The following is a 121,896-nucleotide window of genomic DNA, read 5'->3' as shown; positions in this document are numbered from 1 at the left end:
TCTGTGGAACAGCTTAGATACAGAAATTAAAATGTGGAGCACGTTATTACAATTCAAAAGCACCTATAAATACTAAATGATTAATACATATAAAACAAAGGTATAATACACAAAGGCATGTATATATGGACATGTGTATGTATATGTATGTATATATATGTATATACAGTATGCGTGTGTGTATGTATGTTTGTGTATGTAATATTGCAAAGATTAGGAAAATCGCAGAGTGATGCAGAAAAACTAGTTCATGCGTTTGCATCTTCTAGACTAGATTACTGTAATGTGTTGTTGGCAGGATGTCCAAGTAATTTGCTGAATATCCTCCAGCTGATCCAAAATGCAGCAGCGTGAGTGCTAACAGGAATCAGCAGGAGAGATCACGTCTCTCCAGTGTTAGCGTCGCTCCATTGGTCCCCGTAAAATTCAGAATCCAATTTAACATTTTATTACTTGCTTCTAAAGCCCAAAACGGCTTAGCTCTGCATTATTTGCAAGACCTGATAGTTCCTTATGTTCCTGGCAGAGCTCTCCGTTCTCAGAGTGCAGGTTTACTCGTAGTTCCTAGAGTATCTAAATGTAGATTTGGAGGGCGGGCGTTCTGCTATCAGGCACCATTACTATGGAACCAACTTCCAATCTGGGTTAAGGGGGCTGACACCACCTCCACCTTTAAAACTAAACTTAAAACATTTCTGTTTAGTAAAGCCTATAGTTAGTGTTTAGTAAACCTCTAGCTGGTGTTGGTAAATCTCTAGTTAGTGTAAACTCTAGTGTGTTAGAGTCAGTAGTCATAGTCGCAGCTATAGAACAAGACTATAATAGTTAGTCTCAAATATAGCTTGGTGGTAGATATGCTGCTATAGGCTTATGCTGCAGGGGGGACCGACATGATCCACTGGGCGGTGCCTCTCACCCTTCTTCTCCTCTCCTTTTCCCTGCCTCTCTTCTCCTTTTCCACTTTATTTATTATAAGTATCTCATAGCTATCATTTTTGTCCATTGTTCCTGTAGTTTTTTCTGCTGGGCCCCCTTTTTTCTCTTTTGTGCATGTTTGCAGGCCGGAGCTTCAGGAGCTGCGTGCTGGCCTGTTCATGTTCTGGGTCTCTGAAAAGCGTCTAGAGACAACATCTGTTGTATTAGACGCTATACAAATAAAATTGAATTGAATTGAAATTGAATATGTGTGGGTATGTGTATGTATGTGCTTATATATATACTGTATGGAATGATATTTAGTGATGACATGTGGAATATGCTGTATGTTTGTGTACAGTTATTTTGTTTATACTTGGGCAACTTTTCATATGGATTTATTTATGTATTTTGTTTCATTCACTAAATCCTAAATGCACTAGTTTATAAAAGCTAATATTTTTTTATGGAAAAGGGTAGGCGTCATAAGCTTAGGCTTCAGTCTACACCTTTTGGTCGTTGGTTTTTAGTTAAAATTGTATATATATATATATATATATATACATATATACATATATATATATATATATATATATATATATATATATATATATATATATATATATATATATATATATATATATATATATATATAAAATAAAATAAAATAAAAATATATAAATATATATAATTTTTGGTGTGTGTGTATATATATATACATATATATATATATATATATATATATATATATATATATATATATATATATATATATATATATATAAACCAAAAATTATATATATTTTTTTGTATTACACTGACGATTTACACCTGTACTTTGGGTTATTTGTGTTGTGGAATAAACTAAACTAAACTACATAAAGAGCTGGGAGGTGTCCTGACAGCAGTAAACACATCTGGGCTCGGACGGGAGTCGTCCTCCACACAGACACCAATGGGATCCCGGTCCGCTCCTGCAGGCGCCTCCCCGTTCCTCCTCCTCCTCCTCCTCCTCCTCCTGCCTGCTCTCTCCTTAACGGCTCTTTTCTCCGGTGGTCTCTCGGTGTTGAAACCAGCCTCTCTTTGTGCAGCACAAGACTCCATTCAGCTCATCCAGGAAACATGCTGCTGCAGAAACTGGTACGGTGAGAGTCATCTCAGGAAAACTGTGACCCGGGAACCCGGGAGCAGGACTTGTTATTGCTTGAGCCTGTGAGGAGGTTGCTCTCTCTTCTCTTTCTTGCTGTGAAACATTGCATTTGATTCCGTCTGTCAGTCTTAAGAGACTTTTAACTAACTAACGGCAACACTCATTTCCTTTCCAAAGCTTAGTATCTGGTAAGCTTTTGCTGCAGAGCTGCAGATGTCTGAGGGATCCTAACTTTTACTGCATCATTCATGGTTACATTCTCTTAAAAATGGGCAAAGCATGAGTGTTTGAATGTTTTTAGAGGAGCCCCCGCTGCAGTCTCTGTGTCAGTGCATGCTCTCATGTCAGCTTTGTTGTCGTCCTCCCAGTTTGTGTGGATCCTGTCGGTCCTGTGTGGCTCTGACTTGTGCTGGGGTTTCGTTTACGGGCGTCTGAGACGCTCAGAAGAAGACGGGCCCTCGGCCAGGACAGAATGTAAGTACGCTGCTCCGCTGAAACATGGACAACATCGCTGAACTGCTTGACCCCGAGACGTTTGTTCAGCAGCCGCTGCCTTGAAAAGATCCCCGTAACCCTTGACCCCAGCAAACGCCTGGCTCGATATCATAAAAAACATCATTTCCTTCCCTCTTGTTATTGAAATAGATTCATGCAGCGATGACTTCACCTTGTTGTGTCATTTTAAACTGAAGAAAGTGGAATATGTAAGCGATAATGCCCAACGAGGTGTACGTTATCAGAAATATATGGACGACGCGGGGGCGAGAACCGTCCGGCGCGACGGTCACTTACCAAAAAACATAAATATTAAATCAGTTATTCGCTTTAATGTGTTTTCAGTGTAAATCATTAGTTTTATAACAAACCACAGCTGAGCGGCTGAGCGACTATTTAATCTCTCGTCTGCAGCCGTTGGAACCTGGTACATTACAAAGTTTTTTAACAAGCCATAAGTCAGTTTCCTTGGTAACGGGAGATATTCTAGTCCACTCAGCTCCGCTCGGCTATTTTCTCTTCTATCCTCTTCTGCATCCCAGTCATCAAAATTGTTAAATACACCAAATAGATTAAAAGAAATGACGAAATCCCTCATGTCACTGTCCTGCGAAATCCCCATGTCACTTATAACCTACACCTACCAGTCAATCAGAATGGAGTATTCACACAGACCGTGGTATAAATATTCATAAATAGTTCATAATCAGCACAGAAATGCAAGCAGGTGATATGTTTCTATTCTATCATGCAAATGTTGAACAAAAATGTTTTGATATTTAGTGTTATGAACAGTTTATAGAAAAATGGCTCGTTAAGCTACATTTTAAAGAACTTTGTTTCACAAATAATCTTTTATTGAGATGTTGGAGTGGCTCAGGTCGGGTAGTGAGGGTCATTAATGTAACTATAATGTAACACCAGTAAAAATAACTTTTGAGATATTTATTGGAGGTTGCAGTTCATCCTCAATAGGTGGCTGCATTAGAGATCACATGACCAACATGTAGTCAGATGAGAAGTGATGCTGCTGAAGAATTTATCCTCTTTCAAGTGTGTTTTATTAGAGCACATTAAAATACAGTTGCAAATTTACAGTACACACACATCAGTGAGCATAGAGTACAGGTCATGGTGCACTTTTCTGTTTTCTTGGAACATAATAACTGAGGAAACTGATAGAAAATGTGGAATGCAAAATACAAAGAAAGAAAAATAGTTAAGAAGAACAATAGATACATTAAAGCTGCAAGCAGCGATGAACGGGCCCTCGCGCATGCAGTTTTCACCAATAAAGGTCAAGTACTCAATACTGAGTCCGATGACACCACCCACGAGTCTTTATGTCAAACCATTCAAAAGTTATGACAGAAATGGGCCGCTCGGTGGCGCAGTGGGTTAAGCAGCAGCTCATATACTGAGGCTACAGTCCTCCTGCAGCGGTCGCAGGTTCGAATCCCGGCCTGCGCACCTTTGCTGCATGTCATCCCCATTCTCTCTCTCTACCCCTTTCCAGTCTGCATCTTCAATAAAGGGCCACTAGAGTCCAAAAAAAACTTTAAAAAAAAAAAAAAAAGTTATGACAGAAAGTAGGAACTATCAAATATGGACCAATCAGATGAAGGGTGGGCGTGCTTTTTGGCGTCTATCGTCGCCACGGTAATGCGCTTGACTGAGAAAAGTAATGCACATCGTCACAGGATGGAGACGCACATTTTGATGTATAACACACCTGGGTGCACGTTACGGTTCGGGCCGCATTAACGGCCGAAGAACTGGCATAAATTGCGCCAAAATGACACGATTAATTGAAAATGGCCGACTTCCTGTTCGGTTTCGGCCATGGCACCAAGAGACTTTTCTTTAAGTTGCGACACATGATACAGGTGTGTAGCGATTTTTGTGCATGTACGTCAAACCGTATTGTGGGGCTTGAGGCACAAAGTTTTCTAGGGGGCGCTGTTGAGCCATTAGGCCACGCCCATTAATGCAAACCATTAAATATCAAATTTTTCGCCAGGCCTGGCTTGGTGCAAAATTTGGTGACTTTTGGGGCACGTTTAGGGGGAAAAAAGGCCCTCATTTCTTCAGAAAAATAAAAATAAAAACATCTACAGATACAATAGGGCCTTAAAAATACATAAACAGCCCCCCACCCTAGCCAGTCTTACTCTTACGTCTGAAAGACAGGGGACCAAATGTTTTCAAAGTAAGCGAGTTTATCCAGAAGAGTATATTTTATTCTTTCTAAGTGATGTTCCTAAAATAATAATGAATGGATCGGTCTCTAGCTGGATGTGAAGTATTTTGGATTATAAACTGAATATATTAAACAAATAGGTCTTAACCTTGGCCAGCACAGGCCAGCATGCAGCTCCTGAAGCTCCGGCCTGCAAACATGCACAAAAGAGAGGGGGCCAGCAAAAGAAACTATTGGAACGATGGACAAAAACGATAGCTATGAGATATTTATAATAAATAAAAATGGAAATGGAGAAGAGAGAAAGGGGAGGGGTGAAGAAGGGTGATGGGCACCGCCCAGTGGATCATGTCGGTGCCCCCCTGCAGCATAGGCCTATAGCAGCATATCTACCACCAAGCTATATTTGAGACTAACTATTATAGTCTTGTTCTATAGCTGCAACTATGACTACTGACTCTAACACACTAGAGTTTACACTAACTAGAGATTTACCAACACCAGCTAGAGGTTTACTAAACACTAACTATAGGCTTTACTAAACAGAAAGGTTTTAAGTTTAGTTTTAAAGGTGGAGGTGGTGTCAGCCTCCTTAACCCAGATTGGAAGTTGGTTCCATAGTAATGGTTCCTGAAAGCAGAACGCCCGCCCTCCAAATCTACATTTGGATACTCTAGGAACTACGAGTAAACCTGCACTCCGAGAACGGAGAGCTCTGCCAGGAACATAAGGCACTATCAGGTCTTTCAAATAATGCAGAGCTAAGCTGTTTTGGGCTTTATACCCAAGTAATACAATTTTAAATTGGATTCTGAATTTTACAGGTAACCAATGGAGCGACGCTAACACTGGAGAGACGTGATCTCTCCTGCTGATTCCTGTCAGCACTCACGCTGCTGCATTTTGGATCAGCACTTCGCAGAGGCAAACTGTCCTCCACTTTGCGTCGGACGGTTCACGCCCCCGCGTCGTTCATATATTTATGTCAATGTACACCTCGTCGGGCATTATCCCTTACATAACCTCTCCTTAGAATAATGAAGACGGTGTATGATTTTAAACTGGATTAGACAGTGCCTAGCGTTATGAGAGCACTTATGGATGTGTTGTGAAGAATTGATCCTCCTCAGCTTATTTCCTGTGAGGGTGTGACTCGGTGCTCCCGCTGTTTTCTGTCTCTTCTCCTTTTGACGAGAGAACGTCTTTATACCGCTCTACCTTGAGTCCACATGAAGTCAGCATTGAAGCTCATTCTGTGCTCCACCTTCTCACACCCTCTCCAGTCGGTGGGGTAAACTCCCGCAGCACCAGACAAAGGCTGGATCTGTTCGCTGTGTGCTACATTTGTACCAAGGAAGCTGAAATGCATTTGTGGTACACTATTCATGTTTTTTTGCAAGAAAATGTGCTTCATTTCATGTCGGCCCACCGTTCTTCTTCCCCCCTGAGCAGCTTTTGTGTCAGATGAGAGGAAGTTAGGGTTAGTGTTGGGTTCCAGTGAAACAAAGAGGAAAAAGTCCTGGACAATTTTGTATTACAGGTAATGGTGGAATTCTGAGTCAGCATTCAGCCTATTATGATCCTGTTTCTCTTTATTGGCGCAACGCTGAGTCAGCTAACCTTTTTCTATCAATTCAATACAATTCAATCCAATTTTATTTATATAGCGTCTATTACAACAGAAGTTGTCTCCAGGATCTTTCCAGAGATCCAGAACATAAACCCCCGAGCAATTATTACATAACATAACATAAACGTTGGCAGGTAAAAACTCCCCTAGTGGGAGAAAAACCTTAAGCCAAACAGTGGCAAGAAAAACCCCCCTTTAGGAGGGAAGAAACCTGGACCAGGACCTGGATCATAAGGGGGGGAAGAAACCTGGACCAGGACCTGGATCATAAGGGGGGAAGAAACCTGGACCAGGACCGGGATCATAAGGAGGGAAGAAACCTGGACCAGGACCTGGATCATAAGGGGGGAAGAAACCTGGACCAGGACCTGGATCTTAAGGGGGTAGAAACCTGGACCAGGACCTGGATCTTAAGGGGGTAGAAACCTGGACCAGGACCTGGATCATAAGGGGGGAAGAAACCTGCACCAGGACCTGGATCATAAGGGGGAACCTCCTGCTGAAAACCAACTGGACAGAGATAGGGTGAGGAGTTTGGTCACCCGGGAGGAGCTCGGAGTCGAGCCGCTGCTCCTTCACATTGAGAGGAGTCAGCTGAGGTGGCTTGGACATCTGTACCGGATCCTCCTGGACGCCTCCTTAGGGAGGTGTTCCAGGCATGTCCCTCCTCCCTAGGGAGGAGTTCCAGGCATGTCCCTCCTCCCTAGGGAGGTGTTCCAGGCATGTCCCTCCTCCCTAGGGAGGAGTTCCAGGCATGTCCCTCCTCCCTAGGGAGGTGTTCCAGGCATGTCCCTCCTCCCTAGGGAGGTGTTCCAGGCATGTCCCTCCTCCCTAGGGAGGTGTTCCAGGCATGTCCCTCCTCCCTAGGGAGGTGTTCCAGGCATGTCCCTCCTCCCTAGGGAGGTGTTCCAGGCATGTCCCACCTCCCTAGGGAGGTGTTCCAGGCATGTCCCTCCGGGAGGAGACCCCGAGAAAGACCCAGGACACGCTGGAGAGACTATGTCTCTCTGCTGGCCTGGGAACGTCTCGGACTCCCCTCGGAAGAGCTGGAGGAAGTGTCTGGAGGAAGAGATGGAGGAAGAGCTGGAGGAAGTGTCTGGAGGAAGTGTCTGGAGGAAGAGCTGGAGGAAGAGCTGGAGGAAGAACTGGAGGAAGAGCTGGAGGAAGACCTGGAGGAAGAACTGGAGGAAGAACTGGAGGAAGTGTCTGGGGTGAGGGAAATCTGGGCTTCTCTGTTGAGACTGCTGCCCCCGCGACCCGGGAACGGATAAGCGGCGGATGATGGATGGATGGATGGGCCAGAGGGTAGCTTCCCTATCCCTGTGGGCCAGGGATCCAGCTCTAACTGTTGTTCGGGCTCATGCACCAAACAGCAGTTTGGAATACCTGTCTTTCTCCACAGGATGTCTGTGGCGCTGGGTCCATTGCTTTGGGGTATTCCCTAAACAAATGGAGTGAAAGTTTGATCTCCTTTGCCGTAGGATTTGCTCCAGGCGGGAGATGAACTTTGTCCCCCTCAAGAGATTGATAGGTGGATCATTGTGGCATCTGCCATCCATGGTAATGCGGAGCCTGTACCAGTCTTTTGTGGTGAAGAGGGAGCTGAGCCAAAAGGCAAGGCTTCGATTTACTGGTCAATCTATGTTCCTACCCTACCCCTAAGGTGACAAGCTGTGTCTGGTGACTAAAAGAATGAGATTGTGGCTTCAAGTGATGGAAATTAGTTTCCTCTGCACGGTGACTGGATTCTCCCTTATGCCGCTTCTTATGCCCAATCTCTCTCACTCTCAAAAAAGGTGGGGAGGGAACAATGAAATAAATAAATAATAAAATAAAATAAATGAATAATGAAAAATTGGAAAGCGGGCAGACCCCCCCCCCCCCCCCCCCCCCCCCCCCTCAGGGTCTGGGAGTTGCCCAGAGTAGGAGAAGCACAGGAGGTCGAGGGGAGAGGAGGTGGGGGAAGGGGAATAGGGGGGGCGGGGGGTGGGGTGGAAGTAAAAAAGTAAAAAATTTATATATATATATTTTAAAAAAAAGGGGGGCTTTCCTTTCACTGCCATCCTACCTGCTTCTTGCTGGGGCTCCCGGTCGGGCAACTAGAGTCTGGTGGGGGCCTCCTGCTGGTGGGGGCCTCCTGCTGGTGGGGGCTCCTGCTGGTGGGGGCCTCCTGCTGGTGGGGGCCCCTGCTGGTGGGGGCCCCTGCTGGTGGGGGCCTCCTGCTGGTGGGGGCCTCCTGCTGGTGGGGGCCCCTGCTGGTGGGGGCCTCCTGCTGGTGGGGGCCCCTGCTGGTGGGGGCCTCCTGCTCGCTTCCCTGACGCCCCGGTCTGACCTCACCCCTCATTGCAATACATAAATGACCAATTCTAACTAATAATTATTACTGGCATTATCATGATATATTGTTTCATATTATTATATTATGTTATGAAATCTCATGGGATGTTAAACTATAGTATTATTATATTGTTATATATTATAATATGGTGATACCATTTTCTTATATGTTATAATTTTTTATAAAAATTATGTTATATTAGGATAGTACTATATTATTATGCTATATTTATATGATGTCGTGCTACACCACTCTATATGATAATTATTTATTTGTTTACTCTCGAATTAATATTCTCAATTTATGTATCTACTTTCATCATCTTATTTACACGCACACACACACACACACACACACACACACACACACACACACACACACACACACACACACACACACACACACACACACACACACACACACACACACTCATGTCGTCTTTTGTCGTTGTTTGCACTGTATGTTAATAAATAAAAAAATAAAAAATAAATAAAGTAAAAGAAATTAGAGAAGCTTCAAGCGGTGACGCTTTTTTTTTTTAGTTTGTCTCCGTCCTGCTGAAAAGTCATTTGGAGCCGTGAGCAGCTATGAAGAGACAGAGCTCCTGGTAGATCTGGTCGTTCCTTATCTCCGTCTAGATCTTTTTAATTCTCTCCTCAGCACCAGGTTTATGAACATCTGACCCTCAGAATTGGATCATGAAACAGACTTTTGCTGCCATTGCTGGTTGAATAAAATGAATAAAAATCCGTCAGAGTCTCTTTCTCTGATTTCCTCCTCCTAACTCAGACGTCTGACTCCAACCCCCCGATCAATCAGTGGCCTGTAGTGTGATGATGTCAGATACAGCCGACTCAGCAGCTTAGAACCTCGGCAGAATAGATACAGAGAAGTATCTACTCAGCACGTTAGACCCCTAGTGGAGAAGCGCAAAACCAAGGCGAGTCGATTGGGGCTGAGTAGGTACTAGTGGAAAAGCACCATTAGAGATGGGTTGAGAAGTTCAGTCATCTGTGAGAGACTCGGAGAAGAGTTGCTGCTCTTCCACATTGACATTATATCTCTTGCTACTCCTGGGAATACCTCGGTATTCCCTACAGTACTTTCTTATCTGAGCTGGAGATGTCCTGCTGTTGAGAGAAAGACGTGGCGATTTCTCCTTATATCCTCTTTTAAATTGTCTATGGCACAATGACATTTATTTGCTGATTCAGAGCAAAAAAAAAACAAAACAAAACAAAGTTCACCAGCTGTTTGTGGTTTTATGTAGACCGACGAACAAAACAAAACCTCGATTTCAAAAACACACACAGATTTCGAGTCTACTGAAACATTACAGTTAATGATCAGAATAAAAGTATCCTATTTTTCAATCTTCATCACCATACAACTTCACAAGCTCAATTTGTTTACCTTAAAAGCGAAAAGACATGGTTGAAAACTGTGTTTGATGTTTTGACTACAACATTCAATTTAATTCATTTTTTTTTAATTAAAGCATCTATTACAATACTAATTGTCTCAAGACACTTTTCAGAGACCCCAAACATGACCCCTGAGTAAATAATAAAGAAACAATGGCAAATTAAAAAAAAGTCCCCTAATGGGAGAAAAACATGAAAGCCAAACAGTGACAAGAAAAACTCTCCTTTGAGGTCACGTATACACATTTACAAAAACGGATATTTCCACCTCTACATTTTGAAAAATACCATAAATTACACGAAGCTGCATAAATAACTGTTAAGGTGCTATGAGCAGCCAAACCTACAGGGGGCAGTGTACCGAGAAGATAAAGACATGCTTCCAACGCCTTACAGACTCGTGGTCTCCTGTTTCTTTAACAGTCCATCTGTTATCTCGAAAGCTTGGCCCTCCATCAGTTCATTGCGACACACACACACACACACTCCACGCAGCATTAACAACTTCGAATGCAGTGCCTTAATTAATGCACGTGGAGCACAGATGCAGAGTCACACTAGTTGCAGAATGTAGCGTAGCATCCCGCTGGAACTAAACACACAGACTCACTGGAAACTCAGATATCCTCAGGTTCTCTCTGTCAGCATGTTTCTCCTGCACAAGGAGCGTGTTGTTAGAAATGTAGCACGAAGTCTAGTCCATGTCCCTCTCAGATCTCCAGCGTGTCCAGTCAGGTCAGGGGGGGGGCTCTCACACTGCAAGCCAGGAGCCAAAATGGGTCATGTTCTTACATATGGCTAGAGAGGGAAAAAAGCTGTCCTGTACTCAAAGGCCCAGTCCCAATCCCCCCTACCCCTACTTTTCAGCACTACCCCTACATTTTGCGCGTTCCCATGAGGGTAGTGGTGTCCCAATTCCTCTTTGCATCTAGGGGGAGTGGGGATATCGTTGTTTAGGGGGTATCAATCTAGCCCTTCACAGCGAGGGATTTCAGATACTGACCAGCTGACCGAAGGCTAGAAAAATTTCCCAGAATGCTTTACGTCATCATTTGCAGACTGAATAAAAAAACAAAAAAACATGGCGGACATTTCTTATTTTTTAGTGAATAAAATCAATATTTTGAGTTAGTTTCTGCATAAAAATGTGTTTTGATTACATTTCTAGTGAGAAATATATATTTTACTTTCATAATATTCACTCAGTGGATGTACATAATCACTAGTTTGCCTGTTGTCGCGAAGATCTCGCCAGAATAAAGGCTGATTTATGGTTCCGCGTTACACCAACGCAGAGCCTACGGCGTAGGCTACGCGGCGACGCGCGCCGTACTACGCCGTACCCTACGCCGTACCCTACGCCGTACCCTACGCCGTACCCTACGCCGTACCCTACGCCGTACCCTATGCCGTACCCTATGCCGTACCCTACGCTGTAGGCTCTGCGTTGATTTAACGCGGAATCATCAATCAGCTCCCGAGCCGGCGGCTCTCATCCCCGAAAACGCCGGAGCAAATTTCTTAACAGGCGTTATTTGGATAAACTGAGCCCAGGTTGGGGATCTTAACGGTTACTTTTACACCTGAAAAAATATTAAAACTTAATAAAGTGGCATATTAACAGCGCTACAGCTGAAATTAAAACAGCTTTTAGCTCTGGGCTTCCTGATATGGTGTGACGTATGTGCAAACGTAACTACGCAGTCGCTTACGTACCCGAACGTAAACCACGCAGTGACGGAGCAAGTGGTGTCCCAATCCCTAGGGAACATTACAAGGACCCTACGCCTGTGTAGTGAGTGGTAGTGAGTGAGGGCTAGCGGTAGAATGTAGGGGGTGTATAGGGATTGGCCCGAAGTGTCACCTACATAAGTGCAGCTCGGCTAGTTTACCAAAGTATGACCGTCACTCTCAAACCAGTCCAAAGACTTTAATGTATGATCTTTCATCTGTGGGATTAAATATTGTCACGCTCTGCGTTCTACTGTCTTCTGTCTGTCTGTCTGTTGGGGTTTGTCTCTATCAGTTTTGCACATCGAGAGACTGAACTTTTTGCCCATTCCTCCTTGCAAAACAGCTGGAGCTCAGTGAGGTTGGATGGAGAGCGTTTGTGAACAGCAGTTTTCAGTTCTTTCCACAAATTTTCGATTGGATTCAGGTCTGGACTTTGACTTGGCCATTCTAACACCTGGATATGTTTTTTTGTGAACCATTCCATTGTAGATTTTGCTTTATGTTTTGGATCATTGTCTTGTTGGAAGACAAATCTCCGTCCCAGTCTCAGGTCTTTTGCAGACTCCATCAGGTTTTCTTCCAGAATGGTCCTGTATTTGGCTCCATCCATCTTCCCATCAATGTTAACCATCTTCCCTGTCCCTGCTGAAAAAAAGCAGGCCCAAACCATGATGCTGCCACCACCATGTTTGGCAGTGGGGATGGTGTGTTGAGGGTGATGAGCTGTGTTGCTTTTACGCCAAACATAACGTCTTGCATTGTTGCCAAAAAGTTCGATTTTGGTCTCATCTGAGCAGAGCACCTTCTTCCACATGTTTGGTGTGTCTCCCAGGTGGCTTGTGGCAAGCTTGTGGCAAATCCAGCTTTAAACTTCTCCACAACAGTATCTGGGACCTGCCTGGTCTGTTCCTTGTTCTTCATGATGCTCTCTGCGCTTTAAACGGACCTCTGAGACGATCACAGTGCAGGTGCATTTAGACGGAGACATGTTTACACACTGGTGGATTCCATTTATCCTCATTAGTCATTTAGGTCAACACTGGATCATTCAGAGATCCTCACTGAACTTCTGGACAGAGTTTGCTGCACTGAAAGTAAAGGGGGTGAATAATTTTGCACGGCCACTTTTTCAGTTTTTTATTTGTTAAAAAAGTTTGAAATATCCAATACATTTAATTCCACTTCATGATTGTATCCCACTTGTTGTTGATTCTTCACAACAAATTGCAGTTTTATATCTTTATGTTTGAAGCCTAAAATGTGGCAAAAGGTCACAAAGTTCAAGGGGGCCAAATACTTTCGCAAGGCACTGTATATAAAGAGAGAAGGAGGAAAGCAACCAAATTCTGCAGTGTCTGTACAGCCGCCTGGATGAGCCGTCCAGTGTGATCATTATATGTGATATGTGATATCATAGCCCTGCCCACTCAGAATCCTGCATAGATAATGAGGTTAGAGAATGGAAGATAAAGACATGGTTTAGAGGCTGAATTTCTAATTTATTTAGCAAAAACAATCAAAAGCTTGTTTTTAAGACATTCAAGGCCTGTTTAGAATTGATATTAGATGCCATAATAGGTCCCCTTTAAGCTTTCTTGTAGCAGTAATTATGTGCACCAACACACACAACAGCAGACATGTCATTCTCTTCAGAGTTAATACAAGCTGTAAACTGTAAACCTTAGTTTTCCTGTGGAGAAAGGAATTACATCTTAAAATAAAAATTAATTATGAATTATTAAGCTTTTTGAAAGCTTTAGTGATAGCATCCGCCGCATGAGGAAACTCTTGTGAGTGAAGCAAAACTCTTAACACTATAACTACAAATGTCACTCGTGAAGCGACTGACATACACACACACACACACACACACACACACACACACACACACACACACACACACACACACACACACACACACACACACACACACACACACACACACACACACAGTAAGTGGACTGGTGACATGGCTTAGCACTAACGATCCAGGTGAGGAAAACCCTACCTATGGGTGGCCGTCCACACCGAGAGGCTCCACCGACCACGACCACAAGGAGCATCGCCACAGAGACCCCCCCAACCCGGAGAGACCAGGACAGACACCACACAGAAGGTGGAGTCCCACCCCCAGCTACCCAGGCCTGAGGGACCCCCATGACGACACCCCCATGGGCAGAGCAGGCACACCTCCCAGTGTGGACGACCCCCCTGAGGAAACACTGGAGCTGAAAACTAAAAGATTAAAAGAAAGTTAAAAAAAATGCATAAAAGTGTAAAATTTTAGAGAAATCTATACAAAACTTAAGATGAATAACAAATAACATAAAATAGAATAAAAGTCATTAAAAATGGATTAAAGGTTTAAAGATAATAAAAGAGCTAAATAAATAAACACAATAACTAGATGAAAAGATAAAGCCTGATTTAAGGTTCTGCGTTAAACCAACGCAGAGCCTACGCCGTTGCCGTGACGCCGTCGTGAATCCGGACTTCTCCGCGGTGCAATACCCCCCCAGAGCACTAGTTGATACTTTGTTTAGCTTCCAGCTTTTCCGGTCACAGTGAATCAAAGTGATAAGGACAACTATTGTGCAAAAAACCAAAACAACCCCCAAAAAATAAAAAATAAATCACCCACACACGAAGAAAAGAGCGGAGCTTCCGCCATTTTTTCGTAGCGGTGTATCGCGTCATTCAGGCAGCCAATCAGCACAGAGCCTCATTATCATAGCCCCGCCCACTCAGAATCCTGCATAGATAATGAGGTTAGAGAATGGGAAGATAAAGACATGGCCCAGAGGCTGAATTTCTAATTTATATAGAAAAAACAATCAAAAGCTTGTTTTTAAGACATTCAAGGCCTGTTTAAAATAGGGATTAGATGCCATAATAGGTCCCTTTTAATGCTCAGTGGCCAAATATGTTCAGTGACCGTCTGCAAGCTTTGATGTGGAGAAACAAAAATTACTTAAAGGTGATTAAAGAGGAAAAACCCTTTATCTCTTTTCCTCAGATCGCTCTGCGTCTCAGTACCTGCCAACGTCGGGCTCCTGCAGGAACAGGTGCTTTGAGCTGACCGAGATGGAGCCGTCAAACTGCCGCTGTGATAACTTGTGCAAGACCTACAATGGCTGCTGCTCGGACTTCGACCAGCTCTGCCTTCAGACAGGTACTACGTTGCCTACACTTCTTGACATTCCCCAATTGTTTTCCCAACCTCTCAACCCAAATTCCCACATAGTTTCAATTCCTCTCTTATTACTTTAATCTCTCAGCTGTGATTTAAAGACCTTAAATGTCTCCCAGATTGTTGGCATTCTTCTGTCTGTCAAGCACAAGGGAGTCAAGGCTCTCTGTGGCGTAAGGTGAGCGGAGAGAGCCAAATAAAACAGGCAGGATCAAATGCTTAAGATCTGGAGATCGCTTTTTCATCTGTTTCTATTTGAGTCTGAGAAGCAAGGAAAGGATCTGCTTTCTTTTCTTTTTAACAGTAATTTCTTTCACATCTGCAATGATCTCAAAGCAAAAACAAATCCAATAGCCTCAATTGTTGCTGCCCATCATTCTGGAAATGCTTTTAAAATGAGATCAAATCTCCAGCAAGAATGAATATTCACAAGTTTAAGACATTCCAACAGCTGCCCGTCATCCCAGGAGTGCACATATCCTGATCTGATTTCTTTGCTTGATTTGATCTTTCTTAAACTAACATCTTTTACATGCCCACAGGATGTTTCTCCTGGCCTGTGGTTGAAGGATTGAGAAACTTTCAACACTTTCCAAAGAGAGACTCTTAATTATTTGCTTGGTTATATTCAGAGGTAGACATTTTAATGGCTAGGTAGAGCATCTTAGACTTTGTGAAATGCATGTTAGTATTAATATAATTAGGGCCCGAGCACCAAGGGTGGGAGGAACCTATTGTATCTGTAATGTTTTTTTATTATTATTTGGGCCCGAGCACTTACAGTGCGAAGGCCCTATTGTATCTGTAGGAATTTTCCTTTTCCTTTCCTTTTTTCTTTCTTTCTTTATTTTTCCGACAAAAGGAGGGCCTTTTTTCCCCCTAAACGTGCCCCAAAAGTCACCAAATTTTCATGCAAGCCAGGCATGGCGAAAAATGTGATATTTAATGGTTTGCATTAATGGGCGTGGCCTAATGGCTCAACAGCGCCCCCTAGAAAACTTTGTGCCTCAATCCCCACAATACGGTTTGACATACATGCACGAAAATCGGTACACACCTGTATCATGTCGCAACTTAAAGAAAAGTCTCTTGGCGCCATGGCCGAAACCGAACAGGAAGTCGGCCATTCTGAATTAATGGTTTAATTTTGGCGAAATTTATGCCATTTCTTTGGCAGTTAATACGGCCCGAACCGTAACGTGCACCCAGGTGTGTTATACATCAAAATGTATAACACTCAGTCAAAAGCGTTACCGTGGCGAAGCTAGACGCCAAAAAGCGTGCCCCCCCTTCATTGGTCCATATGTGATAGTTCCTACTTTCTGCCATAACTTTTGAAAGGTTTGACATAAAGAGTCGTGGGTGGTGTCATCGGACACGGTTTTGAGTCCTTGACCATAATTGGTGCAAATTAGTCCCGCCCCTTCTTCTGATTGGTCGATATCTGATAGTTCCTACTTTCTGCCATAACTTTTGAACGGGTTGTGATAAAGACATGTGGGTGGTGTCGTCGGACTCGGTATTGAGTACTTGACCTTCATTGGTATGAATTAGCCCCGCCCCTTCTTCTGATTGGCTGTCCCTATTTTCTGCTATAACCTTTGAATGGTTTGACGTAGAGAGTCGTGGGTGGTGTCATCTGACTCGGTTTTGACTCCTTCACCTTAATTGATGCAAATTAGCCCCGCCCCTTATTCTGATTGGTCGATATGTGATAGCCCCGATTTTCTGCAATAATTTTTGAATGGTTTGACATAAAGACTCGTAGGTGGTGTCATCGGACATGGTTTTGAGTCCTTGAATATAATTGGTGCAACTTAGCCCCGCCCCTTAATCTGATTGGTGGATATCTGATAGTTCCTACTTTCTGCCATAACCTTTGAATGGTTTGATATAGAGAGTTGTGGGTGGTTTCATCCACTAAATGTCCAGGCCTGAAGAATCTACATGCCAGTCATACAAGCTTCCACTGCAGCCTGAACGTGCACAAGGGTGGAGGACTGTTCATCGCTGCTTGCAGCTTTAATTATTTTTATCATTGTTTTTTTTTTTTCCACAACAAAACTGGCTTTTTCAGAGCTTTGTCAAGCTCCAGAATACATAAATGTCTCCAGTGACATTTAAAAATGTTGGACACTAAACATCTAATGTTTTATGACATCTGTTTCAACTACATTTATTGTGGTGATTCTAGCACTGTGTTGAATGTTGATGATTTGTCATGAATATATGGTCAGCTAGAGCTCTAGATTAGAGCTCAGATTTCCTGTGTATGATCAGAGTCAGATCTATATACTCATAATAAATGCTCATAATCATAGCATCACCATGTGCTGAAAAGAATAAAGTAGATTTTTTTTGTTGTGCTTTGCCCCTTAGAAGGATTAGACGAATGTCAGATATTGTGAGGAAGTTCTTTACAAGTTAATGATGTCTCACAACAACATCAGAAAGTGTAAATAGAAGAGCATGGTATTGGTGGTTAATACGGAAGCGTATTGCATTCACTTGAGAAAAAAAATCTGCTCTGTTTTTCTGAATTAATGAGATAATTATCTCAGAATTCCGAGAAAAGTTTTAATAAAAAAAAAAAGTACTCTGTTTTTCTGAATTAACGAGAGACCTCACAACTTGCAAGAAGCTGTCATTCACTTGAGAGCTGGATTTCATGGAAGCAAACATGTTCCTGTCCAGTTTAATCCAGTTTTATTTTGCTTTTGGTTTGAAACATTGGGAGATACTCTTGTCTTTAAGTTATATAGATTGCACAGGCACCTCAGGACTTTGCGGTTGTTCAGACGGAAAGCCCATTCTGATCTGCTGGACATTGCAACTTTTCTCCAGGATCACTTTTCTCGGAATTCTGAGATAATTAACTCGTTAATTCAGAAAAACAGAGCAGATTTTTTTTTTTTCTGATGTGAATGCTTCCGTAGCATAAGACCTACTTAAGACAAAAAAAGATTGCAAGCCTGTGAAAGTCAAAAGCCTTGAGATGTTGAGTCCTGGTCATAGTTTTACTCTACAATATGTTACCTTGTTCTGTAAAGGAAGTGAGACAGGTTTAATCTGCAGACATGCCTTACACATGAATGAGTTGAATCACTGTTTTCATTTAAGCTACTTTTTTCTTTTTTGGATCAAGACTTACAAACATCCAGATATGAATGTTACCCCTGATTTTCCAGCTAAACAGGTAATTGTTATGAGCAGGAAAGGAGTCATAGACTTAATGGCACACACTTAAACATTTTCTCTTTTTTTGAGCAAGCTGTAGGTCTTTGATGTCTTTTCTTCTTCTCTTGTTTGCTGTGGCAACAACGCAACCCCACCACCCCCCGCTACTTCCATCGTTGGTGGTCTGAATTAAAGTTTTATCCTCCTGCCTGTTGGTCTTTGGCTCACCACAGCTGAGCAACACAACAACCACTGTAATCTTCCCAGAACATGACATTTTAATCTCATCCTGACAACGTCAGGTCTTACCTACACTAGGCCTGTGTTGAAAAAATCTATTTTCCGATTTTGAATCAATTCTCATATTAATTCCTAAAAATAGATTTGTATGTCTAAAGATTACGTTTTTTTTTCATCATTACATTACAACTTTTGGTATTTTTTGTTTATGCCCAAAAAAGGAATGTTTTGTTGGACACAAATATAACTACTGCCATGTTTTTGCCTTTAAATATGTTTAAATGGGGCTTCCGGTTTGGCTGATGGAGTGACCAGACGCACGACGAGATCGCTCTCCCAGACATATCACAACTAACCCATAAACTAACTCAAAATTCAGTATCATTCGATAATAAGAATAGATGGATGAGGGAAGAACACTTATAAGCCAAAAAACTGAAGGAAAGGAGTCTACGAAACAGGAAAACACGACGGCGACCAGAGTCAACAGCAACGAAGAACTAGAAACAAACATGGCGCCCGCGGACATAATTAAGGCAATTAACGACTTAAAAACTGACTTAAAAGGTGACAACAATACCTTGAGGCAAGAAATCACGCAGCTTGGACAAGAAATCAACGGTAAGCTTGATCGACTCGGAGCAGAAGTTCACAGTCTAACGGACCGGGTGGAAGAAGCTGAGTCCAGGATGGAGACAGTCGAGAGATGGGCGACTGATGCGACCGAGGCTCTCGATACCTGCCTTAAACAGCAAAGAACCCTGCAATATAGACTGAACGACCTCGAGTCAAGATCCAGACGTAATAACATCCGTATCTTCGGAGTGGCGGAAGGAGAGGAGGGAGAGGACTCGGTGCCGGAGTTTGTCGAGGCGCTCATACGCTCCAAGCTGCCGGTCCCGGAACACACGGAGCTAAAAATACAGCGCGCCCATCGAACCGGACCTCAGAGACCCGCTCCGGATAAACCCCCGAGAGCAATCATTATCAACTTTCAGGAATTTGCGATCAAAGAACGGGTTTTAAAAGAGGCATGGAAGAAAACCAAGGCGGGAAAAATCCAGCTGAATAACAAGACCCTCTATTTTGATCACGACTACACGGCAGAGGTTGTTAAGAAGTGCAAGGGGTATAATGCTATTAAAAAAGCTCTGAAAATGAAGGGAGTCCGCTTCCAAACCCCTTTTGTAAACATGCGGATCCACTGGGAGACAGGAGCTCGATTCTACAGCAGCGCTGCGGAGGCGAGAGCGGAGCTGATGAGACGGGGAATCACGGTGGAGGAGGAGGCGGCCCTGCCCGCAGGTGAGACTGACTGGGGAGCGCGCTTGGGAGAGCTGCTGGGATCCTGGCAGACGGTGACGGGACCTCGCGGGGCGGAGGCTGACGTCACCCAGAGAGCGAGGAATAAACTTCAGGGTTTTCAAAGTGGACGGGCCGGCCAGAAGTGATTCAAAGAGGTGATATGGATATTTAGAAAAAAAAAAAAAAAAAAAAAAGAGGAAAGAGGAAAAACAAGAAAAAACAAAAAAAAACAAAAAAAAAACACAACACTCTAAGCTGGTGTGATTATTGCTACTATGAAGCTGGAATACAAGGACTGAAGTGGAGTAAAATTTGGCTTTGTATATATTTTCAAGTTGTCTGGGAGAGACAACCTCATGTTAGTTGGACTTTAGGATGGTGGGGCTAGTCTCATGCGACGGCTCAGCCACCCTATTTTTAGGGCCCTTTCTTAGTGATTGGACTTTCCCTCGACCCACCAACGGGGTCTCGGTGAGGAGTTATCCCCTCCCAGTTTGGAGGTCAGTTATTTTTTATGTTCAGTTTGTGTTGTTTGGTTTTATTCTTTCTTTTTCCCTTGGGTGGGGGCAACACTATTGCAATGTCATTTTTTTGTTTCCATGTTTAAATAAATAATGTCACATAATTTGAAAATAGCTTCGCTAAATGTGAATGGCTTGAGCAACCCGGTTAAGAGGAGCAGGCTGCTCGCTAAAATTCGGAAGGATAAGACCCAAGTGGTTCTCTTGCAAGAGACACATATGTCAAAACAGGAACACGAGAAGTTAAAAAATTTTGGGTACTCAAATTCATATTTTAGTTCATGTAAAAATAGCAGGAAAAGAGGGGTGGTGACGATGATAGCTAATTCAGTAAACTTTGAACTAATTAAAGAAAAAAGAGATGATGCCGGTAGATATGTAATAATCAAAGGCAGGGTGGATAATGTTTTGGTCACCTTTGTGAATGTCTATGTTCCTCCGGAGAGTGACAGAACTTTTTTCAAAAAATTATTTGACTTGATTATTTCTGAAAGTGAGGGCATCCTTGTCTGTTCGGGGGATTGGAATACAATTTTGAACTACCATTTGGACACAACAAGCACAAACAGACACAGATCCCCAAAATCAAAAGACCTGAATATCCTGATAAAAGAGGCAGGCCTGTTCGATGTCTGGAGAAGTATCCATGCAAGGGATAAAGAATTCACACACTACTCGGCTACACATAAAGTACATTCTAGATTGGATTTTTTTTTGATGAATACCATAGATAGGCACAGGGCTCATGAATGCACAATTGGAACAGCAGATATATCGGACCATAATATTGTCTATCTGAAAATATGCTTAAATAAGAAGCCAAGGAGTACAATATGGAGATTGAATACTGGAATTTTAAATAAAAAATCCACAGTGGAGGAAATTAAATTTGAAATTAAAGAATGTATAAATGACAATAATGATGGTCAGGTCAATCCAACTACTGTGTGGGATACAGTCAAAGCAGTTATGAGAGGTAAGCTAATATCAAGAACAGCATATATGAGGAAGGCGAGGACACTGAAATATGACCAATTAGAGATGGAATTGGAAAAATTGGAAAAAACTCAACCTAAAAGTGACAACAAAGATTTAATAGGGACTCAGATCAAAGACGTGAGGAAACAAATAGAAAATCTAATGAATGAGGAACTAGAAAAGAAACTGAGATTCTCAAAGCAAACCTTTTATGAATCAGGCCCACGGGCAACACGAATATTAGCAAGGCATCTTCGCACGCAACAAATAAAAAACTCAATAAATAAGATCAAAGATCCTTTAACAAACACAAGAAATTTATAGGATTTTTAAAAACTACTATGAGACCCTATATACACAACCTGAGGGGGTTGATGTTGACGAAATAGAACATTTCCTGTCGTCACTGGATCTCCCATCACTAGGCACAGAGCAAAATACATATTTGACCGCCCCTATTACAAGAGATGAATTGGATAAAGCCATAGGTAAACTGAAGTCTAATAAGAGTCCCGGGAGCGACGGTTACCCAAATGAATGGTACAAAATATTTAAAGAAGAGATCGCCCCGGTACTATTGGAGTCTTTTAACTGGACGCTTGAAAAAGCTATAACTCCCCCATCCTGGAGGGATGCGTTGATATCGGTTATCCCTAAAGAAGGGAAAAATAAAGAGTACTGTGAGTCATATCGCCCAATATCAGTTTTGAACGTGGATTATAAAATATTTACATCTATCATTACAAAACGACTGGAACGCTACCTGCCTGACTTGATACATGAAGATCAGACAGGCTTTATAAAAGGAAGACAAACGCAGGACAATATCAGACGAACCCTCCATATTACAGAACATATAAATAAACACAATATAAGCACTGCTCTGATCAGCTTTGATGCAGAAAAAGCTTTTGATAGGGTCAGCTGGGCCTTCCTGTATAAAGTATTAGAGAGAATGGGATTCAATGATAAATTCATTAAATGCATAAAGGCATTGTGTACTGACCCATCAGCTAGAATTAAGATAAATGGACATCTGACGGACGCCTTTAAATTGTACAGAGGGACTCGCCAAGGTTGTTGTGCTAGCCCCGCCCTCTTTGCGATTTTCTTAGAGCCGCTCGCTCAAATAATAAGACAAGATGAAGAATTGACGGGAATCACGATGGCAAAAGAAGAACACAGGATAGGCTTGTTTGCCGATGACATAATTACCTTCCTTCTGGACCCAAATAAGACGTTTATCAAATTAGTAAAGACTATGGAAGAATACGGATTGATGTCAGGCTACAAATTTAATATATCAAAAACTCAGGTATTGACATTTAATTATAAACCAAGTAATGAAATCAAGAAGCAATATAACTTAAATTGGAACACTAAGTCAATAAAATATCTAGGAGTTCAAATAACCAAGGAATTTGACAAAATTTACGAGCTAAACTATAATCATATAAATGATAAAATACAAAGAGATGTAGCAAAGTGGTCAACATTAGTATTAGACTTCAGTTCACGAATTGATGTGATCAAGATGAATCTCTTGCCTAGGTTGCTAAATCTATTCCTATCACTCCCAGTTAAAATACCAGATTCACAATTTTCAGCATGGGACAGGCTGATATCAAGATTCATATGGGCAGGAGGCAGACCCAGGATAAGATTTAAAACCCTTCAACTGGACAAAGAAAGTGGAGGATTGGCGTTGCCAAGTCTTAGAGAATACTATTACGCTGCACAGCTACGATACATAGTATATTGGTGCTCCCCGAGTTATCAAGCCAGATGGAAGGACATCGAAAAGAATATGAGCCGGGTCCCCCCACAGGCTAGATTAGGTGGAAAAGAACATATGGATTTTAAGGACGAAAATACAATTATGAGAGAAACATTTGAAACATGGTATGTTGTGATCAAGAAATACAAGCTGACTGGAGAGAGTAAGCGGTTGATTTGGCCTTCATACACATCTAGATTCAGTCCAGGAATTTCAGATAGGACCTTTGAAAAGTGGAGAGATAAGGGGATAACAGCTATGTTTACACTTACAGAAAAACAACACTTTAAATCATTTAGACAACTTAAAGATGAATATGGATTAGAAGATCGTGATTTATACAGATATCTGCAATTAAGACACTTCTATGACACAGAAATTAAGACAGAAATTTCATTGGAAGGGAATGATGTGATTGAGGTGTTGACAGGAGCTTATAAGCAAACTCCTTCAAGAATTGTTTCCAAACTGTATAGAGGTTTAATGAAGCAACAGGGGAGAAATACAATGTATGTAAAGGCAAAATGGGAAAAGGAATTAAACATTGAGTTGTCAGAGGATGATTGGCACTCCATGAATAAGACCCAACACACGTCAACAAGCTCCAAAGGATGGAGGGAATTTGGTTGGAAAAATTTAATTCGATTTTTTATTACTCCAACAATTAAAAATAAACAATTGGGTGAACGACAATATTGTTGGAGACAGTGCGGGCAATTGAGTGCCAACCACTCTCACATTTTCTGGGCATGTATAAAAATGCAAGCATTTTGGGATGGGATCCTAACAGCCATGGAGAAAACTTTGGGATATAAGATCCCTAAGGATCCATGAGTTATGTACCTTGGACTGATACCAGGGGATGTAATTAGCAAAGAAGACATATACATCGTTAAGATTCTATTTCTTGCGGCTAAGAAAGCCATTACAAGAAATTGGCAGAAAATGGACCCACCTGGCCTGAGACAATGGCGTGATATTGTTGAGGAAATACGATTAATGGAACAGATTACCTACAGTTTACGACTCAAAACAGAGCTATATGTTGTAAGATGGGCAAAATGGTGTCAATATGTAAGACAGTAGTGACCCCCCCCCCCACCCGTTTTTGTTTTTGTTGTTTTTCTTGTATCTGTCTGTTGATTTTGTTACCAATTGAAAAATGGAAAAATAAAGTTTAAAAAAAAAAATATGTTTAAATGTATGAAAACAGTAAAGTTTTCAGTTATAAATTGCATAAATTGTCTATATTTCATTACTTTATGGGGTTACATTTGGTGTTGCATTCTTGGGGTTACATTGTCTTGGGGTTACATTTGCATAAAATGCTAAAAACCAAATTTAAAAAAATTAAAAACCGAAACAGACCGAAAATGGAAAAAATTTAAACGGAATGTGTTAAAAAATAAAACAGATTTCATCCGTCTCTGTTTCCTCCCTGGATCTGTTTGGTAATTCTGCCCCATGATGTTTCTGAAAGCAGTTCTATCAGCATTCTGGGAGCTGATTGGTCCTTACAGCATCATTAGCTGCAATACTTGCTGTTGAATCTTAATATAATACTAGTATTAATATGTTTCAGAACTACAGTCATATAATTCATGCAACAGCTCAAAAAACAGTTTTAATAACACTAACACAAATCAATATCGGAATCAAATTGAATCGGATCGAATCAAATCTTGATAATCGATTCTGAATCTTAAGAATCGGAATCGAATCGATTCTTGACATTTGAATGGATCCCCAGCCCTAACCTACACCAAAAACTACAAACTCATTGCCAGCTTCAATAATCTGCAGGATTAAACAAACCTATGTGGTTTTGGAGTCTGCAGCTTTTGTTTTCTCATGTTTTATACATTGTTTTATTCCTCTGCTCCTCCTACGCACAGATGGAGGATATGAATGCAGCAGAGAGCGGTGTGGAGAAGCCAGAAACGACCAGCATGCCTGCCACTGCTCCGAAGACTGTCTGATCAGAGGAGACTGCTGCACCAACTACAAAAAGATGTGTAAAGGTTTGGAACTTTGTACTGTATATCCTGTAATCCTCTAATCCTCAACAACTCCATGGGAGAATCAATTAATCTAAAGTTATTCAGATAGTTTTTATATTCCCATGTGTCAAGAAGGAGATGATGTCTGGAATGAATTGGTCTAAAATGATTGTTACGAAAACAAATGCGTCAGATTTTGATTCCTTTTTATGTTTTGTTATATTAATGTTGCAACAAAATATAACAGTATTTGAATCTGAAAGTTTCTCTGAATGCATCTTTAGTGTGCAGGAAGTGAATATAAACTGACAAATGTTATTACTAGTGCTGTAAGGCGATTAAAAACATGAATCTAATTAATTACAGGATTTATAATAAATTTATCTATTTAATCACATTTTAATCTCATATCTGCTAAAGGTCCCCAAATAAATAATTCAAATTCTAGGACATTGCAAAATTTCAGTGCATGACTGATCAATTGAATACACTAAGAAAAGAAGATTTGAAATCCACATTTTTATTGGTGAAATGTTTCATAAATTAAATTCAAAAGAAAAAGCTCAAGCACATCAGCGAACCAATTAGGCCAGGTGCATTATTCAAAAATGCAATACAAATACAGTTAAATAAATAAAATTCAGAAATAAAATAACGCTGAGTCTCAAATAGGCACTTAAGCAGACTCTCCATTCAAAATTAAAACTAAAGCTGACTCAATACAGCAATTCAAGTACTAGTAGCTGTAACGTTTGCAGTGGAACTTATCCGGACATTTAAAATACTCACGCATTTTGCCATTCATAATTAATTGTGTTAATTTTCATAACGCGTTAATTAGCAGTGTAATTAATTAATCAAATGAACGCGCTAAACTGACAGCCCTAGTTATTACATATATTATGTTATTATAAACTTTATTCCAAATATTTCAGCATCATTCTTGATAAATACTAAGTACTGTAGTCTCTTCATGTGCTGTTTTGGGGTTTCTGGTGTTTTTAGTGATTCTAGTCCACAGAACCACAAGCTTAAACTCATTTTTGTAAGTAATGCATTCAAAATGCACATTTATATTGAAACTTATATTCCAAAAAAGCTGGAGCACCCTAAAATATAAATACAAACGGAATACAATGCTTGGAAAAACTCAAAAAACCCATATTTTATTCACAATCGGATGTTTAAAGTGAGATATTTTACCATTTCATGAAAAATGTTAGTATTTGATGCCAGCAACATGTCTCACATACATTTTCTCATGGGCAGTAAAAGACTGGAAAAGTATGTGCTACTAAAAAGAAACATCTGGAAGAACTTCCTGCAACTACAGTAATTTTATTACCTGGCAGTAGCTCGGTGACGTCACTGGGAATGAAAAGAGTATCTCAAACCATTTCAGATTAATGATTCTCGGTGTAAAATTGCAAAGTCTTTAAAGATATGATCATATACAGAACATAATATCAAATGATTCTGGGAATCAGGTGAAATGAGAAAAGGCTGAATAATAAATACTAGATTCCCATCAGGCACATGGGATTATTATAATAGGAGCAGTGGGGGCTGCCGTCTGATGTCATCTGAATGACACAATTGTTTACTTTTCCATAATGTAGCCTTTTATTGCCTCTTGCTACTTTTAGCCCCATAAACTTTACAAGAATGCATTAAACCACTTTGATTGTATGGAGCTAGAACAGTCTCAAAAGTGACAAATGCACATGGTGATCCACAAATGCACATGGTGATCCACAAATGCACATGATGATCCACAAATGCACATGATGATCCACAACTGCACAGGACAAGATTCAGAAATACACGGGATGATTTGCAAATGCACAGAACAATTCACAACATGTGCGTAGGACAAGATACACAAATGTATTTCTGATGCACACACAAACATAACCTGATTTACAAAAGTTTTTTTGTCTGTGGACTTCGCTGCATTTGTGTGTGAATTTTTGAGACTCCCCTGACGTGACTCAATCCACATATGCGTTTTTTTTTAACACGGAAGGATCTGTAACCAATCAGATGTCTTCCTTTGTTTCAGCCAATCATAAGAGCGCACCCCACATGGGGGATGATTTACTCCAATCAGATTAAAGGGGCGGATACACCTGCTGTTTGAACTGCGTTCGCGTCCGTTCACTTAGAAAAGTGATTAAATATTTGGTAGTAGTTTAATAAACCAGCTGGTGGAGTAAAGATAAATAAACAAGACAGCAACACGGGATGGAGAGGAGATCACTGCTCTGCTTTTCTTGTGATCTCGGTAAAGAAAACGATGGGAGATGGTTTGTTGGGTCGTTCAACCAGAGCCGTCGGGAGACTGCAGAGCTCTTAGTCTCTTAGTCCTGCCGATGCAGCAACTGATGATGAGAAACAGCGGAGATATTTCTGTATTTCCTCCGTTCAGCTCAAAACCAGACAGACCGCAGCAGAGAGCTGGCTCTCTGTTTGTGAATCTTGTCCTGTGCATTTGTGGATCGGCCTGTGTTTTTGTCACTTTTGAGACTGTTCTAGCTTCATATAATTGATCCAAACTTGATTGATCCAAACTCTTAAAGCGATACACCACATTACAGAAGCAGGAAGTGCAAGTTATGAGCGCTGCAATTAGTACTCGTGTAACTTAAACCCTGCTGTACAGTGGCCGAGACCCGCCATTGCTGAAAATAAAAGAAACGCTGCAAACAGAAACAAACGCCGCTGCAAATAAAAGAAACGCTACAAATATAAAGAAACCCTGCAGCAAATAAAATAATAAATGCCGCTGCAAATTTTTAAAAAAATGACGCAAGTAAAAAAGCCACAACGGAAGTGAATAACCGGGGACTATTTTTCCTGATGCACCGGTGTTTTTTACATGAGGAATTAGTCTCTTGAGTCTTTTTCAGGGAATGCCTTGTATCTTCCAACAAAGCAAGGGTCCATTTTCCAAAAGCTTTGTTGCTAAGTATAAATCCTCTTCCTCTCAGGTTACAGGGCAAACCCCCAAGCCACCACCTTAGTTACGATACTTGATGTTTTCTGTGTTCTGATTAAAATATGGGTTTGCGAGATATGCTAATTAGGGCCCGGGCACTTACAGTGTGAAGGCCCTATTGTATCTGTAGGAGGATCTTTTTTCCCCCTAAATGTGCCCCAAAAGTCACCAAATTTTGCACCAAGCCAGGCCTGGCGAAAAGTTTGACATTTAATGGTTTGCATTAATAGGCGTGGCCTAATGGCTCAACAGCGCCCCCTAGAAAACTTTGTGCCTCAAGCCCCACAATACGGTTTGTCGTACATGCACGAAAATCGGTACACACCTGTATCATGTCGCAACTTAAAGAAAAGTCTCTTGGCGCCATGGCCGAAACCGAACAGGAAGTCGGCCATTTTGAATTAATTGTGTAATTTTGGCGCAATTTATGCCATTCCTTTGGCAGTTAATGCGGCCCGAACCGTAACGTGCACCCAGGTGTGTTATACATCAAAATGTGCGTCTCCATCCTGCGACAACGTGCATTACTTTTCTCAGTCAAAAGCGTTACCGTGGCGACGATAGACGCCAAAAAGCGCGCCCACCCTTCATCTGATTGGTCCATATTTGATAGTTCCTACTTTCTGCCATAACTTTTGAATGGTTTGATATAAAGAGTCATGGGTGGTGTTATCTGCTAAATGTCCAGGCCTGAAGAACCTACATGCAAGTCATACAAGCTTCCACTGCAGCCTGAACGTGCACAAGGGTGGAGGACCGTTCATCGCTGCTTGCAGCTTTAATTCTTGAAATTGTATTTCAACATTAATCTCGACATTTCGACTTTTTTCTCGAAGTGCACAATAAAAAAAATCTTCCCCTCTCAAATATTTTTTCTCCTGCCTGGCCCTAATACAACCACAGAATTGTACGTGCTCACTAACTTCTCACTTTTGGTGTTACCTCTCTCTTTCCCTCTGGTCCCGTTAGGAGACACTTCCTGGCTGCAGGATGAATGTGAGGAGATCAGAGCTGCTGAATGTCCTGCTGGGTACGTTTAAACTAGAACAAGACTCAACTAGGTTGATAAAGTTTGATTTTACGACATCTGTGTTTTTCTGTGTGCACAGGTTTGTGCGTCCGCCGCTCATCATATTGTCAGTGGATGGATTTAGGGCATCTTATGTGAAGAGAGGGAAAAACATCATGCCCAACATCGAGAAACTTAGTAAGATCTGATGTGGTAATGTGGAAGAAGGATCATTGTTTTGGCTGTACCTCCCCACAAAATGATACCCTGGTAAAAAGTTTTGAAGTGTTGATGTGGCACTGTTGGGAATGTTAAAGAATTATTCTACCAAAACATGGTGCATGTTCTTGGATTTTGTGATATTAACGATTTTAACAGGTGTAAGAATCTTTGAATCAAAAATTCTGTCCTTTTTAGGAACATGTGGAACCCATGCTCCCTACATGAGGCCTGTTTACCCTTCTAAAACGTTCCCAAACCTCTACTCACTGGCTACGGTAAGTGAGTAACGATGGAAGTGGATCCATGTGGATCATCGTATCTACTGGATGTATGCCGGCATTCAGGGGGAGTTTGTTCATGAGGGTGATCGGGCGATTCTCCTCCTCATTCATTCATTAAACGCTCTGTCGTTGTTGTGACTGACTTGACCTTTGACGTAGTTGTTGTCCAATTAGCATTAAGTTATACCGCCAGTGGTCCCGCCCCATCCGGGGGGATTTAGAAACATTTACACATCTCCCCCTTTACGGAAGAGTATTAGGGCCAGGCAGGAGAAAACATATTTGAGAGGGGAAGATTTTTTTTATTGTGCACTTCGAGAAAAAAGTCGAAATGTCGATAATAATGTTGAAATACAATTTCATGAATAAAGTGTAAATGTCTCCTCTGGTCCATCAAATCCAGTTAGGAGAGTGACTGACAGCTCTGCAGCAGCAGCCGTAACTAACTAACTAACTAACTAACTAACTAACTAACTAACTAACTAACTAACTAACTAACTAACTAACTAACTAACTAACTAACTAACTAACTAACTAACTAACTAACTAACTAACTAACTTACATCCTTGGAGTGGAACGTTAAGGGGACGTTTCTGAAGTTATGCAACTGCATATGTGTGATATGTGTTTCAAATCAATATCGTAAAGCCAATTTGCCTTTTTCCCGACATTTCGACTTTTTTCTCTGCATTTCGACATTTTTCTCGAAATTGTATTTCAACATTAATCTCGTCATTTCAACATTTTTCTCGACATTTCAACTTTTTTCTCGAAGTGCATAATGAAAAAAAAATCATCTTCCTCTAAAATATTCATTATATTTTTCTCCTGCCTGGCCCTAATAGTCTTCCATACCCCCTTAGACTCATATATTACTTGTTTTTTTCTTTTCACATCCCAGGTGCTTCAGTATAATCTCATGTCTCCGTCCTGCGGTAGCCGCCTCTTCTTCTCTGAATCTCCGTTGCCGTGGTTACCACCTGGCAGTTGATCCAGCGCAATGATATTAAAGTTATCGGGCAATTTGACCAAACTTGTTTTCTAGTTGTAGGTTATCACTTTTAACCTACCTGCCAGCCAATCAGAATCCAGTATTCACACAGAACTTGGTATAATGATCAGTTAATCCTCATTAAATTATCTGAGGCGAAAGTGGCTCTACCAGAGGAAGCAGCCGCTGCAAGAATTGGAAACTGACAGCTTATTCTGGTCAACACCAGTTAGCAGCCTGCAGTCAGGAGCAAAGACAGCTGGTTGTGACTGTTTACCTCCAAACCCCCCCAGAACAACTCAAAACCATTCACAGCAGTCTCTTAGTGCAGTTTACAAGCCATATTATCTTCACTCTACCAACTATGCTCCGTTAGGTCTTTATTCGGAGCTCAGGAGTCAAGTAAAGTCGGTGCTAAGCACTAAGTAGCTGTCATTTCTGTTATGAATGTGAAATCTAACTATGGAGTCCAAAGCCGAAGCCATTTTTTGAACTAGGCTTTAAATATGTTTGTTTTTGCTGTGAAGTTGGACATTTTTTTTTTAACATTTTTTTTTATTATGCATTTTTGAAATTATACATGTCCGGTGCAGTATATATACAAATAATTTGAAATATGTAGCAGATCCAGAATACATACACAGTGATTCCTAAGGTCCTCAGTGAATCCAACATTTCAGGCAGTTCCCAGGTTCCAACACTTAAAAAGGCTCCTCTGACCACTAATTCCAAATCTCAGTCTTTCCAGAGAAATATAGTCGGCTATCAACGACTTCCACAGATGTGTTGAGGTTGAGGTTGAGGTTCTTCTCCCACCCACTTAGTCAGAATAGCCTTTCGGCCCAATAAGCCGAAATAAGCAAAAACTGTAATGTGTTTTTATGTCGTCTTAGTGATTCAGAGATACATCCCATAGACATAGTAGTAGGTCAGGCTGTAATTGTTGTTCGATTATCACACTAACCTCACCACATACAGTTTTCCAGAAACGTTGAATCTTTTCACATTCCCAAAGACAGCGCAATCTTGTTCCTAAACTAGTCTTAGATTTTTGACAGTTTGGGAAGCCCCTGCTGTATATTTACTATATATATATGGAGATATGTATATTCTGTAGAACATTATATTGCATTTCTCTGAGTCTGTTGCATATGGATATTTTCGAAGGGTAAGAGTAAAATTTCCTCCCATGGATCACTGTCTATTGTTGTTTTCAACTGAGTCTCCCATGATTTCCGTAGGATTGACAGTCTGCCTGTAGTCAAGTGTTGCAGCTTGGAATAGAATTTTGAGACAAAGTGACCTTGGAAGTTGGACATTTTAACATGGGGGTCAGTGGAGATTTACTTGCTTAAGCTGATCGCCACCAGCTTGTCATCAAGTCTGCAAAAGTCTGTTAATAACCCACTCGTATGACAGAAACATGCAGGAGTTGGGCACCACTGGTGTACATTATACAAAGGATTGTATAGAATAGTATTTTTACCTTCCTACATGCTGTCTAAAACATGCACAACACTATTGACACAACTTGACAATTCTATCAGTGATATTTCTTGTATTGTGTGAATATTGACGAGGTGTTGTCACAACTTAATAATAAGTTGAACACTTGTAGAATTATTAAAAATCATGCTGAATAGCCTCCATGGATCCCTGAATTAAATTGGCACACCCCTACTCATTTTTAAAATATGTTTTAAAAGTACAGTTATGTCAAGACTATTATTACTGGTAAACTCACATTTCCTACTGTTGTTAAGGGACTCTACCCAGAATCTCATGGCATCGTTGGAAACTCCATGTACGACCCGGTGTTTGACGCAACCTTCAACCTGAGGAGCCGAGAGAAGCTGAACCACCGCTGGTGGGGAGGACAACCAGTTAAGTGCTGTTGAATATTCTTCTTTTCAGGCCAGCTGCTGTGGGAGGGATAGATTTAGTCATATTCTCTTTTTTAGCTACAGATGTTGATGTGTGATTAATAAAAGCTGCGTTTGAGCTTTTGGAGCTCTGAAATTATTCACTGCAACTAGATGATCTCATCAAGTACGGAAGAGTATTAGGGCCATGCAGGAGAAAAAATATTTGAGAGGGGAAGATTTTTTTTTAGGCTTAGGCTATTTACACCCTGCTACCAATATCAATGTATGCTATTTGCACCCATGTATTATTAGACAAAAAAAATGTAAAAACGTTTCTTCTATTTTGCACTTCGAAAAAAAGTCGAAATGTATTTCAACTTTATTCTCGAAATTTCGACTTTATTCTTGAAATTGTATTTAAACATTAATCTCGACATTTCGACTTTTTCTTGACATTTCAACTTTTTTCTCGAAGTGCACAAAAAAAAATATCTTCCCCTCTCAAATATTTTTTCTCCTTACAAAGTGTAACGTTACCTCTGAATTCCGTTTCTGAATGTTTTTTTTCATTCTTTCTTCGTCACAGGGCAGTGAAATGTGAACGAATGAAAATTGAAATTGAGCCTTCCAGTGCAGACACGTTGGTGCACATACGCATGGGCCACACATTTGTTTTAATATTGTTTTCATATGTCAAAAGGGTGTGAAAAGCTCAGCTGATGGGGCCTTAATATTTGTACCCTGGTGTAAATAGTCACTCAGTTTTTTTTATTGTGCACTTTGAGAAAAAAGTCGAAATGTTGAGATCAATGTTGAAATACAATTTCGAGAAAATTTAGTGAATAAATTCGAAAGTTGAAATACATATCGACTTTTTTCTCGAAAGTGTACTTCAACACTTTTCTTGACGTTTTGACTTTTTTCTCAACATTTCAACTTTTTTCTAGAAATTGTACTTCAACATTAATCTCGACATTTCGCCTTTTTCTCGACATTTCGACTTTTTTCTCGAAGTGCATAATGAAAAAAAAATCTTCCTCCTCTAAAATATTATTTTAATTTTTCTCCTGCCTGGCCCTGATACTCTTCCATACATCAAGAGATCATGGGAAATGACCCATCGACAGCCCACTGGTCTTGACTCAATACTGTAGATAACGTTTGAAACATGTCAAATATTCCCCTGTCAAGAGGTAGCTACTAAGACAAAAACACCCGTAAAATTACTGTTTTTTTGTTATTTATTTTTGTTGCTTACTTTGTATTTTTTTAAACATGCTGATTTCTTTTTTCTGGATCCCTTCCAGTGTGGTAGGCTTTGCTTTACAGTGCATCCCAGTGTTACTATTTGCATCTAGCATGTAACATCCAAGCTGTATTCTAGTGACGCATGTAAGCTGGTAAAAAAACCTGCAACTCTGCTATGTGTCTAGATCTGGATAACGGCGTTCAAACAAGGAGTGAAGGCTGCCAGTTTTTTCTGGCCCATGTAAGTCTGCATACACACATGCACGCACTTACAACCTTGAATTTGTGACATTCTGATATTGACTCATATATAAACTAATCTACTGTACACTGGCTGCTCATTTAAAACATCTTTCTCATTATTTGCTTTCTGTGTGTTAACATTTTAAAAATCTTTTTATCATGAAAATCGAGGACATCCAAGAAATTAACCTACACGACCTGAAAGTTAAGTTCTAACCAGCATGTCCAACGTGCACTAAGGCATCCCTGCCTTACACACAGGAGCGTCTGATTAACCATTCAAAGATCCCCAATCCCTGAGGATTGAAAGTACATTCTGGAGTGGGAACAACTGCAGGTCTTTTATCAGAGAGTAAGCAGAGTAAACCAAACAATCTGAATCAAAGGATAATGACAATTAATCATTGTCATTATCATCACCAAAATCACAGCTAGTAATGCAGCTGCATCAAAGTCCATTGCTATTTTAAGTCTCTAATATGACTCAAGATAGTGTCATCACAGAGAAAATGAGGTCATTTTAACTTTGTACTGTATGTGTAAAAAAGTATAGAAAAGTACTTGAGTGCGACGCGGCAGGGATGAGAATCAGCACCTCCAAAACCGAGGCCATGGTTCTCCACCGGGAAAGGGTGGTGTTCCTTCTCTGGGTGGGTGGAGAAGTCCTGCCTCAGGTGGAGGAGTTCAAGTATCTCGGGATCTTGTTCACGAGTGAGGGAACGATGAAGCGTGAGATTGACAGACAGATCGGTGCAGCGTCCGCAGTTATGCGGTCGATGTACCGGACTGTCGTGGTGAAGAAGGAGCTGAGTCGAAAGTAGAAGCTCTCGATTTACCGGTCAATCTACGCTCCCACCCTCCTCCCTAGGGAGGTGTTCCAGGCATGTCCCTCCTCCCTAGGGAGGTGTTCCAGGCATGTCCCTCCTCCCTAGGGAGGTGTTCCAGGCATGTCCCACCGGGAGGAGAACCCGGGAAAGACCCAGGACACGCTGGAGAGACTATGTCTCTTGGCTGGCCTGGGAACGCTTCAGACTCCCCTCGGAAGAGCTGGAGGAAGAGATGGAGGAAGAGCTGGAGGAAGTGTCTACGGTGAAGGAAGTCTGGGTATCTCTGCTGAAGTTGCTGCCCCTGCAACCTGGTTCCGGATAAGCGGAAGAAAATGGATGGATGGATGTTCTAGATAGGAGCAACAAAAAAACCAGGCTGGATGGAGCGGCGACTTGGCTTAGGGAGGGTCGGCCTCGGGGCTGAGGGGGCCGGCCAGGAGCAGGACCAGCAGTGGCTGGAGCGATGGCAGGAACAGGAATGAGGGCCAAAGTTGGAGCTGACAAGGCATGAGCTGGGACAGGAACCGCCGAAGGCGTGGTACCACCGAGACCGTGGCTGGGGCAGGAACAGGATCATGATCAGGATCAGGGGCTGACTCACGGTCAGGAACAGAATTTGGCTGAATAAGGAACAGGAACTGAATTCCTGGGTGCCGGCAAGGCCTTGGCACCGGCTAGGGTGCGTCTGAAACCACTTCAGGAAATAATGGCGCTTTCCCACTAGCACCTACTCAGCCCGACTCGACTCGCCTTGGTTTGGTTCTTTTCCACCAGGGGTCTAACATGCCGAGTAGATACTTCTTCTGTAACTACTCTGCTGAGGTTCTAAGCGGCTGAGTCGGCTGTATCTGACATCATCACACTACAGGCCACCGATTGGTCGGGGGGTTGGAGTCAGACGTCTGAGTCAGGAGGTGGAAAAGAGCGACTCTGACGGATTCTTGTTCATTTTATTAAACCAGCAATGGCAGCAAAAAGTCTGTTTGGTGATCCAGCTCTGAGGTGCAGATGTTCATAAACCCGGTGCTGAGGAGAGAATTAAAAAGGGATCTAGACGGAGATAAGGAACGACCAGATCTACCTGGAGCTCTGTCTCTTCATAGCTGCTCACGGCTCCAGCTGACTTTTCAGCCGAGGCAAACAAACAAAAAAAAAAAAAAAGCGTCACCGCTTGAAGCTTCTCTCTCTCTCTCTCTCTCTCTCTCTCTCTCTCTCTCTCTCTCTCTCTCTCTCTCTCTCTCTCTCTCTCTCTCTCTCTCATTTTTTAACTTGATATTGAACACAAGCCACAGACCCAGCAGCACATCTATCATCTCCTCCAGGTTCTACATCTTTAGTGTTGTTGACTTCTTCATTTAGATACACAATCAAATACATCACAGCAGCTTCACTCCAACCTCCTACTTCTGATCTGGGTGTTGAAAAGAAACGAGGGCAGGGCGAGTCGGGCTGAGTAGGTACTAGTGGAAAAGCGCCATAAGACAGGCTAGGGTGCGTCCGGGACCTCCCTGGGAACAGAAACAGGATGGGGCTCGTCCGGGACCTCCCTGGGAACAGAGACAGGATGGGGCTCGTCCGGGACCTCCCTGGGAACAGAGACAGGATGGGGGGCATCTGGGACCACTTCAGAGACTCCTGACTGACTCGGCTTGTAAACTCTGGAGAAGTCTTTTGTTGGAGAGCACTCTTCCCCATGAGCCCATAAACAAAAAGATCTACTACCCAAGTTAGTAGGACCACATGTGGCTGAATTAAGCCCCTGTACTGTGGTGAACTATTCTTTAACATCATTGTGAATTAGTGTTATTTCTGCTGGCTCCATGACTGGAGTGGAGCAGGACCCAAGTGCAGGAGGCTGAGGCAGCAGGAGTTTCAAACAAAAGTAGTCCACTAAACAAAAGTGCTGCTTAGGCAGGAATCCAATGCAAATACAAAAAAAAAAAATTCCTTCACTCAAAAAAATAAAGAGAACTTTACAAACCAGCAGGGAGGAGATACAGGTCCAAACAATCAGGGCAGAACGGCACAAGAGACGTCAACCAAAAAAACGGACAAAAACAGACCTTCAAATCAAAACAGGAAGTGAAGTTACCAGAAACAAAAGAGGACAGAGGGAAGAAAACAAGACCAGAACCGGAAACAACAACAGAACACCAAAACTAAAGAACTAAGCATAACACAAATATACCAACCACAATAACCCTACACCGTAACACAGATAAAGAATGATTTAAAACACATTCTGAATTTGCAGATTATGCTATGTAAACTGTTTTACAAGAAGAATGTTGTGTGAACACGTTTGTTCTTTTCTTCTTCTTTTTTAAAGCTTAAATAATCAAATGTGAAAACTGACACACACTTCCAGCAATCCTGGTTATTACAAGTGTTTTGTCCACAGAGTGAATAGGATTGGTGTTACTTTGTCACGGATTATTTTAGCACCTTTGCATGTTTTTGCTGTACACTGCATTGGCCTTATAGCCAGTGAGAAAAATAAGGAGTCCTACACTTGCAGCTTTCATGGTGCTGGAGGCAAGTTTCAGTGGTGGAATATTACCGGGCTGATTTTACAGCAATTTATGCCAATGTGCTGTGCTTGCAGTTGGCAATGAGACAGATGTGACAATGAGACAGGATTGTCCACATAACAGAGTGGAAGTGTGTGCTGCTAAGGGTGTAACGATACACTAATCTCACGATACGGTACGATACACCATATTGAGGTCACGATAACGATACGATATTATAGCAGTATTTTTTTAACAACCTTGAATGAGGAACATATGACTGGAAAAAATGGTCTTTTATTTGAAAGACACAAAATACAAAACAATGCTGTGCATTTGTCCTATTGTTACAGTTTGTAATGCTTTATAACTGTTTAAGTTTTAAAGAGCAAGCCAGGCCAACCATTTTCCACAAACTGAACTAAAAGTAAATGTCAGGTTTGCATTATGCATCTTCAGTTTCAGACAAGTACAAATATTTTGTCAGGGTTTCAGGGTTTGACATTTCCCCCAGTTTGAGTTTCAGTTCTGTCCCTCCTGGTTCCATCGGCCCTGATTGTCTGCACCTGTGTCTCGTTACCCCCTGTGTATATCTAGTCTTGTCTTTCCCCTGCTCTCTCCTGGTCCGTACTGTTTCCTCCCTCCATGTTCTCCTCGTCTAGTTTTTGGATTCCTGTTTGTGTTCTGCCTTTTTGATCCTGCTCAGCAGCGTTTTTGGTTTGTCTTTTCTAATAAACCTGAGTTTTCTGGAACTCCTGCTCTCCTGCGTCTGGGTGCTCAACAAAACAAACCGCAATCGTGACAATTTTGCCACAAACTGAATAGTTTCTCTCATGTATGACTTGACTTTTTTCTTTTCCAAAAATGTAAAAACTAAAATTAAATAAATAAATAAATAAAAGTAAATCAATAAACTATGAAAAGTCCCAAACTCCAAATGCAACATGACTGTTATTGATCTTCTGCCAGAGCTCAGAGCTTCACATGCTCCAGCCTGAGGCCGTAAGGTGAACCCCGGTATCGTTTCATCCTCTCACCTTTGAGGACGACACAATCTTTACATCATAAAAAAGATTGATTCATTCTCACCTTATGAGTAAAAGTTCGGAGCAAAACCCCCCAAGAGTCCTGTGATCGGGACCGCAAAACGGTACTAGTTTCTTCTGAGCGGAGTCAGATTTTGGTCCGCGGGTCGAGGTCGTCACGCGATCCCGCTGCTGTTACTAGTAAACACAATATATTAATATTAATAACCCAATATTGCGCTACAGTTTGTCACCTCCACGACACGTATCGTGACGTTTTTGTATCGCCAAATTTCGTGGCACGATATATTGTTACACCCCTAGTGCTGACACATGGTGAGGAACAGCTTTTAATGCTACATTAACATGACGTAGTTTGATAATATAGCAGCACCTTGGGCACCAGCGCAGATTGTTAGATGACTGTCTGACTGGCTGAAGGTCTGTTTCTGATTTAGCTTTGTGGGAGGTCATCATCCCAACCAAAAGCAGAAAAATGAAGAAGAGGAAAGTGGGGGAGTCTATAACACACAAAGTGGATAAAGGCCAAATTTAGCTTAAAGTGGGGAAAAATTGAAAAAAGTATAAAAAAGAATGAACTTTGAGAACAAAAACTCTGTTCTATCATTCTGGATTGTGGGCCTGATAGCTGACAGCTGGGAGGTGTATAACAACCAGAAGCTTGGTTGGTGGCCTCATTACACACACTGCATAGGAGCAGACTTTCAACGGAGAGAAGGCCTTGAAATGCCTTCTGCTTTACAAACCTCAGCTTTATGAAGCCCTCGGGAGGTTAAAGAGTGCCAGAATCAATTACCTCTCCTTGGTCATAAATGTGGACAAACATTTATAATGTTTTCTACAGTTTAAAACGTCATGCATCAAAGAAAAATTTGAATAACAGTAGGTTGGTTTTTTTTGTTTTTTTTTTAATGTAGGCTATTTGTTATTTTTTTCAACATTTTTGAACAGGTTTGGAAATACGTTGGTGAATTGCATTGAAATTTCATTCATTCATTCATTATCTTACCCGCTTTATCCCTTGCGGGGTCACGGGGGTCTGCTGGAGCCTATCCCAGCTCATTTTAGGTGAGAGGCAGGGGTTACACCCTGGACAGGTCACCAGTCCATCACAGGGCCACATAGAAACACACAAACCATGCTCACAATCACACTCACGCTCACACCTACGGGCAATTTTAGAATCATCAATTAACCTAGCATGCATGTTTTTGGACTGTGGGAGGAAGCCGGAGTACCCGGAGAAAACCCACGCAAGCACGGGGAGAACATGCAAACTCCACACAGAAAGGCCCCTGCCGGGCCTGGGAGTCGAACCGGGGACCTTCTTGCTGTGAGGCAACAGTGCTAACCACTAAGCCACCGTGCTGCCTGAATTGCATTGGGTCAGTTTCGTCAGGACCCACCTACATGTATTAGGAAAAACATTTCAATGAATTGCATTGAAATGTTTTTCCTAATACATGTAGGTGGGTCCTGACGAAACTGAGTTAATGGGGTTTCTTTGCTTTTCTGATGGGTTTAAATGTGTAGTTTTTAAAAAATAGAGGACTAAAAACCTTTCTTTTTAGCAAAGCATTTTACCACTAAACAATGCTGTTGTTTTTTTTTTTACCTAGTTCAGTGGCGTAGCCAGAAAAGAGACTTTGGGTGTGCACCAGCAAAGACTGGGTGTGCCAAATTTTTTTTCAACAAAACTAGACGTTACACCTCCACAAACATTCAAAAGCATGTATATCCAACATTATTGACAGTGCAAAACATATCCACATGTTGTGTGTGCTCTCAATATATAATAAATATAATATAATAAGTAATATAAGTAAGTAAGTCAGACTTGTTCCCGGTACATGTTGGACTCCGGCAGGGCTGCCCTTTGTCACCGGTCCTGTTCATAATTTTTATGGACAGGATTTCTAGGCGCAGCCAGGGGCCGGAGGGGATCCGGTTTGGGAACCTCAGGATTTCATCTCTGCTTTTTGCAGATGATGTTGTCCTGTTGGCTTCATCAGACCGGGACCTCCAGCATGTGCTGGGGCGGTTTGCGGCCGAGTGCGACGCGGCAGGGATGAGAATCAGCACCTCCAAGACCGAGGCCATGGTTCTCGACCGGAAAAGGGTGGCATGCCTTCTCCGGGTGGGTGGAGAAGTCCTGCCTCAGGTGGAGGAGTTCAAGTATCTCGGGATCTTGTTCACGAGTGAGGGAACAATGGAGCGTGAGATTGACAGGCGGATCGGTGCAGCGTCCGCAGTAATGCGGTCGATGTACTGGACCGTCGTGGTGAAGAGGGAGCTGAGTCGAAAGGCGAAGCTCTCGATTTACCGGTCAATCTACGCCCCTACCCTCACCTATGGTCATGAACTTTGGGTAGTGACCGAAAGGACAAGATCGCGGATACAAGCGGCCGAGATGAGTTTCCTCCGCAGGGTGGCTGGACGCTCCCTTAGAGATAGGGTGAGGAGTTCGGTCACCCGGGAGGAGCTCGGAGTCGAGCCGCTACTCCTCCACATTGAGAGGAGTCAGCTGAGGTGGCTTGGGCATCTGTACCGGATGCCTCCTGGACGCCTCCCTAGGGAGGTGTTCCAGGCATGTCCCACCGGGAGGAGACCCCGGGGAAGACCCAGGACACGCTGGAGAGACTATGTCTCTCGGCTGGCCTGGGAACGCCTCGGACTCCCCCCGGAAGAGCTGGAGGAGGTGTCTGGGGTGAGGGAAGTCTGGGCATCCCTGCTGAGGCTGCTGCCCCCGCGACCCGGTAACGGAAAAGCGGGAGAAGATGAGTGAGTGAGTGAGTAATATAATAACCACACTTTATGCATGTCCTAAAAAAAACATCACAAAAACATAACCACACACACACATAGCTGCCCAATGAAGCAAACATAGTGAAATATAACACTCATGCACTCAGAGCCATAACGTATCCACATTACGCATGATCAACAAAGCTATTTAACCAGAGGCAGAACACGATTATTTGGCTTAAAGGAGCTGTCTGTAAGAAATGGCCAAAACTGGTACTGCAGTCACTTTCAAAATATTGTTGAGCGGCGTGTACCCTCCCCCTCCTCCCCCCGACCAGAGGTTGCCAGGTTTTTCATCCAACACGTTCGTAGCGGCTGCTGCGATAATTAGAGCCGAGCTGGCAACCCGGATGCCGAAACAATACTGACTTGGTGATTGGGAGATAGGTGGAGGGTGGAGCTTCAGAAACAATACTGACTTGGTGATTGGGAGATAGGTGGAGGGTGGAGCTTCAGAAACAATACTGACTTGGTGATTGGGAGATAGGTGGAGGGTGGAGCTTCAGAAACAATACTGACTTGGTGATTGGGAGATAGGTGGAGGGTGGAGCTTCAGAAACAATACTGACTTGGTGATTGGGAGATAGGTGGAGGGTGGAGCTTCAGAAACAATACTGACTTGGTGATTGGGAGATAGGTGGAGGGTGGAGCTTCAGAAACAATACTGACTTGGTGATTGGGAGATAGGTGGAGGGTGGAGCTTCAGAAACAATACTGACTTTGTGATTGGGAGATAGGTGGAGGGTGGAGCTTCAGAAACAATACTGACTTGGTGATTGGGAGATAGGTGGAGGGTGGAGCTTCAGAAACAATACTGACTTGGTGATTGGGAGATGGGTGGAGGGTGGAGCTTCAGAAACAATACTGACTTGGTGATTGGGAGATAGGTGGAGCTTCAGAAACAATACTGACTTGGTGATTGGGAGATAGGTGGAGGGTGGAGCTTCAGAAACAATACTGACTTGGTGATTGGGAGATAGGTGGAGGGTGGAGCTTCAGAAACAATACTGACTTGGTGATTGGGAGATAGGTGGAGGGTGGAGCTTCAGAAACAATACTGACTTGGTGATTGGGAGATAGGTGGAGGGTGGAGCTTCAGAAACAATACTGACTTGGTGATTGGGAGATAGGTGGAGGGTGGAGCTTCAGGCCAAAACAAAAAATGACAACATAAACATCAGTTGAGGGCTGCAACTCCTCTTTTTGGAAACTGGAATATCCTGGCTTGAGTGCTGTTGTCAGTGACATAAGTATTTGAAATGAACATGATTTTTAAATGTCTGTTGACATATCGGGGTCATTTTATGATTCGTTTTATTATTGCTCTTACATACAGCTCCTTTAAGGTTGGCCCGATGGTTTTATTATAAAATAATAAAATAAAATAATATAATTTTCCCAAAAGGACAGGTTGGTCAGCAGAAATTCAAACCATACTGGGCATCTAGGTTTTTGTGCAACAAGCATTTTTAATAGCTTTGAATAAATTGCAAATCTTGCTTATGCAATCTTTACATATAAATCATATTTAGATATTAATCACTTAGTAGCCTACCAAGTGGCTCTTCCTACACTTCCACCTAATATTAGACCAACCTGTTGGCTTCCCCTGCCTGTCCTGATTCTTTCTCTCTCTTCCTCTATTCTTTTTTTCTACCTCTCCATAAAGTTACCGTCAATCCAAAACACTCGAGTCGCGCTCCAGCGCGTGCTCGCGGGGGCGCGCATTGGAGCTGCAGCTCATAGTGTGTGTGTCGGGGAGGAGAGAGGGGGGGCGGGTGAAGGAACAGAGGGGCCTAATCAATGACGTGCTGCTGTTATTAATCATATACATTACACACAAACGCTGTTAAATACAGAAAATGCACACTTCAAATCTTTTTCAAACATGAGCAACGAGAGGCTCCTCAGTCTCTCTGTGAGCGTCGTCGCTCTGACGGCTCTGGTCCTGTTGACGACTAAAAAAAGGCTCCACAGAGCAACTTGTAACAGGCAATGCTATCAGAATACGATGCAAACAGTTAATCTTGGATAAAACATCTTTGTCGCATAATGGACGGGAACTCATGTCCGCCATCCACTTTCCGTTTGATGAGTTGTCTGAAGGCTGATTTATGGTTCCGCGTTACACCGACGCAGAGCCTACGGCGTAGGGTACGCGGCGACGCACACCGTACGTTGTGCGTCGCCGCGTACTATACGCCGTAGGCTACGCCGTCGATTTAACGCGGAACCATAATTTAGGTTTAACAGTCCAGCTGCCGCGACACATCGCCTGATGGGGGTTTTACATGCAAAAATAAGATTTTTTATTTTGAATTATTTTGAACATCATGATTACATACTAATAGCCTAGATTAGCCTAGATTTAGAATACTTAGAAGACTATACAAAAAAAAAAAAAAAAAAAAAATGCATCAAATTTCTGGGTGTGCCAGCTGTCTCTTTGGATGGCACTGGCACACCCTGGCACACCCGTGGCTACGCCACTGACCTAGTTGCTGTTTTTAATTGTTTTATTCTCTTTTTACTCATGTCTTGACTTTTTATCCCTTTTATCTCTTATCTTGATTTTACTATCTCTGTTTCCTTTTTAATTATCAAACTGTAGCACTTTGAGATTCTCAGGAATGTAAAGTGCATTATAAATAAAATGTATTATTATTATTAGGCTATTAGTTTTGCTTTGCTGCGATGGAGTGAAGAAATTAACAATACTTTAGCTACTGTAGTAGTTTCATATTAATTAACAGCACAGTGAGAAAAATAATCAGAAGCTAAATGTGGTTCATGTTGGAGGTCCAGCGGAAAAGACAAACCACGAGGTTCAGAGTGACCGGCCTCAGAAAACACAACAGAACCTGTGAGGAAAGTGTTCATGATCCACTTCCTGCAACCAAGGAGATTTCTGAAGGAGACGAAAAAGCAGGCTTTTGTTTTGTAACAAAAGATCTCAAGAGAATTCAACACACTTGACCAGCTTCACTATCACATTACAGAGAGACATCTTGTGACATCTCGTATTTTCATGCGTTTTGGCCGTTCGTTTACACGAAAGCGAAGCTCAAAGTCTCCAAAAACCATAATTTCTGAAAACTCCGGCCAAAGTGGAGATTTTCAAAACCTCGTCTTCACGTTTGCTTGTAAACAGAGAGAAACGGACATTTAGTCTTCAGAACGTCACATTATGAGACAGAAACATCACCAGCGTCATGTGTGACCTGTGTTTACAATTAGTTTGGCCACCGTCAATATTTTCTTGTATTTTACCTGTTTTATATTCTAAAGTCACACTTAAAAGTAACTCCACTTCTCTGTCACTCCAAACCAAAGACTCTCGTTCATCTTGGAAGTAACTGGAAGTTACTCGTGTCATTTGTTGATGTTTTTTTCCAGGATTGTGATTGGCTAGCATGACTTTATCTTCTCGTTACACTGCCCCCTGTAGGTTTGGCTGCTCATAGCACCTTAACAGCTATTTATGCAGGTTTGTGTAAATGATGGTATTTTTCAAAAAGTAGAGGGGGAAATATCAGTTTTTGATATTTTGTAAATACTACGTGTAAACGTGGCCTCAGGAACTGACCTCTCAATTATGAAACAGAAAATGTGACTCTCATGCTGTTGTTTACAGTTCTTTGGCAGCTACATAAAGCCATTTATGTTATTTATTCCTTATTATGTTTTGCTGTGTTGAAAAGATTTAAAATTGATTGAGCCATCACCAAACTTTTGACCGATACTGCTGTGACAAAGTCATTAATCATTTTAGGAGTCCTCTTTTTATGTATTTAAGTATTATCCAACGTAACCTTTCATTTGGTGTGTCCACCGCAGGGCCATCCCGGTAGAGAGGAGGATACTGACCATGCTGCAGTGGCTTCACCTTCCCGAAGCAGAGAGGTGAATTCACTTATCTTACACAACACAATATGCCTTTGAGCTTCATCTCTTTTAGCCTCATGGACTGATGGTTGGGTTTCTGGTAGACGTGCCGTGTCTTTCAAGAGGACTGGCATCTAGCTGGCATAGAGTACTGCCTTATGTTAGAGATTTGGCCAGTTTTTTGCTTATGATTTTGCAACAACAAAACTAGTGATTGTAATATATGTCAAATAAACACATTGAATTCCATGGGAGTGAATGGGGCTACAGTCCTTTAATTTTGCTATGTGACTTTGTTTCAGAGACATTGACAGTTTTTTTTTTTTTTTTTTCTCCCCAAAGATCATGCTCTCATTGTGGCTTTGTTCTGAAGTTGAGTTCATCTTAAGCCTGAACGATGGCCATAATGCTCACCCAATTAGATTATTGACACTACAGTGATAGTGACCTGTCCAATAAACAGAAAATTGCATTCCTTGGGGCTGAAAATATGGGTCTAGAGCCCTATACTATATTTTTATGTGACTTATTCTAGAGATATGGAGTTTTTTGTGCAAAAAAGGACCTTGAAAATTAAATATGACCTTCAACATGACCTTGAAATAGGACATTTATCTCTGAATTGAATTCCTAGAACAAAAAAGTAGAAAAAGTGACAATATACAACAATCTAGGACTAAGAGAAGCTGAGATACGACCTTTGGTCTTTTCGGCGGGAGCCATTTTGAACTTTCTGCAAACCGGCCACTAGGGGGCGTCACAATTTGTTTGCGGTGGTTTTTCAATACGTTATGTTACCATGCCAAATATCAAAAACTTGTCACCAAGTGCACAATCTTTATGATTTTTGACATATTCCCTCCCAGCTATTTGACATTTTTACTTCCTTTTTTTGTCGACATTTGCTATCCATTTCAGCAATAAATGTGTCAGTGTCACCAGCTCTTCACCAGTTCAATGAATTAAATGTTTAACAAAAGGATATATATAATTGTCTTGTCACTTTCCCATCCCAACTACTGCCATGTCACCTTCTGTTACGGTTACCATCTTCAGAACCGCCACGGCACCATCAGAAAAGTATTACTGAATCTGTACACGCATGGAAAAATAAAACTGCAGCGACTTCAGTCAAGTTCGTTTCTACCGAACATATTTGTTGCTAAATGTAACTTGGTTTGCTGTTCCAAATAAATTAAAATAGAATCAAAATCTGTAGTATTAAAGCCTTACTAGCTAAATAACCTCTTACTTGATTTGTGGATTTTTTTCCTCTTACCACTGCAACTTACAGTAACTTTGAACCTGAAGCCTACGGAAGAGTATTAAGGCCAGGCAGGAGCAAAAATAATTGAGAGGGGAAGATTTTTTTGTATTGTGCACTTCTAGAAAAAAGTAAAAATGTCGAGAAAAAAGTCGAAATGTCGAGATAAATGTTGAAATACAATTTTGAGAAAAAAGTCGAAATGTCGAGAATGAAGTTGAAATACAATTTTGAGAAAATAGTCGAAATGTTGAGAATGATGTTGAAATACAATTTCAAGAATAAAGTAGAAATTTCGTGAATTAAGTCGAAATTTTGAGAATAAAGTTGAAATACAATTTGGTGAATAAAGTGTAAATGTCTCCTCTGGCCCATCAAATCCAGTAAGTGTGCTTATTCAAAAATAGAGCGGGAGCAAAACTTAGTTTGATTATATTTTATTTCAGTTTTTACATTAATCAAACCCTTCAAAGTCCTCATCCTCTGTTTCTGCATTAAAGAGCTCTGCTAATTCAGCTGTGCCAGTCCCAATTTCCTCGCTGTCAGAGTCACTTTCCGTGCCGCGCGGCGCCTCGGAAATGCCGGCTTTTTGCAAAAGCCCGAACAACAGTCCCAGCAGACACGTTAGCCCACGCATCTACAATCCATCTGCAAACCGTGGCATAACTTGCCCGGCGCTTCCTTCCACTCTTGGTGAAACTGTGTTGCCCCACCAGTTTCTGTTCCGTTTCTTCCTCCACTTGCGAACCATTGATTAATTAATTTTATATTCTCTTGCGGCTGCTCGATTCCCATGTTCCGCCGCGTAGCTGATCGCCTTCAGTTTGAACTGTGCTTCATAAGCGTGTCGCTTTGTCATCTTCAGGGTTGTTAAGACAACAGTGTTCTGCATGAAGCACATACCTGTCCTTTTATACACGCCCCCTTCCCCCTTTAACTTCTAATGATGGTCTCTAACACGTCCGCAACTCACGGGTGATTCACACGCCCCCCTTCTCCCTTTACCGTTCTCATGGTAGCTTCAATTACGTCCGCTTTACATTACCGTAATACAAGTAATACAATGGGCGCACTGTTTCATTGGGCGCGCGGCACATTTGAAAAAAAAAAAAAACGTTTATATGCGCCTTATGGTCGCGGAAATACGGTACTCTCTTATCAACATCTGGGGACTTTGGGTTTCGGGGGTTAAACCAGTGCCTCCAGTTTGACTCCTCTCTTGTTTCAGGCCTTATGTGTACGCCATGCACTGTGGACAACCAGACACGTATGGACACAAGATGGGGCCCATGAATACAGAAGTGAGTACTGAGGATCTGTGTGTGCATGTGCTTGTATGGGCGTGTACGCCAACAGATGCAAAGAAACACAGTTTATTTGTGTTTATTTGGAGGTTTCTGACTCTCTCTGTGTGTTCCAGCTCAACAGTTCTCTGAAGGTGGTAGACAGGATTGTTGGTCAGTTGATGGATGGACTTAAGCAGATGAAACTGCATCGATGCGTCAACATCATCCTGGTGGGGGATCATGGTACAAACACCAGCACAAACACCACAGAGGAGACTAATGGCGCTTTTCCACTAGTACCTACTCAGCCCGACTCACCTCGGTTTGGTTCTTTTCCACCAGGGGTCTAACGTGCCGAGTAGATACTTTTTCTGTAACTATTCTGCGGCTGAGTCGGCTGTATCTGACATCATCACACTACAGGCCACGGATTGGTCGGGGGGTTGGAGTCAGACGTCTGAGTCAGGAGGAGGAAATCAGAGAAAGAGCAACTCCGACTTCTTGTCCATTTTATTCAACCAGCAATGGCAGCAAAAGTCTGTTTCTGATACAAGTCGGAGGTGCAGATGTTCATAAACCTGGTGCTGAGGAGAGAATTAAAAAGGGATCTACACGGGTGATAAGGAACGACCAGATCTACCGGGAGCTCTGTCTCTTCATAGCTGCTCGCGGCTCCAGCTGACTGTTCAGCAGCGCTGAGACAAACTAAAAAAAATCAAAAAGCGACGCCGCTTGAAGCTTCTCTCACTCTCATTTTTTAACTTGATATCAAACACAAGCCACAGACCCAGCAGCACATCTATCATCTCCTCCAGGTTCTACATCTTTAGTGTTGTTGTCTTCTTCGTTTAGATACACAATCAAATACGTCACAGCAGCTTCACTCCAACCTCCTACTTCTGATCTGGGTATTGAAAAGAAACAAAGGCAAGGCGAGTCGAATCGGGCTGAGTAGGTACTAGTGTAAAAGCGCCATAATGTTGACTCTCTGTAGCAGTGGCGTAGCCAGAAAAGAGACTTTGGGTGTGCACCAGCAAAGACTGGGTGTGCCAAATTTTTTTTCAACAAAACTACACGTTACACCTCCACAAACATTCAAAAGCATGTATATCCAACATTATTGACAGTGCAAAACGTATCCACATGTTGTGTGTGCTCTCAATATATAATAAGTATAATAATATATATAATATAATAATAAGTAATATAATAACCACACTTTATGCATGTCCTAAAAAAAAACATCACAAAAACATAACCACACACACACATAGCTACCCAATGAAGCAAACATAGTGAAATATAACACTCATGTACTCAGAGCCATAACGTATCCACATTACGCATGATCAACAAAGCTATTTAACCAGAGGCAGAACACAACTATTTGGCTTAAGGTTGGCCTGATGGTTTTATTATAAAATAATAAAATAAAATAATATAATTTTCCCAAAAGGACAGGTTGGTCAGCAGAAATTCAAACCATACTGGGCATCTAAGTTTTTGTGCAACAAGCATTTTTAATAGCTTTGAATAAGTTGCAAATCTTGCTTATGCAATCTTTCCATATAAATCATATTTAGATATTAATCACTTAGTAGCCTACCAAGTGGCTCTTCCTACACTTCCACCTAATATTAGACCAATCTGTTGGCTTCCCCTGCCTGTCCTGATTCTTTCTCTCTCTTCCTTTTTTCTACCTCTCCATAAAGTTAACCGTCAATCCAAAACACTCGCGCTGCAGCGCGTGCTCGCGGGGGCGCGCATTGGAGCTGCAGCTCATACTGGTGTGTGTGTCGGGGAGGAGAGAGGGGGGGCGGGTGAAGGAACAGAGGGGCGCCTATAATGACGTGCTGCCTTTTATGTTTAATCATCATTACACACAAACGCTGTTAAATACAGAAAATGCACACTTCAAATCTTTTTCAAACATGAGCAACGAGAGGCTCCTCAGTCTCTCTGAGCGTCGTCGCTCTGACGGCTCTGGTCCTGTTGACGACTAAAAAAAGGCTCCACGGAGCAACTTGTAACAGGCAATGCTATCAGAATACGATGCACACAGTTAATCTTGGATAAAACATCTTTGTCGCAGGAGTTTAAGACTTCAATAATGGACGGGAACTCATGTCCGCCATCCACTTTCCGTTTGATGAGTTGTCTGAAGGCTGATTTATGGTTCCGCGTTACACCGACGCAGAGCCTACGGCGTAGGGTACGCGGCGACGCACACCGTACGTGTGCGTCGCCGCGTACCCTACGCCGTAGGCTACGCCGTCGATTTAACGCGGAACCATAATTTAGGTTTAACAGTCCAGCTGCCGCGACACATCGCCTGACGGGGGTTTTACATGCAAAAATAAGATTTTTTATTTTGAATTATTTTGAACATCATGATTACATACTAATAGCCTAGATTAGCAGAGATTTAGAATACTTAGAAGACTATACCAAAAAAAAAAAAAATGCATCAAATTTTTGGATGTGCCAGCTGTCTCTTTGGGTGGCACTGGCACACCCTGGCACACCCGTGGCTACGCCACTGCTCTGTAGGTAATACCTGCACTTTTAACTGTTGACTGATATTGTCTTTTGTGACACAATAAGACAAGAACAGGTACAAACTAACTTATATTGCAGTGGAAGTCTCACCCAGTTGCCCACTAACCCCAACCCTTCATCTGTGTCCAGGTATGGAAGAAGCCCACTGTGATCGGACAGAGTATCTCAGTAACTACATGAGCAGTGTTGATGACATTATCCTCGTCCCTGGATCCCTCGGCAGAATACGCTCCAGATACCCCAACAGCCCAAAATGTGAGGCTAACATGAAATACTGTGTTATCACATCTTTGTTTAGATGCTATTAGCGTTTTATGCATCCTAGGTGGAGAACCTTTAAAAATACAACATATAAATCCATGGCAGAGCTCCCCTCTTCAGTTTCTTTCACATTGCTTGCCGTTTAATGCTTGACTTCTAAAATTACACACAAATCTTTTTTTCTTTCTAAATTTGAAGCAATTAATATTGAAATCAAAAACACTTCCAATTTTGTCTTTTACAATTTCTAAATAATAATTTTGTTTATCATTATGAATACATTTTTTTAATTTTATGTACTTTTTATGCATTTGTTTTCTTTTTTACTTTTTTTTTCTTTTGCTTTGGATGAAACCTTTTGTTTTCTTTTTTGCTTTATTGGGGTCGTCAAGAGGTCTCACACATTCATGATGATACATCAAAATATTTGAGAGGGGAAGATTTTTTTTATTGTGCACTTCGAGAAAAAAGTTGAAATGTCGAGAATAATGTTGAAATACAATTTCAAGAATAAAGTCGAAATTTCGTGAATAAAGTCGAAATTTCGCCTTCTCAACATTTCAACTTTTTTCTCGAAATTGTACTTCAACATTAATCTCGACATTTCAAATTTTTTCTCGACATTTCAAATTTTTTCTCGAAGTGCATAATGAAAAAAAAATCTTCCTCCTCTAAAATATTATTTTTATTTTTATCCTACCTGGCCCTGATACTCTTCCGTAATTCTGTGTGTGCACCAGCCTTTTTGTTTTTGAATATATAAAACTTTGCGGTCAAGGTTTGTTCTTTTGTTTTCATAAGGATGTGACTTGAGATTGAAAACAAGGAGTGAGACACGTGACACACTGAGGTGATGACGAGCAGCACGGTTCCACTTAGAGCAATCAGAAGTTTATTAGGCGGGATAAACTGTAGATACTGTTGATACGGTTGACCGACTTCATGCCTTCAGAAAACCCTCAGTTCAGTTCTTCATGATGTCCTGGATCTCTTTTCATGCAGTGGGGAGTTAAATTGTCCAATTCATTGGAAGCATTCTTGTTGTGCAAATGCTTTGCAGCATATATGACCATCGCTTCTTTGTCGTTTTTTTTCTTTTCTCAGATGACCCTAAGACTGTTGTTGCAAATCTGACAGTAAGTATGAGATTTCCAGGCAAAATACTGGAAACAGAAAAAAGAGGGATTTTATTGAAAAGTAAAAGATTTCATACGACATATTGTATTGTTTTTCTTCTTCTTTTTTGTAATAGTGTAAGAAACCAGAGCAGCACTTTAAGCCGTACTTGAAACAACACCTGCCCAAGAGACTGCACTACGCCAACAATCGGCGTATTGAAGCCATTCACCTGCTGGTGGAGAGGAAGTGGCACGTAGCCAGGTACAACACCAGCAAGCAGACACGCTGGACGCTTTCTGTCTGTGCAGAATAACACAAGGACTAGGGTTGCCAGCTCCCTAAAAATAAATAAGAGACTCCTCATCTGCAGGGCCGGCAAACCCGATTGCCTTCACCTTTCCTGGCATAGTGAATTTTTTTAGCCCCTTTTTTTGCGACGCAAACGATTTTTTTAACTATTTGACTCAAACCTGAATTGAATTAGATACATATTTTTGAATGCCATGAACACATGGAAAACAAATTATTATCCAGCAATTCACTTTAATACAAAATAACAAAATGAACTGAATGTGTATGTATCTTTCTTAAACCTGCCCTGCTTAACTTAAAATTGTATAAATGAATATAAAACAATAGAAAGAAAGCAGAACATCCATCCTGTAATAGTGCACATTTTTAGTGCAATAACAAAAGTGCAAACAGAAAGTGTGTAGAAAACTTGTAAACATATTTGTGCCTCAAAGGCCATGACTGTAGCTACAGTTGTAGTAAAACAGAAAAACATAACTTATGAACTCAACAGCTCAATGCCATTTTCCATTGGCATTTTATGACTATTTTCTGACTCTCACAGTAATACGGGACAAAGTGCATCCCTTTTCAGCTCAATACGGGACGTACTTTAGTTTAACTAACTAGCACCGATTCTTACGGTAGACCTGTCTGGCTATACTGTATTTCATCTTGTGCTGATGTTCCAGAACCCAACAAAATACTTCTTTATTTCCGTACAAAATTACAAAATAACAACAACATTGCGAAAAAAATGAATATCAATATAAATGTAAAGAAATGAAGACACATTTTTATTTAAACCTCGTCCGCAGGACAATCCTTTATTTAGATTAGTGATAGTTCTTACTTGCTGTTGTCTCGCTCTGTTTTCTGCTATTTGTATAATTAATTAAAGCGGCACACCAGCATAAAAGAATGGGACCCTCCCCCCTATGAGGTGTACAGCGTGGAAAGGAATCGTGAGAGTACAGTTCCCTGTGATGCTCCTGGACTGCTGTCCTGGTCATAAACAAAAAATCCTGCCTTGAAGTCGGACCAAGCGTCAAGACTTTTGACTGCCTTCAAGTTTTGCTTCGTGTATTTCCCCGGAGTAGAAATTGAGTACATATAAATATCAGGAAACTGGATTCGTGGCCAAATATTAATGTCCATGGACCACTGGTTCTTGGTAACTGTACCAAATATTAATGTCCATGGACCACTGGTTCTTGGTAACTGTACCAAATATTAATGTCCATGGACCACTGGTTCTTGGTAACTGTACCAAATATGAATGTCCATGGACCACTGGTTCTTGGTAACTGTACCAAATATTAATGTCCATAGACCACTGGTTCTTGGTAACTGTACCAAATATTAATGTCCATGGACCACTGGTTCTTGGTAACTGTACCAAATATGAATGTCCATGGACCACTGGTTCTTGGTAACTGTACCAAATATTAATGTCCATGGACCACTGGTTCTTGGGGTAACTGTACCAAATATTAATGTCCATGGACCACTGGTTCTTGGTAACTGTACCAAATATTAATGTCCATGGACCACTGGTTCTTGGGGTAACTGTACCAAATATTAACGTCCATGGACCACTGGTTCTTGGGGTAACTGTACCAAATATTAATGTCCATGGACCACTGGTTCTTGGTAACTGTACCAAATATTAATGTCCATGGACCACTGGTTCTTGGTAACTGTACCAAATATTAATGTCCATGGACCACTGGTTCTTGGGGTAACTGTACCAAATATTAATGTCCATGGACCACTGGTTCTTGGGGTAACTGTACCAAATATTAATGTCCATGGACCACTGGTTCTTGGTAACTGTACCAAATATTAATGTCCATGGACCACTGGTTCTTGGGGTAACTGTACCAAATATTAATGTCCATGAACCACTGGTTCTTGGGGTAACTGTACCAAATATTAATGTCCATGGACCACTGGTTCTTGGTAACTGTACCAAATATTAATGTCCATAGACCACTGGTTCTTGGTAACTGTACCAAATATTAATGTCCATGGACCACTGGTTCTTGGTAACTGTACCAAATATTAATGTCCATGGACCACTGGTTCTTGGGGTAACTGTACCAAATATTAATGTCCATGGACCACTGGTTCTTGGTAACTGTACCAAATATTAATGTCCATGGACCACTGGTTCTTGGGGTAACTGTACCAAATATTAACGTCCATGGACCACTGGTTCTTGGTAACTGTACCAAATATTAACGTCCTTGGACCACTGGTTCTTGGTAACTGTACCAAATATTAATGTCCATGGACCACTGGTTCTTGGGGTAACTGTACCAAATATGAATGTCCATGGACCACTGGTTCTTGGTAACTGTACCAAATATTAATGTCCATGGACCACTGGTTCTTGGTAACTGTACCAAATATTAATGTCCATGGACCACTGGTTCTTGGGGTAACTGTACGGGTCACTGTCAAGTCCAACTGTCTTTAATTTTAGCTGATAATCGGCTGTTATCCCGTCTTCTCCACTAGTTGCAGCTGTTTTTGCCACTCAGTTAGAGTAAGGGGGCGGGGAAGTGGGGAAGTGATACATTACAAAACTGAAAATAAAATAGTCCATAGTTTAATCAGTGGTACAACACCCAAGAAACCATTGAAATCATTGTTTGAATTTCATTGCAGGAAAGTCCCCGAAGGGAGGAGACATTGTGGCTTTTTGGGAGACCACGGCTATGACAACAAGATAAACAGTATGCAGGTATTCTACTTAGAATGCAACTGGCTTTTGTCTCCATGATGATAAGCCAGGTGATCATGTGTGCACATTTCCTAATCACCACAAGCATTTTGACAAAGACATCATCCTCTTTCTTTCACATTGCATCAATGTTTACTTTCATATAATACTTTTAAAACATACAACTTTAGTGAGGTTTCATTTAATTTAATTTATTTATTTATTTAGCACAATCTTTTTTTAAAACAGTGCATGGAGGGAACGAAGCCCGAGGGGCTTGTACCACTCCCATCAACAACTATGATGAATTAACAAAGATAATGTATAACAAATTAAAGAAAATTATAAATATAAACTTAAAAGAGAACATGGATACGAGGTCTGGATTACAAAAAAGATAAAGACATTGAAGGTTAAGACAGAATAAGAGGTTTTTTTAACAACTTTTCTGAAGGAGGTAAAAGATAATGTTGACTTCAGCGACACATTCAAGTCATTCCAGAGTTTTGGATCTAAATGTAATATTAAATTAATGATCAGATGTTTGACAGAAGGGTAAATGTCTAGTTGGATATGAATTAAAATCAGATGAGAAAGTAAAAAACTGCTGGAAAGTGACAGGAAGATCTTGTTTTCTATTGATAAACTTATGCACAAACAAGCATGAGTGAAAAACATTAAGTTTATGAAGGATAATAGTGAATATTTCATAAAAAGAGGTGCAGATGGTTCGTGTCGACCAGACTGAGAGATCGTTCTTAAGAATCTTTTTGGGATTATCAGTAATTTGTTGAGAAAAGTTGGATAAATTGCAGTCCAGACAATATTGCAGTAATTCATATATGGAAATAGGAAACTGTAAATCAGAGTGAAGTGAGCAGAGATTCCACCCGTACGCCTGGATCTACAGTATTCCAGCAAGTTCAGTCCTCAAGACCGGCAGATTGTGATCCGCTGCAGACGTTGCTGTACTTGGTATCTGCTGCCTGAAGCCAAAGTCTACATTTAATAATTCAACAGCTGCCTGCATGTGCAGGCCTGGAGCCTTTATTAAAACCGCGTGTGACAAATGTTATTTCCAGGCTGTTTTCACGTGTGTGCACAGGCCCTGTGCATGTCAGGGTGATCCGCATTTACACTGATGCAACGTGGACAAAGTCAGCAGTTGAATGGTGATGTTGATCCATTTCAGCTTACAGTACCAGTGCACAAGTGTGGACGTTGCTTTTAAGAGGCAACAGTTTTGACTTTTATAGATATCTGCAGATGCGTAGCCACTTTGAAGAAAATATTAAAAATAAAACTGACTAAAATGACCCCATAGTTAAGATATTGGTGCAAAAAAAGCTGACTCCACTGAATGTATTAGAGAGAAATGGGAAAAGGAGGGTCATTTTTCAATAACAAATGAGGATTGGCTTGAAATATTTACATTTCAATGGAAATGCACAAGTTCCTACATATGGCGTGGGTTTGGGTGGAAATGTCTGATACGATTCTTTATCACACCAAAACAAAAAGCATATATGGATGAGAGTAGTACTCGATGTTGGAGACAGTCGGGCCTCAGGGAGCGAACCATGGCATGTTTTCTGGGAATGTCCAGTGATACAACCCTTTTGGAAAGAACTTCACAGGACACTGAAACGTATATTTAATGCTGATCTGACTTACACTGCAAAAACTCAAAATCTTAACAAGAATAGTTGTCTTATTTCTAGTTAAAATGTCTCATTTTTAGTCAAAAAGAAATCTCACAAGATTTTTTTGCTTGTAATGAGAAGATAAATCTTGTCCCACTGGAAGATTTTTCTACTTATTTCAAGTGAAAATTTACTTGAAACAGGTGGAAATTGTAAAATTACAACTTATTTTTCTGGTAATGACTCTTGTTTTAAGTGTAATGAGATTTTTTGACTAAAAATGAGACATTTTAACTAGAAATAAGAAAAAAAATTCCTAGTAAGATTTTGAGTTTTTGCAGTGTACCAGTTCTCTGTACTTTATTATGGAAAGACTGATTTCCTGATAGGACGTATATGTGAAGCCTTTGCGCCCAGAATTTCTGGAGGTATTGAATAGATAAAACTTGTTTTGTGTTTTTCTCCTCCTTCCCCCTCACATTCTTGAGGGGTCTGAAGACACACACTAATACTCAGAGGCGTATAAAGTACTTGAAAAAAGTAACTATAAGTAAAAGTAAAAATACCATAAGTGAAAAAATACTTTGGTAAAAGTTAAAGTCACCCATAAGAAAATTACTTGAGTAAAAGTCTTAAAGTAGCTCACATTAAATGTACAACCAAAAATGATCCTTCCCTTGTTTTTTTATTTTACTTTCAGGTAAATGAAATGTGGTATAGAATACAACACCAAAAATAAACCGTCTTTTTTGCAAAATATAATTCTTTGATTATTTTAATTTGTAATGAGTAACGAGGTGGCAAATGTCGAAGTAACGAAGTAAAAGTATATTTTTGAACTTTTAAATGTAGTGAAGTAAAAGTCCTGATTAAAAAAAAAACGCAAGTAAAGTACAAATCCTCAAAAAAACTACTTAAGTAGTGTAATGAAGTACAATCATGTTATTTTTCTTCTGTATGGAGGTTTTATGTTTATAGTCTGTCTCTCCCAGATTGCATAGATTTCTTTGTAGTTTTTGTTTTTTCTTTCTTTTTTTCCTTTTCTTATCTCTTAATGTGTTTACTTAAAATGAAAAAAACTGGATGGCGGATAAGAATATTACTGCTTTTACTTTGTGATATGTGCTGCCATACCTAAGTAAAGAATAAAAAAGAAAGAGGCAAAAGTTGTATGTTAATGTATCTATTATTTAATATTTTGTCAGTACTGAGGAATAGGAATGTTTTCTTTGATCTATCTTTAAAATTGTGTGACACGTCTCCTCAATTGTCACTTTCAGACTATTTTCTTGGGCTATGGACCTACATTTAAATTCAAGACAAAAGTTCCAGCCTTTGAAAACATTGAGCTTTATAATGTCATGTGTGGTAAGACATATTTTCACGTCCGTATGAAGAGTGGGTGTGCATGTTCAGAGCCGGCCCAACGCATAAGCAGCCGTGACCACTAGGGGGCCCCCAAGAGTTAAAAAAATAAATATATATTTTTATGTATGAGTCATGATTTAAATATTATCAAAGGTATGTTATTGTACAAAAACACAATAATTAATATTATTACAAAATGTCTGTTTTTGTACATTTGTATTTATTATTATATGGAGAACATATTGACGAGGTTCTGTTTATCTAAGTTGAGTGATTTTAATTATAGTTCTAGTTTTTGTAGTACTTTGTTGTTGCACTTAATTGTTGTTGTTCCACTTCAAATTGTTGTTGCACATTGCTGTTGCAGTTTATTTAAAACCAAAATTAAAGTAGATAACATGTTTACAGTAAATGATTTATAAATGATCTATTTGATTATGTTGTTTCTTTTAGTAGGCCTACACTGTAGATGACACTCAGTATCACACTTAGTACTATATCACTTTAAATATTAAGTGAAAATCAACCCCAGGCTGCTCTTGTAGCTGAATTTGCTCCATTTCAGATTAAAAACCATAGATGGTAAAAACCTGCCAGGCTGACAGTAGGATGATGGAAACAACACTGCTGCAACTGTGCAGCTCTTTCACCTTTGACCTGTTGCTTCTCTGTGTGGCCAGTAGGGGCAGTTGCTGACTCTGATAAATATTCATTGAAAGATTTTGCTGCAAGTTTGTTAATCTGTTGTAGCTTCCATGGTCTAAATCACTGTGGATTACAATCTAACTACAACAAAAAGTTCTTCCATCTAGTTTTACAAGTGTATTTGTAATGACAGGGAAGAACATGAAATAAGTTTATAGTGGGTGTGTAAATGATCAATATTCAGTATTATTGGCAGTAATAGAGGGCACCAAAATCACATTTTGCTTAGGGCCCATGGAGGCTTGGGCCGGCCCTGCATGTGTTTGATGTCACATAAATGAATCTTGTTCTTCATATAAATCCCATGGTGTTTATGTGACATCTTCCATTCCCTCCTGGATCTGACTCCCAGCTGATTTGTCCTGCCCTCAGATCTTCTGGGTCTGAAACCGGCCCCGAACAACGGCACCCATGGCAGCCTGAACCACCTGCTGAACCCCGCTCCCTTCAGACCCGCCATGCCGGAGGAGGTTTCCAGGCCCACAGCCTCCAGTCTCGTTCCCATGGTAACGGATGACCTGGGCTGCAGCTGCGATGAAAAGGTCAGCCGTGATTCTTCAGACCTACTGTAGGTCCAGTTTCTGATTCTTCAGACCTACTGTAGGTCCAGTTTATGTGATTCTTCAGACCTACTGTAGGTCCAGTTTCTGATTCTTCAGACATACTGTAGGTCCAGTTTCTGATTCTTCAGACCTACCAGTAGGTCCAGTTTCTGACCTACCTGGTCCTGCTCAAGGTTTCTTCCCTCCTAAAGGGGAGTTTTTCCTTGCCACTGTTTGGCTTAAGGTTTTTCTTCCACTAGGGGAGTTTTTACCTGCCATTGTTTATGTAATAACTGCTCGGGGGTCATGTTCTGGGTATGGGTCTCTGTAAAGCGTCTAGAGACAACTCTGTTGTATTAGACGCTATATAAATAAAATTGAATTGAATTGAATTCTGATTCTTCAGACCTACTGTAGGTCCAGTTTCTGATTCTTCAGACCTACTGTAGGTCCAGTTTCTGATTCTTCAGACCTACTGTAGGTCCAGTTTCTGATTCTTCAGACCTACCAGTACGTCCAGTTTCTGATTCTTCAGACCTACCAGTAGGTCCAGTTTCTGATTCTTCAGACCTACCTGTAGGTCCAGTTTCTGATTCTTCAGACCTACCTGTAGGTCCAGTTTCTGATTCTTCAGACCTACCTGTAGGTCCAGTTTCTGATTCTTCAGACCTACCTGTAGGTCCAGTTTCTGATTCTTCAGACCTACTGTAGGTCCAGTTTCTGATTCTTCAGACCTACTGTAGGTCCAGTTTCTGATTCTTCAGACCTACTGTAGGTCCAGTTTCTGTGATTCTTCAGACCTACTGTAGGTCCAGTTTCTGATTCTTCAGACCTACTGTAGGTCCAGTTTCTGATTCTTCAGACCTACTGTAGGTCCAGTTTCTGATTCTTCAGACCTACTGTAGGTCCAGTTTCTGTGATTCTTCAGACCTACCAGTAGGTCCAGTTTCTGTGATTCTTCAGACCTACCAGTAGGTCCAGTTTCTGATTCTTCAGACCTACCAGTAGGTCCAGTTTCTGATTCTTCAGACCTACCAGTAGGTCCAGTTTCTGATTCTTCAGACCTACCTGTAGGTCTAGTTTCTGATTCTTCAGACCTACTGTAGGTCCAGTTTCTGTGATTCTTCAGACCTACTGTAGGTCCAGTTTCTGATTCTTCAGACCTACCTGTAGGTCCAGTTTCTGATTCTTCAGACCTACTGTAGGTCCAGTTTCTGTGGTTCTTTAGACCTACTGTAGGTCCAGTTTCTGTGGTTCTTTAGACCTACTGTAGGTCCAGTTTCTGTGATTCTTCAGACTTACTGTAGGTCCAGTTTCTGTGATTCTTTAGACCTACTGTAGGTCCAGTTTCTGTGATTCTTCAGACTTACTGTAGGTCCAGTTTCTGTGATTCTTCAGACCTACTGTAGGTCCAGTTTCTGTGATTCTTCAGACCTACTGTAGGTCCAGTTTCTGATTCTTCAGACCTACTGTAGGTCCAGTTTCTGATTCTTCAGACCTACCTGTAGGTCCAATTTCTGATTCTTCAGACCTACAGTAGGTCCAGTTTCTGATTCTTCAGACCTACTGTAGGTCCAGTTTCTGATTCTTCAGACCTACCAGTAGGTCCAGTTTCTGTGATTCTTCAGACCTACTGTAGGTCCAGTTTCTGTGATTCTTTAGACCTACTGTAGGTCCAGTTTCTGTGATTCTTCAGACTTACTGTAGGTCCAGTTTCTGTGATTCTTCAGACCTACTGTAGGTCCAGTTTCTGTGATTCTTCAGACCTACTGTAGGTCCAGTTTCTGATTCTTCAGACCTACTGTAGGTCCAGTTTCTGATTCTTCAGACCTACCTGTAGGTCCAATTTCTGATTCTTCAGACCTACAGTAGGTCCAGTTTCTGATTCTTCAGACCTACTGTAGGTCCAGTTTCTGATTCTTCAGACCTACCAATAGGTCCAGTTTCTGATTCTTCAGACCTACCAGTAGGTCCAGTTTCTGTGATTCTTCAGACCTACTGTAGGTCCAGTTTCTGATTCTTCAGACCTACCAGTAGGTCCAGTTTCTGTGATTCTTCAGACCTACTGTAGGTCCAGTTTCTGAGATTCTTCAGACCTACTGTAGGTCCAGTTTCTGTGATACTTCAGACCTACCTGTAGGTCCAGTTTCTGATTCTTCAGACCTACTGTAGGTCCAGTTTCTGATTCTTCAGACCTACCTGTAGGTCCAGTTTCTGTGATACTTCAGCCCTACTGTAGGTCCAGTTTCTGATTCTTCAGACCTACCTGTAGGTCCAGTTTCTGTGATACTTCAGACCTACTGTAGGTCCAGTTTCTGATTCTTCAGACCTACCTGTAGGTCCAGTTTCTGTGATTCTTCAGACCTACCTGTAGGTCCAGTTTCTGTGATTCTTCAGACCTACCAGTAGGTCCAGTTTCTGTGATTCTTCAGACCTACTGTAGGTCCAGTTTCTGTGATTCTTCAGACCTACCAGTAGGTCCAGTTTCTGATTCTTCAGACCTACCTGTAGGTCCAGTTTCTGTGATTCTTCAGACCTACCAGTAGGTCCAGTTTCTGTGATTCTTCAGACCTACTGTAGGTCCAGTTTCTGTGATTCTTCAGACCTACCAGTAGGTCCAGTTTCTGATTCTTCAGACCTACCTGTAGGTCCAGTTTGCTGCTGAAGTGAGTTCTAGTTTTGAACAGCTCTGCTCACAGATTAGTAACATCACTGAAACCAAAGCGCTCCTGGGGCCTCATTTATAAAGCTTGCATGCGCACAAAACAAAGCTTGAAAGATGCGCACGCCACCTTCTACGCAAAGGTTGGGATTTAAAAAAAAAAAACAAATGGGAAAATGTGCGTATCTTTACGCAAACTTTTATCCTAGCGCACAAACATTTTGAAGATATGGGGAACTGGCAACGCAGGCGGTGAGGTGGTGAAATGAAGCCAGATTCATGTCATACTTTTAATGTCATCACATATCAGACTTGTAATATAATAGCGCTGATCGTGTCCCTCTGTGTTTGAAGCTCAGCGTCAGTCAGGACTCTGGTGCTGCTGGTAATGGTACTGGTACTGGTACTGGTACTGGTGCTGCTGCTGCAGCCGCGGTGCAGGACACGCCGTGCTGGTGTCGTGCCAAAAAGTGATTGCCTGCCAGAATCTGATTTCTCCCCTGAAAATGGGTCTTTTCACGTGCCAAAAATTGATTGAAGGCCAAATACAGTAAATGCAGTAAATGAAAAGTTGTTTCTGCCTCCAACTGTCAGCTCCTTTAAATCAGGGTTAAAAACATTACTGTTTACTCAAGCGTACTCTTAAATTAAACTTACCTGCTGTATTCTACTGCCCTTATTTTTAACAGATTGTGCTTTTTATTATTTTACTTCTTTTCTTAACATCTTATTCAATCATATTTGTTATTTACTGTCTAATTATGTCGAATTATTTACTGTCTAATTATGTCTTGCTGCTTTTAATGTCAATGTAAAGCACTTTGAATTACCTTGTGTTGAATTGTGCTATACAAATAAATTTGCCTTGCCTTGCCTTGCCTTGCCTAAATATGACTTGATCTCATTCTTGAGCTTCATAATCTGAAAATCTGACGTTTCAGCGCTATCGCTCAACGGGCTGCTGTGCGCGCTCCCCGCGGCCAGAAATCAGATTCTGGCAGGCAATCACTTTTTGGCACGACACCTGTCGTATGACACCGGGCCACTCTTCTCTTGGCCTCCACCTTCAGAACACGCTTCTTTTTTATTTCTGCCACAGATCTGTCCGTGGCACTCACAGCGTTTAGTGCAGGAACGACGTGCTGCCACTCACTCGTTTATTTTTGTTAGTGATGCCACTACTGTGACCACCAAATAATGTGGTTTTCCTGCCTCCACCTCATCCACAACATCTCCATCTCAGTCTCCGTGAAATTTAGTGGCACGGTGGCTCGACACGTATCATTCATCCTGACGCGCAGCAGAAACAGACTGCAGGTGGCGCTGCGCATGCTCAGCAGGCTCATTTATATGTAAATACAGTCATGAACTACTTTGCATTGCCCATTTATGGTGTGAAGTGGGCGTGTAGAGGGCGGGATATGAAGCGAATTCACCTGCGCAACTTTCCAGCTGGACTGTGATTTATAAAGCGAACATTGCGTGCAAGTGTGCGTGCACACGGTTTTATAAATCAGTTTTGTGCCCGCCATTTTCGGCTTTTGAGCGCACGTACACTTTTAGTATGAATCCTACGCACTTTTATAAATGAGGCCCCTTTTATTATAATAAAATAAATATATATGATATATTAAAAGATGACTTGTTTTGTCAGTAAAAAGAGCTCTTTTGATACTCTTTTGATGTTATAAGGTAAAACTTGATGGAAACCAGTGACTGAAGGATTTACTTTTCATTTTGTTGTGTTTTGTACACTATTTGCTACTTCAGTGCACTTTTACAGAGATGTGTTGACATGGCCCCGTCATCTATGATTATATCTGTTTGTTTGTATCTCACTGTAAGGCTTCCTTCTGCTGAGCTGAAACCAGCTCTGCTTTTATTTACTTAATTATTCAATCAAAATCTCTTCAACTGTATAACAAAGCAACATTCTGTCATTTCATGTCCACGTTTCAAACAGAATCTGCATGTGTTAATGTTGCTTAAACTGGGGGGAAGCAGAGAAAGCGCCGGCCTGAACTGTTTGACCTGATCTCAACTGTTGTTTGTGATTCCCTTGTAAATCGATGGCAAGAGATTGTTTCAAATTCTGATCTTTTTGCAGTTGCGTGTAAAAAGTAGGGGCCAGAGAGGTTTGAAAGTGGCCCTTGTGCGAGGCTATAACCTGGAGTCACTCTGGCTCTGTCTCTTACAGAACAAAGTGGAGGAGCTAAATCAACGATTGAGGCAAGCTATCGATGGTCAGTGTTCCCAGAGTTACTGAAAATACCTGTTATAAGTGTTCCTTCTCAGACATAATTGATCAGACTCAAAAAAACTAAAGAAAAGCAGCGTTTCATCGAGAAAAGTAAAATGACACACATTGGCCGGGTTTCCCAGATCAGTTAAGAAGCCCTTAACAGCAGAAGGCTTCTTTCAACCCTTCTTAAGGAGCCTGTGAAAGAAAAACGCGTTTCCCAGAGTCGCTCTTAGCTGAAGAAGCCCTTTCATTAAGAAGGAAATGCAAGATGCCGCTGACCAACTCTTTACACCCTTCCTATTGAACAAAGACTCACAGATCCAGGCGCGTCAGGCAAATCAAAATCACTTTGTTTTTCCTTATAACACACATAACGCACAGGCAGCAGGGAATTAGTGCATTAGGTAGCAGTGCTGTGTGTGAAAATGCGCTGATAGTGATCGGTGATCAATTTGCCTGGCATCGATTGATTTAGTTTCAGAACCGCGGTGGTGGACAGCTCCTCCAAAGAGCTTCTTAAAGAGAGATCTTAAGAGCGGTCCTAAGAACAGTCCTAAGAACGGTGTTAAGAAGTCATCTGGGAAACACCCGTATCTTAGGGCCCCTACTTAGTTGAACCCTTCTTTGGAGCCTTCTTAAATCCTTAAGAAGGGTCGGATCTGGGAAACCCGGCCATTGCCTGTTATTTTATTTTATCTCAACTGAAACTACAGCATGGTTCATACTGTACTGACATGTCACAGTGGTGGTTTTTAATTTCCAATATTGCTGTTTATTCATGTTAGTATGACGTCCGTAAACAAGTCAGTGCTCAGTGCTTGGTCCATTTGTCTGCTTTGTGTGTCAGACAGCAGAAACCTGCCGTACGGTCGCCCTGCTGTTCTCTTCCGCACCAAATACTCCGTACTCCGTCATGGCGACTACATCAGCGGCTACAGTGAAACTCTCTCCATGCCGCTCTGGACGTCGTTCACCGTCAGCAGACAGGTACCCATCACTCTGGACCAGCGGGGCTGGATAACACATCTGGGCTCAGATGCATTATATATTGATCTGTTTTTTTTGTTTTTGACCATGTATTCTGACTGCCACAGATGCAAAATGAATTTCCGAAAGGACAATAAATTGAAACTAACTAACTAACTCACTAACTCACTAACTCACTAACTCTAAACCGAGTCTGAACCAGAAGACACAGAGAATCAGAGTATCCCATGATTCCTTGCATGATTCCACACTTGTAGTTGCCACTACAGTGTTGTCCTCACGTGTTTACATGGACATCTGTGTCAGAGAGCTCGCCTGATAACTGCACAAAGACATTTTAGTTTGTTTTGATGTTGAAACCAGATGACTTCATGAGAGGACACCAAACTGACACATACAAATGATGTGCAAATAAATACAGAAATAGAAGCCAACAGAGCGTCCCAGTGTAATAAAACGAATATCCTTAGCTTCATCTTTTGTAATGTGCGTGCATCACTGTGCATCACTGTACACCTCATGGTGAACGGTCTGCTCCTCATGCCAAAAAAAAGACAAATAGATACAGTCAAAATTTAGATGATTACCTGCAAGAAGAAACACTGCTAATTCCACATTCAACTAAAAAACATTTCAAGTCCCGCAGCTCCATCTCCATCGCTGAAATGCCGCTCCAATATTCACCACAGTTTTATTTCAAGCATGGTCAATTTATTTCTTTAGCCTATTGGTTGCTTCTCTGCAACAGTTTTCTTCTGCTTACTTTGGTTAATTTGATTACACATGTGTAAGAAATAACTCAAAAAAAAGAAACCAGCAACTTTTTCCTACGTTTTGCAATAAACCTCTAACAACTGGCTTAATATCTAGTTTTTTGGTGGTATGTAAATATTTACATGAAGCCTGGAAGGGGTAAGGGGTTGATGGAGCATGTGCAGGACTTTGGGATTAACCCTGGGGGAACGCGCCCCCTGGTGGTGATTACAGGAGCTGCAATGGGAGTGAGATCAAGGCAGGGTGAAAAAGGTATGAAATTAGGAAATAATTACAGCAACAATCGTGAAGATAACAGATTCACACAAGAAACAAAAACAAACAAAAGGCACAAGGACAGCAAGGTGCAATAAAATCAAAAGAGCAAGGACTGAGTTATGGATGAGTACAGTTTCTTGGCAACACTATTCATATCATCAATCTTTTTCATAGATTTAAAGTAGTTGTTAAAAAAATGTAAAAATATAGATAGATAGATAGATGGATAGATGGATGGATGGACGGACGGGCGGACGGACAAACAAACTTTATTAATCCCCGAAGGGAAATTTAACTGTCCAGCAGCTCATCAAAATAATCACCAGGGGCCTCATCTATAAAGCTTGCTTGCGCAGAAAAAGCGCCTGAAAGTTGCGTAAGCCGCCTTCTACGCAAATCCTCGGATCTAAAAAGAAAAAACTAACCGAAAAATCTGCTTATCTTTACGGCAACTAGGACCCTCCCGTAAGAATTTACTTAAGACACGGGGAGCTGGCGACGCAGGGTTTGAGGTGGTGAAATGAAGCCAGATTCATGTCATACTCTTAATAATGTCATCACATATCACAAAATATATCAGACTTAAAATAATAAAATAATAAAATAAAATAATATAGCGCTGATCGTGTTCCTCTGTGTGTGAAGCTGTCAGTCAGGACTCTGGTGCTGCTGGAGCTGCAGCCGCGGTGACACGCGGGGAACCTCCTTCACCGCTTTAGGACAGAACAAATGAGGGGCTGCGTTTAGGGAGCCCCACGGAGCCCCTCATTTCTTCCCTAAAGGGACTCAGATTTGTTTTCATATATATGAGTTTTACGGGCGCGTGAAACCTTTACGTGCGGGTGTATGGTGCCTAAATTATGGCCCCGCGTTAAAACGACGCAGAGCCTACGGCGTAGGGTACGCGGCGACGCGCACCTACGCCGTAGGCTCTGCGTTGGTGACGCAGAACCATAAACCCGCCCTGAGCCGCTCTGAGGGGAGACGGGAGAGGAGGAGGGGGGGGGGGGGTTGGGGCTGCGGGGCCGTTCTCGTATCGCTTTCATACAGTGTCTTGATAATTTGCAATTTAAGGCTGAGCCTACCGTTAGTTTTTAAACTGTAAAAAGTAAGGGGGAAATAAACATGATTTTGAAAAGACGGGGGGACGTGTGTCCCCCTGTTGCGCCGGGGAACTCACGGCTTTCCGCGCAGCAACGGCGTGCTGCCACTCACTCGCTTTATTTTATACTATTTATTTTTCTACTTTTACTGTGACCACAAAATAATGTGGTTTTCCTGTCCTCCTCCTCATCAACAACATCTAGATCTCAGATCTCAGTGAAATTCAGTGGCACGGTGGCTCGACACGTTCATTCATTCATTCTGAAGCCAAACAGGTTGCAGGAAGCCACTGCGCATGCTCAGCAGGCTCATTCATATGCAAAATGATTCCATTTTCGGTAGAAAGTGGGCGTGTTGAGGGCGGGATACCAGGCGGATTCACGTGCGCAGCCTTCCAGCTGGACTGTGATTTATAAAGAGAACCTTACGTGGAAGTCTGCGTGCACGCGGTTTTATAGATCCGGATTTTTTTTTGCGCCCGGCATTTTCGGCTTTTGAGCGTACGTGCACTTTTAGTATGACTCCTACGCACTCCATTTTAAATGAGGCCCCAGGTTGATACCAAAAGGACTTTGTAAAAGAGCAATTGAAAAAAAGATGTTCAATGGTCTCGGCCTCAGAAGAACAAAATGTGCAAGGATCAACTTCCAAATTAAACCTTCTGTGTAACAAATCATTAACAGGATATAGAGCTGATGCTATTTTAAAGTGGGTTTCCTTGACTTTAGGGGCAATTGGTGACGATACGTAAAAAGAGAAGGAACGTTTTCTTAAGGGGATTTCTATATTAAAATCTCCCCGGAGTGACTGAAACTTGTAAACTGGAGCTGCAGGTGGTGTCAAAGCAGCAGATTTGATGATCAAATAACCTGGTTTAGACAATATCATCAGAAAATAGTCATCATTTCAGCGAATGTGACAAAAATAAATGTACCAACTGTAACTGTAAGACAATCAGCTGTTAAATATAACAGTGTAAAGTGATTTCTGTGACCCTGCAGGTTGAGGTGTCTCCTCTGCCTGAAACTCTGTCCAGCTGTGTGAGACCAGACGCCAGAGTTGTTCCAGCCTCCAGCCAGTCGTGCACTAACTACAGAACAGACAGACACATCACGCACGCCTTCCTGTACCCACCACGTAAGTGGACCACGACAGTTTACCATGAAACCACAGTTCTGTTAGTTACTGCCATGCCCTTTACCTATCGGCTTCCACGTCTCAACAAACCTTCAGAGGCTATAGAGGGTTTGTATTGACGTTTCTTTCCCACTGGACCAGCCCCCTTACTGCACTGAGTGATAAAACATCAGCAAAAACAGCTGCAACTAGTGGAGAAGACGGGATAAAAGCTGATTATGGGCTTAAATTAGCGTCAGTTGGACTTGACAGTGACCCGTACAGTTACCCCAAGAACCAGTGGTCCATGGACATTAATATTTGGTACAGTTACCAAGAACCAGTGGTCCATGGACCTTAATATTTGGTACAGTTACCAAGAACCAGTGGTCCATGGACATTAATATTTGGTACAGTTACCAAGAACCAGTGGTCCATGGACATTAATATTTGGTACAGTTACCAAGAACCAGTGGTCCATGGACATTAATATTTGGTACAGTTACCCCAAGAACCAGTGGTCCATGGACATTAATATTTGGTACAGTTACCAAGAACCAGTGGTCCATGGACCTTAATATTTGGTACAGTTACCAAGAACCAGTGGTCCATGGACATTAATATTTGGTACAGTTACCAAGAACCAGTGGTCCATGAACATTAATATTTGGTACAGTTACCAAGAACCAGTGGTCCATGGACATTAATATTTGGTACAGTTACCAAGAACCAGTGGTCCATGGACATTAATATTTGGTACAGTTACTCCAAGAACCAGTGGTCCATGGACATTAATATTTGGTACAGTTACCAAGAACCAGTGGTCCATGGACATTAATATTTGGTACAGTTACCAAGAACCAGTGGTCCATGGACATTAATATTTGGTACAGTTACCAAGAACCAGTGGTCCATGGACATTAATATTTGGTACAGTTACCCCAAGAACCAGTGGTCCATGGACATTAATATTTGGTACAGTTACCCCAAGAACCAGTGGTCCATGGACATTAATATTTGGTACAGTTACCAAGAACCAGTGGTCCATGGACATTAATATTTGGTACAGTTACCAAGAACCAGTGGTCCATGGACATTAATATTTGGTACAGTTACCAAGAACCAGTGGTCCATGGACATTAATATTTGGTACAGTTACTCCAAGAACCAGTGGTCCATGGACATTAATATTTGGTACAGTTACCAAGAACCAGTGGTCCATGGACATTAATATTTGGTACAGTTACCAAGAACCAGTGGTCCATGGACATTAATATTTGGTACAGTTACCCCAAGAACCAGTGGTCCATGGACATTAATATTTGGTACAGTTACCCCAAGAACCAGTGGTCCATGGACATTAATATTTGGTACAGTTACCAAGAACCAGTGGTCCATGGACATTAATATTTGGTACAGTTACCAAGAACCAGTGGTCCATGGACATTAATATTTGGTACAGTTACCAAGAACCAGTGGTCCATGGACATTAATATTTGGTACAGTTACCAAGAACCGGTGGTCCATGGACATTAATATTTGGTACAGTTACCAAGAACCGGTGGTCCATGGACATTAATATTTGGTACAGTTACCAAGAACCAGTGGTCCATGGACACTAATATTTGGTACAGTTACCCCAAGAACCAGTGGACCATGGACATTAATATTTGGCCACGAATCCAGTTTCCTGATATTTATATGTACTTAATTTCTACGCCGGAGTCTTTCTGACACTGAGTGGGCGTAACCCGCTGTGAAGTTACATCTGTGACGTCATGTGCATTCCCTCTATTGGTGTTTTACATAAGCACAAGAGTGTTTCTGCTAATAAAAAACTTTTGTCTTAATTCTGTTTAAGAATGTTATGTCCTCCTTATTTTTTTAAAACCTGCAATTTTGTAAGGGTGGGTAGACCATTAACAAACTGCATTGTAAAAGAGGGTTAGTACCTCTTGAGTGTCCACTGTGACACAATATCTGTCGTTAGAGTTTGAGCTCTTAATACAGAAAAAGGCCAGATCTTGGTGCTTTCTGTCAATTTACCCATCAACTTTCTATGATGTGAAAATGACTGTACTCGTTATAGATTCTCCTTGCCATATTTCTTTTCTTTGTTAACAGAGTTGTCATCAAACTTGGACAAAAAGCATGATGCCTTCCTCATCACAAACACCGTGCCCATGTACCCCACATTCAAAAGTAAGATGGTACTGTAAGTTTGTTTTCCTTGTTTCTTCTTTTTTACTCCTTTTCACCCACGTCCTTTTCTCTGCCAACTCTCCTCTCTTCCCCCAGGGATATGGGGTTACTTTCAGAGAGCACTGGTGAAGAAATATGCCATCGAGAGAAACGGCGTGAACCTTCTCGTTGGACCCATCTTTGACTACGACTACGATGGAATCCGAGACTCGGCTGAGAAGATAAAAGAGTAGGAGCAGTCCTTGTGTTTTTCATTGCAGAGTCTAAAAACAGCTGCAAATATTTACAGTATATTCTTTGTGTACACAAGATCCCAATTACCTTTCACATATAGAAAGAAATATTGGACTAGTATAACTTGAATAAAAAAGGGAGAGACAAAATTCTTGACTGGACGGCTTTGTTTTTTTCAGTTGTTTTTTTTGTTGGAAGGAAATACTAGATAAAGAGGAAGTCAAATAACTGCCACTAAAGCTGAAGTTCTGAACTTCCTTTTGCCGTGTGTTGCAGATACACCAGCAGGACGGTCCACATACCCACCCACTACTTTGTGGTCCTCACCAGCTGCTTAGACTTCACACAGACGGCAGATTCCTGTAACGGTCCGCTGAGCAGCGCCGCTTTCATCCTGCCACATAGACCCAACAACGAGGAGACCTGCAATGTAAGCAGACGAGGGGGGGGCTGAATACAGAGACACCATATCACAAGTAACACCTGGAAGGGAGATAAGTGGTATTAATGGCCCCTCCAGGATTCCCCATCGCTGTGGCTCTCTCTGCTAGATCACCATGGTGTTTGATGCTGAACTCCATAGCATTACCTTCTGATGGTTGTTGGTGTTGTGATCCTTTTTTTTTTGTCATTACATTTTTTTTTTATTTATTCATGCATACAAGTACGACGGAGTATTAGGGCCAAACTAAGACAAAAAAAATTTGGAAATTACGAAAATAAAGTCATAATATTATGATAATAAAGTCGTAACATTACGGGAATAAAATCGTAATTTATGAGAATAAAATCGTAATATTATGAGAATAAATCGTAATATTATGAGAATATAATTTATGAGAACTCTAACAGGAAGAGCAGTCTTCTCCCTGTGTTAAAATGAGGAATATTGAGCATCTCGTGAAGTTATATTTATATATTTATAATATATTTAATATTATGACTTTATTCTCGTAATATAACGACTTTATTCTCATATTATTATGACTTTATTTTTTATTTTTTTGTCTTAGTTTGGCCCTAATACTCCATCGTAATACAAGAACATACATTCAAACTCAAAACAAAACATTTATAACAGCATCAACAGACAGTATACCCATCATACAACCATATATACAAAGGCCTCCTGTAAATCCACATTTTCTTTCTTGAAACAACCAGAATGTGCATCCAGCACCATGTCTACTTATTTCCCCATCTGCTCTACATATGAAAAAATACGGCCCCATGCTCCTCCTAGAATCTTCCTCTTCATTGTTCACTCTAGCCAGCATGCATTCATAAGATGCAACTTCTGACATCATTTCCAACCATTTTTTAACATCTGGGGCAACTGTACTTTTCCATACTCTGAGAATCGTTCGAGCAGCTGTGACCATCCTGACTTTTAAAACGACCCCATCATATTTAGATATATTAGGAATTTCTGAACTGCAAAAACTCAAAATCTTTGTCTTATTTCTAGTTAATGTCTCATTTTTAGTCAAAAAATCTCATTACACAAAAAAAAAGTCATTACCAGAAAAACAATTTTCACCTGTTTCAAGTAAATTTTCAGTTGAAATAAGTAGTGGAACAAGATTTATCTTTTCTACTTATTTCAAGTGAAAATCTACTTGAAACAGGTGAAAATTGTTGTTTTTTCCAGTGATGAGTCTTGTTTTAAGTGTAATGAGATTTCTTTACTAAAATGAGACATTTTAACGAGAAATAAGACAAATATTCTTGTTAAGATTTTGAGTTTTTGCAGTGATCCATGTTACTTATCCTGTGAAGGACAGAGTCATATTGATAAGTTCAGAAAAGTGTTTTTTATTGTTGTGTTTTGATGTATTTGATGTAAGCCCAGTGGATATTTAAAGCTTACAGAAGGCTGCATTTAACTGCTGCTATGTCATTCCTGCAGTATTTCTGCAGCTGTTTTGGTCACTGCTATTATTTGTAATATATTATATTATTTGTAATCAGCACAAATTATCTGTCCCCATATGATCAAATCCACCATCCTCATTCTTTCTAGTTAATTCTCATCACTGGAAAAAAACAACAATTTTCACCTGTTTCAAGTAGATTTTCACATAAAATAAGTAGAAAAATCTGCCAGTGGAACAAGATTTTTTTGCTTGTAATAAGAAGATAAATCTTGTCCCACTGGCAGATTTTTCTACTTATTTCAAGTGAAAATTTACTTGAAAAAGATGAAAATTGTCAAATACGTAATTTTTCTGGTGTTATTTTTCTGGTGATGACTCTAAATGTTGAAATAGCAGTAAAACCACATTCATTGATGAAATGACATAAGGGATGGAAAGGGGGGATGTCAGTTTTACAGGGAGGATGATTTGGACCGTTTTTATTTCAGGGGGGGGATGCCATCCCCCCTCATCTCCAGTACTGAGAGTAATGTCAGAAGAGCACATGCTAAACCCACGTCTGCTCCTCTCTGCCTCCCACAGAGCTCAGAGGACGAGTCTCGCTGGGTGGAGGACTTGATGAAGATGCACACGGCTCGGGTCCGGGACGTGGAGATCCTCACAGGACTGGACTTGTACCGCAGAACCACCCGGAGCTACACGGAAATCCTGTCTCTCAAGACCTACATGCAGACGTACGAGAGCGAGATCTGACCTCTGCTGGCTCTCTGGACTTCAGTATGGCTCATCTGTGGTGAATGTACGTGGTACGAGGTGGAGATTCAGTCATCGCCATGTCATCGGCCTATTTCAGGTGGAACCACCTCAGTGTGGGTGAATGGATGTCATATTTTGCACATGAATGTACAGAAAGAATTGTACAAAAACCCCCTTCCCTTCATGTGCATTGTGCCCATGCAGTTCATCAGCTGGACTCACCCCGAGAGCATCCAGCTCGCTGGAGAACTACAGCGCCGTGCTTTCTCCTCATCTCATAACCGGTTTAAACAGCAAAAGGCAGTTTTTTTTAGGAAGTAAACAATATAATTAAATACATTTGAGTTTAGTGCACATTCTCAAGGAAAAACTTCTGACACATGGTGAACCTGTGGCTTTTTACAATGATATTTTATATAATATATAATCCATAAATGTGCGTAATAATAAAGGACTACAGATTTACTAATGTTATTTTATACTTTCAAAATGTGCATCTTACATAAAACATCTAATTATTTTAAGTAAGTATATTTGCCGGGATGTAAACTGTTTTTTTTTTTAATGTAAAAACAAATGAATAAAAATTGTGAAAGCTGTCAACAGATCTGTCAGAATAAAAGAGATTTCATCATTTCATCTTTCAAACCCACCCATAACATATGTTAAATAACATGTTCAGCATTTTCTCCCCATGTGCAGATATAATGTAGTCATCAGGAAGAGACTGCCGTTGTCATGTACGTCACAGTGGCACCAGTTTTAGATTTCACATACTGTTCCATAAATACCTCAACACCAATGTATAGGGATGGGAATCAAGAACTGGTTCTTGTTGAGAACCGGTTCCCAGTGTTTCAATTCCTTGGAATCGTTTGCCTTTTTTGCAAACGATTCCCTTATCAATTCCAGTGGGCGGTAATGACGTCACCACGCACATTGCCTAGTTACGCAACGTGCGCATTCGCGCCCAGCAGGAAGACATGGGGACAAAGCGGCATAAAGGCTCGAAAGTTTGGTTACATTGAGTGCGTTTACATGGGAATTTTAATTCCTCTTTAATTCAGAATTAAAATGAAATCTGATTTAAAATGAGTAAAAATGACCATGTAAACAACTAATTCCGAATGAAAATGGCCATTCCGAATTAAACTTAATTCCGAAGTAAGTGGCTGGTTTATTTCCGATTTTAAATCCGAATAGAATAATTTCTCGATCATGTTTACACTCATTCCTCTTTAAATTAATCCCTGTCTTTCTTTCTGCTCGTTCCCTCGCCCGTCTGTCTTCATGACGATTATATTCCACGCTGGGCTGGTTTTCCAAACAAAGTTTCAAGATGCAGCACGCAGTAAACGCTGGTCAAGAGCAGAGACCATTTATTTAATAAATAGCTTGGAGGACCTGGAAATAATTAAAAGAACAGATGGAAACAGGAAACATAAAAATTGTGAGCTTTTCAAAGTTGTAGTGTCTAAGTTTGCTTTTCTTCTGGTACACGTAACTTCCGGTCCCCCCCCTATCCAATCAGAACCTTCCCAACCCCCAGACCTGGAGAGGAATTGGAGAAAGACCATCAAACGTGTTTTCCATGTAAACCTCAATTCAGAATTTCTATTTCCATGTAAACTCAAAGGAAAATTGTTTAATTCTGAATTATTTGATTCGGAATAATTAATTCTGAATTAAAAAACATCATGTAACCGTGACCATTTTACCAAAAAGAATGACAACAGGGCGACTTGCAATGCTTGCAATGTGGACATTTCAACAAAGGGAGGAAACACTAGCAACATGCAAAAGCATTTACATACACCACATGCAATAACTTTTAATGAATGAGTGTTTGATCTGTTCCGAGTCCGGAGTGAATCTTCTCAACCCAGCAGCAGCGACAACGTTAGCCAGTCCTCTGCTGTTAATACTGTAGGTAACTAACAAAATAACACTTCCTCTCATGTTAGTGCCATTTGCCTTATTGTAAAAGCTGCTATTACTAACTACTAACGTTAAATGAATCCCTTCTCAAGCATTACATTTAGACGACCATGACGAGAGACGTAGTCTGCCTGGCTCAGACGCTGCAGTAGCTCCAGTTTACCGCTAGCTTCTCCTTTCATCTAGGCAGGGAAGAGTATGACCCAGGCCAGAATAGATGAATGTCACCGAGCTGATGCTAAAGTTGAGGATAATCCACCTGTTTTTTCTCCTTTTTTCCAATGAGAATCGATAAGAGAATCGATAAAGAATCGAATCGTTAAACAGAATCGAAAATGGAATTGGAATTGGAAAAATCTTATCGATTGCCATCCCTACCAATGTACACAGACAAACGGGGCAGAAATTACTCCAACTACCACTGCAGTCGGAATTATTATCAATACACAGTACAATTTCGAGAAAAAAGTCGTGAATAAAGTTGAAATTTCGACTTTATTCTCAAAATTGTATTTCAACATTAATCTCGACATTTCGACTTTTTTCTCGTAATTTCGACTTTTTTGTGCACAATAAAAAAAATCTTCCCCTCTCAAATATTTTATTCTCCTGCACAGCCCTAATACTCTTCCGTACGAAAGGTGTGGGTGTGGTGGCTAACAGAAAATGGCTTACATTTTGATACGTCATCACTTAGACCAAACTGTCTCAAACTCAGTGAAAACTTTTACAATCGACACCAAAATCTGTATGTATGTTTGCAGTCCGGGCCTGAACACATCTGCAGTGTAATAAACTCTGACAGATATAGCGCCACCTTCTGGTAGCAGGAAATTACTTTTTTTGAACAATGTAACCCTGTTTTCAGTGGGTAGAGCCGATCCACACCAAACCTGTCCAGGCAGTATTAAAACCCATAAGGGATGCCATCAAAGTGAGAACCGTAACTCTCATTAACGCTGTCGCCATGACAGGACGGCGAAGTTTGGTGTCTTGCCACAAATCTATAATATGCCATAAAATCAACACAGATTGTCGAATCACCCCCAAAGGTGAACTATTTAATAATTAACACATGGATATAAAAATATTGGCTGAACTCCATAGCACCACCTTTTGGTCAGGTCTACATTTTTCATCACACTATGTGCTCTATTTCCTGTTTCGTTCATCCAATCACAATATCCGCACATATTATTGTCATAAGGGTCTCTATTGACTGTGTCGTGTATCGTGGTCATAACTTGAGCGTAGCCGCCATCCTACACCATTGAATGGGAAGTACCCGATTTCTGGTACCTACTCATTAAAAAAAATATTACAAATCACTGGTTTGTCCTAGGACAGTGAAATTATAGGATCAGATGCCAACACTGTAACACATGGTGTCTGGAGAAGTCTGTCACTCTGTTTTACGTTGAAAGCACTGGAGAAATCAGAAGAATTCTCACAGTGCTGCTGGGCTCCCCCACGTTGGCCAGAGTGATGATGAAGCAAAATGATGATGGCGTCCTCCACTCCAATGACGGGCTAAAAGGCAAACTGCAGTGGGTCCATAGTTGAACCCACCACAGAGCGGAGGTGGCCCAGGACCAGTCCTAATCAAGTGTCCTAATCAGAGGGATGGTGAGAGTCATCGGCCTGGAGCTGCTGAAATCTTTAGCGTCTTGAGACAGCCGTGGCACCACCCTCAGCTTGAGGCTCAGATTGAAGACATGCTCCATAACTCCACACAATTCATTGCAGGAGCTGATCCCGTTTGGTCCAGCTGCCTCTGCTGCTTTCATCCTCCTCACCTCTCTTCTCACCTGGGCTGGTGAGTCCAAATAGCTGTGAAGTGGGAGGAGTCAGTCAGAGGTGTGAAGGATTAAGGTAGTTGCATTGTCCCGAGTGTCAAGGTGAGGGTAACTATGCACCTGGATTGGGGGAGGAGAGGGTGATTGATCTAATCCAGGCTCCTGACCAAATTTGGGCCCTGAAGCCTGAATTATGGTTCTGCGTCAAACCAACGCAGAGCACACGCCGTCACCGTGACGCCGTCATGAACGCTTCGGACTTCTCCGTCACTCCATTTCGTCGCGGTGCAGTACCACCCGCGACCGCTAGTTAGCGATCTTTTCCTGAGTGGTTTATCCGACTTTTTCCGGTCACAGTAAATCAAAGAGATAAGGACAACTATTGTGCAAAAAAAAAAAAATCACACATACACGAAGAAAAGAGCGCTGAAAGTTCACGACTGCTTCAAACTAGAAACCGGAAATGCGTTGCTACCAAGCGAACCAATCACAGGGCTCTTGTCTGCGTGTGGTCTGCGTCGCCTCGACGTGTAGTTACAATTTTCGTACCACACACCGTAGGCAAGGCGTCATTTTGACGCAGAACCATAACTCAAGCTTAAGCGAAATGTAATCTGGAGGCCCCCCCACCTCACACCCTCACACCTCTCCCCAACCCAAATGTATCATAGCTACCACGTGGCCGTATAACAAACATGCCATTGAACTTGACAACCTTTATCAATAATAACAAATGTACTGTAAGTATAGATACAGTTTTTGACTGTATGGGTAAAAAAAAAATTAAACCTGAAATAAATAAATATTAAATTAAAAAAATTCAACTCGAAATAATAAATTAATATTAAATTAAAAACTTAAAACTGAAATAAATAAACAAATCTGAGCCACAGAAAGCCATCAATTACTTATCAAAAGAAAGTAACTCCCACTTCCTCAATCCCCCCACAAAAAACTGAAAGCCGGTCTAGCAGGTCTGAAATCGGAGCTAAACATGCACGTGTGCCTCTCACAGATGCACACGGTTCACACGGTTTTCTGGATGCAAAGTCATCAGCGAGGTCGAAAACTTCTTAACAACATAAATTGATATTAAACTACAGCCAATATGTTATATACTGGCCAAAATGTGTAGCTTATATGGTCATTTTACCACTCTTTCTCAACAGAGGTGGATGCATGGGGCGTTAACAAGGCTTTCATTAAATGTTCATCAGGGCTGCTGGAAAAACACAATCCTCAATCCAGTGCAAATATATTGTCAATAAAATCAAATATTTGATACCAAACAGTGTTTCTAATGCACGCTACAAAACTTCTTGGTCACAATGGTCCTCATCTTCCTCTGTATGCTTCAGGAACTGAATTAGCAGCCTTAGCCATGAGGCAAAAATGATTAGAGGAAAGACATGGCCTGGAAGAAGAGGAGAAATGGCTGTGCAAAAGGAAAAGGAAGTAGAGGGTACAACTGAACACTGAAATTACAGGAAAAACTGCAAAACCTTCTTAAAACATAATTGGGAAAGACATCAAATACTTCAGATGAGATGAACTCATAATATGAGAAATTAAAACAAACTCAACAGACATTAAATGTTAATGCAGATGAATTCTCCTCCACAGCAGGTACATCATTTCCTTCCTGTTTTTTTTACGTCTTTCTTTACAAAGTGAAGTTTGTTTTGCACAGGGCCTGTAGTGGTGGCCAAGTTGGTTTCTTTATATCCTGATCAAAGTCTGTTATTTTCTTCATTTGTAGTTTGCAATGGAGAGTCCTGGAGACAAGATCTATCAGTATTTTCCCTTGTCTTTTGGTTGTGCTGTAGCTCAAAAACCTGTCTGTTTCTGAGTTTGCACAGCAGTTTTCTAATGATGGAAGGCAAGTCAAGATCAGGAAGGTACTCTAGCAGCCCCCTGAGGGAGAGGCTATAGTCCTGCAGGGCCTTTACATCCTATGATTGGAGGCCATAAACAGGCTTTATCCATGTTGGCAGATTAGAAATTTAGTTTGCTAACAAATTGTACTTGCAATAAAATATTTGCCTTTAAATAACCTCGATCAGCATTAATATGCTGACAGTTCCTCACTGGTGCTTGGGCTTGACATTGTTCCAGGAAACATAAAAGATGACATTTGTTGTTTCTGTTCCTCTCAACTCCACTCTCAAAAGCTTTAATGAAGGTGTGGTACTTCAATGAGTCACCATCAAAGATGGGGATTGCTCTCTTTGGTAGAGCTGCAAGGCATTGCTGTTGTATTAACAGTGTTGTTATTTAATTTTGTTCCCTCATGATTCCAAGAACATCATTTAGGGTTTACAAATCTACAGCAACATTTGCGTTGAACTCTTGTTGGCCATATGAATCCCTAAAACCTCCAAAACAGAGACAGTTTCTTCCCCCAAGCTGTTGCTCTGATGAACGATCAACACTCATAGAGTCTCAGAGTAATCAATCACTGTGCAATAATAATAATAACAGTAATTATAATAACACAATCATATGCTGTAACAATGCACCTTCCAACAATCATATCTACATCATTCTGCTGCACCATTCACTTTTTAAAAATTGTATATATGTTAATAATGTCAATAATAATATGTGCAATAACAACATGTGCAATAACCATATGTGCAATATCTATGCAATATCTGCCTACCTCACACACAGCCTACCAGCTTTTTTTGCACTATTTTTTTTCACACTACTTTTATTTCTATTGCAATGTATATACTGTCTATATTTCATAATTATATATTTTTACTTTTTTACTTTTTTACCCCTCCCCTGCATGTGTGTGTTAAGTGTACTGCTGCTGAACAAGTGGGTTTCCCCATTTAGGGACAAATAAAGGATAATCTAATCTAATCTAATCTAATCTAATCTAATCTAATAAAAGCTGTCATTTGTCCATTACCTATTTACCTGCTTACTGTAGAGTGGGCGAAAATAACCAAATCAAATTCCATGTCTTGTCTGACCTGACCTGGCCAAATAAACGTGATTCTGATTCTGATTCTGATTCACTGGGTATCTATATGAAGTTTGTCACAAACTTACGTCACAGGGTTGTGGAGCAGTATCGTTGGAGTAGTATTGTTGGAGCAGTGTCGTTGGAGCAGTGTCGTTGGAGCAGTATTGTTGGAGCAGGGTCGTTGGAGCAGTATCGTTGGAGCAGTGTCGTTGGAGTAGTATTGTTGGAGCAGTGTCGTTGGAGCAGTGTCGTTGGAGCAGTGTCGTTGGAGCAGTATCGTTGGAGCAGTATCGTTGGAGCAGTGTCGTTGGAGCAGTGTCGTTGGAGCAGTATCGTTGGAGCAGTATCGTTGGAGCAGTGTCGTTGGAGCAGTGTCGTTGGAGCAGTGTCGTTGGAGCAGTATCGTTGGAGCAGTGTCGTTGGAGCAGTGTCGTTGGAGCAGTATCGTTGGAGCAGTGTCGTTGGAGCAGTGTCGTTGGAGCAGTGGCGTTGGAGCAGTGTCGTTGGAGCAGTGTCGTTGGAGCAGTGTCGTTGGAGCAGTATCGTTGGAGCAGTGTCGTTGGAGTAGTATTGTTGGAGTAGTATTGTTGGAGCAGTGTCGTTGGAGCAGTGTCGTTGGAGCAGTATTGTTGGAGTAGTATTGTTGGAGTAGTATTGTTGGAGCAGTGTTGTTGGAACAGTGTCGTTGGAGCAGTGTCGTTGGAGCAGTATTGTTGGAGCAGTGTCGTTGGAACAGTGTCGTTGGAGCAGTGTCGTTGGAACAGTGTCGTTGGAGCAGTGTCGTTGGAGCAGTGTCGTTGGAGCAGTGTCGTTGGAGCAGTGTCGTTGGAGCAGTGTCGTTGGAGCAGTATCGTTGGAGTAGTATTGTTGGAGCAGTGTCGTTGGAGTAGTATTGTTGGAGCAGTGTCGTTGGAGCAGTGTCGTTGGAGCAGTGTCGTTGGAGCAGTATCGTTGGAGCAGTATCGTTGGAGCAGTGTCGTTGGAGCAGTGTCGTTGGAGCAGTGTCGTTGGAGCAGTATCGTTGGAGCAGTGTCGTTGGAGCAGTGGCGTTGGAGCAGTGTCGTTGGAGCAGTGTCGTTGGAGCAGTGTCGTTGGAGTAGTATCGTTGGAGCAGTGTCGTTGGAGTAGTATTGTTGGAGTAGTATTGTTGGAGCAGTGTTGTTGGAACAGTGTCGTTGGAGCAGTGTCGTTGGAACAGTGTCGTTGGAGCAGTGTCGTTGGAGCAGTATTGTTGGAGCAGTGTCGTTGGAACAGTGTCGTTGGAGCAGTGTCGTTGGAACAGTGTCGTTGGAGCAGTGTCGTTGGAGCAGTGTCGTTGGAGCAGTGTCGTTGGAGCAGTAGCCTATAGTTTGAGTGGTATTGTTGGCTCAGTTTGGTTGGTTGACCAGTATTGAATTCAATTCAATTCAATTTTAGTTATACAGCATCTATTACAACAGAAGTTGTCTCCAGGATCTTTCCAGAGACCCAGAACATAAACCCCGAGCAATTATTACATAAACAATGGCAAGAAAAACTCCCCTTTAGGAGGGAAGAAACCTGGACCAGGACCTGGATCATAAGGGGGTAGAAACCTGGACCAGGACCTGGATCATAAGGGGGTAGAAACCTGGACCAGGACCTGGATCATAAGGGGGGAGAAACCTGGACCAGGACCTGGATCATAAGGGGGGAAGAAACCTGGACCAGGACCTGGATCATAAGGGGGGAAGAAACCTGGACCAGGACCTGGATCATAAGGGGGTAGAAACCTGGACCAGGACCTGGATCATAAGGGGGGAGAAACCAGGACCTGGATCATAAGGAGAAACCTGGACCAGGACCTGGATCATAAGGGGGAACCTCCTGCTGAAGACCAGCTGGGCAGAGCAGGAAAAGAGAGAACAGACAGAGAGAATGAAGAACAGAGAAAGGAGAGACACAGTATTTTCCCTCCTGGACACACCTAAAGAAATCAGTGGCACGGTTCATGTGGATTAAAGGCTGCCTCATTTGCTGTGTGAAGAAGAAAAAAAGAGAAAGTAAAGAGAAGCATCTTACCATTGCAACAGATGGGACAACAGGCTGTTACCAAACAGGAGACAAAAGGAGGAAGAGTCTCAGTAGCCATCATTTCTTTTGACCGCATGCCCACATCTTCTAACATAGTTCATTTGCCATTTGGTGTGACACACATGCAAATGCGTACATATATGTGCATGTGCTACTGAAGCCACTGTTCTAAATTTAACTGAAAACTAGGCCTGTGTTCAAAAAAATCTAAAAAATTTGATTTTCGGATTCTAAATCGATTCTCATATTAATTCCTAAAAATCGATTTGTATGTCTAAAGATCGATTTTTTTTTTCATAATTAAAACTTTGGTATTTTTTTTTTTGGTATTGTTTTTATGCTCAAAAAAGGAATGTTTTGTTGGACACGAGAATAACAACTGCCATGTTTTTGCCTTTAAATATGTTTAAAGGTATGAAAACATTAAAGTTTTCAGTTATAATTGCATAAATTGTCTATATTTCATTACTTTATACTGTCTTGGGGTTACATTTGCATAAAAAGCTAAAAACCAAATTCTCAAAAATTAAAAACCGAAATAGACCGAAAATGGAAAAAATAAAACCGATTTCATACGTCTCTGTTTGGTCATTCTGACCCACGATGTTTCTGAAAGCAGTTATATCAGCATTCTGGGAGGTGGTTGGTCCTTACAGCATCATTTGCTGTTGAATCTCAATATAATACTAGTACTAATATGTTACATAACTACAGTCATATCATTCATGCAACAGCTGAAAAAACAGTTTTAATAACACTAACCCAAATAAATATCGGGCAAATATAGGGCAGATGGGGAAATTTGTAGACATGGTGCTGGATGTACATTCAGGTTGTTGCAAAAAGAAAATGTGGATTTGCAGGAGGCATTTGTATATATGGTTGTATGATGGGTATACTGTCTGTTGATGCTGTTATAAATGTTGTGTTTTGAATTTGAATGTATGTTCTTGTATGCATGAATAAATAAAAAATAAAAAATAATGACAAAAAAGAAAACGGATCACAACAAGGTGAATGTGACGTCAATGCAGACCCTCTATTGAAGGCACTGAAGAAATCAACAATCATGATGATGATGATGATGATGATAATAATAATCAATAATAATCAAATTTGTGCAAGAGTGACAAATATTGTATAGGCCACATGCTTGCTTATTTAATGATTTATATAACTATTCAAGAGAAACCGAAAATGTTTAATGTGGCTTATTACCACAAGTGTCCTCGTCTTTGAAGGCACCACCACAGACCGATGACGTAGCAGTTATCGGATTTATGGTTCCGCGTTACACCAACGCAGAGCCTACGGCGTAGGTTACGCGGTGACGCGCAGGGTACGCCGTAGTCTACGCCATCGTTTTAACGCGGAACCATAAATCAGGCTTCAGTTTCACTTCCTTCAGCTGAAAGTTTCACCAAACTCAACTTCACGTGACTCGCAGATCTGCTTTACAGACACTAGTGAAGTGGGCACTTGTGCCTGCGGTATTTACTTCTGTTTTACGCGAGGATTTATTTTAAATCGAGCCGTTGGCAGGATTCGGTCGTGGACGCCGCATAACGGTAGAAGTCGTTTGTAAATCCGTCAAACTACCCCACCCAAAGTACACCTGGACTTAAACTACCCCACTGGGCTACACCTGGAGATACTGTAAGTTCCCGGCGTCCGTGAAGGCGGCACGGTGGCGGTCATCTAGGGTCGCCAGCCGTCCCGGGAAATACGGAATCTTTATTTTGTTTTATTTTTATTTTTTTAACCAAATCAATACTTTAATCTGACGTTTTGTTGTTTTTTTTTTGTTTAGTTTTTTTTACAAAACTTTATTGAAAATATACAAACTCTCAAAGAGGATAATGGACAAATATCAATTTAAATGCAATATGAAAAGAAAGGAAAATAAAAATAAAAGATGGGGAATTCTTGTAAGCAGAAGTGTATGAAGTACTTGAAAAAAGTAACTAAGTAAAAGTAGAAATACCATAACTGAAAAATGACTTGAGTAAAAGTCAACATTACATTAAATGTACTTAAGTATCAAAAGTATCTTGTGAAAAAATACTCAAGTATCAAAAGTATTTTATAGTACGCATGAAAAGAAGCAACACAACCAAAAATGATCCTTCCCTTGTTTTTTTTCATTTTACTTTCAGGTGAATGAAATGTGGTATAGAATACAACACCAAAAATAAACTGTCTTGCTTGCAAAATATAATTCTTTGATTATTTTAATTTGTAACGAGTAACGAGGTGGCTAATGTCAAAGTAACAAAGTAAAAGTATATTTTTTTACTTTTAAATGTAGTGAAGTAAAAGTAAAGTACAAATCCTCAAAAAAACTACTTAAGTAGTGTAACGAAGTACATCTACTTCGTTAGTATACACCTCTGCTTGTAAGGAATACAAAAAAAACAAAAAAAAAACAAGGCGCTCTAAGAATTTAAAGAATTAAAAGGTGAATATGAATAACAAAATAAATTAAGCATTTAAATTCACATAATGGAGCATAGAAAAGGAGAGGAATTATTAAATTAGAATAACAAATAACGAGCAATGTCTAGACTTATTTTACTTGCATTTTTTTGTTTTCTACTCTTTTGAGACATGTGAAAAAAATCTTTAAATCGTTAATAAAACTCCGGAAGGAGGGTTTACAATTTCTCTATTTGGCACAATGAATATGGTACTTACCCAGTAAATACAGAATCTTTACGTAATTGGGAATTAAATGTTTCCCAAACTCCATGTGGTTTCACATCCCAAGATCTTTGTTTAAGAAGATAGGATGTCTAGATTTTGTTTTGAAATGTTTGATGTGAACAGGATCCCCATTGAGTTGCCTAATTTTCACAAACAAATACTTAGTTTTTGGAATATGGTATTTGCCCACAACTTCTCTCCTCATGAGTCAACTTTATGGACCAATAGAGTAATTACAATTAGTAGAAAATCAGTATTGAAAAGGTAATTGGTTTGATAAAGGCATTATATATATGTAACTGACTTAATAGATAGTAAAGGGATTATTTTAAGTTATACAGATTTCCCCCCAAAAATAATTTCAAATCTCATAGAGAATTCAACAAAATGTGTAGCGTTATTCCTCTACCATTAATTCACCTAATTCAGAACTTTTTGGTGTATAATACAGCTTCAAATGTATTACCAAATCTGTTAATGGAAGGATGTACACTGACTGATAAAAAGTGTGGTAACAAGTTTATTTGTAATGTTTTTAAATCCAGATTGTTCCATGATTTTTACAGAAGGATAATTCGACAGGATTCTTGCATGGTAAATATAAACACATTAAACAAAGCGCATTCCAAATTTATTAAGTGGCCTATTTTGCCTAAAGTTAAAGAAGTGCATGTGGCAGAATTTCTTAAAAAAAGATTTCAATTTGAGGTAGATCAATGTTCCTTCTGCAAAAAGGATGAAGAAACACTGGATCATTTGTTTTATCAATGTCCTTTGTCTCATTGTTTCTGGACAGACATACACAATTGGATATCTCTTAAAATTAATAATGTTCCACCTTTTGTTTGTGATATTATTAATATAATTTTGTAAATGAGGAAGTACCATATTCATTGTGCCAAATAGAGAAATTGTAAACCCTCCTTCCGGAGTTTTATTAACGATTTAAAGATTTTTTTCACATGTCTCAAAAGAGTAAAAAACAAAAATGCAAGTAAAATAAGTCTAGACATTGCATGTTATTTGTTATTCTAATTTAATAATTCCTCTCCTTTTCTATGCTCCATTATGTGAATTTAAATGCTTAATTTATTTTGTTATTCATATGCACCTTTTAATTCTTGGAGCACCTTGTTTTTTGTTTTGTTTTTTGTATTCCTTACAAGAATCCCCATTTTTTTCCCCCTTTTTTTCCATATTGCATATTAAAAAAAAAGGGGAATTAAAAGTTACGTTCGGTATTGAACCAATAAGGACTATATTATGCTCTATTTATTGATGTCATAATATACAGGTGAAGGTCAGAAAATTTGAATATATTACAAATCTTAATTTGTAGTAAATTCAACTAAAGGGGAAACACATATATGATTTTCCACTACATTGAAAGTGAGATATTTCGAGCCTTTATTTGTTATAATTTTGATGATTATGAGTCACAGTTTATGAAAACCCCAAATAAAAAATCTAAAAAAATTAGAATATTTTATGAAATCAATAAGCAATTCAATCATCAAAATTATAACAAATAAAGGTTTAACATATCTTGCTTTGCATGTAATGAGACTATGTAATGTATTAGTTTAGCCTTTTAAGTTGAATTATTGAAATAAATTAACTTTTACACCATATTCTAATTTTCCGACCTTCGCCTGTATCTATATTCTACATGGCTGATGTGGACATACATATAGCATAATAATAATATAATATAATATAATAGCATAGAAGGATATTTCAGTTGCTAGTATGGTTGGCTGTCTGTACAGTCATGCAAGTTCAATGCTATTAAAGCACTTTAAACTTTAAATCAAAGCATTTTGTTTTTTCATATAAAATAAATACATTTCTATGCAGTTTAGAAGTTTTGGGGATGTCCCTTTTTTTTGGCGCCTGCGCTGCTGAAATCGGGGCGTCCCTTATTTCTATTTCTGAAAAGTTGCAACCCTACGGTCATCACTTCTTCTGTTCAAACTTAAACACACCAAAAACAGCAGGTTTAGAGGACATTTCAAGTAGTGTGACAGGCTTCATGTCAAATACTTGTTAGGATTTTACAAAATTGTTAAAAGTATGAGAGTTTTTTCTATAAGATTGTACTCTAATGGTTGCTCTCAGCGCAGGACCACCTCCGTTTTTTTTGGGGCTATTTTAATTTCAGTTTTGCAATGAATACAAACATATACCAACAGTATATACATAATATAACCCCCTCTGAATGAGTATCATTTTTCTGGGGTAAGGTATAATTGATGTAGAATATTATAGTTACAGTTTTTCATAATTGTTTAAACACATTTCCTGATAGACTACCTCACTTTCTCAAAACTCTAAACACAAACTACAAAACTCACACACAAAATGCAAAATCCTACACTTCTCTTGCAAAAGCACACTCTACCCTCAAAACAGTGTTAACTCTTCACTAAATGGTATTTCCTTCTCAAATGCCAAACACATACATCATTTGAGTAGACATTTCTAAGCACTCACTGAACAATGATGTGCAGAATGGAAGACACTATAGTATGAATGGAAAACACTATATGAATGCCTCAATAGAATCATGCATTTGTATGTTCAGTGTTACACCTTCAGCTGTTGGATGTAATATATCACCATACAGTATTCTTATGTATAGGCTACTCAAATAGAAACCAACACACAATTCGTTACTGTAACAACAAATAATATTTTACAGTATTTGGACTAAAAATGTGCAGTCCACTGGACATCACAGCAAACTGTGGATGAAAACTTGACAGAAAATAGAGACAGAACAAAAGTATTAGGCTGCATCCTGCCTTTCATCCCTGGCTGGCCACAGGACCTCATCCACGTCGCAGGCGATGTTCTCCCTGGCCAAGCAGCGATGTTTTCCCTGGCCGAGCAGCGGGGGAAGAATCTCCTACACCTTGACAGGCCTCAGCAGTGACATCGCCACATGCATCCTCCATGGCCTGCAGCAGTGGGATCCGTGTCTGAGGGTTTCTCTCGTATACCTACCATCTCCAGGCAGAGAAAAACTCCTCAATTGGGTTGAGGAAGGGAGAGTATGGAGGGAGATATAGGACATCAACTTCTGGATGGACCCTGAACCACTCACGGACCAGAGCAGCCCGGTGGAAACTGACATTGTCCCAGATAACAAGGAACCTGACCACCTCTGTGTCCTCCATCTGGTCTGGCTGGACAATGATATTGTAGAACTGGTCCAGGAATGCTTGAAGAAGTGCAGTGTTGTAGGGGCCAAGGGTGATGGTGATGGAGGATGCCGTGGTGATTGATGGCAGCACACATTGTTATGTTCCCTCCACGTTGGCCAGGGACCTCTGTGATGGCACGCTGGCCGATGATATTCCTCGCTCAGCGCCTTCTTTTTACAAGGTTGATCCCCGATTCCTCAATGAATATGAATTCAATGGCAAATTACTGATTGCATATTGCACAACAGCCTTTGGAGTTTAGAAATGTGATTGACTGTGTGTTCTGTGTGAACAGCAAGAGAGGGAATTCAGGAAGAGTTTGCAGGGTATTGGGAATTGTGTGTAGTGTTGTGAGAAATGTGTGGTATGGAATGGGAATTTGAGTCTAGAGCAGTAAATGTGCTTGGAGTTCAGCAGGATTGGTTTAGCCACCTGAAACATGAGTTTCAGGTTGTGCGCATTGTGTCTGATGTTCCAATAAATGTGTTTAAACAATTGTGAAAAACTGTAATCAGTCTCTACCGGGCATTGATAGTAGTTGACAAGCTGTTTGGACATAAATGTGCCCAGAACGGTTCATCAAGACCACCTCCTGTTTTCATGACCAGACTGATTAGCTGAGTTCTTCTTTAGGTGAGGACGGTGAAGAGGGACGGATGTTTAAGATTGATGGATACCCTCCTGTTTTTCTCTGGGTTTTGGTTGTCGTAGATCTCTGCTGGGTTGGCATGTCGGATTAGAGATAGACAGCAGAAAATATATGGCTGAAAGTGTGATATATTTGAGTTTCTTTCACTGCCATTGGCCTCCCAGATAAGGTTCAACATCGGCTCCTATAACGTACAAAACACCTCCCTTTTTGGTATAAATATGACTACCGTAGATTGATGACCACAGTCAGTGCGTTTACATGGGAGGTTTAATTCCTCTTTAATTCAGAATTCAAATTAAATCCGATTTAAAATGAGTAAAAATTACCATGTAAACACCTAATTCCGAATGAAAATGGCCATTTCGAATTAAACTTAATTCCAAAGTAAGTGGCTGGTTTATTCCGATTTTAAATCCGAATAGAATAATTCCAGATCATGTATACACTCATTCCTCTTTAAATTAATCCCGGTCTTTCTTTCTGCTCGTTCCCTCGCCCGTCTGTCTCCATGACGCTTATACTCCGCTGGGCTGGTTTTCCTAACAAAGTTTCAAGATGGCAGCATGCAGTAAACGCTGGAACAGAACAGATGGAAACAGGAAACATAAAAATTGTGAGCTTTTCAAAGTTGTAGCGGCTAAGATAGTTTTTCTTCCGGTAGACGTAACTTCCGTAACTTCCCTATCCAATCAGAACCTTCCCAACCCCCAGACCTGTAGAGGAATTGGAGAACGTCAAACGTGTTTTCCATGTAAACCTCAATTCAGAATTACTATTTCCATGTAAACTCAAAGGAAAATAGTTTAATTCGGAATTATTTCATTCGGAATAATTAGTTCCGAATTGAAAAACATCATGTAACCGTGGCCAGTGTTCATTTCTCTCCTACCTATGTGGTTTGAGAAGAGTGTACCTCCGGCTGGAAAACATTGTGCACAATATAATAGAAATTTGTATTAACTTTGATTGTGTTCCCTGGTTTTCTTAAGGTGCACCAGACAAACGAACACGAGGATCTTCCACGCTCTTGACTCGTGATCCTTTGCCCAGATGTGAGTGTGGGGCCGTTGCCATGGCTGAGTGTGGTGCCGTTGCCATGGCTGAGTGTGGTGCCGTTGCCATGGCTGAGCGTGGTGCCGTTGCCATGGCGATGCCGTGCCTTCTCCTGCTCACCGCCCACAGGGAGCTCCTGGTCGGCCGCCTGCGCAGCGTCCAGTGCCTCCTGGACAACCTGCGCGCCTCCGGATACTTCTGCGAGGAGGATGAGGAGATCGTCCAGCGAACGGCCACCAAAGCAGACCAGGTTGAAGAGCCTCGCCCGTCCATTTGTTGTGTACGTGGTTTATGTTGACTTTCATATCAGTGATCATCCGTCATTGTTTTCCAGGTGCGCAAAATTTTGGAGTTGGTCCAGTGCAAAGGGGAGGAAGCCTGTGAATACTTCATTTTCATCATATATAAAGTATGTGATGCATATATAGATCTCCAGCCATGGCTGAAAGAAATCAACTACAACCCGAGCGATGAAATGAGAGATGTGACAGTGGTGAACACAGACCCCAGTAAGTATTCACACAAAAGTGCATTTGACCTGGTCAATTTGACCTAACTTGTTTTGCCAGCCAATCAGAATTGAGTATTCACACAGACCTTGGTATAAATACTAATAACTGCATACTGTGTTGTATGTGCAGTACACCCAGCTTCAAGCCTTCAATCGCCTGCAGAATATATCTTTCTTTTGCTAAAGTGGCCCAATTGTTTCCGATGTTTGACTGCAGAATTGTTGCACAGGTGGTATAGTTGTAGTTACTTTAGATAATCATCCCACCCAAGATATTTGTTCAAGGGTCCAAATATTCATCAATTAATCAGCCTGTTGTGTACCTGAGCAATGAAATGGGTCAATAATTTAGTTTGACACTGTCCTGTCTTAAGTCAGCAGATACTGCCAGAAGCTGCGGCATGAGATGAGCAGGGACACCAGCTTCATCATGTCCTACGGACAGCGAGACGAGACCCGTCTGGAAGACCTCTACACCGACACGGTCATGGAGCTCTTCAACGACAGCAATGAATGTCTGGGCCTCTTGGAGAGTGTAGAGCAGCTCCTAGGAGACAATGATTTGTTCAACCCTCAAGGAGAAATCATTTACGTGATGGGGGATGCCGGTGTAGGAAAATCCATCCTCTTGCAGAAGCTCCAGAATCTCTGGTCCAAGAAGGAGCTGCAGACGGACGCCATCTTCTTCTTCAAGTTTCGCTGCAGGATGTTCAGCATTTTCAAGGAGGCGGAGCAGATCTCCCTCAGAGACCTTTTATTCAAATACAACTGCCATCCGGATCACGATCCGGATAACGAAGTCTTTGACTACATCCTGCGCTTCCCTGAGAAGGTGATCTTCACCTTTGACGGCTATGATGAGATCCAGGAGGACGTGGACCTCGTAGATGTTCCAGAAGTGGTCTCCCCGGAGGACAAGGCCAGCCCCCTTCAGCTGCTCATCAGCTTACTCTGTGGGAAACTACTCAAAGGCTCCAAGAAGGTGCTGACGGCCCGAACAGGGATTGAAATCCAACACAGGGTGATCAGGAAGAAGGTGGCTCTGCGCGGGTTCTCCCCGGATCAGATGAAGACGTACATTGACCTGCACTTCAAGGAGCAGGAGCACAGAGAGCTGGTGTCAGTCCAGCTGGACGCCAGTCCCCACCTCTGCGGCCTCTGCTCCACCCCGCTCTTCTGCTGGATCGTCTTCAAGAGCTTCAAGCACCTTCACACCATGCACGATAGTTTCAATCTGCCCGAAACCTCCATCACGCTAACGGACATCTTCCTCCTGCTGTCCGAAGTGTTCCTCAGCCGTTTGGCAACACGCGGTCCGTCGTTGCTGAAGAAGAGCGTTCGCTCGGCTGCCGACACATTCAAAGCAGGGCTCAGATCTCTCGATGCATTTGCAAAGCTGGCACTCGGGGGTCTGGAGAGAGGGAACTTCTTCTTCAGCCAAGAAGAGGTGGATGAGTGTGGTCTGACAGAGGACGACTTGGCCCTGGGATTCCTTCGACCTCTCAGTGACCACGACGCCGGAGGAAGCCCTGCTACCTTTGAGTTCCTCCACATCACCCTCCAGTCTTTCTTGGCTGCGTTTGCTCTCGTGCTGGATGAGCGGGCCAATGCCAGCGCCATCCTCAAGTTCTTCACGGAGTGCAGCAGGCGGAGAGACCCGTTGTGTTTAGTTTTTTGTACAAAGCGCTCTGAAAAGCCTGGTGAAAAGAAGCTATTTGCAACTAATGAACACCTTCAGTTCACCAACATGTTCTTGTGTGGACTGCTGGCAAAGACTCAGATGGGTCTGATGGGACATCTGCTCTCCCCTTCCATATTAAAGAAGAAACAGGTTTTGTTGAAGTCGTACCTGTCCACTAGTGTCAAGTTCCACCTGCAGGGCTTACCCCACTACAACGGCGAGGACGGCAAAAAGATTCACGTGTTGCCCAACTTCCTCTGGATGATCAGGTGCATCTTTGAGACGGGGAGCAAGGACATCGCTAAGATGACGGCAAAAGGCATCTCAGTGCACTTCATCAAGCTGGGCTACTGTAACGTGTACTCGGGGGACTGCACCGCTCTGAACTTTGTCCTGCAGCATCGCCAGAAACTCCTGCGTCTGGACATGGACAACAACAACATTAGTGACTACGGGGTCAAGCAGCTTCAGCCGTCCTTTTGCAAGATGACGGTTGTGAGGTAAGAAAAGTGATTTTACATTACAAGTGTTTGTGTGTGCAAGTGATGCATCGAATGTTCGGTAACCAACATTGTTCGGCCGAAAATAGCAAAAAAAATACTTTTGGTGTTCATTTTATTAATATATTATATTTATATATATACATATATACATTATTATTATTTTTTTTTATGTGTGTGAGGGGGGGTGAGGGGTGACATCTGCTGCCAAGTGTTTATTATTACTGTATTTTCGGTTTCGGTTTTGGCCACAAATGTTCATTTCGGTGCATCACTAGTAGGGGTGTAACAATGTATCGTGCCACGAAATTTCGCGATACAAAAACGTCACGAAACGTGTCGTGGAGGTGACAAACTGTATCGCGATATTGAGTTATTAATATTAATCTATTATGTTGACCAGAAGCGCGCATCCGACCGCGCCGTGACCCGCGGACCAAAATCTTCCTCCGCTCAGAAGAAACTAGTACTGTTTTGCGGTCCCGATCACGGGACTCTTGCAGGGTTTTGAGCTCTGAACTTTTACTTATGTATGGCTGGTGTAGAGTTAAGCCTTGCCTTATTAAATTAAACCTTTTTCGGGTCGTGAGTAGGATAAACACGGGGAGAACTTTTGCTGAGTTCCAGTGTACTTTAATGTCCCTCAACAGTGTAGGATTTTAGAACATCAACACAGCACCTAGTGCCGTAATGTGGCGTATCACTCCGCCCAATCTAAAACATACTAATCACTACAGATAAACTGACCAGTGTAATTATAGTCCCTGATTTACATCCGAATATAAAGAATATCTATTCATCCATCCATCCATCCATCCATCCATCCATCCATCCATCCATCCATCCATCCATCCATCCATCCATTGTCCGCCGCTTATCCGTTCCCAGGTCGCGGGGGCAGCAGCCTCAACAGAGATGCCCAGACTTCCCTCACCCCAGACACTTCCTCCAGCTCCTCCGAGGGGAGTCCGAGGCGTTCCCAGGCCAGCCGAGAGACATAGTCTCTCCAGCGTGTCCTGGATCTTCCCCGGGGTCTCCTCCCGGTGGGACATGCCTGGAACACCTCCCTAGGGAGGCGTCCAGGAGGCATCCGGTACAGATGCCCAAGCCACCTCAGCTGACTCCTCTCAATGTGAAGGAGCAGCGGCTCGACTCCGAGCTCCTCCCGGGTGACCGAACTCCTCACCCTATCTCTAAGGGAGCGTCCAGCCACCCTGCGGAGGAAACTCATCTCTAAGGGAGCGTCCAGCCACCCTGCGGAGGAAACTCATCTCGGCCGCTTGTATCCGCGATCTTGTCCTTTCGGTCACTACCCAAAGTTCATGACCATAGGTGAAGGTAGGTGCATAGATTGACCGGTAAATCGAGAGCTTCGCCTTTCGACTCAGCTCCTTCTTCACCACGACGGTCCGGTACATCGACCGCACAACTGCGGACGCTGCACCGATCCGTCTGTCAATGTCCCGCTCCATCGTTCCCTCACTCGTGAACAAGACCCCGAGATACTTGAACTCCTCCACCTGAGGCAGGACTTTTCCACCCACCCGGAGAAGGCACGCCACCCTTTCCAGATGGAGAACCATGGCCTCGGTCTTGGAGGTGCTGATTCTCATCCCTGCCGCGTCGCACTCGGCCGCAAACCGCCCCAGCACATGCTGAAGGTCCCGGTCCAATGAAGCCAACAGGACAACGTCATCCGCAAAAAGCAGAGACGAAATCCCGTGGTTCCCAAACCGGATCCCCTCCGGCCCCTGGCTGCGCCTAGAAATCCTGTCCATAAAAATTATGAACAGGACCGGTGACAAAGGGCAGCCCTGCCAGAGTCCAACATGCACCGGGAACAAGTCTGACTTACTGCTGGCAATGCGAACCAAACTCCTACTCCGATCATACAGAGACCGGACAGCCCTTAATAGAGGGCCCCGGACTCCATACTCACAGAGCACCCCCCACAGAATGGCACGAGGGAACGGTCAAACGCCTTCTCCAGATCCACAAAACACATGTAGACTGGTTGGGCAAATTCCCATGAACCCTCGAGCACCCTGCGGAGGGTGTAGAGTTGGTCCAGTGTTCCGCGACCGGGACGAAAACTGCATTGTTCCTCCTGAATCCGAGGTTCAACTATCGGCCGTATTCTCCTCTCCAGTACCCTGGAGTAGACTTTCCCGGGGAGGCTGAGAAGTGTGATCCCCTTATAGTTGGAACACACTCTCCGGTCCCCCTTTTTAAACAGAGGGACCACCACCCCGGTTTGCCACTCCAGCGGTACTGTCCCCTTCCTCCATGCAATGTCGAAGAGGCGTGTCAACCAAGACAGCCCTACGACATCCAGAGACTTGAGGTACTCAGGGCGAATCTCATCCAACCCCGGTGCCCTGCCACTGAGGAGCTTACGAACCACCTCGGTGACCTCGACTTGGGTGATGGATGAGCACGCCCCAGAGTCCCCGATCTCTGCTTCCTCAGTGGAAGGCATGTCAGTCGGGTTGAGGAGATCCTCGAAGTATTCCTTCCACTGTCCGACGATGTCCCCAGTCGAGGTCAACAGCATACACCATAAACAGTGCAGGCAGAGTACTGCTTCCCCCTTCTGAGGCGCCGAACGGTCCTCCAGAATTTCCTCGAGGTTGACCGAAAGTCTTCCTCCATGGCCTCCCCGAACTCCTCCCAGACCCGAGTTTTTGCCTCCAGGACTGCCCGAGCCGCGGCTCGCTTGGCCTGCCGGTAACCATCTACTGCGTCAGGAGTCCCATAGGCCAACATAGCCCGATAGGACTCCTTCAGTCTGACGGCATCCTGTACTGCCGGTGTCCACCACCGGGTTCTAGGATTGCCGCCACGACAGGCACCGGAGACCTTGCGACCACAACTTCGAGCCACCACGTCGACAATGGAGGCACAGAACATGGTCCACTCGGACTCAATGTCCCCCGCCTCCCCCGTTCCCCGAGAGAAGTTCTCTCGGAGGTGAGAGTTGAAGATGTCCCTGACAGAGGGCTCAGCCAGACGTTCCCAACAGACCCTCACAATCCGTTTGGGTCTGCCCGGTCGGTCCAATCTCCTCCTCCGCCAGCGCATCCAACTCACCACCGGGTGGTGATCAGTGGACAGCTCAGCCCCTCTCTTCACCCGAGTGTCCAAGACATGCGGCCGAAGGTCAGATGAAACAACAACAAAGTCGATCATTGACCTCCGGCCTAGGGTGTCCTGGTGCCACGTGCACTGATGGACACCCTTATGCCTGAACATGGTGTTTGTTATGGACAAACTGTGACTAGCACAGAAGTCCAACAACAAAACACCGCTCGGGTTCAGATTGGGGAGGCCGTTCCTCCCAATCACGCCTCTCCAGGTATCACTGTCATTGCCCACATGAGCATTGAAGTCCCCCAGTAGAACAATGGAGTCCCCAGTTGGAGCACTATCCAGTACCCCTCCCAGGGACCCCAAGAAGGCCGGGTACTCTGCACTGCTGTTCGGCCCGTAGACACAAACAACAGTGAGAGACCTTTTCCCGACCCGAAGGCGCAGGGAAGCGACCCTCTCGTTCACCGGGGTGAACTCCAACACATGGCGGCTGAGCTGAGGGGCTATAACCAAGCCTACACCAGCCCGCCGCCTCTCACCCTGGGCAACTCCAGAGTAGTGGAGGGTCCAGCCCCCTTCAAGGAGCTGGGTTCCAGAGCCCAAGCTATGTGTGGAGGTGAGCCCGACTATCTCTAGCCGGTATCTCTCAACCTCACGCGACGGGCGACGTAGCGGTCCTCGATGTCTTCTTCTTCATGACAAGGTTGTGAACCGCTCTTAGTCTGGCCCGTCACCTAGGACCTGTTTGCCATGGGAGACACTACCAGGGGCGTAAGTGCCCCTGACCACATAGCTCCTAGGATCACTCGGGCACACAAACCCCTCCACCACAGTAAGGTGGCGGTTCAAGGAGGGGTATAAAGAATATATTTATAAAATAATGAACCCTGAATTACCAAAATAACCTTCTTAACAAAAATAAATCTCCGCTTACACTTATAAGGTGAGCATGAATCAATCTTTTTTATGATGTAAAATTGTATGTATTTATTTACTTTTATTTATTTATTTAATTTTAGTTGTTAAATTTCTGGAAAAGAAAAAAGTCAAATCATACATGAGAGAAACTATTCAGTTTGTGGCAAAATATTTGTACTTGTATGAAACTGAAGATGCATAATGCAAACCTGACATTTACTTTTAGTTCAGTTTGTGGAAAATGGTTGGCCTGGCTTTCTCTTTAAAACTTAAACAGTTATAAAGCATTACAAACTGTAACAATAGGGCAAACGCACAGCATTGTTTTGTATTTTGTGTCTTTCAAATAAAAGATCATTTATTCCAGTCATATGTTCCTCATTCAAGGTTGTTAAAAAAATACTGCTATAATATCGTATCGTTATCGACCTCAATATCGTGTATCGTAACGTATCGTGAGATTAGTGTATCGTTACACCCCTAATCACTAGTGTACGGAAGAGTATAAGGGCCAGGCAGGAGAAAAATAAAAATAATATTTTAGAAGAGGAAGATTTCTTTTCATTATGCACTACGAGAAAAAAGTCGAAATGTTGAGATTAATGTTGAAGTACAATTTCGAGAAAAAAGTTAATATCGACATTTCGACTTTTTCCTCGACATTTCGACTATTTTCTCAAAGTGCACAATAAAAAAAATCTTCCCTCTCAAATATTTTTTCTCTTGCATGGCCCTAATACTTCCTCTCTCTTTGTGTGTGTGTGTGTGTGTGTGTGTGTGTGTGTGTGTGTGTGTGTGTGTGTGTTGCTTGGCCTGCGCCCTGGGTGCAGCCTGGTGTAACTAGTGTTTCTTGAGCTATAACCTGACCGAGATCATTTTTATGCCCCCGCCCCACGTGTGAGGATTGTTGATGCCTGTATGGAAAACCAAGCGGTGCATAAATGTTGGAGAAGCCCAGTCCCTTACAGCCCTGCTGAAAGGGATCTGGATTCATTCTCAGTCTTTCCATTGTGCTTCCAGATTGTGTGTCAACAACCTGTCAGACAGCAGCATCGAGGTTCTGGCAGAAGAGCTGTGTAAACACAAAATTGTGGAGATCTTGGGGTGAGTGAACATTTTTCATGTTAGTTGATTTAATACAGCGAGACATTACTTATATTTACTAATACGAATGATATTATGTGTTTTATTTTAACAACCATGCTATGTTACTTTAAATGAGTTATTACGGCCAGATGGTCCGCATCAGAGCAGTTTGGAAACATTAGACATCCGTCAAACTTGACTGACTAATCATACGGAAGAGTATTAGGGCCAGGCAGGAGAAAAATAAAAATAAAAAGTTTTTTTTTTATTATGCACTTTGAGAAAAAAGTCAAAATGTCGAGATTAATGTTGAAGTACAATTTCGAGAAAAAAGTCGAAATGTTGAGATTAATGTTGAAGTACAATTTTGAGAAAAAAGTTGAAATGTTGAGAAAAAAGTCGAAATGTCGAGAAAAAAGTTGAAATGTTGAGAAAAAAGGCGAAATTTCGAGTTTTTTCTCGAAATTGTATTTCAACATTAATCTTGACATTTCGACTTTTTTCTCGACATTTGGACTTTTTTCTCGAAGTGCACAATAAAAAAAAATCTTCCCCTCACAAATATGTTTTCACCTGCATGGCCCTAATACTCTTCCGTACTAATCCCCCACCCCTTCACATAAAAAAAAAATATGATATATTAAAATATATATGATATTTATTATATACTAAAAATGCATATATATATATATATATATATATATATATATATATATATATATATATATATATATGCCTTAGGCTTTTACCAACATGGTATTAACCATTAATATATATGCAGACAGAAAGAAACAAAAAAACTTGACTGACTAATAAAAACTGATCCAGCTGTAAATGTTATTTCTATCTTCAGGCTTTACAACAATCGCATCACAGATGCAGGAGCCAAGCTTGTTGCCCGCATCATTGAGGAATGCCCCAAGCTGGCAATCGTCAAGTATGTTCCCAACTTGTACAAATATAACATGAAAATAATTACGAGTAATGTGTTATAGTTGTAATCTTTATATTCAGCGTATCATTACTTCACCTTTAGGATTGGTAAGAACAAGATCACGAGTGTGGGTGGGAGGTATTTGGCCAGAGCCATTCAGAAGAGCACCTCCATATTTGATGTGGGGTAAGTACATGAGCCGGCGGTGCACAACAGGCGGGGCCCCGACACAGAGCTGGATGTTTTCTTCTGTTCCAGGATGTGGGGAAACAGCATCGGGGATGAGGGAGCCCAAGCCTTTGCTGAAGCTTTGAGGAACCACCCAAGTCTTACCAACCTCAGGTAGGGGAGGCCAACAAAGGGACGGATGGAGGGAGGATGGGTGAAAATTAGGACTGTCAAAGTTAACGCGTTAACGTCCTCTCAACGCAGATAATTTTTTTAACGCGCAGGATAAAAAAAACCGAGTGACTAGCTGAGCTATTCAGACCCTGTTGAGATATGAAAACAAATGCGTTGCCCATGCGCATGTGCACCACTCTAAAATTGGAACCATGTCAAACAGTAGAGCCAGGAAAACGTCTGCTCTCACACTTTTGTATGAACAATTTTTGCTCTTATGTCATTGTAAGATATTTTGAAGAGATTAAATGAAGTTTATCAAAATTGATGTGAATACCTGTCAATCACTGTTGAGCTGATGATTTTTTTTTTTATAAATCATTTAAAAAAAAAAAAATTCTAATAATACATGGGTGCAAATAGCATACATTGATATCGGTAGCAGGGTGTAAATAGCCCACGCATCAGTACTTGCACCTGGGTGTAAATAGTCCAGGGGTCGGCAACCCAAAATGTTGAAAGAGCCATATTGGACCAAAAACACAAAAAACAAATATGTCTGGAGCCGCAAAAAATTTAAAGTCTTGTATAAGCCTTAGAATGAAGGCAACACATGTGTCTATATTAGTTATAACTGGGGGAAGATTTTTTTTTTCATTATGCACTTCAAGAAAAAAGTCGAAATGTCGAGATTAATGTTGAAGTACAATCTTGAGAAAAAAGTCGAAATGTTGAGAAAAAAGTCAAAATGTCGAGATTAAAAAGGAAAGGAAAAAGTAAGAAAAAAAGAGAAAAAAAGAAAAAAAAGAAGAAAAAAAGAAAAAAGGAAAAAATAAGAGGAAAAAAGGAAAAAAAAGGTCAAAGATTTTTGAAAAAGCTCCAGGGAGCCATTGGGAAGCGCTAAAGAGCTGCATGCGGCTCTAGAGCCGCGGGTTGCTGACCCCTGAAATAGCCTAAGACTAAAAAAAAACTAAAAAAAACGTGCATTATCTAATTTGTGGCGGGCGACGGCACCGTAGCTTGAGGAAAAGTATGGTGGATTACTGCATGAACTTTTTTGAAAAGCGAGGAAAGATAGAGAATGAAAAGGGACTTTTGAACAGCTAGTTCACTTTCAAAAAGATGCAGATGGTTCACTGGACAAGACTAAAGTTATTTGCATGTCGATTTGAAATGAATTACCATTGAAGTACGTCGAGTCTCAAATACCACTAGCAGCCAAACACACGACTGATGCAGTAATAGCCCCCACCCCGGTCAAAAACAGACAACGCTGGATAGCACTTTGCAAAAAAAGGTGAACAAGTCTGCACTTTACAGGTTGAGTTACTCCCTGCTGTTAAATATGCACTTTATTTGTTTGTCATTTAGTTTTTGAATCCCCCTGTTTTGATCCCACTAAGGAGAAGGGGATATTTTTTGAGCCTTTTATTTTCCTCCATATGAGGTTAGACATAATTACAGGGAGGATTTAACTGACCAATGCACTTCTTGTACAATGTTTGTGACGCGTATGGTTCATTGTTTTACATTGAGCTGCTTAAAAAACAAGGAATCTTAAGTTAGTCTTTACAACTGTAAAGTTGGGGACTACATTGTGTTTGTATTTATGAAGGAATGTTACATTCATGTCAAAAGCTTTTTTTGTGGAAAGTTGAATAAACATTGGCATAAAGCAGCATATTTGCCCTTTCTCATGTTGTTAACAGTATTAAAAACATTTAAAAAATACCTTAAGGTAATTTGGAACAGCAAAAAATGTGTGAATAAATGTGCGATTAATATACGATTAATCGCGAGTTAAAGCAGCACAACGTACCTTTCAGCTTTTGTTGAGTTTGGCGTCTCCTTTGGACAAAAGCGGTAGTGCTTTACCAGTAGTGTGGCAGGGTTCCTACCATGCTCCTCCAAGTTACATAGAGCCAGTGAAGGCGATACAGACCCCTCAGACCATGACAGAGGTTCATTAAACCTGTTGGAAGTTGATGTACCATCACAATGATGATGATGAAATATTATATTAAGGTGGAAAAGTTACGTAGTGTCGCTTTAACTATGGACAACATGCGATTTAATCGCAAATAAAAAAATGAATCATTTGACAGCCCTAGTGAACATGCACGGTCTCTAACTGTTCCTCTTGTTTGTACTTTAGTCTGTCAGCCAATGGCATTTCATCAAAAGGAGGGATTTTCCTGGCAAAAGCTCTGAAGGAGAACCGAGTCCTGAGGATATTCTGGTACGCCGGTGTTTGAACTGAGCTGTATCTTTTGGTCCCCGGCTCCAGCGTGTCAGTGACCATGGTGCTTGTACCCTGCAGGTTGGTGCAGAACGAGCTGGCCGACGACGCGGCTCCACACTTGGCCGGGTTGATTCAAGCCAACACAGGTCTCCGGCACCTCTGGTGAGGAAGCACAGATCACTATTCACCACACGTCACCGGGGTTGGAACTGGGATGCTGCCGACAGTGTTGTGCAAGTTCCTACTTCTTATGAACTAGTTCAAAGTTCAGTTCACATAGTTTAAAAATGAACAGTTCACATAGTTCACCATTTTCACTTTGAACTAGTTCAAATTCAGTTAATTTCAATATTTTTAGGTGAGAAGTACGAATGAAACAAGGCCGGTTTTAGGGGGGGGCAGGGGTGGGCTGTGCCCACCCAAACGTGCGTCCTGTCCACCCAATCAAAGGGTATGTGATCCTTTATTTTTTATAATTACATTTTTTTATATATATAAAAAAATATCACAAAATATCTGTACGGTTTCTGATTGGGTGGGCACTGCGCATCATTTTTAGAAACAACAATGAACGCATACGGCAAAAGTGGACCCGAAGTCCAAGCAAAATGAGCACAACACGTGTTCGGAACAGCACACAGAGCACACACTGAAGGCTGATTTATGGTTCCGCGTCACACCAACGCAGAGTAGGGTACCCGTAGGCTCTGCGTCGATTTAACGCAGAACCATAATTCAGGCTTGAGGGAGAATGAGCCGTTTCGAAAACCCCCTACACATAACCACGCCTCCAGCAACAGGTCCACCAATCAGGAGTTCTACATGCTCAAACACACAACATGAGAAAATACATTTCAGTGTTTTTTTGTCTAAAAGAAAATAAAGTTTATAATCACTGCCTCAGTGCTCTCGTCTGCCCACTCTGCTGGTATCAAGAAAGAGAGCGACATCGCCGATTCGCCGACATGCATCGTTTCTTTCAGCCTATAAGGAAAAGCCTCCGAGACGCCTCTCTCCATCCCAGCGAGGGTGGAGAGCGCCAGTGCGGGTGGCGGTGGCTGCTGTGCTGTGCAGGCTCTGGAGCCGCCAGCCTGCCGCAGGACCTTTTAAATCCACGCAGAGCCTACGCCGTAGGGTACGATTGATTGATTTAAAAAAAAAAAGCAAAAAACATAAAATAAATGCAGCCTCAACAGGGCACAAGCCAGTGTCCTATTAGTGCCGGTCCGAGGCCCGGGTAAATGCAGAGGGTAGTGTCAGGAAGGGCAATTGGGTTAACATACTGTTGGTCAAAGAAGGAGAAGATAGATGAACTGATATGATGATAGCATAGTTTTCTGTGCATTTCGGGGGGTTTGACCTCCCCAAATGTTTTCGTGTCGCCCACCCTACATTTCAGTCTGCCCACCTTAGTGGGCCTCGCTAAATCCGGCCCTGGAATGAAACCACCCCCCTATCCTAAAACTGTTCACTATACAATCATTATTGTCCTAGTGGCTTTTCAACTTTCCTCAGAGGTTGTAAATCTCCAACAATGTAGTCCATTATCAGTGTTTCTACCTGTTGCAGGTAAATCCTCCCCCTGAAGGAGCAGCAGTGGGACTGGGATCGTTTGGGGCTGTTGGGTCTTCCTGGTCTTCTTGACTTTGTTTGATTGTCAAGGACTTGCAGATATTTTCTCACACTGGACGGATGCTTTAACTCCACATGACGTTTCTAATGTGAAGTTGACGAGGCAGACGCTCTGACTTGTTTTCTCAGCACAGGTGGACAGAATTTGCACAGAAAGGACTCTTTGGGAGACGATGTGTGCGTTTACATGGGAAGTTTAATTCCTCTTTAATTCAGAATTAAAATTAAATCCGATTTAAAATGAGTAATAATTACCATGTAAACACCTAATTCCGAATGAAAATGGCCATTCCGAATTAAACTTAATTCCGAAGTAAAGCCGGACAGACACTGTGCGATTATCGGCTCGTTTTGAGCCGATTTTCCAGTCATGTGACTTTTTTTTGATCGGGCCCGATTTTGACCCAATCGTTGGTCGTGCCTCGTGCAGTGTACTTGGGGTAACGACGAGAGATTAACACCTCACGACGAGCTCCCGATCACAAATCGTGAGGTCGCAAGAAAATCAAGCATGTTTGAAATCCTGGCCGCTCCTCGTGAAGGCATCGCTCAGTTGAAGCAGTGCTGCGACCCGATTTACCTCATCCTTTCACAGAGAGCATGCGCAATCTCTGATGTCACCTCAAAAACTATTATTTGTAGTTTAAGTGTTGCAAATTCACATTACAAATCATGTTTTAATAGCAAAAAAAGACCGCATTTCCACGTAAGGTGCGCATCGCCGCGTACCCTGCGCCGTAGGCTCTGCGTTGGTTTAACGCGGAACCATGAATCAGCCTTCAGTGTGTGCGCTGTCTGCTGTAGGCCGTCAGGTCACCCACCTTTTCGTTTCATCTCGTTCCCACCTCCTGCGTGTAAATTCTTTTCACTTTAAAAAAAAGAGCTATTAATGTTAAGCATAGGATAAAAGTTTGAACTCGGATTTTTGGGAAGTATTTTCAAGATCGTTATTTTAATAGCGGGACTATTTCCAGCGGCTTCTGTGTCGAGGAGCGCTTCGGACGCGTCACGTGATCGCGCTGGACCAATAACAGCGGCCCCTGATGTAAACAAACCTGACGTCATACAATGTTGGCGCAACCTCGTCTTCCCAAATATGTAGAAAAATACAATATAATGAGCCGAAAAGTGCACAAAAATGACTAAAACAGTGTTATATGATGCCACAATGAAGATGAATTATAAACTAAAGTGAAATAATAAAAATCGCCCATAATGTGATTTCGTTTTTATCATTGTGCTGTACTGTTCGGAACAACTCTTTTTTCTCTTCTCATTTTGCTGGGACACCGGGTTGCTCCGCGAGACACAACTTTTGCGGTATGCGTTCATTGTTGTTTCTAAAAATGATGCGCAGTGCCGACCCAATCAGAAACGGTACAGATATTTTGGGATTTTTTATATATATAAAAAAAATAAAGGATCCCATAACCTTTGATCGGGTGGGCAGGACGCACGTTTGGGCTGGAACAGCCTACCCGTGCCCCAAAACCGGCCTCGAGTTCCAGTACACAGAGGTCCGACGGGAGGATTATGATCGTATAGTGTGAGCAGACGGGTCGCATCAGAGCATCGGCTCGTACAGTGTGAGACCATAAATCGTGGGCTCTGAACTTTTGAACTCCTCGATCTAGTCGTGCAGTGTGAGATGGGGCAGTCTCATACGATTTAAAATATCGCACAGTGTATTCTTAAGTGGCTGGTTTATTCAGATTTTAAATCTGAATAGGATAATTCCACGATCATGTATAAACTCATTCCTCTTTAAATTAATTCCGGTCTTTCTTTCTGCTCGTTCCCTCCCCCGTCTGTCTCCATGACGCTTATATTCCGCGCTGGGCTGGTTTTCCAAACAAAGTTTCAAGATGCAGCAGCAGTAAACGCTGGTCAAGAGCAGAGACCATTTATTTAATAAATAGAAATATTTAAAAGAACAGATGGAAACAGGAAACATAAAAATTGTGAGCTTTTCAAAGTTGTAGCAGCTAAGTTAGTTTTTCTTCCGGTAGTTTAACTTCCGGTCCCCCCCCTATCCAATCAGAACCTTCCCAACCCCCAGACCTGGAGAGGAATTGGAGAAAGACCATCAAACCTGTTTCCATGTAAACCTCAATTCGGAATTACTATTTCCATGTAAACTCGAAGGAAAATTGTTTATTTCTGAATTATTTAATTCTGAATAATTAAATAATTAATTCCGAATTAAAAAACATCATGTAACCGTGGCCACTGTGTAAAATTCCTGCAGATAATAATAAGGATCATCATCTGACGTCTCGCTGACGCTGCGTCTGCAACGTCTCTCTCTTCACTGGTCATGTAAAGATGCACCGGGCTCGGGCCACCGTTGCCATGGAGATGGTGCCCGTTGTTATGCTAGTGTGCACTGCATTGTGGGTAATGTGAAGTCGTCGTCTCGTCCAGTATTTTAAATGTGCCGCCGGCTGGTGAAATGAGAAGGATTATTCCGTAATAATTGGACCTAAACAGTGAAGCTGTGAATCTGAACTGTTCAAGTTCCAGTTCATGATCTGCAGAATGAACAAGTTCACGTTCAAGTTCTTTATTTGCAAATATGATGCGTTCAGTTCAACATTCTCACAGAAATGAACGTGTTCATTGAACTCGTTCATGCACAACACTGTTGCCGATGGGAATGGGATGGTGATTTCAACACTTGGCTTGCTGTGTCCGTTTGTCTGCAGGTTGATCAGTAACCGGTTAACTGTGGACGGGATCCAAATCCTTGCAGACGGTCTAACCAACAACGCAGAGCTCAAAGAGATATGGTGAGGGTCACTTTAATATGACTCAATAGTCATTGCACGTGAATATGTCTGCACAGAGGGATGCACGCTCTTGAATGTGTTATTTTTCTAACAATATATTTTGGTATTTTGCTATCATTTGCAAAATGACTGGAAATTCTTCATTTTCCAAGTGAAAACATGGAACATTTACTGTCTCAGAACAAATGGAGTTTATGAGCTGAGACTGAGAAAAGCTGCCAGGCCTGACGGATCCAGGACAAGCTTTCTGTGCTGTACCCAGTTACTTGTTTGTCCCATCAGATAAACGTATAACGCTTTTCCACTAGCGCCTACTTGGCTCTACTCATCTCAACTCGGCCTGGTTTCTTTTCCACTACAATTCAGCACCTGGAGCAGAAGTTAGGAGGTTGGAGTGAAACTGCTGAGACGTATTTGATTGAGTATCTAAAGGAAGAAGACAACAACACTAAAGATGTAGAACCTGGAGGAGATGATAGATGTGCTGCTGGGTCTGTGGCTTGTGTTTGATATCAGGTTAAAAAATGAGAGTGAGAGAAGCTTCAAGCGGTGACGCTTTTTTAAAATTTTTTTAGTTTGTCTCGGTCCTGCTGAAAAGTCAGCTGGAGCCGCGAGCAGCTATGAAGAGACAGAGCTCCTGGTAGATCTGGTCGTTCCTTATCACCGTCTAGATCCCTTTTTAATTCTCTCCTCAGCACCAGGTTTATGAACATCTGACCCTCAGAGTTGGATCATGAAACAGACTTTTGCTGCTGTTGCTGGTGGAATAAAATGAACAAGAATCCGTCAGAGTCTCTTTCTCTGATTTCCTCCTCCTGACTCAGACGTCTGACTCCAACCCCCCGACCAATCGGTGGCCTGTAGTGTGATGATGTCAGATACAGCCGACTCAGCAGCTTAGAACCTCGGCAGAATAGTTACAGAAAAGTATCTACTCGGCACGTTAGACCCCTGGTGGAAAAGAACCAAACCGAGTTGAGTCGAGTCGAGCTGAGTACCAGTGGAAAAGCGCCATAAATGTCATAAATGTCATAAACGTGATTTCATCTTCACACCTACAGGAAACCCTGTAAGCTACGTTATGGTCTATACATGGTGTCACCCAGCAGAAAGCAGGCTCCATGTTTCTATTCGCAGTAACATCCTGTCCGTTCTCTGCGTTGGCATAAATATTATAACTGATCGCTGAATTGATCTGGAAGAGTATTAGGGCCATGCAGGAGAAAAGATATTTGAGAGGGGAAGGTTTTTTTTTTTATTGTGCTCTTCAAGAAAAAAGTCGAAATTTTGAGATTAATGTTGAAATACAATTTGGTGAATAAAGTGTAAATGTCTCCTCTGGCCCATTAAATCCAGTTAGCAAAGAGACTGACAGCTCTGCAGCAGCAGCTGTAACTAACAACTAACTTACATCCTTGGAGTGTCTATAGGCCTACGAGGCATTTTGTAAAGACAGTCACATGTGATGTTTGTTATAGTCTCAGAAGGTTGACTTTTTTTCCTCAACATTTCAACTTTATTCTCGAAATTGTACTTCAACATTAATCTCAAAATTTAGACTTTTTTCTCAAAGTGCATAATGAAAAAAAAATCTTCTTCCTCTAAAATATTTTTATTTTTCTCCTGCCTGGCCCTAATACTCTTCCGTAGGATGTACACAAGTGTACACCGGGTGAATCATGAGCAACACAGTTTATCATGTAAAAACATGGACAATTATATCAATTATATTATCAATTCTATGTATCTAAGATGAAGCAGTCTGAGTTCACTTGTAATAATAGCTCATGGATGATAAATACCTGCCCTTTTCTCTTAGCAGTGTTCAAGTTGTAGCTCAGATCTTCTAACATGTGCTGCATTACAGGGATTCTCCCCTGAAGTCAGTGGTTTGTTTCAGATTCATAACTTAACATACGGCATCATATTAGCATTCAGCCGTGTTCGGATGTTCAGGAACCGTCGTCTCAGACTGGTCTCTCAACGTGTGATGATGTTTCCACAGCGTGAAAGGAAACCAGGTCTCTGAAGAGGAAGAGAAGCGCTTTTTGACGGAGAAACGTCTGCGCTTCCACTGAAAGAGACGGGATCCTGCTGCCCTGAACACACACACACACACACACACACACACACACACACACACACACACACACACACACACACACACACACACACACCCCTTACCATTTATTATTTTGAAGGGAAATAAACAGTATTATTGTTTATTGTATAAGGTTTATTGCCAAGAAGCATTGTCACAACAAAAAAATGATCTACCAAGCACACATGTCCTTACTTTTACAAATCACTTCTGGTACTTGACGCAAACCAAAGAACTTCACTGTTCTTGGAAGCAACTGTTCAAAATCATCCTTTGTTTCTGTGGAAATAAGTTAGAAAGAGATATTCTTCTGCAGATCCTGCATTCCCTTTATTTAACGCTGATGAACAATGACATTTCTTCTGTTCAAGACATAAGACCGACTTTTAATATGTTTTAAACACATTATAGCTACATCTTGTGGCCGTCTGAGGCCCGTCAGAACATTGAGGCCCAACTCGACACATCTACTTGTTTTATTTCATTCTATTTTATAAGATATGTCATTTTTGTTTAGTTCATGTTTTATTTCTATTTTGTCTTAATTATGGTATGGTTTTATTAACAGACGCTATTGTCACATGGATATCTCATGACTTGAAGAGGATTTACGCCCAAACCATCCAAAATAATTAAACAAATAATTGTTATAGCTACAAACTGAGTGTTTTTATTTATTTGAATCATTCCTGAGAATAAGAGCAGTGAGCAGGCTTTAGCACCTGAAGACCTCTTCATGGTTCAGAGAAAAATCGATTTCCGATTTAAATCGATTCTCATATTAATTCCTTAAAATCGATTTGTACATCTAAAGATTGATTTTTTTAATTTTTTTTTCATCATTACAACTTTTGGTATTTTTTTGTTTATACCCTAAAAAGGAATGTTTTGTTGGACACGAGAATAACTGGTGCCATGCTTTTGCCTTCAAATATGCTTAAAGGTACGAAAACATTAAAGTTTTCACTTATAGTTGCATGAATTGTCTATATCTCATTACATTATATACTGTCTCAGGGTTAAATATGCATAAAAATACTAAAAACCAAATCCTCAAAAATAAAAAACTGAAATAGACCGAAAATGGAAAAAATTAAAACGGAATGTGGGAAAAAATAAAACCAATTTCATACGTCTTGTTTCCTCCCTGGATCTGTTTGATAATTCTGCCCCAGGATGTTTCTGAAAGCAGTTCTATCAGCATTCTGGGAGCTGATTGGTCCTTACAGCATCATTAGCTGCCAATACTTGCTGTTGATTCTCAATATAATACTAGTATTAATATGTTTCATAACTACAGTCATAATTCATGCAACAGCTCAAAAAACTGTTTTAAAAACACTAACGCAAATCGATATCGGACTTGAATTGGATCAAATCTTGATAATCGATTCTGAATCTTAAGAAGCAACAGAGGCTGCTTTTGCTCCAGGATTCTCTGCAACATGTCTAGGCTGCTGTTCCATCTCACTTGCACTCCTGCTGTAAACGCTTGACGTCCATCTTCGGCTCCCGCTGTTTATCTTCCAGACAGGAGTAGGCCAATGGAGAATGTTTGAAATGGCCAATTATCTTTCTCGCAGTGGCCAGAGTGTCCATGACGTTGCGCTGAGAAAGTAGACCCCTCGTGCAATGCAAGCTGGAGCATGTGTGCCAGTCAGCCCACACTGGCTGAATTCCAATCTCCACCCTAAACCCTCCAGCCCTGAACCCTCACTGACTTTAGTGACGTCAGCTGTACGTGATTAAGTGTGAGTGGGTATGAGGGCTCCAAATGGTAGAAATAGGAATGGGACAGCACTTAGCAGAAACCGGAAACACGTCAGATCAAAATGTTTTTTGTTTTTTTTGTTTTTTATAAACTTTATTTAACAATTCAATTTACAAAATTCCTAGTTGGATCAAAAAGTTACGTACCGGTATTATAAGTTTGGGAATAATCATCCTACGGATGTTTGAAAACATAGTGGTAGCCTATATAAAGGAGCATAAAATTGAACAAAGAACACAATTTAAACATGCACACAGTACAATATGTATTTCCTTGTTAACATTGTCTTTCTTTCAATCTACCCATACCAGCACATCCAGTATGCCAGGATCAATCGCCGAGTAATTTCATTTTTGTAAGAGCGTGTAAACTGATGGTATCCTGAGTTAAATATTCCAGCTGTGTTATGACCAACTAATATTACTTTCCATTTTTCAGCATGATGTCATTTCATTTTTGTAAGAGAGCGTATAAATTGATGGTAACCTGAGCTAAATATTTCAATTATATTATCACTATTTACTGCAACGTTTTTGTTCAACTTGCTGAAATTGTTTATATTTTGTCGTCATAAATAAATGAATAACCAAATAACTGCCTGACTTGTTTGTGTTGGATCTAAATTATCTTGCTAGTATTTACATGTATGCATTTCTGTTAACATAGGGAATCTTAATTCAAACACTGTATTCAGATTAAAGAAAAGCAAGTCTTGTTTATTCAACACCAGATCAACTGAGGATTTGTCTAATATAAAATGAAAACAAATGAAATTGAACCTCAAATTATGAATAAAAAAAAGAAAACCATCCACCATCTTCCCAAAAATGTCAATTAACTTAGATAACTGGTCATCCCTCTTCTTTTCCCTCTCCTCCTTTTCATCCAGCTCTCAGCCTCAGCCTCTTTTCTTGTCTTTAGTCTTGAAGAAAGTCCAAAACGTCATTTGTCCTTTTTTTGTTTTTCTTCCCTCCGTTTGTTGGTCGCTCCCTGTTTGTAAAGGAAATAATAGGGCCGTTGAAAAATAATCACGGGACACCAGTTTCTGAATTTAAATCACCAGTGGGCTATGTATTTATACTTACAGGTGAACTTCTTTCGTCTCACATGGTTCCTTTTCCTTCCCCCCTGTTTTGTTTCCATTCTCCCTGGTAACCTCCTTTTATGTCACAACGCAATGAACTGTGGGTAATTCCCTTTCCCAAAGTCTGCGGAGATGCAGACTTACGGGAAGGGGGCAGTAAGGGCTCTAAATGTCTGCTGGGAGCCCTCGCGCACTTAACGACTTTAGGAATGGGACAACCCTAAACCCTTAACGACTTTAGGAATGAGACAACCCTAAACCCTTAACGACTTTAGGAATGGGACAACCCTAAACCCTTAACGACTTTAGGAATGGGACAACCCTAAACCCTTACGCAAGTCGCGGGAGCGCGCATCTAAGTGTGTGAGTCTGTGAGGGGGAGATTGGAATTCAGCCGTTACCTCCATATCATCCATGGCTCTCTTCATATTCCATGCATTGTCCCGCACAATCACATGGACCCTTGACTGCTCTATTCCCCACCTGTCAACCATCCCCTGGATTGCCTCTCCAATTCTTTCTGGCGTTCCGCCGTGTGAGACTCTCTGAAGTCCTGAGTGTGCAATGTCACGCATTATAAAATAAAACTGGGATCGATCCACTGTGCAGTGAAGCTAAGGAGTGACATTGGAGACACAGAAGAACTCCATATGTCTGTGGTAAATCCAATCGCAGGTACGTCTGTTAACATGTCTTGAATGTGGTCGCGTAGCTTTTTGTGAGCGGCAGGCAGAGCTTTTGTTGTAAAATGGTGACGAGAAGGTAACACATAACGTGGCTCCAAGATCTTTATAAGCCAGCGAAAGGAATTGGCTGGGCAGACGTGGGAAATGCAGTCTTTTTTTTCCTGGTATCAAAACATGATTTGTAATGTGAATTTGCAACACTTTAAACTACAAATAGTTTTTGATGTGACATCAGAGATTGCGCCTGCTCTCTGTGAAAGGATGAGTCCAATCGGGTTGTAGCTGCTTCAACTGTGCGATTCCTTCACGAGGAGCCACCAGGATTTCAAACACGTTTGATTTTCTTGCGAGCACACGATTCGCGATCGGGAGTTCGTCGTGAGGTGTTGCTCTCTCGTCGTGAGGTGTTGCTCTCTCGCCTCCAACCACCTCCACCAGTACATTTACCTTTGTTGAGACACATTGTCAGGCAAGTTCCAGCTTCCTGAACCCCTGCAGGGACGACGCCTTGCAGGTGGCTTCAGCCTCATACCCCTGCTTGAGACACATTGTCACGGAATTTCCGGCTTCCTGCACCCCTGCTGAGATGGCACCATGGAAGTGGCTTCGGCTTCCAGCCCCTGCAGAGACGAGGACTTGATCCACGGGGGTGCCATATGATGGACTTCCTGACCTACTATGGGGTAGTTCCAAACTGAACGATCACATCTGACTGTAAATAGCTTTTAGGGGCGGCAGTAGCTCAGGTGGCAGAGCGGGTCGTCCAATGATCGGAAGGTCGGCGGTTCGAATCCCGCTCTGTCCCAGTTTGCTGTCGTAGTGTCCTTGGGCAAGACACCTTACCCACCTTGCCCCGTGTGAATGTGTATGAATGTTGGTGGTGGTCGGAGGGGCCGTTTGGCGTGATATGGCAGCCACGCTTCCGTCAGTCTGCCCCAGGGCAGCTGTGGCTACAAATTGTGGCTTACCACCACCAGAGAGAATGTGTAGGAATGAATAATGATCTCTGTAAAGCGCTCTGGGTGCCTTGAAGGGCGCTATATAAATCCAAGTCATTATTATTATTATTATTATTTAATTGTTCCTTGTCTTTCACCTTTGGGTTGTTGATCCTTGCTGTCTGTGCTTTGAACTTTTTGTATAAAAGCCCTGTTGTCAAACCTCCCTGGGTCGGCATAGCAACTTCAGACACGATCTGTGCTGCTCTGCCCACCGCCGGCTTACTGAAATAAAACTCAACCCCACAGCAGATTCCTGAACTGGATTTGATATTATTCTTCAACACCTTCTGGCTGCAGATGACATCCACCTTCTCCCTCAACCTAGACTTGTTGCATCATCTTCCAGGTATGTATTTTGTGACAGGATCTGTCCTTCCCCGTCATAAGGGCATCTCACACCAAATACACCCTCAACGACGTTTCAACTTAAGCTTCATTGCCGATTACACCAAAGAGGTAATTGGCTTTGCAGTAAGAAGTAAAATACACGCCAAATATATTGATATGTTACGGCCTCATAAAAGTAAAGAAATGAGGCTCAATGAGACCACAACATATTAAAGACGCCACAAAGATTTCAAGGGTTGAAATCAAATTTTATTGATTGTTTTTTTTAAATTACTGGGGAGAAAATAAACAAGGAAAAAGCTGTTATGTCAAGGTTGGACATTTCCTGTTTTATTTTGAAGTCCATGTCCTTGTGTTTGAGTCACCTCGCCCTGTTCCTGCTCTCCTGCATCTGGGTCCTACTCCAACCTTCCTGACAGAACGGACCAGCCAACATACTTGCTGTCTTGCTACCACTGGTCTGCCCTCATGTACCTGTATGCATGTCTTGTGGTTTTTGCAATCAGACTCTTTTATGTATTGTATATACTGTGCATGCTTACTATGCCTGAGCTTCTGCTTTGCATATTTAATACCCCTCATTTTTGTTGTTTTGCATGTCTTACATTATGAGCATCCGTGTGGCATGTTTAAACAGTACCTGACAATGTAATACAAAGGTGACCTGAATGATGTTCTCGCTAACATTATTTATTTTATTTTTTCACTAACATTATTTTAGTTTTTCTTCTTTTCTTTTTATTATTGTTCTGCATGCCTATAAATGAATTGTAATTTCAATCTTACATTTCTGTTTTGACTCTAACATCTGTTCAGGGACTACAGATGAAAAATAGCCTGTTGGCTAACTCTGGCACATTTACATCAATGTTTATTAATGTGCATTGTCTCTGTCAAATAAACCAATAAAATAAATAAAAAATAAATATACATGGACCCAGAAGGAGAACAGATCACCCTTTGGGAGTATTTTCGCCGGGAGGCAGAGAAGAAAATGCCTTGGCTTGAGGAGAAGGAGTCCCCCATTCTGGGGAACAGGCCTGGCTCGAGGGGGGCCCGGGTGTTCTCAGCCCCAGGGGGAACGACGGCGGTGCTAGCCCCAGCCTGTTCTCGTGGGGGTCCTGGACGCACCTCGCTCTATTCCTGCTTACGGGGTGGTCCCGGACGCATCTCGCCTTGTTCCTGCTCCGGCGGTGGTCCCGGACGACCTTGCCCTGTTCCTGCTCTCCTGCATCTGGGTCCTACTCCAACCTTCCTGACAGTTAACCCAAAAGTAATGAACCAAAAGGAGATGGAGATCCCGGCCAAAAAGAACAAAAGAGGGGTAAGCACAGGGCCAGCCACGCGATGGGCCGTCGGACCATGCACTTTCCACACTAAATAAGAAAAACCAGGTAGACCTATAACTTAAAACGAACCGACAAAACAGGACTACCAGCAATCTCCAACTCAAACTAAAATAACAAACTAAAATAAGAAAACTCTGCCATTAAGGACAGAGGAAAAATAAGGGTTACCTTTTCCCAAAAAATGAAACAAACCAAACCTACCCCTGCTACCCCAGAGAGAGAGAGGCCTCCCTCCTCCTCTCTATCCATTCTCATCCTCGTCCTCTCTATCTATTCTCATCATCCTCCTCCTCCTCCTCCTCCTCCTCCTCTCTATCCATTCTCATCATCATCCTCCTCCTCGAGGAAGTCTGAAAGTAGGACAATTTATATTGTGGCAGGGTGCAGGATTGGGGCGTGGTCTGCAGGGGAGAGAGGGAGTGCGGGGGAGTGGCGCACAGGTGACGCGGCTGGAACAGCTGATGGTGCACAGGTGTGCCTAATTCATGCTCTGTGTATTTCAGTAGTGTGCGGGCCCTGGAGACCGGAGAGGAATGACACAGAGCGGAGTTCTGCTGGGAGGAAGGACAGAGCTACTGTGTGCTGGTTCACGTGTGTCTTGGTGAAATAAGTCACAATTTCTGCACTAAACCCAGTGTCCTCTGTCCTGACTGGTGAGCCCCGGTAGCAGCAAGCTGGCGGCTCTCGCCCTCCCAGTAGCAGCAAGCGCCACTGGCCCGCTGATGGAGGTGGGCCAGGTGATCCGGGTGGCCGGCCCACTGGCATCCTCCCCAGACTCAGAGCTACTGTGTGCTGGTTCACGTGTGTCTTGGTGAAATAAATCACAATTTCTGAACTAAACCCTGTGTCCTCTGTCCTGTCTGGTGACCCCCAGTAGCAGCGAGATTGCAACATATATAATTTGTCGTCACCTCATTACAAAGATTGCCAGATGGCGCAAAAACTACTGGGGGGAGATCTCTCAGAACATTGGCCTTGACGTGGTGGACTGCTTAAAAAGGTGGAAAAAACTCAGGGACAAGTACGTCCGCCTGCGGAGAAAGTTGGCCTCAAGCAGCGGGGATCCAGGTGGGAAAAGAGTCCCAGCATTCTATCATTTTCTTTCCTGGTTGTCTCCACATGCGAAGCATCGAGGCACGGACTCAAACTATTAATACAACTAATAAAAACAAGAGGATTGTGGTCCGTAAATACTTTGCTCGGCATGCCAATAGAGCCTACGTAAACCTCAAAATGCTTCAGTGCCAACACAAGAGACAAGGTCTCTTTCTCTTTCTGGAATACACCTGTTGATAATTATTACATTTCTTAGAAAAATAGGAAACTGGGTGATCCACACCATCTTCTCCCTCCTGGAGTAAGACTGCCCCCACCCCTGCATCACTTGCATCCACAGACAGCTTAAACGGCCTATCAAATTGCGGAGTGGCAAGCACCGGCGCATGAGTCATCAAGGCTTTTGTCATGGTTGGTCCTCAGGCCTTCAGTAGTTTTCCCACTCGCCTCTCTCCTGCTCACCCCATCTGCCAGCCACACGCACCTCGTCAGTCACTCCATTCACCTGCTCGCCCAGTGGCAGTTCTTCAGCAATCAAGACAGTTTAAAAGCTCCACTCTTCTCCACACTCACTGCCAGATTGTTCTCTTAGCTATCTAGATGCAAGACTCTCCAGCTTTTTCTGTTCCAACCGCCCGTTGCCGACCCTGCCTGTTATTGGATTCTGCCTTGTCTCCTGTTCTCCAGTACCTGACCTGGTCTTCTGAACCTGACACTGATTATTGCTAGATCCATGTCCTGCATTCCTGCCTGCTCTTCGCCTCTGTTGTGGGAAATAAAATGAACCAGACAAACTACCGCTGTGCGCTCTGTGTGCTGCATTTGGGTTCTCCTCTGCCGTTACAGCTTTAATGGAATCAAACGCGTGCTGGCAGCACTCAGACCATTGATAACGCCTTTTTGGGATAAGGAGATCAGTAAATGGAGCCGCAACAGCTGAGGAGTTCCTACAAAAGCTGCGGTAATACCCCGCTGTCCCTGGTGCAGGAAACAACAAAATGGCTTCGACTTTAGATTGAACAGGTTTAACCTGCCCACGACCCACAATCTTTCCTAAATAGGTGATTGTAGCTTGGCCAAACCCGCATTTAGCCAGATTGAGCGTCAAGCTAGCGGCCTGAAGTCTATTAAAAACAGCATGCAATTGTTCAACATGTTCTTCCCATGTACTGGAATATACCACAATGGCCATGGTTACATGTTTAATTCTGAATTATTCTGAATTGAATAAATCTGAATTAAACTATTTTCCTTCGAGTTTACATGGAAATAGTAATTCTGAATTGAGGTTTACATGGAAAACACGTTTGATCAGCTTTATCCAATTCCGCTTAAGGTCTGGGGGTTGGGAAGGGTTCTGATTGGATAGGGGGGCGGACCGGATATTACGTCTACCGGAAGAAAAACTAACTTAGCCGCTGCAACTTTGAAAATCTCACAATTTTTATGTTTCCTGCCATCTGTCCTTTTTTTTGTTAACAATTTTTAATTAGTTTCATGCCAACTTAAAAAAAAAAAAAAAAAAAAAGGGGCAGACAGTCACAAGCACAGCTCTACACAGTTTGCTGTAGCAACATGTCCACCGTACATCTGAAAAGAACAAACGCATCTGTCCTTTTAATTATTTCCAGGTCTATGAGAAAGTGAGCAACCCCTCCCCTTCTCACCGTCACCGGACTTTTTTAGTGTGTGTGGCAGGGTGGAGGATTGGGCGTGGTCTGCGGGGGAGCAGCACACAGGTGGGCCTGGTTCTGCTGATTGGGCACACCTGTGCCCAGGGCCGGCTCTACCTAATTTAGTGCCCTAGGCGAGATTGCTCTCCAGCGCCCCCCCCCCCCCCCCCCCCCCGCCTCCACACACACACAATTAAATTACACCAGCCAAATGAACAATCACAACAGTTTAATTTGAACAACAACAGCAAACTTTCAAGTATTGAATGACAGCAGCCAAAAGAACAATCACAACAGTTTAATTTGACAGCAGCAAACTTTCAGGTAACTCTTTCCACAGTGTCTTTCACTTAAACTAAAACTGTACACGTCTGGACTTCCTTGCAGCAAAAGCATCTATGGTATCATCAAATAATACCTGCCTAGACACTTCACGGTTGATGCTTATCAGTGCAAGTCCATTTAACCTCTCTTGAGACATGGTGGATCTCAGGTAGGTTTTGATTAGCTTCAATTTGGAGAAGCTCCTCTCATGAATTTTAAGTACATCACTGCAATTCTTCCAGTCATTTAGTCCATCACTGATAAGTTTATATGTTTTTTGTGAGAACAACTTGCAACAGAAGCAGTACAAACTGTTGTTTTTAATGGAATATACCATCCAACTTCTCTTGATCTTTTCTCCATTGATTAACTGTCTATGGAAGTAGTGGTGATGGCAACTTCTCCCATCTCCTCTTTTTGGGAATTCAAAGTCAGATTTCAGCTGATATGGTCCTCTGTGGACTAATTCCACCCTCACCTTATCAGACAGGGAAGGCCAGTCAGCAGGGTCCAATGGTGCTGCCTTGAGAGATTTTTCATGGACTTGAGGATGTGTTGATGGGCCTGGGGTGTCCTCAGGCTGTGATACATTGCACGCTGCCCTTGTCCCTTCACCTGCAAGAAAATCAAACACACATGCAAATATAAATATTAATCCTTTACAAATTACAAGACATCAGGCAAAAACACATCTTAAGCATGAATTAGGAATAACAATTGTATTGTTCAGTGATGTGACTACAACATTTAATTACAGAACTCACCTGCTTCATGCTGACTTGCAGAGGTGGGTGGTATGGTTGACGTAGTAGTGCTGCTGCTGCTGCTGCTGCATGATGCCTGACTTGTAGCTGTATTCAAACAGAGCACATCCATACTGTCACAACACTGCATTAAGTTTGTTGTGTCAATCTCACTTGATTTTAATGACTAAAAATTATATTTATTGGCATTACAAACAAGGTTGTACCATTCAGTAACAACAACAATAGCATAGTAGTGTGTCAGAGACCACAAACAATTGGATAAACTTACATGCTTCAGAGGGTGTTCCTGTGGATGTGTGATCAGAAGGCCCCTCTCCAGAAGCTGTTTGAGGTGTCAAATATTTTTTGAGTGCATCTAGACAGAGTAAATGTATTAAATTACAAGCAAAATCAAGTAGTAATAATAATAATAATAATTAAAGCTGCAAGCAGCGATGAACGGGCCCTCGCACTCACGGCCACCGCCCCCCATAAGTATCAGAAATGACACCACCCACGACTTCCTATGTCAAACCATTGAAAAGTTATAGCAGAAAAAAGGGACAACCAATCAGAAGAAGGGGCGGGGCTAATTCAGGCCAATGAAGGTCAAGGACTCCATACAGAGTCTGATGACACCACCCACGACTCTCCATGTCAAACCATTCAAAAGTTATAGCAGGAAATAGGGACAACCAATCAAAAGAAGGGGCGGGGCTAATTTTCACCAATTATGGTCAAGGACTCAATACCGAGTCCCATGACACCACCCATGACTCTTTATGTCAAACCATTCAAAAGTTATGGCAGAGAAAAGTTTTCCGGGGGGTGCTGTTGAGCCATTTTGCCACGCCCATTAATGCAAACCATGAAATATCAAATTTATCACCAGGCCTGGCTTGCATGCAAAATTTGGTGACTTTTGGAGAACTATCAAATATGGACCAATCAGATTAAGGGGGCACGCTTTTTGGCGTCTAGCATCGCCACGGTAACACTTTTGAAAGAGAAAAGTAATGCGCGTAGTCGCAAGATGGAGACGCACATTTTGAGGTATAAGTCACCTGGATGCACGTTACGGTTCGGGCCGAATTAATTGCCGAAGGAATGGCATTAATTGCGCCAAAATTACACAATTAATTCAAAATGGCCGACTTCCTGTTCAATTTCGGCCATGGCGCCAAGAGACTTTTCTTTAAGTTGCGACATGATACAGGTGTGTACCGATTTTCGTTCATGTACGTCAAACCGTATTATGGGGCTTGAGGCTCAAAGTTTTTTCCCTCTGAACCAATCAGATGAAGGGTGGGCGCACTTTTTGGTGTCTAGCGTTGCCGCGGTAACGCTTTTAAATGAGAAAAGTAATGTGCGTCGTTGCAGGACAGGGACGCACATATTGATGTAGAAAAAAAAAAATTGCTGACAAAAAAGTCTGGATACTGCGGGAATCGAACTCTGATCTCTGACTCCAAAGACGGGAACACTCTGGCTGAGCTAAGACTCAGCTTCTCATTTCTATTTGACCTACTGACTTAGGAGAGACCAACATATCGATATTTAGTAATGTAAGTCTGGAGCTGTTTTTTCTAATTTTTTAAAATATTTGTAAGTTATAAATATTAGTAAAACCCAACTATTTGAATTATTACTTTTTCTGTAACCATTCTGCCAAGGTTGTAACCGGGCTGAGCTGGGAATATTTCTGACGTCACCACATTACAGGGAGCTGATTGGTCGGGGGGCGGGGCCGTCATCACCCTACTCGCCACTGATTGGTCGGGGGGCGGGGCCGTCATCACCCTACTCGCCACCGATTGGTCGGGGGGCGGGGCCGTCATCACCCTCCGCGCCACTGATTGGTCGGGAGGCGGGGCCGTCATCACCCTACTCGCCACCGATTGGTCGGGGGGCGGGGCCGGCAGACGTTTGAATCAGGAAGCGGGAGTCAGCGCGAGAGCGACTGGCGGCTCGTGGCGATTTTATTATAAAAAAGGGACAACCAATCAGAAGAAGGGGCGGGGCTAATTCAGGCCAAAGAAGCTCAAGGACTCATTGCAGAGTCCCTTGACACCACCTACGACTTCCTATGTCAAACCATTCAAAGTTTATAGCAGAAAAAAGGGACAACCAATCAGAAGAAGGGGCGGGGCTAATTCAGGCCAATGAAGGTCAAGGACTCCATACAGAATCTGATGACACCACCCACGACTCTCTATGTCAAACCATTCAAAAGTTATGGCAGAGAAAAGTATTCAAGGTGGCGCTGTTGAGCCGTTAGGCCACGCCCATTAATGCAAACCATGAAATATAAAATTTATCACCAGGCCTGGCTTGCATGCAAAATTTGGTGACTTTTGGAGAACTATCAAATATGGACCAATCACATGAAGGGGGGGCGCGCCTTTTGGCGTCTAGCGTCGCCACGGTAACACTTTTGAAAGAGAAAAGTAATGCGTGGTGTCGCAGGATGTAGACGCACATTTTGATGTATAACACACCTGGGTGCACGATACGGTTCGGGCTGAATTAACTCTCGAAGGAATGGCATAAATTTCGCCAAAATGACACAATTTATTCAAAATGGCCGACATCCTGTTCGGTTTTGGCCATGGCTCCAAGAGACTTTTCTTTAAGTTGTGCCATGATACAGGTGTGTAGCGATTTTCGTGCATGTACGTCAAACCGTATTGTGGGGCTTGAGGCACAAAGTTTTCCGGGGGGCGCTGTTGAGCCATTTTGCCACGCCCATTAATACCAACCATGAAATATCAAATTTATCACCAGGCCTGGCTTGCATGCCAAATTTGGTGCCTTTTGGGGAACTATCAAATATGGACCAATCAGATGAAGGGGGGGTGCGCTTGTTGGCGTCTAGCGTCGCCACGGTAACACTTTCGAAAGAGAAAAGTAATGCGTGTAGTCGCAGGATGGAGACGCACATTTTGATGTATAACACATCTGGGTTCACGATACGGTTCGGGCTGAATTAATTCTCGAAGGAATGGCATATATTGCTCCAAAATTACACGATTAATGCAGAATGTTCAAAATCGCTGACTTCCTGTTCGGTTTCGGCCATGGCGCCAAGAGACTTTTCTTTTAGTTGCGACATGATACAGGTGTGTACCGATTTTCGTTCATGTACGTCAAAGCGTATTATGGGGCTTGAGGCGCAAAGTTTTTTCTGTCTGAACCAATCAGATGAAGGGTGGGCACGCTTTTTGGCGTCTAGCGTCGCCACGGTAACGCTTTCGAAAGAGAAAAGTAATGCGTGGGGTCGGAGGATGGAGACGCACATTTTGATGTATAACACACTTGGGGGAACGTTACGGTTCGGGCTGAATTAACTTTTGAAGGAATGGCATAAATTTCGCCAAAATGACACGACTAATTCAAAATGGCCGACATCCTGTTCGGTTTCGGGCATGACCCCAAGAGACTTTTGTTTAAGTTGTCCCATGATACAGGTGTGTACCGATTTTCGTGCATGTATGTCAAACCGTATCGCGGGGCTTGAGGCACAAAGTTTTCAAGGGGGCGCTGTTGAGCCATTTTGCCACGCCCATTAATGCAAACCTTTAAATATCAAATTTTTCGCCAGGCCTGACTAGGGTGCAAAATTTGGTGACTTTTTGGGCATGTTAAGGGGGGCAAAAAGGCCTTCACTTTGTCAGGAAAATAATAATAATAATAATAATAATAATAAAAATTCCTGCAAATACAATAGGGCCTTCGCACTGAAGGTGCTCGGGCCCTAATAACAATAATAATAATAATAATAAAAATAAAAAACTGCTGCAGCTTGCATTTTCATCACTTGGCTACTGATTTTCAGCACAATATCAAACGTGATAAGACAGTAGAACTATGCACCAGCAGCAGCAACTGTGTCAGTGGGCACACAGGTGTTATTATACTAGTGATGACTATGGTAAAGTTAATTTTCAACTCGACCAAACATAATGACTAGATGAAACTGAAATAAAATACCAAATCAGACTGGACATCCAGGCAGGCAGAGATGATAACTGTGTAGAAAACTAATTAAAACTCATCACAAACATAAACAGCGCCGGTGTTGTGCGCATTTCACATTAAACAAGCTAGCAAGCTGCTATGTGCTAGCGAGCTACCACAAATAAAACGTCTCTCCACACAAAACGGCATAATTAAAAAAAAATGGTAGGCCTACAGGCTAATGTTACCTTTATATTGCGACTTCCTCTTCTCCTCTTCTCCTCTTCTTTTCTTCTTTTCTTCTCTTTCGGTTCTGCGCACCCGAGGGCTTAGACGGCCTTTTAATCTCTTAAATAACCAAAAAATCACCTGTCTGTAACCTGACGTCTGAGCCCAGCTCTAACCCTGTGGTGCGCCGCGCGCAGTGCGCGCACCCGTCATGTGATTCAGCAGCTGCAGCACCACATTTTAGGAACGTCATTGTTTATTAATTTGTTAATATTTATTATTTTCAAAAGAGAACACACAAAGGAGGGCGACTGGTCATAGTATATTATTATTTTTTTTTTATTATTGTTTTGAATTTCTTTTTTTTTTTTTTTTTTTTTTTTCTTTTCCCCTCGAGGCCAAGGGGCGCCTCGCGGCGCCCCCTCCAGCAGATGGCGCCCTAGGCGACCGTCTATATCGCCTATGCCTAGAGCCGGCTCTGCCTGTG

General features: G+C 41.9%; 2 protein-coding genes across 2 annotated transcripts; both read left to right on the top strand.

The window, feature by feature from the left end:
* Positions 1 to 2,004: 2,004 nt before the first annotated feature.
* Positions 2,005 to 73,501, top strand: LOC133424995 (ectonucleotide pyrophosphatase/phosphodiesterase family member 2-like). Its single transcript, XM_061715627.1, has 25 exons — positions 2,005 to 2,055; positions 2,434 to 2,539; positions 14,903 to 15,058; positions 24,970 to 25,095; positions 29,042 to 29,102; positions 29,182 to 29,279; positions 29,499 to 29,578; positions 32,340 to 32,459; positions 33,875 to 33,930; positions 44,958 to 45,023; positions 47,498 to 47,570; positions 47,690 to 47,798; positions 50,244 to 50,369; positions 51,480 to 51,511; positions 51,628 to 51,755; positions 54,459 to 54,534; positions 57,437 to 57,524; positions 58,602 to 58,771; positions 63,631 to 63,676; positions 64,523 to 64,662; positions 67,800 to 67,935; positions 70,039 to 70,116; positions 70,213 to 70,345; positions 70,627 to 70,780; positions 72,810 to 73,501. The coding sequence occupies exons 1-25, from the start codon at positions 2,038 to 2,040 to the stop codon at positions 72,978 to 72,980; spliced, it is 2,547 nt and encodes an 848-aa protein (XP_061571611.1). The 5' UTR covers positions 2,005 to 2,037; the 3' UTR covers positions 72,981 to 73,501.
* Positions 73,502 to 89,379: 15,878 nt separating this feature from the next.
* On the top strand, positions 89,380 to 108,291 carry LOC133424272 (nucleotide-binding oligomerization domain-containing protein 1-like). Its single transcript, XM_061714774.1, has 11 exons — positions 89,380 to 89,610; positions 89,695 to 89,869; positions 90,246 to 92,052; positions 97,081 to 97,164; positions 98,000 to 98,083; positions 98,183 to 98,266; positions 98,339 to 98,422; positions 100,578 to 100,661; positions 100,743 to 100,826; positions 105,002 to 105,085; positions 107,091 to 108,291. The coding sequence occupies exons 1-11, from the start codon at positions 89,380 to 89,382 to the stop codon at positions 107,161 to 107,163; spliced, it is 2,874 nt and encodes a 957-aa protein (XP_061570758.1). The 3' UTR covers positions 107,164 to 108,291.
* The last annotated feature ends 13,605 nt before the right edge of the window (positions 108,292 to 121,896 follow it).

Source organism: Cololabis saira, chromosome 3, assembly GCF_033807715.1.
Source record: "Cololabis saira isolate AMF1-May2022 chromosome 3, fColSai1.1, whole genome shotgun sequence".
Taxonomy (NCBI): Eukaryota; Metazoa; Chordata; class Actinopteri; order Beloniformes; family Belonidae; genus Cololabis; species Cololabis saira.
The sequence above is the reverse complement of the archived record's forward strand: the minus strand, read 5'-3'. Positions and strand labels throughout refer to the sequence as shown.

What these genes read in the sequence shown, in the direction of transcription:
- LOC133424995 (XM_061715627.1), top strand. An exon ending in GCCCTCGGCCAGGACAGAAT is followed by an intron (nt 2,540 to 14,902) that starts GTAAGTACGCTG and finishes TCTTTTCCTCAG; the next exon opens with ATCGCTCTGCGTCTCAGTAC. An exon ending in CGCCTTCCTGTACCCACCAC is followed by an intron (nt 67,936 to 70,038) that starts GTAAGTGGACCA and finishes CTTTGTTAACAG; the next exon opens with AGTTGTCATCAAACTTGGAC.
- LOC133424272 (XM_061714774.1), top strand. Translation starts at nt 89,380, where the DNA reads ATGGCTGAGTGTGGTGCCGTTGCCATGGCTGAGTGTGGTGCCGTTGCC. An exon ending in TGCAAGATGACGGTTGTGAG is followed by an intron (nt 92,053 to 97,080) that starts GTAAGAAAAGTG and finishes TTGTGCTTCCAG; the next exon opens with ATTGTGTGTCAACAACCTGT. An exon ending in CGAGTCCTGAGGATATTCTG is followed by an intron (nt 100,662 to 100,742) that starts GTACGCCGGTGT and finishes TGTACCCTGCAG; the next exon opens with GTTGGTGCAGAACGAGCTGG.